At 41.4% G+C, this 144,179-nt stretch overlaps 2 protein-coding genes across 3 annotated transcripts in view; both read right to left on the bottom strand.

Moving 5' to 3' along the window:
• The window catches only part of LOC115673782 (beta-glucosidase 12-like), a 7,488-nt gene extending 4,223 nt beyond the window's left edge, over window positions 1-3,265 (bottom strand). Inside the window, exons 1-6 of one of the 2 annotated variants that reach the window (XM_030596030.2) lie at window positions 3,062-3,265; window positions 2,864-2,933; window positions 705-763; window positions 472-547; window positions 188-265; window positions 10-97 (exon numbers count right to left, since the gene is read on the bottom strand). In XM_030596030.2, the coding sequence (XP_030451890.1) occupies window positions 10-97; window positions 188-265; window positions 472-547; window positions 705-763; window positions 2,864-2,933; window positions 3,062-3,226 (536 nt within the window). In that variant the 5' untranslated portion in view covers window positions 3,227-3,265. The remainder of the gene's footprint in view (window positions 1-9; window positions 98-187; window positions 266-471; window positions 548-704; window positions 764-2,863; window positions 2,934-3,061) is intronic. The other variant, XM_056313466.1, reaches the window with a different exon arrangement.
• A 65,681-nt stretch (window positions 3,266-68,946) lies between these two features.
• LOC115677898 (callose synthase 3-like) lies at window positions 68,947-130,145 on the bottom strand. Its single transcript, XM_056313350.1, has 45 exons — window positions 129,950-130,145; window positions 121,220-121,320; window positions 116,471-116,595; window positions 116,308-116,401; window positions 115,977-116,087; window positions 115,768-115,884; window positions 115,552-115,644; window positions 114,355-114,446; window positions 112,132-112,258; window positions 105,030-105,167; window positions 104,856-104,932; window positions 104,717-104,786; window positions 103,940-103,950; window positions 98,992-99,004; window positions 90,808-90,930; window positions 90,603-90,720; window positions 89,521-89,804; window positions 86,253-86,309; window positions 86,054-86,106; window positions 85,878-85,938; window positions 84,924-85,008; window positions 84,789-84,838; window positions 84,608-84,694; window positions 79,239-79,373; window positions 79,041-79,123; window positions 78,801-78,888; window positions 78,571-78,731; window positions 78,338-78,461; window positions 78,144-78,241; window positions 77,927-78,059; window positions 77,685-77,836; window positions 75,807-75,916; window positions 75,615-75,722; window positions 74,966-75,034; window positions 73,963-74,143; window positions 73,732-73,876; window positions 72,725-72,844; window positions 72,516-72,634; window positions 72,339-72,422; window positions 71,679-71,791; window positions 71,363-71,592; window positions 70,489-71,280; window positions 70,257-70,304; window positions 69,516-69,701; window positions 68,947-69,201 (listed from the first exon to the last, which is right to left on the bottom strand). The coding sequence occupies exons 1-45, from the start codon at window positions 130,143-130,145 to the stop codon at window positions 68,947-68,949; spliced, it is 5,817 nt and encodes a 1,938-aa protein (XP_056169325.1).
• Window positions 130,146-144,179: the final 14,034 nt, after the last annotated feature.

The following is a 144,179-nucleotide window of genomic DNA, read 5'->3' as shown; positions in this document are numbered from 1 at the left end:
GCAACTCACACGATGCCAGGACTCAAGAAACCACCGTACTCGTCTTCCAAGGTTTGAGGAAGGTCCCAATGGAATAAGGTCACAAAGGGTTGAATACCTACATGAATATATCAGAAGTTAATCATCATAAGATCAAATGGGTGTGTGAAATTAACTGGAGAAATAATCTAGGAGATCAAGCAAATACCTTGCGCTAGTAGCTCATTAATAAGGTTGTTGTAGTAGTTGATACCTTCCATGTTCACACCCCGACTCAGCTTTCCTTCTGAAAGTTGCCCCAATGGCATTTTAGTGAATATACCATTTATATGGTCTTATTAACTTGGGAAACAAATGATAATGTAATCATGACATTTTAAAATAATTTTCGAAATGTCATTTATGGATCCATCGTTTTACACCATCAATTAAGAGGGCAAATTAGGAAGAAAGCAAAATTGAAGGGAACATTTAAATTTTAATCCAGCTTACTTGGTAAAACTCTAGACCACGAGATGGAGAATCTATAAGCATCTAAGCCCATTTCCTTCATGATTCCAACGTCTTCCTGCACCCCATCAATTTTTAAAATTACCAAAATATAATAAATTTCTCTTACTAACCCGTTTTTGCTCTTAAAATTCCATCTGATGTGACAAGAAAAAAGGCATTTTTTTACAAGTAACATTTATTTAAATAGAAATTGAGTGCAAAAAAATAGTGACCTTGTATCGGTGGTACGAGTCAACCGCAACATCTCCATTGCTTCCATCAGCTATTTTGCCTGCCATTTTTGACCAAACATTATAGATCTGACAAAAAGAGAGAATGCGATGTAAAAGATTAAAACACAATCTTTCTTGTTTTTGTCGTGGTCAATGCTCCATCCTTGTTTACTCAGCGGAAGTCTAATGTGTAGATAAGGCAATGAAAGCACGACATCTGTTATTCCCCACAAAATTATCTACTTTTTATATTTGACACCCAAAAATCAATCAGTCTTTGTGTTGAATGAATTCTCCCTTTTCTGTTGCATTTGGTGTTAAATTTATAAGCCTACACTAGAATTGTATATGTAAATATATAAAAAACTACATTTCTTACAATTGAAAATATTTATAATCTCTTACAGACTAGAATTAAATGCATATCAAGAAAACACGGCAGGACGGAATGAAAATTATTTACCGCTAGTAATGTTCCAATTGATGCCACTTGCCTCATGCTACTGATTTTTGAAAATTATAATGAGAAGTTGCATAATATGGAAATCTTATACACATGATACAGATTATGACAAAATCAGAAAGCAGAGATTTTGCAACACCATTTCTATTTTATAGTCCATAACATTTACCTCATATATAAGATTGCAGGCTCGAGCTCGTCCTATTTATTAACTTATCTGCACTAGCATTCATATATGCATGTGTGTCTATATATATATATATATATATATATATATATATATATATATATATTACTTAAGTCAATGTCATGGTCCATACTATTTTTGTCAACAAGCAAGCTAGGGAAGACACTGACGTACGTACAGCGATGGACTCGAATGTTTCACCATTTTTCAACACCTTATTCTAACGGTTTACAATTCATCATATATATGGAATGCGTTTGTTTCATGAAAAATTAATTATTCGAAAAATACTTTCCTAAAAAAGATCGTCTATATCGCTCACAAAAATGAATGAACGAAAAATAAACATAAATTGTTGTCGATAATTAAAATATTTTTCATTAACTAGTAATTTCAAAAGATACAAGCGATTATTATTAGAAATATATTTTTTAAATTATTCATTTTTTGCGAAATAAACGGAGCCTTAGAGAAGACCTTAATCGTCCTTCTGTAAATTGCAAGTCTTCACACGGTTTTGATGTTGCAATGTGTCCTTGTATATTTCATTTAATCCATCATTAAACAAGACATATGGAGACAAACCCAACCACAATTGTATGGAATTTAAATTCGGACACAACACAAGATTTTCTAATAACAATTGCCTTGTCGTAAAACTCAATGTCTACAAAATTTTAACCCTTGTTAGTTGGACAATTGTATTACACACTTATATATGAAGAAATATATCCAGAGAAGTGATAATCATATCCAATGATCACAAAACGCGTCACATGCACGGAGAGGAGATATTAATGTGAGCCAGTTCACGAGATAATAAATTAAAACAAAAATACAAATATAAATACATAAACACACTATCATTTTTATTTCTTTATTTTGAAGTAGTAATTTGCACCATTTTCAAATTTTTTTCTAGGGGAGAAAAATTACTCTTTTGTCTCAAGTAATTTATGTATGCTGCTTATTAAAACACCCCAACTTTTCCCCAGGAAAAATAAAAGTAGAGAAAAGTGGTCCTTTCTATGGTCATTGAAAAAAGATATCATTATGCACAAAATAGATATCAAGTTGCAAAATCGTCCAAAAAGATCATTATAAAGAAATAAATATTGTCTCATTTATCATCTCTCTCTCTCTCTCCCCACATTGACAATTAATTCATCTCGAATGGATGGTTCACCTACTTTAGACTGCTTTCTGCCTAGAAACTGAAGAGCGCACATCCTCCACCTCTCAACTTCCATTTTCAAAATCAGCAGACAATTTCCAGACCGAAAGAAATGCTTCCACCAACTCATTTCACTTTCTCCTCCTCCTCTTAGAACGAGAGAGAGGGCAATAAAAAAAATTATGGACAATCTGTTCGACGATATCAACGTCTAAACTCGTTTATGATACCAACAATTTCCATAATATGTATGATTAGTTCCGTTCACCATGTCATTCGTATATAAAAAACCCGACTAGACGAGGGTATCGAATGTTGAAGAGAGGAAGAGAGACCTGGGTATTTGTGAGTGTAAGTGTCCCATATACTTGGCCCTCTGCCCCCTTCATTTGCTGCACCTTCATACTGAACAAGAACCAAAGGCCAAGCAAGGGCCTCAAAAAAACACAGCCAAAACCGGAATTTTCACCTCTCCCTTGTGAAGAGAGAAGAAATTCGGGATGTATGTTTGAATCGGATGTAAATGAGCTGACCTGATAAGAGGCTGAGGCAGTGCCAAAGAGGAATCCAGCTGGGAAGCTGCTTCTGTTGAGCGAAGCAGTGCCATAATTGGGTGGTGTCGTAGCTCCACTCTCGCTCACTGAGCCCAACACAACCGCCATGAAGCTTGTTAGGAGCACATAGCCCTGAAGACCCATTATGAGGTTTTTCGAAGGGTTTTTTCTTAAAAGGTTGCTTTGAGTCCGTCTATATATATATATAAGAGAGAGAGAGCTGGGGCCAAAGAGGACACGCCAGCCCCTTTCACGCGTCCTCATTGTTGACCCAGTCCATTGCCAACTGTTTCGGTTCACACCAGAATGAAGTTATCTTCAGCTCGCACCAAAATTAGAGTACAATCAGAATAACTGCATGATAAGCAATCAAGAGCTGAGAATATACTGGATCGACACTCACATAGATATAGGACTATCGATATTCTCAAAATTGAGTCTAAAGATTCAAGGTCCTCAATCAATATCATGTGAGAGGAATTCGTGTATTTAAAAAAAAAATCATCATTTATTATCGTCAAAATTATGTTTAATTTCATGAAACTTGAATGTTTTTCTTATGGGGAAAATTTGCAGCCTGCAACCAGCTTAAGCCATGATTAAACATTTTTGGTAATGTTTCGGGAATTAAACGGACAAAATCGGAAATATTGAGGATCCAATCAAACAAACATAAAAACGCTTAAAATTTGTACCACATCTATCCAAAACTAGTTATGTCACATCAACCAAATCATACATGAACGGTCATTCCCCGTCATATACGTTCATCTACAATTGGTTCAACCCTTTGACCTGGTTTTCACTTAATGAATTACATTAACCATCCTTTGGCTGCTTTGGTAGCCCCTTTTCAATTCCTTCTTATGATGTACCCAAGTCATAGTTTTCATATATTTTGGCAAATATTCATTTTCAAACCAGAAATCATCGACCTAATTCTGACAATGCTACACTTGGAAGCACAATATTCGCCGGAAGCAAAGATTCCCAAAGGTCACCATACAGACTTTCTCGGTTGTCTTATATGAAGTCGGCAGTGGATTAATTCGGATGGAAAAGAGCCAAAAATATAGAGATATTATCATATATGTGAGGACCAGAACGAGTCACGAACGGCGAAGTTTACTTATATTCATGGCATATGCCTTCGTCCTTACAACTTGTCGTCCTCCTCTAGACGGCTATGAAGTCCAATAAATCAAACTCAGCCAAGAAACACGCATGCGTTTACGGGCAACAAGATTAGGGAAAACAAAGGGAGGGTGATGGGTCCAGTAGGGCTGGGTTTCCTCGAAACTTGAATATGGCAAGCAGTTCGGGCCGTACGTTATCCCCAACTTGAGGGCGCCGACCCATTAAAAATATGAAAAGGAACGCAATGTGTTTGGTATCTTATGAAACAAAAATAGTGATGTCGTTGCTGTTTTTTTTTTACTGCAGTTGAATGAGATTGGCGGTTTAGCATAGGAAAGGAAACAACTCTACCTCGGCTAGTACGGCATCGGTGGCTACCTCAAAAACATTTGTGTGCTTAGAGTTTGTTTCGATGTAATCCATGTTGAAAGATGATGTTCAATTTGACTATTAGAAAATTCAATCTGAAGATTGGACTTTCTTTTTTCTTTTTTACTTTTTAATATCGTGCTAGGTGATATTTCTTGTGTCGGCTCAGATATCCAATGAGTCAACATTTATAACCTTGTTAAACCAGCCATATAATCCATATGGAAAGTTACAAGAGGGTTTTTTTTTTTTTGGTTGGATGTTACAAGAGGGTTTTTGTTTTTTTTTTTGTTGGATGTTACAAGAGGGTTTCTCACTGGAAGTATGGAAGGATCGTCCATCGAATGGGTTACATCACCTACTCTTCAGACAAAAAGTAGCAATTATGCAATTGATTGAAACCTATCCCTCAAACCAATACGAAAACTATCCAGTAAAAAGATATCGCATACTGTAATAATTTACTTGAAGAAGTACAAAATAGATGCATTTTCTAGGATTAATTGCGTGCAAGACACCTCAGATGGCTGGACGGGATTTCGAATTCGCTGATGGTGCACACTTGCAAGCAATAAAATCAAGTGTTCCCTTTGGTTTGCCACATTATCCTTCTGTATGTCCAAGGAACCAGAATTAGTATGAATACAACTGCTTATCTGCTACAAACTATAATGAGAAATCAAAGCAAACTAATAGAAGAGTAAATGGATGAAGTTCCTTAAGTCCACATACCTGAAATCCAAACATTGCCTGAAGCCAATCAAGAATGTCTGCATACTTCTTCTTTCGGTGGTCCTCTGGCCATGGAAGGCCCTTTGTGGCTGCGTTTGGGAACGCTTCGGGGGAAAGTCTTTGGGGAAATGTAAACGACTTTAGGTTGAAGGGGTTTTTCAAAATGCAAATTGTGTTTGGTAAATTGTAACTTAAAAGTCCTTTGCAAAGTAATTTTGGGTAAAATAACGTTTGGAAAAATTATACTTGCAAAGCTCTTTTTTTTATTTTTTATTAAAAATGTTGAAACTCTTGGCTGGCTCCGTCGAAGGGCAGCCGGCCGCCTGCGACCCAGATCCGGCGCCGGCGGCCGTCGTCTGAGGCGAAAGGACCTCCGGCAGCCCTCGGCGACCACCGACGAGGGCCGCCTGGGGTCGAGCGACCCCCGACGAGGGTCGCCAAAACCAGGCGAGGGCCGCCGGCGACCTAGATCTGACGCCTCGCGGCCCTCGCCCGAGGCCGACCGACCTCAGCTCATCGGTACCGACGAAAGGACCGCGACCCACATCGCAACTGAGGCGAGATCCGGCGCCGGCGCCTCGCAGATCTCACCTCAGACGCAGATCTCGATCGACCTCAGCTCGTTGGTGGTCGCCGAGGGCTACCAGAGGTCCTTTCGCCTCAAATGACAGCCGCCGGCGCCGGATCTGGGTCGCCGGCGGGCCTTGAGGGTCGTCAAGGTCGCGCGACCTCAGGTGGCCCTTGCCTGGGTCGCGTGACCCCTCGCGGCGGTCGTGCGAGCCCAGGCGACGGTCGGTGGGTTGCGCGACCATACTGGCCCCCCTCCGACTGATCGCCTTCGCCTCACAATCACGCTGTCGAGGTCTCAGCAAAGAAGATGATGAATAGTACAGACGAGGCCAAAACTAGAAAATCAAAAAAAAGATGAGGGTAGTTTCGGAAGAAATTTTTTTCACTTACTCTAGGGAGTTGTATGCCGAGAAAGCTGAAAGCCCAAGGCAGCCTAGGACCTGCCTTGGGCTTTCAGCCTTCCGAAGGCTTTCTTTTCCTCAAGGTGAGTTGCAAAAAATTTACCAAACGCCCAATATTTGGCTGAAGGAGCTTTGGACCCCTAAAGGCCCTTGGGAAAGCTATTCCCAAACGCAGCCTATATTCCGAAGCGCCAGAACAGCAGCTTGGATCTACAGAGCAAGAATATTACATGTAGCAAGATTTTCATGTGTTGCTAAAAATAAAGGCCATAGCATGACATTCAATGTTTGGGTGGGGATGCAACCTCAGGATACTTTATAATCGGCGGATTTTCACTATCAGGATTCAGAGGGAGAATGTTGTAAGGAACGTAAATTTGCGCTTTTTCTAGTACTTCATCCCGAGCCTCCAAAATCTGCACAAACATAAATGCGAAGAGATATTACTCGCAGACGTGTTCTATGAAAAAGAAAGCAGAATCCTTTCACTAGGTCAAATTGGCTATACAGTACATTGCACCTGCTGTTAGCCAAGAGAAAATTTTGATAATATGACAAACATCTCATTCCAATCAGCATACCCTCCCTTCAGACAAGATATACATCATGTAATAAATTCAAGAAATGTGGAAAGCTGTACCTCCGAATCAATAGATTGCTCCTTTTGAACAGCTTTCAACACCTCAAAAAGTACATTAGCAGTTTGCTAAGCCTTGGTAAGCGGAGCACTACATTTGAGACCGTGTTAACTGCTGAAAAGTAGGAAGGCAATAGCAAAATTGTCCAACACATTATGTAAAGTAACACTATGGACATACCGATCAGCTTTATCAGCATCACTTCTTTTGACCCTTGCCATTAAGGTTGGTTCATTTTCCTGGAAATCGATAGAAACATTACATAATTTCATTAGAAAAGAAGGTATCTTTGTTGACACCTAAATTTTGATTAGTTATTAAGGGATTTATTGCATAAAAAATTAGGAACCGATCCTAGCCCCTAGCAAAAATGTTAGTTAATTTTCATGAAAAAACTGCATATAGTTTAGGTAAATTCATTGCATTTTAATCAGACCGGCGACAAGTGGTTATGACTTTAATTGAATGGACTAGGCCTACGAGGAAGGGAGAAATTCGGCAAAGGCATGGAAGAGGCTTTGAATTTAATTAGAATAGGCTCTAAAGGGACCAAGACTGTCATTAATTGAGCTCACAAAAGAGCCTCTTACTGTTGCTCGTTGGCCCAACCACAATCTGCTGCTTCGCTGAGTCCCACTAGCCACTGCGACAACCTTTCTTGTCGATGCCTCTAACCAGAGCCACTCCCTGCATCGTTGGCGACTTGAGTCACCTGTTGCTGTCCCTACTGTCTTGCGAACCCAATTGAGAGCTGACGACGACCTTGCTTCTGTCTTGATATGCATCGAGACCCACCTCTGTTCCTAACTGATGATGATCAAGGTTGCTAGGGGTGAGCATGGTCCAGGTTGGACTGATCCAGCACCTAACCCAAAGACCAACCCACACAGTATTGGTCCCCAATTTTTTGGACCGAGAACTGACCCTGTTGAGTCTGGACCGAGGACCAGTTTGACCTTTTGGGTCCGGTCCGGTTCCAGGGTCAACCCGGGACTAACAGATTGTTGAGCAAAATCCCTAATTAGTTTTGACGAATGACAAAATAATCTTTTACTAATCAGAATTACACTTAAGTTATTTGATGCAGATAAATGCTGAGTCATCAGACTTAGTCGATGAAAGGACTTTGTCATCAAACTCAAATTATTTGTCAGATTCAATAAGTGTTATTTTTGGTAAGTTTATGCAGGATAATCAAACTAATATCTCAAGATATACTAATTGGCAATCACAAGATCGTTCCTTAAATACGAAGAACTACACTTATAGAAACCTTGATTTGATTGTATGGGCGATCAAATCACCCGGAGATAATGGTTTTTCTTCTAACGGATATGCATTTTCTTTTGGGAAGTTTTCTCCAACGGTTTGATTTGGAGATCAATCCTCTGAAGATTATCCAACGGATAGATTAGAAATGGAGGAGTATAAAAGGAGTGCAAACGTCATACAAGAAGAATAACCAGAATCAAGAATTTCAAAGTTTGAATAGAGCTTTGATCTTACACACTTGTGATTACTGTATTCCACGTTATGATTTTAGAAAGAAAATTACTTGAGTGAAGAGTGTACGTGATAGTGCAGTCTATCATCTGAGAAGCACTGCTCTTGTAATCTTCTGGTGATTCAATAGTGAAAAACAGCCAACAGGCTACCAGCGTGGAGAGTGGACGTAGGCTTGATAAAGCCGAACCACTATAAAGATCTGTATGCAGTATTCTCTATCCCTAAACTTTCTTTTATTATTGCTAACATTATACTGCATACACATCTGTCAAACAAGTTCGTCAGAACATCATCTTAGTCATCAGACGCAATCATTTGACGACAACTTACATGCAAATTTGTAATTCGCATCCTTATGATATTGTACATACGAGTTGTTGACCTCGACTATATTCATTTCGCACGTTTAATTCATACAATTTTATAAAATCACCTATTCACCCCCCTCTAGGTGATAACACTAGCCGTAACAATTGGTATCATAGCCTAGTGCTCATTTTTCCTTGAAGTGTTATTTTACTTCTGAGCTAACGATTCTTGATGGCTAGCAATGCTGAGTCAGGTCACAACAATAGACCGCCTTACTTCAATGGAACTGAATACAGTGTATGGGAAAATAAGATGAAGACATTCATCTTGGGAATAGATCAAGATATATGGGATATTGTTGAACATGAAATCATTCCACACGTTTCAACTAAAACAAAATCTCTAGAAACTTCAAAAGGGCAAAATGAGACACCTTCTATCGAAGGAATTAGAGAGCAAATCAGACCTCAAGTTCTACCACTCTCGGCCAAAGAAATTTTCAAAAGAATCCATCTGGATGCAAAGATCAGAACGGCCATATACAATGGTCTTACAAGTGTTGAATACAAACGAATTGCAAATCTCAAAACTGCAAAAGAAATTTGGGATCGTCTAAAGCTTGTTCATGAAGGAATAGAGAGAGTCAAGGAGACAAATCTCAACATTCTTCTTGGGCAGTACGAGTCCTTCACTCAGAAACCAAATGAATCAATTTCTGAGATGCAGAGCAGATTCATTGAGATCGTCAATGGACTTGAATTCCAAAACAATCCCATCTCAGAACCTATGAAGGTGAACAAGTTGCTGAGCTCTTTCAAAAGAATGGAACAACATCAAAGTTTCTATTCGAGAAACTCAGGGGATCAGACCACTCACAGTGGACGAACTCATCGGAACTCTTCAATCCTATGAAACTGAAAAGTTCTTAGAAGTTGAAGAACCAAAAGATAAAAAATCCATTGCTTTAAAAACTAATATTGATTCTGATGACACAGATACAGATTCAGATAAAGATGAAGAATTGGCTCTAATGGTCAAGAAACTGAGAAAGATGGCAAAGAAGGTGAAGATGAATAAGTCAAAGAAGCAATTCAAGAATTCTGAGTCATCAAAGGCCAAGAAGTTAAATTTTCAGAAGAAATCAAGTACCGAAGATGAAGAAAACAAAGACGTAATATGTTTCCACTACAAAAAGAACGAACACATAAAGCCAAAATGTCCTCTTCTAAAAAAGAACAAAGGGAAGTATGAACAATATAAGAAGGCTTTCAAAGCTGAAACATGGAGTGATTCAGAGGATGATGAAAGTGAACAAGAATTTGCCAATATTTGTTTGATGGCAAAATCAGACTCAGAATCAAGTTCTGATGAAGAAGATGAGGTAAGTAATTCAAATATTCCTGAAGCAGTTGCAAATTATATTGATGAGTTAATCTCTGTTAATAAAACTGCCTTCAAAAAGATTTCTGTATTGAAGAAGGAGATTGTGTCCCTAAGAAGTACGACTCAAAACAAAGAAATTGATGAGTCAATTGAATGTTTAAAAAAGGAAAACAATCTTTTAAAACAGCAAGATATTTCGCAAAAAGGATAAGATTGATTTCTTGCAAAAAGAGTTTAATCTTATCAAGAAGAATAAAGATTTTCTTGAAAAGGAAAATGATTCATTGAAAAAGGAAATTTCTGATCTAAAAAATATTTCTAAGGAAAGTATTGATCGAATCTCTAATGAAAAAAAACTTTTGAAAAATGATATTTCTAATATAACCAAGAAATTCTCAATGGGTTCCAAAAATCTTCAACATATTTTATCAATTCAAGTTCCTTATTATAATAAATCAGGTCTGGGTTTTGAGAAAAATACTAAATTGAAAAATACTTTTCCCAATGTCAAAGAAAGATTAAAGAAAAGACCCCCCAAATTTGTGTATCAAAATCACTTTCAAAAACAGTTTGTGAAATTCAATGGTCAAACTTCCTCTAAGTGCTCAAATTGCAGTGATACAAATCACCTTAAGAATGATTGTCCTAAGATTTGGAGACATGTTCAGAGAGACATTTTGAGAATGATTGATCCTAATCAAAATGGACCCAAGAAAATATGGGTACCAAAGAAAAAGTGAGTTACTTATCTTTTGCAGGTACCAAAGAAAAGAAAGAACAAGTGGTACCTTAATAGTGGTTGCTCGAGACACATGACCGGAGATCCTTTGAAACTCATCAATTTAAAAAGAATTAAATGAGGAAGTGTATCCTTTGGAGGCAACAACAAAGGAAAGATAGTTGGCAAGGGAACTGTCAGAATCGAAAATCTCATCATCAATGAAGTCTCACTAGTTGAAGGTTTGAACTTCAATTTAATTAGCATTAGTCAATTATGTGATATTGGTTACAGAATCACTTTCCAATAAGACAAATGCTCTGGGATAAGTAAAGACAACAAGCAATCATTCATAGGTCGAAGACATAGAAACATCTATCTACTAGACACGAAGTCTAACAACTTGCAATGTCTCGTTTCCATAAAAGAAGAATCTGATCAGTGGCACAGAAAGCTCGGACACATTAGTGTCAAGTTAATATCCAAAATAGCTTCAAAGAAACTTGTCAAAGGATTGCCAGAACAAAGATTCAAGAGCACAGAGTTATGTTTAGCTTGTTCTAAAGGTAAACAGATAAGAAGTTCATTTAAATCAATAAATTATGTCACCACTGATCGAGCTTTGCAATTGCTTCATATGGACATTTTCGATCCTACTCAAACTCTAAGTCTTGGAGGTAAGAAATACTGCTTAGTTATTGTAGATGATTACTTAAGATTTACTTGGGTATTCTTTTTGGCTCATAAAAGTGAAACATTTGAATATTTCTCAAAATTTGCCAAAAAGGTACAAAATGAAAAGGGCTATACTATTTCGAGCATTAAATCTGATCACGGAAGAGAATTTGAAATTCAAAAATTTTCTTATTTCTGTGATGAAAATGGTATTTAACATACTTTTTCCTCACCCTATACTCTTGAACAAAATGGAGTATTTGAAAGAAAGAATAGAACTTTGCAAGAAATGGCTAGAACTCTTCTATTTGAAAACAAAACTCCAGCACATTTTTGGGCTGAAGCTGTATCAATAGCTTATTATATTTCAACAACTGTGTTGCGTTAGGTACGAGGTTTTTGTGTACGGCTTTTCTGCTGTATCTTGTGAATTGAAAAGTATATAATCCTCTTACCTTACAAAAAAAAAAACAGCTTGTTATATTTTGTTGACACCTATTTTTAATTTGCCCAAAATTAATTGCACAAAATTTAGGAGTTAATTTTCTTTAATTCCTAAAACAAAAATATTTCAATTTAAATGCATTGCATATAGAAATTAGGCACATTTTGCATTAGTAGGGTCTATTAGAGAAGATTAATTAAAAAAGATCAAAAAAAAAAATCGAGTCGGGCCGGGTCGGGGCCGGGCCGACCCGGCCCTTTTCTTTTTCTTTTTTCTTTCCCCCCGCACGGGCCCCGGCCCTTTTCCTTTTCGTATTTTCCCCCACGCGGGCCCGGCCCGCCTTCTTCTCCTTTTCTCCTTCTCCCCACGCCGGCTGGGCCTGGCCCGGCCCGGCCCTCCTCCTTCCTTCTTCCCCCCGTCGCTCTCGCCGCCCTTGTTCGCCTCTGTGCTCGACGGCAGCGTGACGCACGGCGGCGCTGCTCCTCGGCGTCGCTATCCGGCCAGAGCAGGGCCGGGTGAGCACGCCGACGGGACTGGCATTAATTGCCAGTCCCGTCCTCCCCGTTGTCCCGGCCTTCCTTATCCCCTCCGCCCTCTCTTCCCCCTGTTCCTCTCTGCGCCTCACAGAGCTGCTCCCCCCTGCTCTGCACCGGCCTAGATGGCCGCGAAAGTCACGGGCCAGACTAGGCCGGTGCAGACCGTCGTCATTGCAGACGTAACGGAGCAGGGGGGCACCGTCGTCGCCGGTTATAAATAGTCAGAGAGAGAGAGAGGGCCGGTCGGCCATTTTTCAGAAAAAACAGAGACAGAGAGAGAAGAGAAAGAACAGAGAGAGAATCAGAAAGAAAAGAGAGAGAAAGAAGAGAGATTCGAGTTTCTGCAGGTTCATACAGCCGCGCCGTCGACCGCAAACCAGCCGGAAAACATCTAGTCGCGTCGCCGAACGGTGAGCCTCCCCCGGTGCTCTGTTTTACCCTGTTTTTGTGCTCGGTTTGGCCGGGACCTGCGCCGGCCGTTTCACGCGAGTCCCGGCCCATACCGTTGTCCCCCGCCGTCCGTGTGTCCTCACCGAAGGTAGGTTGGGTCGCCTGAATCCTCCGGTTCGCCGGAACAGGTCAGGATTTGCTGTTTTTGGTTGCGCACACCATCTGCTCGACAAAAGTCCTCAATGAAACCAGTTTTCGTTTTGGTCGCCGGCCAACGAATGGCGGTCGGACGGTGACCCCGGTGGGTGGAGAGGCTTGGTTTTACTCCCAGGAGGCCAATTTGGGGGCGGCGCCGGTTTGGGTCGGCCGGCGAGAGGCCGTTTTTGGTTTCGCCGGCGGCTGCTCCCACGGGTTCGACCTGACCCGGTTCAGCCGAACCGACCCGGTCAACGACCTGGGCGGATCCGTTGACCCGGGTCGGTCCGACCGACCCGGTTCAGCTGATCCGACCCGAGTCAACGCACCGGGTTGGATCCGTTGACCCGGGTCGGTTCCGACCCGGTCCGGATCCGCTTTTTTTTTTTTTTTTTTTTTTTTCTAAATTTTTAAAAAATTAAAATTTTTTTCTTTTTTCTTTTTTCCCTCCTTTTAAAAAAAAAGGTTTCGTATTTTATTTTATTTTATTATTTTTTTTAAAATTTTTTTTGTGATATATTATTGTTGTTTTAGTTTAATGTGATATTATTTTGTAAGTTTTTGTCTTTTTAAATTAGACAAGCCTGAGGTTGCGCGGTAGTATTTTGCATGTTAGTTTTTATTACCGTCATATTGTTATGCATGTTTTTAATACAATTGCATGAGCTGTTGTGTTTTTGAATGTCATCTGACTTAGTTAAGGTTAGAACCTTAGGCTGCATGAATTGTTGTGTTCCTGACTGCTAATCGTTCCTGATTATGCACTCGCCTAATCACCTCACATGTTAGGAGAAAGGTCCTAAAATCAATCCAAATTGCTTGACAAATGTTTTCATGAAATGAACAGGATAAAAAGGTACCGAAAGGGCATTAGTTATCTAACTAGTGTAGCCAAGTCCCCAAATTCAGTGAATTTCTGGTTCGCAGGAATAGGGTAATTCTCCCATCACCCTATTTGGGTTTATAATCGGCCCACCCCAAATCGATTAGTGGCGACTCCTTGATATAAATCACCTGCATGTTAAGAAACTTAAACCTTAAGTCGCGATATGGTATGGGCTTGGGAGAGCCCGAGTTAAGTCTCAAACCTAGACTTAGTGAGTACCAGGCGAGCCCTCCTTTTTTGCATGTTCGATAAAAAAAAAGGGCTCGAGAGGTCGTCGCGACAGACTGGCGACTCCGCTGGGGATTTGCATTTTTTTAAAAAGTGGACTTAGGCCAAAAAAATTTTATCCTGTTCAAAATGATTTTTGTTTGGCAGCAAGGACTCCAGGTATGATCCTGATATCAAGGTGTTATCTGTGTTTGCAGGTTCAAATTGATTGTTTATAAATTGTTGTGCATGCTTTAATGATTTAGCACTACACTGTTGCACACACAACCACGCTGCCGGACCTGGGCCGCGATAGGGCATTTTAGGATGGTGTTAAGAAAGATACGACCTCGAACGCGAGCCCGCGATGTAGAGGTTGCCTTTCTTTTCCCCGAAATTTATTTCTAAAAAATCGTAAAGAAATATCTTTAGCCGCTATTCGCGTGACTATAAGATATTCCTTTCGATTTGGCCGAGATTAAAAGGACTTGACACCAACGCGAGGCTGCGACGGTCAGGCACCCTTTTAATTTCATTTTGCTGAGCCAGTCTAGATAGAAATCGAACCTCACTCCTCATGTGTATATCGTTGTGATTGCCATGGTTCAAGGAAAGGTATATATTCTGTCCCTTTTCATTTTATTATCCAACGTACTTATTCATTTGATTTGTTTTTTTTAGGCCACCTGTTGATTGCATTTTATACACGATGGGAAGAGCTGATGTCCAATTTGTCCCCACTCCTAAAAAGAGCTTCGGCATGGTGGGACCGACTCGATCAAAATGGCCAACAGTATGTTAAAGCAAGAATTGGTCGCCTACTCCCCTTGCTCAAAATCAACATCCATTCTGGCATGATGCAAGCATTAGCACATTTCTGGTGCCCACAAACATCCACTTTCATATTCGGTAAGTTCGAGATGACCCTGACCCTGGAGGAGTATAGTGTTGTCATTGGAAAGCCTTTGGGGTCTGAACTCCTCAAACCACTTTTGGGTGTGTCCCCTCTACCCGAATTATCCCAGTTTTTGGGAACCGATAGCAATACAGTGAAAAGAGTCGTTAAAGCTCATTGCAATGCCTGCCCCTGATTTTTCTTAAATGAGCGTTTTGAAAGTCAGCCCATGAGCCAAAAAGCTAAAATTTTTATCCTTGCTTTTGTTGGGTGTGTCATTTTCCCCCATCGCAGAAATTCAATAAACCCTTCGATTACGTATGTGGCCAAACAAATTTGCACCGGCTTGGATTATGTTAATTCGGTTCTAGCATAAACATTTTTGTCTCTAAACCGTTTAAAACAAAATGATGATAAAATCATGCGGGCCGCCCCAGAGATTTTGCAAATCTGGTTTTTATCTCATTTTGAGAGGTTTTGGGCATCTCATGCAGCTTTTTGAAGTCGATGACTTCATGCACCCGATTCAAAGGTTCAAGGTTTTAAAAAATAATTCCCCTCATAAGGATTACTCTACCTGGGTAGATTTTTTGAAAGATCCCGATCCCGAGGCTTTCTTATGGCATGCTAAATGGTTCTATGAGGGTCAGGTTCGGTATGCTCACCAGTTTCACAACCCTGTCCCTTTGCTCGGTTTATCTGGCATCACTTCATACTACCCCTACCGAGTAGCTCGCCAGTACAGGGCTTTCCAGGAGATCCCGCCACCTCTCACGACAGATTTGCTTCGAACTCGATTCACTCGCTCAAATTACAATTACGCTGACGAAATTGGTGTCATCCAGAGAAGATGGACTGAATGTCAACCTGAGAACATTCTTGTGCCTAAACTATTGAAAGGGCAAGAAAAAGTCCACCATGCCTCTTTATTCTACATCTTACATCACAAAATCCCGGCAGAGCTACAGCCAAAAGTCCCAGATGTACCCAACAAGCCCAGTAGCCAAACATAGATCGACCAGCTCGAAAGGACCGTGGGGACGAAGGATACGCTTATTACGGAACTTGTCCGTGAAAATAAACGGCTCCGAGAGACTGTAGCTTCCCCATCATTTATAGAATGAGCATCCGGGAAAGGGCATCTTTTTGTTAAAAGCCCTGTCTTTTATATTTCCCTGTATTTATGTTTAGGGGTTTTGGTTATCTCCTGTAAAAATGTTTATGGGTTGTATAAATGTTAATATAACTCGGGCCCCTTTTTATACTTTAAATAAATTTTTTTGCCCCTTACTGACACCACCGCGGCCTTCGGCCGAGTGGTATCCGGGGATGTAGCCTCAGGGTCCGAGGCGACCGGGGTTCGAATCCCGGGGATGCCACCTGTAATGGATATATAAATAAAAACCTTTTTTCTCTCTTTTTTCTTTGCAAATAAGTAAATTATGCAATAATAATATGACTAAGTCATAGAATGATTCTTTATTGGGCATTATACTCATTCATATACGCGTTTTCACAGGTAGTTACAAAAAATGGTCGAAGAAAATGTCCGCCTCAATAACATGGAAGATGAGATGAAAATGGTCCTCAATGCGATCCAAAATCTCACAAAGCAGGTGGAATCTATTCATGGCAAGCTCACACCTACGCCTGCAGCAGTTGAGGTGGTGTTATCACCACCGTCTACTGGAAAAGACAAAGCCTCCGCCAGTGACAGTAAAATGCCCCTGCTGGAGGACGATCCGCTTCCCCTTGCTGTCAGGAAGCCTGAACTCGAAGCTGTACCAATGACGGAACAGGACAAACGCCTTGCAAAGGTCGAGGAGATGCTAAAACAGTTACAAGGCCCGCAACATGCTGTTCCGCTTGACCTGTCTATATACAAACGGGTCAAAGTACCAGAAAAATTCAAGATGCCGGAATTCGAGAAGTATGATAGTACCTCATGCCCCAGACATCATTTGCACATGTATCATGTGCGGATGACCCAGTACGTTGATAATGAACCCCTCATGATTCAGACCTTTCAAGCGAGTTTGACGGGGCCAGCCTTGACGTGGTATATGTCGAAAGATGTGGATGCTTTTAAGTCTTGGGATGATGCCGCTGATGCATTCCTCAAGCAATATCAATTCAACCTCGACGTCACCTTTACTCGTGACGATCTGGAACGTACTGAAAAGAAGAAGAGCGAGTCTTTTAAGGAGTATGCCACCAGATGGAGGAACTTGGCCGCTCAGGTTACCCCACAACTCATTGATCATGAACAAGTGAAGTTGTTCATAAAGTCGCTTCCGTACGAATACAGACACCGCCTGGTTGGCGCGACTGCTGAATCCCTTAATCGTCTCGTTCCTGTGGGTGAACGAATTGAAATGGGACTGCATGACGGATGGTTTACAGACCCCGCTTCTACAAGTAAGAGACTCCACAACCGAAAAGAGAAGGAGCCCCTGACGGATGGAAACATTGCATATACCCAGACTGTTCATCCTCCTCGGACAGTCCAGGTGAACAGTGAGCAGCAGCCTACCTCAAGTCGCCAGCCTCAGAGGCGATATAAGAAAAGACAATTCACTCCACTGCCTGGATCCCCTTCTCAAGTCCTGGCCATACTCCGGAAGAAAAACCTGCTTTCTACCGAACCAAAACGACCCAACTCAGAAAGCTTTTCGAAATATGATCCGTCAAAAAAATGTGACTATCACATGGGCGAGGTAGGGCATTCGACTGATGACTGCTATACCCTCAAACACCGAATCCAAAACTTGCTCGACACCAAAGCCTTTTCATTTCAGACATCCAAGCCAAACATACAAAACAACCCGCTACCCGAACATGAAAACAGAATCAATGCCATATCCACTTTCAACGCCAGTCGAATCAAGAGTGAGAGGGTACGCACTGTCGATGTTTATAATGCTCTAGTGAGAGCAGGGTATTATCCTACTGGTGAAGTACTGCCCATGTCCCTAATGAAAGAAAGGGTTGCCAGCGTGGCGAAAGCATGTTTGATTGTGTACGCCGACTATACCAATTTAGTGGCTACCATCTCTGAGGTTATCATCGACTGGGACAAAAAACTTTCAACATTGAATGCCGAAACAAGTGAATCCATCCCCACGCTTGTGAACGAACCTTTGTTTGACAGCCCAGACGAGGAGGAGGAGCTGACGATTGAGGTACCCTTACCCGCAGAGCATATAATGATCGAAATACTTCAGCCCTACCGGTACAAGAATGACAAAGCGGTCCCATAGTCCTACGAATTGGATGTGGACCTAATCACCAGGTCAGGACGAACGTATGCCCAAGCTGACGCTCAGCCTCCGAAGCCTGTTACCGACGAAGAAGCCAAAGAATTCCTGGCCATCGTCAAAGCCAGTGAATATAATGTGGTGGATCAGCTACGTAAGTTGCCTGCTCAGATTTCTTTATTAGAACTCCTCCAAACGTCCGTAAAGCATCAGAAAGCTCTGATGAAGGTACTCGGCGAAGTAAACGTACCAGAGACAATCGAGTATGACAAGCTAGAAGCATTTGTGGGGTCTATCCTTTTGAAGGATCAGATAACATTCTCGGAAGATGAATTTCCCGCTGAAGGAAGGGGACATACCAAAGGCCTCTACATTTTCGTCAAATGTAGAAACTTCCATGTAGCTCGAGTTCTGATAGACAATGGGTCTGCACTAAATATCTGCCCGCTGGCAACCTTGCGCCGTCTTAATGTGGACACATCTAAGCTCCGTGCCTCCAAAACATCCGTCCGAGCTTTCGACGGAATGAAGAAAGACACTGTGGGTGAGATCGACCTCGATGTCCAGATTGGCCCAACAGTATTCAGCATCCTGTTTCAAGTGATGGACATCCCCACTGCCTTTAGCTTTCTGTTGGGCCGTCCCTGGATTCACTCTGCCGGAGCTATACCTTCAAGCCTTCACCAAAGCGTAAAGTTTGTGGCCCAAGGGAAGCTGATCACGGTCCTTGGAGAGGAAGACCATCGGATCTACCAAGAAACCGCCATCCCGTATGTCGAACCAAGCAGCAAAGTCGAATCTAGCTATCAGTCCATCGAGCTCGTTTCGATTGTGCATAGATATCGAGGAACTGCTCCTCTTGTCCCCGATATGTCAAAAGCCTCGGTTATGGTAGGGAAAGTTATGATTGGGAATGGCTTCACCCAGGTCAAGGACTCGGCAGAGGAGGCCGGGGCATTCGAGAGCCTATTCAGGCTGCCAAGAATCACCGTACTGCTGGTCTAGGGTATCGCGGAGGAAAGCCATCAGCCAACAAGGGGCATATAGCGGGTCAAGTCGGTTTGCCACTTCCCCATATCCGGGAAACTTTCCCGCCACCTGCTAAATTACTGCAGGATGAAAAAATTTATCTTAACCTCTCAGAACAATCAGGAAAGGGGTTCAAGCATCCTGCCGAATCTTCAAGTCAGCCGAGCTCCTTGATGCTTCCCGTAAATGTTGCTGTTGACCGACATCGGAACCCAGACAAGCTACCGATTGAGGAAGATTGTGGACGAGAAGAAACGCTGGATAATGTGGTCACCCTATTTGACGACATCTTTATAGGAGCCATACAAGAAGACTCGGCCTCTCAGACAAGTACGAACCCGCCTGATTTGCTTGCACGATTGCAGTGTCAGTTAGGCGAGCTACGAGAATTGCTTGCATCGTTAATGGATACTATCGGCCAATTCTCGGGTGTGTTACTGCCGTTCCCCGATCAGGAGCAGGTGACCCAAGTAAATCGTCCCGAAGAAAATCCGCCATCGGGAGCCCTTCCCGACATGACTTGGCGAGATATCCAACTCCTACAGTGGCAGGGCAATGTACGACGATACTCGCCGGTTCCCAAATCCATGGATGTGATATTCTCTATCCTTTTGCAAAAGGGGCTGATCACAAGGAAGCCAAAACACCCTACTCCTGAATACTTCATTAACTATGATCCCTCCAGATCTTGTGACTTTCACTCAGGAGAGGTCGGACACTCGTTGGATGATTGTGACGCTCTGAAGAATAGAATTCAAGACCTACTGGATGCTAGGGCATTCACTTTTCGTGCCCCATGGTTATGTCATGGTGAAGATGACCTCTTGGTGGTACCTAGCCTTCGTGACGCTGCCCCTGAGCTTTCTGATAAGGCATGCAAGGAAAAGAAAATTATGGATACCCTGGGCCAGCCCAGTGGTAAGTTCGATTATTACGTTGACTACCAGATGCCATCAAGTTTTTATGAAGACCAGCAGAACAGCATTCCTAGCGGATGGGACGACATGGAAAAGTTGACACCAGTGAAGAGAAGAGCCGATGAGCTAGATTCCTGGAACGATGATTTCGAAGACTTCTTCGTCGGCGCAATAGACGAAGGACCGGTGGAGGGGATGGGCGCAAGCCCGCTTGAGTAGAATTCCTCTTCTCCTTTCTGCATAAATCCCTGGAAAAGGGGCTATCCTTGTGTTTTGTTTTTTTTGTAGTCATTTCTGCTGGAAGGAATGTCTTTTTGAACTCTCCCTCTTTTGAGGTTGTAAATCCGTGTATTGTAAATAAATAATGTTTTGAGGGTATGAGGTAGTATACCAAACCGGCCCGTTGATGATATCCAGCCACGAAAAGGAAAGTATTCTGAGGCCCGGGCTATCTCATGCTTCCTCGTTTTTTAAAAAAACTTTTTTTGAAAATCAAAGACGTTCCACAATTTCTTCAAAAAATGTCTTAAGTGGAAGAGGACAATGAAAAAATCCATATCCCCATTTGTTTTTATGATCAATTTACCCTATGTTTCAGGCATAATCTTGCGACTTGCGAGGGAGTTAGTACGGTCCAGCCTGATGATGTAGATATTGACAGTAGCGATTATGACGATTCAAGCGATGACCCCGCTGAAATCCAAAGAAATTGGGAGCAATATGAACAAATCAAGCCCCTTACAACCGAAGATACTATTACCATCAATTTGGGTGGTACTCAGGAGCCAAAAAAAGTGAAGATTGGGGCCAACCTTCCCAAAGAGAAAGCCACACGTTTGATCGCTCTCCTCAAAGAGTATCAAGACGTCTTTGCATGGTCTTATTCAGATATGCCAGGACTAGACCCTCGGATTGTTGAGCACAGTTTACCTACCAATCTCGACATGCCTCCCAAAAAGCAAAGGTTACGAAGGACCAAACCCGAACTGTCGAAACAGATCGAAGAAGAAGTGATGAAGCTGTTGAAAGTAGGGTTCATCGAGGTTTCGCAATACCCTGATTGGGTAGCGAACATCGTACCAGTGAAGAAGAAAGACGGTCGAATTCGAGTTTGTGTGGATTACCGCGACTTGAACACGGCCAGTCCAAAGGACGACTTCCCGCTCCCCCACATAGATGTCCTTGTGGATAGCACTGCTGATTTTGAATTATTTTCTTTCATGGATGGATTCTCTGGATACAACCAGATAAGGATGAACGATGAAGACAAGGAGAAGACGGCGTTCATCACTCTATGGGGGACTTTTCACTACAGGGTTATGCCTTTTGGTTTGAAAAATGCCGGGGCAATATACCAACGTGCTATGGTTACTCTCTTTCATGACCTGATGCACAAGGAAATTGAAGTCTATGTCGACGACATGATCGCCAAAATCAGGTGCGGAGAGGACCACATTGAAGCTTTGAAGAAGCTATTCAGCCGGTTGCGTGAATTCAAATTACGCCTGAACCCTGCAAAGTGCATATTCGGGGCGACCTCTGGTAAGTTACTCGGATTCATCGTGAGTAGCAAGGGGATTGAGGTCGACCCCTCGAAAGTCAAAGCAATATGTGAGTTGCAACCCCCGTCCACAGTTAAGAAAGTCAGAAGCCTTTTGGGAAGGTTGAACTACATTGCTCGGTTCATCTCCCAACTATCTGAGACTGCGCGGCCTTTCTTCAAACTCCTCAGGAAAGGCGCTCAAATCAACTGGGATGAAGATTGTCGGGAAGCATTTGAAAAGCTGAAGCAGTATTTGATGAGTCCCCCAGTACTAATCCCACCAGTTCCAGGGCATCCTCTAACTCTCTATTTAACGATTCACAGTGAATCATTAGGAGCTCTATTGGCCCAGAGCCACCCCGACGATGGAAAAGAACGAGCCATCTATTATCTGAGTAAGAAGTTCACCGTTTCGGAACAGAATTATTCCGAATCAGAAAAAACACGCGTCGCATTGGTGTGGATGTTGCATAGACTCCGACAATATACTTTGCACCACCAGACGTTCCTTGTAACTGAAAACGACCCTATACGGTATTTGCTTAACCGACCAGCATTAGTGGGAAAATTAGCTAAATGGCAGATTCTAATTTCAGAATTTGACATCCAAACGTCATCGCAGAGGTCAGTGAAAGGCCGGGTGATCGCTGATATGCTGGCTGAATGCCCTGGGGAAACGCATGAGGATGGTCTTCCAGATGATCGCATTTTATCAACAGAGGAACACACATGGACCATGTTTTTCGATGGAGCAGTAAACCTATCTGGCTCTGGCACTGGGGCAGTCTTGATATCCCCATATGGGCAGCATTATCCTGTGGCCGCGAAATTGGTGTTTCCTTGCACCAACAATATAGCCGAGTATGAAGCATGTATTCTCGGTTTACAAGCAGCAATTGATATAAAAATATCTAAACTAAAAGTGTTCGGCGATTCTGCCTTAATTATACTCCAGACTATGGGTGAATGGAAGACCAGGGATACTAAACTAGTACCCTATCGTGACTATCTGGAGGAATTGGTTTCAGAATTCAACGAGATCTCGTTTGACTACCTATCTAGATCTCATAACCAATTCGCCGATGCACTGGCTACACTATCATCCATGTTGCAGGTTACCAATGGTTTGGAAATAGAACCTCTGAAGATTGAAGTCCTAACCAGACCAGTCCATTGCATGACCTTGACTGAAGAACCCGATGGTAAACCATGGTACTACGATATCATGAACTACATCAAGGAGCAGCAGTTCCCTGAAGGGATTAGCTCTACAGACAGAAGGTACATAATGAAAATGGCGACGAAGTTCTTCGTCAGTCGTGAAAGCTTGTACAAGAGGTCCTATGATTCTATTTTGCTAAGATGCGTCGATGCAACCGAAGCAACACGAATTATGCAGGAATTGCATGAAGGAGTATGTGGTCCACACATGAATGGACACATGTTGGCTAGGAAAATAACAAGACTAGGTTATTACTGGCTTTCCTTAGAAAGCGATTGCATCCGACACGTTCGAAATTGTTACCGTTGTCAGATCCATGGAAACAAGATAAATGCCCCACCAACTGAATTACATCAGTTATCTGAGCCATGGCCATTTTCAATGTGGGGCATCGATGTGATCGGCCCAATTAATCCGAAAGCATCAAATGGACATCGCTTTATCTTGGTCGCAATTGATTATTTTTCCAAGTGGATCGAGGCTACGTCATATGCCAATGTCGCTGCTCGGAATGTGATGAAATTCATCAGGCGAGATATAATCGCTCGTTATGGTGTCCCTGGAGCCATAGTTACAGATAATGGGACGAATCTGAACAACAAGATTGTTGATGATTTACTCAGTGAATTCAAAATTCGCCATCTGAATTCGTCTCCTTATCCTCCCCAAATGAACGAAGCTGTTGAGGCTGCCAACAAAAACATCAAAAAGATCTTAGCCAAAACTACTGAGAACTACCGAAATTGGCATGAAAGATTGCCTTTCGCATTAATGGCTTACCGAACATCAATTCGGACATCTACCCGGGCAACCCCTTTTTCCTTGGTGTATGGCATGGAAGCAGTCTTGCCTGTTGAGGTAGAAATCCCCTCACTGCGGGTATTGTCCCAAGTGAAACTGTCTGATGCAGAATGGAAGCAGCAAAGATTGGAGCAACTGAATATGATTGATGAAAAGCGATTGAAGGCTCTTTGTCATGGTCAATGCTATCAACAGAGGGTAGCCAGATCGTTCAACCGGAAGGTACGCCCCAGACACTTTGAAGCAGGCGATCTTGTCCTAAGAAAGGTGCTACCACTACCCCCTAAGCTTGGAGGTAAGTTCGCTCCTAACGATAAGGGTCCCTATGTCGTGAAAAAGACACTCCCGGGAGGAGTTTTGATTCTGACTGAAATGGATGGACGTCAATTCTCCAACCCGGTCAACTCGGATGCTGTGAAGAAGTACTACCCTTGAAATAACTTCTATGTCCCAACTTATAGCAAGGGAATTGGCAGAAAAGTTATTGACAAGGACATTCTTGATGGCAAATCTAACCGGAAAGGATTTCGCACATGACAAAGTGACTTCAAGGCCGATCCTGACAATCATGGAAGTCTCAATGGTAGTCACGCCCATATCCGTGAAAGACCTTTAAAGCAGAAATTAGCTTTGCTGCGAAGTTCCCCATGCAAGCGATTGCACATGCTTGTGCAATCAGGAATCGGAGCATCCATGAGAAACTTCTCAACATGCCGGAACCGCATGGACACAGCATGCGTTGACAATAGAACCCTCTATTTGGAAGCACCTCTAACTATAGAGGATTTCATTCGAGTTTCGAGACCAAGAGTATGGAGGAGTAGACTGAAACAGAGAAGGCTGAACAAAGTAAAGAGGAGAAAAGACTTTGCTAGCTTTGAAGGCAAAATGGAAGAAGTGTAATTTGTATCGTTCTCAATTTACCCTCAATCATCTCATTTCTAACATAAGCTCATGTTTTTGTCAGAAGGGAATTATCGACATCCAAGGAAACTCAAGGAGTTGTCAATTTAATTTCAAATGAAGGGAATCACGAAGGGTAATGTTGTATTGTTCCCAATTCCTATTTCCTCAAAGAGCCGTTCATTAACACGGTCTTTCTTATTGCCTTGCAGGTTTGCCTTGTCGCTGCTGCAGCATAGATAAGTATCTCTTTCTTTAAAAAAAATTTCTCTCATAAGAGTACCAAGAAACATAGAAAGAGGAAGTATGCTAAAGCAAATAAATGCTTAACCCTCCCCCAAGTGCATTGCATGTCTTTTGGAAAGAATTTCGCATGGTAATTTTACCTGTTTAATTCACCAATTCCCTGTGAAAATTTTGACAATTCGACGAATGGTATCGAACTGCTCCGATGTATTGAACGAGGTGTGTCAGGATGATGAGAGGCAATCCTTAGTCTATACACATTCTCACGTACCAAATCTATGTAAGATGAGCGAAAAGGTCCCACTTCTACAAGGTAAAGGAGTTTCTCGTATAAGGTACGGTAGCCAAAATGACGAGAGGCAGTTCATTTCTCTGCCCCATACACTACCATTAATCTTTTGCTTGACCATTTGAGCCCATACACTTGGAGATTCTATTTAAATCACCCCTGTCAAGAACCACCCCACATTGGGGCAGTTTGAGGTAAATCAGCATCACAGGGAGAATTCAAATTCAGAAGGAGCAAGAAGAGCATCCCTCCCTTTCGATCACCGCTCCCGTGGCTTCGGCCTCGTTGTCTCCACGGGTCCGGCGGTCCTCGATAGAGTCTTCCAAGACAAGCACACCATCGACGGCCGGACAGTCGAGGCTAAGAGGGCTTTGTCAAGAGAGAAGCAGCAAACTAAAGCTTGTCCAAAATGCCAACATCTTATTGATAACAGTGATGAGCAAGACAAGAAGGATGAGGAGTTTGTAATATCTAAAATTTTCCATGATCATCAGCTGCAGCAGCTCGCACAAAGTGAAAAGATGAATAGAAATTTTCTTGCTCTCATTTGCATTAATCTTTGAGTGTTTTTATTGCAGATGAACTCTCACAATAATTTAAGTGCCCTAGGATGACGAAGAGCGGTTCTTCTTCTATCCCATACACTCATATCCCTTGCTAGCCCAATTGAGCCGGCGATTTCATTTCGTACCAACCCAGTTGGTGATCATCCCCTACACCAGGGCAAGGCAAAAGTCACTACAGCTTGAGCATCAGGGTCCAAAGTACCGAATCAAGATGAAGACTCCAAGAGCCTAATAACATTGTCTGCTCAAACTTGTTTAGGCTAGTCCTGACAACACCAAAAGATCAGTAAAAAAAATGCTGAAAACTTGGGGCATGAAAAAGCAGTGTGCCTGGTAAAAGCAAGGCCAATGCCCATGAATAAAAAAACAAAGAAAAAGAAAAAAGGAGAAGAAGAAAAACGATGAAAAAGACGACCCCAAAGGGTTAAACTTGAGTTCTTCTTCGATACAAATTCCTACTTTAGGAACTCTGTCTTGACAAAGATCTGTCACATGATAGATGAAGACAAACCTATTCTTGAGAAAGCAATTGGAACAGAGATAGAATGGTATCCAGGAAAATGCTTGACGCAGAAGCTCCTCAAGAAAAAGTTGTCAAAGAAGCTAAAACACGGGATTACCCGGGTAGTTTTCCAAAAGAATCCTGACAGTGAAGAAGAAGAATGGTGACGATGCCAAGATGATCACCAATTCTCACCCTTACACACATTTTTTAGCCTAACGATCCTTTCGTTTCTCAACCTGTGAACCGAGCCCACGTTACATCCCTCATGAAGTCTCTTCTGACTAGGGTACTTGATTTAACGTGAAATTTCAAATGTTTATAAACAACGCTCGAGGAAGTGCGAGCAAGACTATTTCTATCTCGTTTTGCAGGGTTCTTGACTTGTAAACCCGGAGATGATTGCAGAATATTTTCTTTCATGGCCTTGACTCGGACAGTCTCCTTCGTTAAGCCATTGACCAAACCTGCATTACGACCCTGAAGAAGACCTCTCAGATTGGCAGCGTCGTACTGCTTACGAGAAAACTCAGACCCTTGTTGATGTGATAGTGGTCAGACTGAGTGCTTTCGATGTTCCCGCATTAATGGACTGGACAAACAACCCTTTTCAATGAGAGTGAGTGGAAAGTCCTTTCTGACTGAACATTCCTCGTTCAGCATCTCAAGAAGTCCACCTTGCGAGCAAATATTGTCTTGATTGATAATTACCCTCGGTGGACGTTTGGTGATGTAAACATGGCAAAATCATCATGCATGAACTTTTAAATGCGCATTCTGAGATAGCCTAGCTTGTCTATCCTTGATGAATGCATGCATGTTTGCGCTAACCCTCTTTGACAGGTGAAATATCCTCAAAGACTCAAAGAACATATGACCTTTGGAGCGTCTCTAAAGATGTCACAGAAAATTTCTTCCGCTCCCCAAGTGGAATTGACACAGCATGCTTTTGCAGCTCAGAGTTCTAATCCCCAGTGATAGAACACGAAAATTCGGGCGCTAGAGAAGCCCTCATTATCATCACAAAAGAGATGCCCCGAAAAAGGTCGGGTATTCAGCAGATGATGCATCAAACCTCCGGGTAAGAAATCCTAGGTATTTCATCAGAATTCTTTTCAAACTACCTAGAAGGTAAATTGGGTGTTCCTTTGAAAAAGAAAAGCATCTTGGCTTGCTGGCCAAGATATTTCATATGATATTCTAGAATAGCCTTAATTGTCTATTTCTTCGATGAATACATATGTGTTTGTACAAAGAAAAACTTGTCTGACAGGAGACACGCCCTTAAGAGGCAGGAACGTGCCCAGGTAAGTACATTCTACCCGTGCTTGATTCCAAAAATCCATGTACCTACGATTGTTATGGTACCCTCTGAACATCGGATTGACCCCGTTGTTCACCCTATGAACATCGGAGTGATCCCGTTGTTCACCAACTGAATATTGGATTGACCCCTTTGTTCACCAACTGAATATTGGATTGACCCTTTTGTTCACCCTCTGAACATCGGATTGACCCCGTTGTTCACCCTCTGAACATCGGATTGACCCCGTCGTTCACCCTCTGAACATTAGATTGACCCCTTTGTTCACCTTCTGAACATCGGATTGACCCCGTTGTTCACCCTCTGAACATCGGATTGACCCCGTTGTTCACTCTCCTGAGCATGGGACTGACCCCCATGTTCCCATCAAATCCTCGGGCGAGGATCCCCAGGTGCTCATCGTTTGAGCTTTTTCAAGACCTGCTGGCGAGGACCTACCAGGCAAACCAACAAATCCTCGGGCGAGGACCCTCAGGTGCTCATCGTTTGAGCCTTTTCGAGACCTGCTGGCGAGGACCCACCAGGCAAACCATCAAATCCTCGGGCGAGAACCCCCAGGTACTTTGACAAACAAAATCCAGTCAGTCAAGGCGACCGAAGAAAGGTTCGGGTCCTAGACAGACAAAATCCAGTCAGCCAAGGCGACCGAAGAAAGGTTCGGGTCCTAGACAGACAAAATCCAGTCAGTCAAGGCGACCGAAGAAATGTTCGGATCCTAGACAGACGAAATCCAGTCAGTCAAGGCGACCGAAGATAGGTTCGGGTCCTAGGCAAACGATTTCCCCAGTCAAGGCGACCGAAGAAAGGTTCGGGTCCTAGACAAAAGCAATCCCCTGTCAGGCGACCGAAGAAAGGTTCGGGTCCTAGACAAAAGCAATCCCCTGTCAGGCGACCGAAGAAAGGTTCGGGTCCTAGACAAAAACAATCCCTGTCAAGGCGACCGAAGAAAGGTTCGAGTCCTAGACAAACCATTTTTCCCGTCAAGGCGACCGAAGACAGGTTCGGGTCCTCGACACACAATATCAACCATCTGGAATTACTCTACCCTTCGGCAAGGTAAGTAGCCCCAGGTATGTTTTTATTTGCTTTAGCATGCATCATCTTATATCGCATCATAAAAATGGGACTCCGGTCTCGTCAAAAATAACATTCATTGAGTATGTATGGGCTAAATTGAGGTGTCATTTTATCTTTGAATGTAACCTCTGCGAGCTCAATCTCTGCGAGCTCACCTTTAAAGAGGGGCAGCTGTTGACACCTATTTTTAATTTGCCCAAAATTAATTGCACAAAATTTAGGAGTTAATTTTCATTAATTCCTACAACAAAAATATTTCAATTTAAATGCATTGCATATAGAAATTAGGCACATTTTGCATTAGTAGGGTCTATTAGAGAAGATTAATTAAAAAAGATCAAAAAAGAAAAAAAAATCGAGTCGGGCCGGGTCGGGGCCGGGCCGACCCGGCCCTTTTCTTTTTCTTTTTTCTTTCCCCCCGCACGGGCCCCGACCCTTTTCCGTTTCGTTTTTTCCCCCACGCGGGCCCGGCCCGCCTTCTTCTCCTTTTCTCCTTCTCCCCACGCCGGCTGGGCCTGGCCCGGCCCGGCCCGGCCCTCCTCCTTCCTTCTTCCCCCCCGTCGCTCTCGCCGCCCCTGTTCGCCACTGTCTCGACGGCAGCGTGACGTACGGCGGCGCTGCTCCTCGGCGTCGCTATCCGGCCAGAGTAAGGCCGGGTGAGCACGCCGACGGGACTGGCATTAATTGCCAGTCCCGTCCTCCCCGTTGTCCCGGCCTTCCTTATCCCCTCCGCCCTCTCTTCCCCCCTGTTCCTCTCTGCGCCTCACAAAGCTGCTCCCCCCTGCTCTGCACCGGCCTAGATGGCCGCGAAAGTCACGGGCCAGACTAGGCCGGTGCAGACCGTCGTCATTGCAGACGTAACGGAGCAGGGGGGCACCGTCGTCGCCGGCTATAAATAGCCAGAGAGAGAGAGAGAGGGCCGGTCGGCCATTTTTCAGAAAAAACAGAGACAGAGAGAGAAGAGAAAGAACAGAGAGAGAATCAGAAAGAAAAGAGAGAGAAAGAAGAGAGATTCGAGTTTCTGTAGGTTCTCACAGCCGCGCCGTCGACCGCAAACCAGCCGGAAAACATCTAGTCGCGTCGCCGAACGGTGAGCCTCCCCCGGTGCTCTGTTTTGCCCTGTTTTTGTGCTCGGTTTGGCCGGGACCTGCGCCGGCCGTTTCACGCGAGTCCCGGCCCATACCGTTGTCCCCCGCCGTCCGTGTGTCCTCACCGAAGGTAGGTTGGGTCACCTGAATCCTCCGATTCGCCGGAACAGGTCAAGATTTGCTGTTTTTGGTCGCGCACACCATCTGCTCGACAAAAGTCCTCAATGAAACCAGTTTTCGTTTTGGTCGCCGGCCGGCGAACGACGGTCGGACGGTGACCCCGGTGGGTGGAGAGGCTTGGTTTTACTCCCAGGAGGCCGATTTGGGGGCGGCGCCGGTCTGGGTCGGCCGGCGAGAGGCCGTTTTTGGCTTCGCCGGCAGCTGCTCCCACGGGTTCGACCTGACCCGGTTCAGCCGACCCGACCCGGTCGGATCCGTTGACCCTAGTCGGTCCGACCGACCCGGTTCAACAGATCCGACCCGGGTCAACGACCGGGTCGGATCCGTTGACCCGGGTCGGTTCCGACCCAGTCCAGATCCGTTTTTTTTATTTTTTTAAAAAAAAAATTTAAAAAAAAATTAAAAAAAATTAAATTTTTTTTTCTTTTTTCTTTTTTCCCTCCTTTTTAAAAAAAAAAAGGTTTCGTATTTTATTTTATTTTATTTTATTTTATTTTTTTTATGTGATATATTATTGTTGTTTTAGTTTAATGTGATATTATTTTGTAAGTTTTTGTCTTTTTAAATTAGACAAGCCTGAGGTTGCGCGGTAGTATTTTGCATGTTAGTTTTTATTACTGTTGTATTGTTATGCATGTTTTTAATACAATTGCATGAGCTGTTGTGTTTTTGAATGTCATCTGACTTAGTTAAGGTTTGAACCTTAGGCTGCATGAATTGTTGTGTTCCTGACTACTAATCGTTCCTGATTATGCACTCGCCTGATCACCTCACATGTTAGGAGAAAGGTCCTAAAATCAATCCAAATTGCCTGACAAATGTTTTCATGAAATGAACAGGATAAAAAGGTACCGAAAAGGCATTAGTTATCTAACTAGTGTAACCAAGTCCCCGAATTCAGTGAATTTCTGGTTCGCAGGAATAGGGTGATTCTCCCATCACCCTATTTGGGTTTCTAATCGGCCGACCCCAAATCGATTAGTGGCGACTCCTTGATATAAATCACCTACATGTTAAGAAACTTAAACCCTAAGTCGCGATATGGTATGGGCTTGGGAGAGCTCGAGTTAAGTCCCAAACCTAGACTTAGCAAGTACCAGGCGAGCCCCCCTTTTTTGCATGTTCGATAAAAAAAAGGGCTCGGGAGGTCGGTCGCGACATATTTCAAATAAAATTTTGCCAAGACAAATTCTTGAAAAGACCCCTTATGAACTTTCAAAGCTAAAATTCCCAATGTCTCGTATTTTCGAATATTTGGATGTAAATGTTTTATTCTCAAAAATCCTAATGATCGTGTTAGTAAGTTTGATGAAAAGTCAGATGAATGAATCTTTCTTGGATACTCAACAACAAGCAAAGTTTACAGAGTATACAATAAAAATACTCAAACCGTGGAAGAATCATTAAATGTTAAGTTTGAAAACTCAATTCAGACTCAACAAGATGATTATGATACTGAAAATCTAGCATATGAAGAATCTGACATAGTATCTGATGAAATGACGATAAGTGAAAATGATCAGAATCAAAGATCTGATGAAGCTCAGGAATCATCAAACCAACAAGATAATAAAGAATCATCAAATCTCAATGATGAAAACGATGAAAGATTTAACAAAAACTGGAAGCAAAAATCCAATCATCCCAAAGAACTCATCATTGGAAATTTAGATGAAGGGATCAAAACCAGAGCAAAGGCAAAGGAAATTATAAATACGCTGGCTTTCATTTCTGAAGTTGAACCAAAGAATGTCGAAGATGCCTTGAAAGATGAAAGCTGGATTGAAGCCATGCAAGAGGAACTTTTACAATTCCAGATCAATTAAGTATGGGAGCTTGTTCCTAGACCAAAAAATCATTCAGTTATTGAAACAAAATGGGTATTTCGAGATAAACTGGATGATCAAGGAAAAGTCGTCAGAAACCAAGCAAGACTTATGGCCAGAGGATATTCATAAGAGGAAGGAATAGATTACGATGAAACGTATGCTCCGGTGGCAAGGTTAGAAGTAATAAGAATTTTACTGGCTTATGCTTGTTTTTGTGATTTTAAACTGTTTCAAATGGACGTCAAAAACGCATTCTTGAATGGCTACATCAAAGAGGAAGTATATGTAGAACAACCTCCAGGTTTTGAAGATCCTCAAAAACCTAATCAGATTTCAATCAGAACCAAAAGAATCTCATCTTACAGCAATCAAAAGGATTATCAAATATATTGGCACCAATCCTACACTTGGATTGTGGTATCCTAAGGGATCAAATTTTACTCTTATTGGATATTCTGATGCTGATTATGCTGGTTGCAAAATAGACAGGAAGAGCACTTCTGGAACGTGTCAATTGTTAGGACACATGCTTGTTTCATGATATTCAAAGAAGCAACAAACTGTAGCTCTTTCAACAGCAGAAGTAGAATATATCTCACTTGGTAGTTGTTGTACTCAAATCCTTTGGATGAAACAACAATTGAGAGATTTCAACGTCAAAGACTCAACTGCGGAGATCAAATGTGATAATATCAGTGCCATCAATCTGACCAAAAATCATATTCTGCATTCAAGAGCTAAGCATATTGACATTAAACATCATTTTATCCGAGATCACGTTTTAAAAGGAGATATTAATATTCAATTTATAGACACAAAATAGCAATTAGCTAATATTTTTACAAAACCTCTAGAAAAGAAAAGTTTTGAGCTTATTATAGACAAACTAAACATTATTAACCCATTTTATTGAGCTGTGCAATATGTACTCACATTGCATATGATGACTTATTTGATCAAGCACATATTTGAAGTGTCTGGTTTTGGCGCGCAACTCATCTTATAAAAGGTATGTATATCTCATATATTTTGTATGATATGATTGTCTTGATTGATACCGTTTGGGAATTAAAATCCCAAATTTTTTAGAATATAATTTCCGAAATTTTCCTTAACTGTCAATTGACAGTTTTCAAAAAGAGTTTTGTAAAAATCGATATATTGCAATTCTCGGTTCAAACTCTTTTTATTCTCTCTCGCTATCACTCTCTCTCCGAACACACATTCTACTCTCTGAAACCGTAAAGATCTCCGAACACACGATTTACCCTAAAAGATCTCATCTTTCTCTTCCGAAACCCAAAAATTTCTTTAGTGGCACCTAAATCGACCACTGAATCAAAGAAAGGAACCAAGGGCTCCATAAGATCGAACCGTATCGTGGGAATGTTTACCAGGGCAGAAAAAGATGGAGAACCAGAGAAAATCGATATCTCTGACACGGGCTCTGACAGGGAGTCATCTGAAGGTAATAAATCTCCAAGAATCCCTGTTCATAAACGTGATCGTTTCCTTATGCCAAGACGACTGATAAAAACCATTAAAGTACTTCAAGATAATTGGAGTGACCAGAGTTCTGTGAATGCCGTGTGTAAATCATTAGGTTTTTTGTCTGAACGTGAAGTTGTGGAGGGATGTGAAAAGGGTATGAGGACTAGTAGAACACCTGCTGCTGAAAAAGGGGATTGTTCTTAAAGAGACCTCTAATGTTCAGGAAACCCCTGTGACTATGAAGAAAAGACTTTCTCGAAAAGGAAAAAAGAAAGTAGGAGAACAATCGAATGTTGGAGGAGATGAATTTGTTGGTGAAGAGGAACCTCAGATTGTAGAGAAAAGCAGGACCATTGACTTTAGGAAAGAGGATAATGATGAGAAACTTTACACTGAGTTTGTGCCCATCTCTGGAATTCCACCTAATGACAAGAAAAACGACAGTATGTTTAGAAACAAAACTCATAAGGTTGCTTACAATTCGCTCCTAGCCAGAGGAATTATGAATAATAGAGTTGTAGATTTCAATTTCTTTGAAAATTTCAATATTAAGATTCAGAGTCTGATTGAAAATCTTGATTTTCAGAGAATGTGCTCTCTCTCACAAAGTTTATCCTGAACTCACGGCTTACTTTTATTTCAATCTGTCTTTCAATTCTGCTGTTGAGATGAAATTCTCTGTTTTTCAACAAGATTATAAATTATCAGCATTTGATCTCTCTGCCATTCTAGGAGTGAAACATACTGAATTTTCATTTATTCCTACCACTTCTGATTTGGCATATCGATATCTATCTGGTAACTCTTCTTTCATCAGAGGTTCCACATCTCATGTATCTCATTCTCTTTTTCCTCTCAATTCCATTGTCCTGCACAAAATCATTATCAATTGTTTCAAACCCAAAAAATCTTCCAAAATTGATGTCTCTCGATATGAGGCAAAACTGATTTGGGCAATTCAAAACACATTTCCCATTTCTTTGTCCCATTTGATAATTCTTCAAATGTACAGAATTGTCAAGAAGAGTAAAGGTCAACTCCCTTATGGAGCTCTGATCACTACTATCTTTGATGTTGACACCTATTTTTAATTTGCCCAAAATTAATTGTACAAAATTTAGGAGATAATTTTCTTTAATTCCTAAAATAAAAAAATATTTCTATTTAAATGCATTGCATATAGAAATTAGGCACATTTATATTAATAGGGTCTATTTAGATTTTTTTAAAAAATATTCAAAAAAAAAATTTCGAGTTGGGCCGGGTCGGGGCTCGGCCGACCCGGCCCTTTTCTTTTTTCTTCTTTTTCCCCCCGCATGGGCCCCGGCCCTTTTTCTTTTTTTCTTCTTCTCTTCCCCCGCGCGGGCCCAGCCCGCTTTTCTTTTTTTCCTTCTTCTCCCCCTCGCGCGGCTGGGCCTGACTCGGCCCAGCCCCTTTCCTTCCTTCTTCCCCCTCGTCGCTCGTCGTTTTCCCTTCCCCTATTCGCCCATGTTCTGGCCGCAGGTTTGCGAACGGCAGCGCAGCAGCCTCGCCGTCGCTATCTGGCCAGAGCAGGGGCCGGAGAGGCACGCCGATGGGACTGGCATTAATTGCCAGTCCCGTCCTCCCTGATTTCCCGGCCTCCCTTATCCCCTCCTTCCTCTCATCTCCCTGTTGCTCTGTCCATCTCAGAACCAGCCCCCCTGCTCTTCACCGGCCTAAGTGGCCACGAAAGTCACGGGCCAGCGTAGGCCGGTGCAGGCCGTCGTCATGTCGACGCGACGAAGCAGAGAGACGCCTCGTCGCCGGCTATAAAAGCCAGAGAGAAAGAGAGAGAATGGGTCGGCCATTTGAGAGAGAAACAGAGAGAGAGAGAGAGAAAACAGAGCACCGAGAGAAACAGAGAGAGAAAAGAGAGAAAAAGAGCATACTGAGGATCTACAGGTCGTGAGAAGAAGGCTAGCAGCCTCCTCGTCGCCCGCAGATCAGCCGGAGACCCTCCAGAATCGCCGCCAATCGGTGAGTCTCTCGGGTCCCCTATTCGCCCCTGTTTCTGCTTTCGGTGAGGTCGGGACTCGTGCCGGCCGTGTCGCGCGATTCCCGGCCCATATCGTCTTTAGTCCCGGTCCCTACTCTCTGTCGAAGGTGAGCCACAGCCCCCGGAGCCGACCGATTCGTCGGAGGAGGTCGAAACACCGCAGTTTTTGTTGCGCGCACCAACCGTTCGACGAAACGCCTCAATGAAGCCAGTTTTGATTCGGTCGCCGGCCGGCGTGCGAGTGGTCAGACGGCGACCTAGGTGGGCGGAGAGGTTTGGTGGCAACCCCCAAGGGCCGGATTTTGATCGGCGCCGTTCTGGGTCGGCCGGCGAAAGGCCAATTTTGGCTCCGCCGGCGTCCCCGCGTGTTTGTGCACGCGGGGTTGACCCGAGCCGGGTCAACGCCCTGGGTCGGATCTGTTGACCTGGGTCGGTTCCGACCCAGATCAACTGACTCGACCCGGGTCAATGCCCTGGGTCGGATCCGTGGACCCGTGTAACGACCCGGTCCGACGAGGGCGGGGAGTGGTCGCCGGGGTCCGAGGACCTGGACAAGGAGCGGCTTCCGGCAGGCTTCTAGTATGGAAAGGGATTGCATTGCTCTTGTCCCACATTGCTTAGGGAGTGAGATCTTGGTGAGTTTATAAGGCTTGGCCCCTAATCCTTGTGTAACGCGTTTTAAAATCGTGAGGACTTAGTGTCCAAAGCGGACAATATTACACAAGGAGTGGCGCAGCGGAAGAGTGGTGGGGCCGAGGTCCTTACAACCCGGGTCGGTTCTGACTGATCCAGATCAACTGATCTGACCCGGGTCAACGCCCTGGGTCGGATTCGTTGACCCGGGTCGGTTCTGACCGACCCGGATCAACTGATCCGACCCGGGTCAACGCCTTGGGTCGGATCCGTTGACCCGGGTCGGATCCGACCGACCCGGATCCACCGACCCGGTTATTATATTATTATATTTTTATTTTTATTTTTAAAAAAAATTTAAATTTTTTTTTTCTTTATCTTCTTCCGTATTTCCTTTTTTAAAATTATAAATTTAAAAAAATAAATTTCTAAATTTTTTTTCTTTTTTTAATTATGTGATATACCTAAGTTTTTTAATTTATTGCTGTATTATTAGGCATGTTATTATCTTGTTTAAATTAGACAAGCCTGAGGTTGCACGGTAGTATTTTGCATGTTTTTTTTATTATTACCGTTGTATTATTATGCATGTTTTTTAATACAATTGCATGAACTGTTGTGTTTTGAATGTCATCTGACTTAGTTAGGATTAGAACCTAAGGCTGCATGTCTATCTTGACTGCTGATCGTTTATGATTATGCACTCGTTTGATTACCTCACATGTTAGGAGAAAGGTCCTAAAATCAATTCAAATTGCCTGACAAATGTTTTCAGAAATGAACTGGGTAAAATGATACCGAAAGGGCATTAGTTATCCAACTAGTGTAACCAAGTCCCCGAACTCAGTTAATCTCTGGTTCGCAGGAATAGGGTGATTCTCCCATCACCTTATTTGGATTTCTAATCGACTCACCCAAAATCGATTAGTGGCGACTTCTTGATATAAACCACTTGCATGTTAAATACTTAAACCCTAAGTCGCGATATGGTATGGGCTTGGGAGAGCCCGAGTTAAGTCCCGAACCTAGACTTAGCACGTACCAGGCGAGACTCCCTTTTTTGTTGCCGATAAAAAAAAAGGCGGGAGGTCGGTCGCGACATTTGAGTACTTAAAAATCTCCATTTCTACAAAACTCAAAGGTAAACCTCTTCAAACAATGACTGTTGAAGAACTCACGATGACTAAGATGGGATACATATTTGATGGAGAAAATTGGAAAGATAAGAAGGGTAAGATTATTTCAATAAGTGAACAGAACAAGGGTTTTGTTAATATCCCTCATGAATCTGATGAGGAGGAATCAATCGAACCTTTAGTGAGAAAGAGGAAAGTGCAGTTGACCGCCTCCAGAACAGATAGACCAACCAAAAGAAAATTAGCTGTAGCCAGTGATTCTGATGAGATGGAGATATCCACTAAACAATCTGCTGAACAATCACACGCTGATAGCAGAAGCCTTGAAGAAACAAGGTTTGTGCAATGGCTACTTCATCAAGAAGCCAAGCATAAAGCTCATGCAGACAGGCATGCTGCCACTCAGCTCGAAATTCAAAGACTAAACGATGAGGATGAAAGTTTGTTGCAATCCCTTAGTGACCTCATCAACCAAATAGTGATGGAGAATCAGCAAGAAAACATGGCTACTGCAGAAAAAGAACCTAAGGAATGACCTTCTAGGAGACAGGGGGAGCCTGAGAATGAACATGTCATAGAAGATGATATGCAGGAGGAATTTGAGCAAGATAATGCTCAAGATGTTGAGAACAATAGCTTTGATCTGGCTGACATACAGGAGGAACACAATCAGAATGCACAAAAAGCAGCTCCTTCAGCAGCAACATCTGCAGATTTCCCTCTTGAAGGAGATGATCGTGAAAATGTTCCATCTGAAGCTGAACAGAGTGGTAAATGGAAAGAAGCAACATCTGTTGATATTCAAACCACACACACTTCTTCTGGATACAATATCTCCTCATCTATGTCAGATCACGCAGCTATCACCGATCTAAGGTGGAGACAAGCTGCAATTCAGAATAAAGTCAAGGAACTCCGCAATGAACTTAAAGAAGGAATCCAGGAGATTAAGGACTTGATGGAAGCAAGGATCAACAATCTGAAGATTCAAGTTAGAACCGATGTACAAATTGCAGCAATTAACACTGCAGGCGAGCTTCATCAGCTCTCATCATATATTGAGCAACGATTGAACCAACTTTCTAGCTTCAGTCTTGTCTAAGTGCCTTTCCTATCTGCACCTTTTGGAACCTCTTCATCTGAACCCTCAGGACCCTTAGCCCCTCCAACAAATCAGCCAAACTGATCACTTATCTTCTTACCTTTTCATTCATAAGCTATTTTTTTTAACATTCAATATTGATTTCAGTTATGTGTTTGAACTTTGGATTTTCACTTATGATTCGACATTGGTTGTTCGATGCTGAACTCTTATTATTATTATTACTTATGCTTCGACACTTAGTGTGAACTTTATTGCTATTTATCCTTTCTGCTGATGTCAAAAAGGGGGAGAAGGTTTGTACAAATTATGAATGCAAATGTTGATGTAAACGGGCAGAATGAGAATTGACATACTTAAAAATATTATGCTGATTTCAGAACTTAACAATATTTTATGCCTTAAATGTTATATCCTCTGAATATTTTTCTAACGTTTATGGATAGTTTTGTCATCATCAAAAAGGGGGAGAATGTTGAGCAAAATCCCTAATTAGTTTTGACGAATGACAAAACAATCTTTTACTAATCAGAATTATACTTAAGTTATTTGATGCAGGTAAATGCTGAGTTATCAGACTTAGTCGATGAAAGGACTTTGTCATCAGACTCAAAATTACTCGTCAGATTCAATAAGTGTTATTTTTGGTAAGTTTATACAGGATAATCAAACCGATATCTCAAGATATCCTAATTGGCAATCACAAGATCGTTCCTTAAACACGAAGAACTACATTTATAGAAACCTTGATTTGATTGTATGGGCGATCAAATCACTTGGAGATAATGGTTTTTCTTCTAACGGCTATGCATTTTCTTTTGGGAAGTTTTCTCCAACGGTTTGATTTGGAGATCAATCCTCTGAAGATTATCCAACGGATAGATTGGAAATGGAGGAGTATAAAAGGAGTGCAAACGTCGTACAAGAAGAATAGCCAGAATCAAGAATTCCAAAGTTTGAATAGAGTTTCGATCTTACGCACTTGTGATTACTGTATTTCACGTTGTGATTTTAGAAAGAAAATTACTTGAGTGAAGAGTGTACGTGATAGTGCAGTCTATCATCTGAGAAGCACTGCTCTTGTAATCTTCTAGTGATTCAATAGTGAAAAATAGTCAACAGGCTACCAGCGTGGAGAGTGGACGTAGGCTTGATAAAGCCGAACCACTATAAAGATCTGTGTGCAGTATTCTCTATCCCTAAACTTTCTTTTATTATTGCTAACATTATACTACATACACATCTATCAAACAAGTTCGTCAGAACATCATCTTAGTCATCAGACGCAATCATCTGACGACAACTTACATACAAATTTGTAATTCGCATCCATCTGATATTGTACATATGAGTTGTTGACCTCGACTATATTCATTTCGCACGTTTAAATCAAACAATTTTATAAAATCACCTATTCGCCCCCCTTTAGGTGATAACACTAGCCGTAACACAGATTATTTTCTTGTTTCATTTTTTGTATTTCTTAAAAGGACAAACAAACTATTTCAAATTATACATCTTTCAACAATGCGACATTGAGCAACTAAACTATAAACACAAACATAAAGATAAGATAAGGTAACAACAGAAATTTTTTTTTGGTAAGTTAAGTATTGTATAAACTTTTCAAAGTCATGCTTACAGAGATGGTAGCCGAACACAAAAACCCCGCACATATAGCGACACCTTTATGTGTCCCAACAGGTGCAAAGGTGTTACTGCTAGACAAGGTATGAAAGCAGTACAAGAAGGCTTAAACATCAGCCAACTAACTATAGAAGTTACAAACAAGGACGCAAAAGCAAGTTACGCGAATATGGACGATGAAATGCCCCAATTAGTTTGGATCTTCCTGTTGTGGCGAGTGTCTTGAACAGGTTGCATGGATAACCCTCTGTCCCGAACAACCTTTACAAGGTGATTGCGCATGGCTGGTAAGAACAGGGGTTGGTTCCTAAAAAGGATATGATTCCGTTCGGACCAAATAATATGACATAAGGCGCCAAAGGAGAACCGAGCAATCTGATGATGGAAGTTGTCACCACAAATGTACTTGCTTGCCCATCGTAAATTATCTATCCATGGTTTATTTCGCCAGGAGAGATTGCAAGTGTTTGCCCAAAACAATGCAAGGGAACCCGTGCATTGGCACCCAAAAAACAAATGATCTATAGAATCCGGTCTACATTTACAAAATGCACAAAGTCCTTCCGGGATTCTGTTGTAGCTGAGTAAGACAACCTGAGTCGGGAGTCTATTTTTCGAGATGAGCCATAGTAAAAGGTAACAACAGAAATTTCACACTTGCTAAAAGCAACAAACCATGAAACAAACACGTGAAATACAATTAAACCATAAGAAGTTCAAAATACGTAATATAAATCATGAATTATACAATTTCAAATCTTATTCATTCTTAAATGATCGTTTTAACTTCCGAACACCTGAAAACAAAAGAAAACAACACACATAATTAATACTTAACAAAGTATGTTTGTCCAGCTGAATTGTGCTCGTGACGGAGTGAGGAGAGGCCAGAGGCGAGCAAAGAGGCTAGTGAACAGTGGCAATGCGAGCAAGGCAAGCAAAGAGAGGCGGGCGGCGGCGAGTGAGGCGAGGGACCGAGGCGGGCAAGTGAGGCCAAGGCAAGAGCAGAAGGTTTCTATTTTTTCTTTTTGTCAAATTAGGGCTTGGTTTCTTTCTACCTTCTAATTTACACGGCAAATTGAACTGCATAAAAAAGAAGAGAACAGAAAAGGAGGCACTAGGGTTTATTGTAGACAAAAGCATATAATATATATTATATAATATATACAGAGTTAATCCGGGTTGAACCAACCCTAAACTCTTAGGACCAAGAACCAACCCGCACAGTGCAGGGTCCAGGATTTCAGGACCAAGAACCGACCCAATCCCCCCTAGGAATCGGACCAAGACCGGCTGGGTTGGGCCGGTCCAAGGTCGATCCAGGGTCAACTCTGGGCCGATGCTCATCCCTAGAGGTTGCTAGTTTCCTTGCCATGAGCCGATCACCCGCCGTGAGCCGCTCGTTCACAAACCACTTCAGCGAAGCATCACGGCGAGTCCCTTGGCCACGTCACCGAACTAGTCAGCAGATTGCCACGAGCACTACTTCACCGACGAGCATACTCCCAGCCACCAGAGCACCACCGGCGGGCATATTGCAAGCGGAACCCTTCGTAATCCATCCACCAGTTCGAATTTGGAAACAATATCTGCGAATAGGTAAAAAAATTTATCCTGAATCAATTTGAATATTTCAGTACCTATTTCGAATGATTGATATCTAATTCAAATATTTGAGTGATAGGTACAATCTCGATTAAAATAACTTTCTTAACCCGCTACCGCGCGTGGTTTTTAATTCAAATCTATAAGCCTTTAAATAGAATTATTGATGTGGGTTTAGAATAATTCAGCGTAATCAAAGTCCACAAATCCATTTAATTTTCGGTTCGTAGAAGTAAAGTAAGTCCGCCAATACTTACTTGGATATCTAATCGGCCCACCAAAAATATATTAGTGGCATCTGCGAGTTGAAAATGATTTGCATGTTAATAACTTGAACCGTAAGTTAAACTGCATATCATGTAACCAGAACCATGAACATCGGTTGTGGAGTGGTTACCCTCGGTTACCCATAGCTCAAGGTACTATTACTGAGAAATTTATGATGAACTCAGACATGCGGGACCGGTTGTGGAGTGGTATGACCTAATTTGGACCAGCGGTATTAGCAAACACAATTTTATTGGCTGGTTCGTTTGCAGAAACAGATTACCGACGGCAAAAATCGTCATCCAATGGAGGACTTCAATTGATATCCAATGTAACTCCTATAGGGCCGGTATAGAAGACAGAACACATTTATTCTTCCAGTATGAGTGGACAGGTAGCTTATGGCGCAATATCCTTGCACAACAAGGGATTAGGCATCCTTTGGGAGGATGGAATAAGGAACTTCAATGGATAATTAGGGCAACAAAGGGCAAATATTTGGCAACTAGACTCCTTAAGGTATCCTTTCTAGCAACCATTTATGGCATATAGATAGAGCGCAACCGAAGACGGTTTCAAAACAAGTCAACTGATATCCATATTATTTTGGCCAACCTGTGTAAAAATGTAAGAGGTAGAGCTTCACTCTACTAAAACATTAGACCTTCTCAGATAAATGTTGTATTTGCTACTATGTGGAGACTTCCTACCTCCATCTTCTTGAACTATTAGCACCATTTTTAGTACTGGGGGATACCCCTAAATTGCTGTACTTCATTCGCTCTATAATACTACTGGCATTTTACACCAAAAAAAAACACAAAAGAACCATGAACATCTTTGACCTCCACTAACTAACATATTAGTTAAGCAGGCTAAACTGCCACTAGCCAAGTTTAAGTTCCCTTTATAACGAAACTTTTAATTCTCTGTAACAAAGAACAACAGATACGAATCATCTAGTGTTTGATTGACAACAACATATCTTCAGGCTGTATCCTGAAAAGTCAGAGTAGCAGCAAAAAGACCACGATTTCACCAAACACACCATGTGATCAGAAAAATCATGAACATCTTTGACCAATACTAGCTTAGCATCTTACATCAGTTAGTCTATCTACATTATTGACACCTAAATTTTTCATTGCAGATGTATCGTCCACATTCGTGAATTGGGGATTGTATGCGCCAATAAAGTCGGAACTCAACCCTATCAAAAAAATATATTGCATGTTTCCACTTTAGAATGTTCCCTAGCATTTTCTCACCTTTAGTAATTAGAGACGTAGTAGATTATGATCATTGACCCTACGTGTAGAGCAATTGTCGTCGAAGTGGTCAGTCGGAGCTCCTAAAATCCTTCAATTCATGTCGAAATTTGATCTTTCTCACGTTGATCATATTTCAGGCTCTGATTAAGCTTAATAACCAAGGCCTAGCTAACACCCATTTTGGGACCTAAAAGGCACGGCCACGGGCTTTCCATGTGCGAGGATTGGCCCATGGCCGAACAAGACTTTGTATTAATTTTGCCGATACGGCTGGGGTGTTTTTGCATTTGCTTATATTATATGTTTATTAGTATGGACTGATTTTTATTGTTTCCACATTCATGCATGACCACATAGATCTACATGTTTAGATAGAAAAATCGAAGAAGATTGTACGAAATAATGTTTTACGAAAAGAGAAAAGGTACCGATAACAGGGTTTAGATAAAACTAGTGTATCAAGTCCCCGAACCCGAAATCTCTTGTTTCTGAGCCTTACTCAGCTCCTAACCAAAGGTTAGTGGCGACTCTAGCCAAATTCGATTAATAATATATGAGAAATCACGTTGTGGTTCGGAAGAGGCTATGTCAAATGTAAAGCGCCACCTTGCAAAGGGTTACACACGCCCGCCTAACAATCCATTAAACTCCTCGAGATTTGTCTTGGGAGGGCCGCGACGGCACATATAGCTATGCATACTCGAAACGGGATTGCAGCTGTGGGATCATCTGCTCTAAAATAAATTAAAACATGTACCTTCAGGAGTTTCCTCAAGAGACATTTACGAGAAGTAGCTGCTGCAAACATCAATCATTATTTCTCCACTCATATTTCGGACAGGTGACCATAACGACAAAATGTAGCTGCGAATCCATGCGTAAATGATTAAAGTAGGGATGTTTAGGGGGCGTTTGGCAACTTGCCAAATAGTGATAATTTCTGTTCTTTTGTTCCCAGAATTAGTTTGGAAACAAAAATCCGTTTGTTAAAATTTTTGTGCCCGGGCACAAATTTGCCAAAAATTGTTTTCAAAATCAGTTTTGGAACAGAATCAAGAAGAAAAAAAATTAGCTTCTTGATTCTGGAACAATTTTGCCATTTCTGATTCTTCTTAGTTTTTTTCTTCCTTTTTTATTTGTTCTTCATCTTCTTCCCGGTCTGCCACCGACCCGTCGCTGGCGACGACCACCGGCGACCGGCTAGGGCCGGTGAGGTTGGCCTCGCCAGATCTGGGTGAGGTCAAGCCTCGCCCGGCCATGGCAAGGTCGACCCCCGGCGACGGTGAGGTCGGCCTCGCCAGATTTGGGCGAGGTCGAGCCTCGCCCAGCCAAGGCAAAGCCGACCTCGCCATCGCGACCGGCGAGGCCGGCGGCAAGAGCCGCAACGCCCTCGCCGGCCATGGCCAAGTAAAAAAAAAAAAGAAAAAAAAGAAAGAAATATTAAAAAATTCAAAATATTATTAAAATATTATTAATAAAAAGAAATTTTGTGTAGTTACCAAACACATTTTTGTTCTTTTTCTATTCTAAAAATAGAAATTTTGGACAGTTACCAAACGCCTTTAAATGCTTAGAAATTATTCTCGGGCACAGAAAAAAAAATCATTTCTGAGCAGAATCAATTTCCGAGCATAGAATCGTTGCCATGCGCACCCTTAGTTCTGCAGTAGAGGAACTACCTCTAGATCAGATATAACAGAAATTACAACCACACTCGAGTCATTCAAATGTTCTTAGTATGTCCCAAGCCCCAATGACACCAAATAACTCACACAGTATTTAGCCATATAATTCCTCATAAAATAATCTCTCAATTTTACAAAGGAATTAACAAATTTTGCTACAAGATTATTTGGCTTGAATACCAATTCTTTTTGGATGCAATTCACGAGTGAAAGTTTTTCACCGAACATGAATTCCTGAAGGCCCACTTTGCCGCTTTTCACCAACAAAGGCGCCCCTTGAAGACTCCATAATGTGAATATATATAGGGTCGCGCTTTTTCCACTCCTCCTTTAGCTTAAACACTTCTTTTATTTTGTGTTTTGACCATACCATCCCTTGTGGGACCCACCACTTCTAGTCCAACTCTAGAATAGTGATTTTTTAAAATTATTCGGTTCTTCTTCTTTTTCCTTGCGGGTCCCACTTTCCTTTTTCTTTCTTTCCATGTCTCGGACGACTCAGTTCTTCACTTTTGCAAATTATCTGTCACGCCCCGTACCCCACGAAGCGTGAGCATCCCACCTTCGGTCGATAAATTGCGACGTCCCAGGAAGCGTCGCCGACCCATGCCCATACAGAGATCAAGCACAAGCGGAAGTATAAAATAAACAAACCCAGACAATTACAATATGAGCCAAGGATAGCCGTCCAATAAACAAGATTCAACGCAAAAAATATGTACATACTTATATTACTATTTTAAAACTCTTTTTACAGTGTTCACGACAACCAAAAAGGAAACACCAACAGCTGGAAATAACCCAAACAGTCACTTCTCCGTTCTGCTCCATTCCCACCGAGGTGCATGCTCGACGACTGCTGGATAAAATGCGATATTCCCAAAAAGAGGTGGTGACCTCTGCATCCTACTGCTGGGGGTCTGAAAATGTTTCGGTTTACACAACCGTGAGACGAATCTCAGTGAGTTCAACCCCTAAACCTAGGCTAGGCTAGCATGCAATCTCCTGATCGGAAACAAACATTTAAAATCATAACACAACCATAATCATACAATTCTCTGACCCTGCAGGTTAGACAGATCAATATATAATAATCATGGCACATACGTGGCACACACAGTCACACGTACGCCAAATACATGCTCATGCATCGAGTCTCACACACTCGCATGCTATTCAATGCATGTTTATGCATGCAAATGTCATTGACATGTCATGCACATTCTTTGGCCCACTGGCCCACACTGGCACACTTGCCCAATTAATTATTATTACGACTCGAGTCATCAATTTTTCACGGCCCGGTGCGTCTAGCCTCGCTTCAAAGTGCATGAGGCGCAACATCCGATCTGGCCCGGTGTCTACTAGCCTCGCTTCAAAGTGCATGAGGCGCAACACTGTTCTCCTTGCGAACCGAGCCGCTTCAAAGTGCATGAGGATGGTCGCCTTCCGGACGTACCGGGCATCGTCCCCGCTTCAAAGTGCATGAGGATGGTATCGACCCGAAGGTCCTTAGGTGATCACACAGCTCATTATTATCTGAACCAAGCGTATAACGCTTCAGGGTATTTTAGGTGATCACATGCTCATGGCAGACACGCATTCTCGCACAATTTTCATCACATGCCTCACTCTTGGCATACGCAATGCGTGTCCATGTTATGCAATGCAATGAACCACGAGCACCAATATAATTCAGACAACCCGGGCATACCCGGCAATTTCACCGATGAACTCCTAAATTGGTCATTAAACCCTATTATCCTCCCCAACGATTCTCATTAATCCACTAAATTTTTCCGATAATAATTTCTACCAATCAATTCTCAACCCAGTCTCAATTACACACTGCTATTATCTAAGCCAGTCCAAAATACCCCGATAACACCTAAACCAGTCCAGAAAAACGCAACATCAGTCCTAATCCGGGTTTAGGAATTTTACTCACCAAAACAAGGGTCACGACGACGGGGAATGGCGGCCGATCACTGATGAACAGTGAAACCGGCGGCGGAATTCCCAACGGACGGCGGCGCGGTGTACGGACGGGGGGTGAACAGTGATCCCCGTACGGACGCATGAACAGTACCCACCGTACGGACACACTGTGCGGACGCTGGGAACGGTGGCCGGCGAGGCGCCGGTCACGGCGGCGACGGCCGTACGGGTGCGGATGAACAAAGTGACCGTACGGACGTGAACAAGTACCGTACGGGTCCCCGTACGGGACGGCGGCTAAACGGCGACGTATGGACGTGCTGAGCGGCCAGGTGTCGACGGAACGGCGATCGGAGCTCCAGCGAAGCTCCGGCGATACTGTTCACAGAATGGAAAATGAGAAAAAGAGAGAAAAAGAGAGAGAAAAAGGAGAGAGAAATGGACGGAACCGAGGCTGAGCTGAAGTGGGGGACCAAGGGGGTCGACGGCGAGGCACGGCGGTCGGCGGCGTGCTCCGGCGAAGCTCCGGCGAGAGAGAAAATGAGAGAGAAAATTTGAGAGAAAATGAGAGAAAGTGAGGGGAAAATGGAGAGAAAATTTTTCTGAAGGCTGGTCTGGTCGTGGGAGTGAGAGAGGAGAGAGAAAAAATGCTTATCTTAGTCAAAAACTAGGGCCTAGGGTGCCATGTGTCAAAAATCAAGCCAATGGACAATTTTGCCCTTGATCCAAAGGCTAGGATTTGCTCTAATCCAATAATTTAGGGGTGAAATGGTCTTTTGCCCCTAACCATGGTTGACCAGACCTGGTTTAACCTTAACTCACCTTGGTTAATCCCAAAATTAAATCCAATTTTCGGAATTAATCAAAAATGGCCTAGGGGCATTTTCGTAATTTTCCAATCCCGAACCGAAATTCCAATTTTCGCACATACGCGTTCCATATATGCGTGGCCAACATAATATGGCGTCGGAATCGCGAAATTCATCGCGCAAGCCCTCGAAAATCCACGTCAAAGTTTCGGGAATAAAATAATATTATTTTTCCAATTTTTGTCGAAATTCCAGTTTTTGTCCAAAATGACTCCTGGTAAGCGTGGCCATCCAAAAATGGCATCGGCCACGAAAAATAACCTCATTTGGCCTCGAAAAGCGACGCTGGCATCCCGGGGGCAAAATCGTAATTTTTTCACCCCCGGACCGAAATTCTAATTTTTACTCGTACTAACTCCACATGTGAGTGGCCAGCGTAATATGACGTCAGATTCCCAAAAATAGTCTCTTAAGCCTTTGAAAATCGATACCGAAATCCGGGCCCAATTCCGTGAACAAAACCCGCTAAACTTTCAATTTCAGGGTCTCTCACTAACGGGCGGCAGTTTAGAGATTACGCGTATCGACCTAGGGCTACCCGTATCGTAATGGTCTCGATCATTGAGAGAATGAGAAATTATCATTAGCCCCAGAGGCTACGATCGTTCGGTTTAGGTTCAGGACTGATTGGCCACGTGTACTTTTCGGTCATGCAGATTCACCTGCGATCCGAGTGTACAACATTGGCCCTGGCCAAACCAAATCCGTTACCTTTCCTAAGATCGGCCCACATCGGTTCAAAATATTCCCTCAGCATCTCTCGCGATTGGTATCCGTCTCACGATAGGGTCCCCGGTCCACGTACCATCTTCTAGTTAGCCATACCCTATTGGTTAGTATCCCGAGAGTGATCAGCTCTGGGTGAGACTTACTAAAATGAAATGCGAAATAATATCAGTTTCATTGATCCCGGAAATTACATCGAAATTCGGGCTGTTACAATCTTCTCCCCTTACAAAATTTCGTCCTCGAAATTTGCAATCTATCCTTATCTACTCAAACAACTGGGGGTGTTGACGTCTCATCGCTTCTTTGCTTTCCCACGTGGCACCTTCTGTTCCGTGGTGCTCCCAGACAACTTTGACCATCCGGATCGTTTTGTTCCTCAGCAACCGTTCCTTTCTATCCTCGATCCTGACTGGTCTTTCCACGTACGACACTTTATCGTCCACTTCTATCTCCTCGTACCGCAAGACATGAGTCGGGTCTGGTTCATACTTTCTTAACATCGACACGTGGAAAACATTGTGTACTTGGGACAAATTGGGCGGCAAGGCAAGTCGATAGGCCATCTCCCCAATCTTTTCCAAAATCTCAAATGGCCCGACATACCTAGGACTCAGTTTTCCCTTCTTGCCGAATCTAGATAGTCCCTTCATAGGCGACACCTTAAGGAACACGTGATCTCCAACTTGAAACTCCAAGGGTCGTCGTCTTCTGTCGGCATAACTTTTCTGACGACTCTGCGCTGTCCTGAGTCTGTCTCGAATAACCTCAATTGCCTCAACAGTTTGTTGGATCAATTCTGGACCCGTGATACTCCGTTCACCCACTTCATCCCAACATACTGGTGTCCTGCACGCCCTACCATATAAGGCTTCAAACGGTGCCATCTGAATGCTCTGCTGATAGTTATTGTTATAGGCAAACTCCACCAAGTGTAACTGTTCTTCCCATTTGCCTTGGAAATCTATCACACAAGCTCTCAGCATGTCCTCTAGGGTTTGAATGGTCCTTTCAGACTGGCCATCGGTCTGTGGATGGTAGGCCGTACTGAACTGTAACTTCGTTCCTAAGGCCGTTTGCAAACTTTTCCAAAAGTTAGCCGTAAATCTCGGATCACGATCCGAAGTGATCGTTACTGGTATTCCATGCAGCCTCACGATCTGCCTCACATACAAGTCTGCATATCTTTCCAACTCAAAGTCCTTTCGCACAGCCAGAAAGTGCGCTGATTTAGTCAGTCTATCCACTATCACCCAAATTGAATCATGTCCTCTCTGGCTTCTCGGCAGTCCCGACACGAAATCCATTGTAATATGTTCCCATTTCCACTCTGGGATTTCTAACGGTCTCAATAATCCTCCAGGCTTACAATGTTGTGCCTTCACTTGTTGGCACGTCAAACACTTAGCTACGTGCCTGGCCACATCCACCTTCATTCCATTCCACCAGTAGTGTTGTCTTAAATTCTGATACATCTTCGTACTTCCCGGGTGGATACTGTAATTGCTCCTATGAGCTTCCGACAAGATTTCTTCCTTTAGCTTTACATCATCTGGTACACAGAGTCGCCCTTTAAACTTCAGAACTCCACCCTCGGACACTTGAAAGTCCGGTTTCCTCTTAGCTGCATCCATCTCCATAATCTTTTGGATTTCTAGGTCCGTAGTCTGTAGTTCCTTAATCTTGATCTGAATCTCTGGCTCAATCCTTAAGGCGGCTAGTAATTTCGATACGTGACTCATCTCCAGCTTAAACTCTGAATCCCTGAGTCTTTCCAATAAGGTCCATTCCTTGACCATTAGATGCGCCAAACTAGACTTTCGACTCAGAGCATCTGCCACTCGATTGGCTTTTCCAGGATGATACAGGATGTCGCAATCATAATCCTTTAGAAGCTCCATCCATCGGCGCTGCCTCATGTTCAACTCTTTCTGCGAAAAGAGGTACTTGAGGCTTTGATGATCCGTATAAATCTGGAACTTCTCCCCACATAAGTAGTGCCTCCAAATCTTAAGTGCAAACACTATAGCAGCTAATTCCAAGTCATGCGTCGGGTAATTCATCTCGTGTGGTCTCAACTGACGCGAAGCATATGCTACCACTTTTCCATGCTGCATCAGCACACAGCCCAATCCTCTTAGCGAAGCATCGCTATAAATCTCAAATCCTCCTGGGCCCGACGGAATGGTCAATACAGGAGCAGTTGTCAACCGGTGTTTCAGTTCCTGAAAGCTCCTTTCACACTTGTCATCCCACTCAAATCTCACCTCCTTCTTAAGCAGCCTTGTCATTGGCATGGCTATTGATGAAAATCCTTCTACGAATCGTCTGTAATAGCCCGCCAATCCGAGAAAACTTCGAATCTCCGTTACTGACGTCGGTCTAGGCCACTTGGTAACTGCTTCAATCTTAGCTGGATCCACAGAAATCCCATCCCCAGAAACGATATATCCAAGGAATCCTACTCTGTTGAGCCAAAACTCACACTTGCTGAACTTAGCATATAATGCGTGCTTTCTCAAAGTCCGTAGCACTTCAGTCAAGTGTATCTCATGTTCCTCAAGGCTCTTGGAGTACACTAGTATATCGTCAATAAAAACTATCACAAACTGATCCAGGAATTCCTTGAACACACGATTCATCAAATCCATGAAAGCGGCTGGGGCATTCGTTAATCCAAAGGGCATAACCGTAAATTCATAATGCCCATACCGAGTCCTGAAAGCAGTCTTGGGAATGTCCTCATTTCTGATCCTTAGCTGATGGTACCCGGTCCTCAAATCTATCTTGGAAAACACTGAGGCTCCTTGCAGCTGATCAAACAGGTCATCAATTCTCGGCAGTGGGTACTTATTCTTCACTGTCACTTGATTCAACTGCCGATAATCTATACACAATCTCAGAGTTCCATCTTTCTTTTTGACAAACAGGACTGGCGCTCCCCATGGGGACGCACTAGGGCGAATAAAACCTTTATCCAGTAATTCCTATATCTGGACCTTTAATTCTTTCAATTCTGATAAGGACATCCTATATGGCGCTTTCGAAATCGGCTCTGTTCCTGGCGCCAATTCAATCACAAACTCCACCTCTCGCTCAGACGGTAAACCCGGCAATTCCTCAGGAAACACATCAGGAAAATTGCTTACTACGGGTATATCTTCCAACTTAGGTTCAACAACTGTTGGATCCACAACATTCACCAAATATCCTTCACACCCTTCGTCCAACAGCTTACTTACCTCGAGCGAGGAAATCCAAGGGATCGAGGTTCCTCCTCGGTTTCCCTGAAATACAAAACTAGGGCGTCCATCCGGATTAAATTGGATCGTCCTATCGCTGGAATCCACTACAGCTTTCTGTCGGACTAACCAGTCCATTCCAATAATCACATCAAAATCGAACATGGCTATTACTGCCAAGTCGATGCTCTCTTCTTTACATCCAATAATTATCTTACAGTTAGGACATCCAAAAGAAACTAGCAACCTATCATTCATAGGTGTCGACACGCAAAGCACATGCTCAAGCAGCACTGGTTTCATACCAACCAACTCAATAAATTGCTCTGAAACGAACGAATGGGTTGCCCCCGGATCAAACAATGCATACGCGGCATGATCACACAAAGAAATCGTACCTGTGACCACGCCCGGCGCATTCTCAGCTTCCTTGCGCGCCATTGCATAAATCCTTCCTTGAGCTGGCGGTCGTCCCTGATTAGCCGGTGGGGAGGGTCCGGCTTGATTTCCAGCTCGTGGTGGCGGCACTCTGGACGGTCCTGATGGTTGCATCTGTGGGCAATCGCGGATCCGATGTCCCATACTCCCGCACTTAAAACACGCCCCATATCTACCCAACTGGGGATTCGGTTTTCCGATATTCCGTCTGGGCTGGTGGAACAAATCGCCTATTTCCAGTCATAGGCCTCTTTCCCAAACGGTGATTATCTCGATTTTGAGCAAACCGCGATCCTGAAGCGGCTGCCCTTTCCTGCTGATCTCGTTCCATGATCTGAGCCCGTCTATGCATCTCCCCGTAATCTTTGATGTCATGGGACAAAATCAGGCTCCGAAGATCCGGCTTCAGTCCATCCCGGAATCTTCGCGCCCTATCCCTCGGATTCTCCACCATAGTCGGTGCAAACTTAGCCAATCTTGCGAACTCGGCCTCATACTGATCAACGGTCATTTGTCCCTGACGCAAGCGCATAAATTCCATCAACTTCTTCTCTTGCGCATTTTCCGAGAAATACTTTTCATAAAAGTTTTCCACAAACACAGCCCAAATCGGGGCCGTTCCTACTGGAAACACTCTATTCTCCACGGCATTCCACCAGTCATTGGCACCGTCCTGTAACTGATAAGCTGCTAGCGTCACTTTCTCTTCATCGGTGCACCCCAGAACTTTAAAAGTTTTCTCCAGTTCCTCAATCCATCTTGGCGCAGCCTCAGGGTCACCACGACCATGAAATTTGGGCGGCTTCAATTTCATAAACTGTTCTACTAACTGGGGCATCTGCCTAACCCCGGCTGGCTGAGCCTGTCCAGCGTTAGCTTGATTCTCATCTACCGCAGCAGCAGCTACATTATCTCGCCCTTGAGTCTGCCTATCCAGCACGTTCCCAATCCTTTCTAATACTCGCAGAACCCCTTCCATACGTGGATCTTCCACCGGTCTAACATCAACTCGGGGGTCTACTGCAGCTCCCATATTAATTCCCAGATTGTCTACTGCTCCTACTCGAGCACGACCTCTACCTCGGATTCCTCTTCCTGCACCCCTTTTGGGAATTCTTCCTATACCTCTCCCCTCGCTACTCATCTTGGCTACTCGATTCTACGACTACCTGCTATAATTCCACGAAGGAATTAAAGACTTAAACCAATCTATCCCAGTCTAAGTCCTAGGCAGGTATTAAACAACAATCAAGCAATCAGCACGCGGTCTAACAATTATCCAACACATCACCCAAGGGATTCGCGTACTCACCTCGAATCCTGCCGCACCTGCACTTACGGGTCACACAATCACAATTCAAAAACAATCACAAGCTGTCAGGAGATGCAAGTAGCACACGAGGTCACCCTACTGGCTACCCAGGGTCTCATCGCTCCTTATCACTCCAAACCTCGACCAAAGGAATTGAGCTGACCTTGCTCTGATACCAATTCAAACGGGGATGTCACGCCCCGTACCCCACGAAGCGTGAGCATCCCACCTTCGGTCGATAAATTGCGACGTCCCAGGAAGCGTCGCCGACCCATGCCCATACAGAGATCAAGCACAAGCGGAAGTATAAAATAAACAAACCCAGACAATTACAATATGAGCCAAGGATAGCCGTCCAATAAACAAGATTCAACGCAGAAAATATGTACATACTTATATTACTATTTTAAAACTCTTTTTACAGTGTTCACGACAACCAAAAAGGAAACACCAACAGCTGGAAATAACCCAAACAGTCACTTCTCCGTTCTGCTCCATTCCCACCGAGGTGCATGCTCGACGACTGCTGGATAAAATGCGATATTCCCAAAAAGAGGTGGTGACCTCTGCATCCTACTGCTGGGGGGTCTGAAAATGTTTCGGTTTACACAACCGTGAGACGAATCTCAGTGAGTTCAACCCCTAAACCTAGGCTAGGCTAGCATGCAATCTCCTGACCGGAAACAAACATTTAAAATCATAACACAACCATAATCATACAATTCTCTGACCCTGCAGGTTAGACAGATCAATATATAATAATCATGGCACATACGTGGCACACACAGTCACACGTACGCCAAACACATGCTCATGCATCGAGTCTCACACACTCGCATGCTATTCAATGCATGTTTATGCATGCAAATGTCATTGACATGTCATGCACATTCTTTGGCCCACTGGCCCACACTGGCACACTTGCCCAATTAATTATTATTACGACTCGAGTCATCAATTTTTCACGGCCCGGTGCGTCTAGCCCGCTTCAAAGTGCATGAGGCGCAAGATCCGATCTCGGCCCGGTGTCTCTAGCCTCGCTTCAAAGTGCATGAGGCGCAACACTGTTCTCCTTGCGAACCAGAGCCTGCTTCAAAGTGCATGAGGATGGTCGCCTTCCGGACGTACCGGGCATCGTCCTGCTTCAAAGTGCATGAGGACGGTATCGACCCGAAGGTCCTTAGGTGATCACACAGCTCATTATTATCTGAACCCAGCGTATAACGCTTCAGGGTATTTTAGGTGATCACATGCTCATGGTAGACACGCATTCTCGCACAATTTTCATCACATGCCTCACTCTTGGCATACGCAATGCGTGTCCATGTTATGCAATGCAATGAACCACGAGCACCAATATAATTCAGACAACCCGGGCATACCCGGCAATTTCACCGATGAACTCCTAAATTGGTCATTAAACCCTATTATCCTCCCCAACGATTCTCATTAATCCACTAAATTTTTCCGATAATAATTTCTACCAATCAATTCTCAACCCATCCTCAATTACACACTGCTATTATCTAAGCCACCCAAAAATACCCCGATAACACCTAAACCACCCGTAAAAACGCAACATCGCCCCTAATCCGGGTTTAGGAATTTTACTCACCAAAACAAGGGTCACGACGACGGGGAATGGCGGCCGATCACTGATGAACAGTGAAACCGGCGGCGGAATTCCCAACGGACGGCGGCGCGGTGTACGGACGGGGGGTGAACAGCGATCCCCGTACGGACGCATGAACAGTACCCACCGTACGGACACACTGTGCGGACGGCTGGGAACGGTGGCCGGCGAGGCGCCGGTCACGGCGGCGACGGCCGTACGGGTCTGGATGAACAGTGACCGTACGGACGTGAACAGTACGTACGGTCCCTGTACGGACGGGGCTGAACGGAGACGTATGGACGTGCTGCGGCCGGTGTCGACGGACAGCGACGGGAGCTCCAAGAAGCTCCGCGCATCTGTTCACGAGAATGGAAAATGAGAAAAAGAGAGAGAAAAAGGAGAGAGAAATGGACGGAACCGAGGCCGAGCTGAGCGGGGACCAAGGGGGTCGACGGCGAGGCACGGCGGTCGGCGGCGTGCTCCGGCGAAGCTCCGGCGAGAGAGAAAATGAGAGAGAAAATTTGAGAGAAAATGAGAGAAAGTGAGGGGAAAATGGAGAGAAAATTTTTCTGAAGGCTGGTCTGGTCGTGGGAGTGAGAGAGGAGAGAGAAAAAATGCTTATCTTAGTCAAAAACTAGGGCCTAAGGTGCCATGTGTCAAAAATCAAGCCAATGGACAATTTTGCCCTTGATCCAAAGGCTAGGATTTGCCCTAATCCAATAATTTAGGGGTGAAATGGTCTTTTGCCCCTAACCATGGTTGACCAGACCTGGTTTAACCTTAACTCACCTTGGTTAATCCCAAAATTAAATCCAATTTTCGGAATTAATCAAAAATGGCCTAGGGGCATTTTCGTAATTTTCCAATCCCGAACCGAAATTCCAATTTTCGCACATACGCGTTCCATATATGCGTGGCCAACATAATATGGCGTCGGAATCGCGAAATTCATCGCGCAAGCCCTCGAAAATCCACGTCAAAGTTTCGGGAATAAAATAATATTATTTTTCCAATTTTTGTCGAAATTCCAGTTTTTGTCCAAAATGACTCCTGGTAAGCGTGGCCACCCAAAAATGGCATCGGCCACGAAAAATAACCTCATTTGGCCTCGAAAAGCGACGCTGGCATCCCGGGGGCAAAATCGTAATTTTTTCACCCCCGGACCGAAATTCCAATTTTTACTCGTACTAACTCCACATGTGAGTGGCCAGCGTAATATGACGTCAGATTCCCAAAAATAGTCTCTTAAGCCTTTGAAAATCGATACCGAAATCCGGGCCCAATTCCGTGAACAAAACCCGCTAAACTTTCAATTTCAGGGTCTCTCACTAACGGGCGGCAGTTTAGAGATTACGCGTATCGACCTAGGGCTACCCGTATCGTAATGGTCTCGATCATTGAGAGAATGAGAAATTATCATTAGCCCCAGAGGCTACGATCGTTCGGTTTAGGTTCAGGACTGATTGGCCACGTGTACTTTTCGGTCATGCAGATTCACCTGCGATCCGAGTGTACAACGTTGGCCCTGGCCAAACCAAATCCGTTACCTTTCCTAAGATCGGCCCACATCGGTTCAAAATATTCCTCAAAGATCTCTCGCGATTGGTATCCGTCTCACGATAGGGTCCCCTGGTCCACGTACCATCTTCTAGTTAGCCATACCCTATTGGTTAGTATCCCGAGAGTGATCGCTCCGGGTGAGACTTACTAAAATGAAATGCGAAATAATATCAGTTTCATTGATCCCGGAAATTACATCGAAATTCAGGCTGTTACATTATCTTTATATTTGCTCTCTGACAGGCCATTCTCTTAGGCCTCCCACTCCTCCTCCTTCTTCATTAGATCTATCGGAGGTACGGTTCTGGTGAAAGCTTATTTTTTTTTTGTGCTTTTTAGTTTTCTTGTTCTCGAATCATGATCATCCCAATCTCTATTGAGTATTTCTTTATATCTTTTCTAAAAAGTGAATTTGAGTTTTGAATCGTGGAAATGCTTGATTTTGTGATTCAATTCTATGTTTAGAGCATAGCATCAAAACAGTGTTTGTGAATTAATTGCGCAGTTGCTTCGTAGTCTGTAGCATACTTGCGTCTTATAGACTTTTGCTTCCTCTAGGTTCAGTTTCTTACTATCGTCTCCATAAGTTCTATGTCATCAGTTTTGTGATGTTGTTGCTTCTCATTAATTGACTTGTTGGAGTTTAATCTGGTTGTTTGATCTCAAGAGAATTTGGGGTAATCTATTTTCTTTGACGACAATGGAGGCAAGGCAATTTGCAAGAGCGAAGAACTAAAACGTCAAAGGTGTGAAAGAAAGAAGAAGAAGGAAAGTGAGACCCGTAAGGAAAAAAAAAAGAAACGAAATCCAAATAATAATAAAAAAATCACTTTTATAGAGGTGTACTAGAAATGGTAAGCCCCACATAGGATGGTATGGTCAAACACAAAAAATTAGAAGTATCTAAGCTAAAAAATGAGTAGAAAAAGCGCGGCCCTATATATAATATATATAAATAGCCATAAAAGTAAAAAAAAAAAAAATTCAGAGGCCGAAGTCAACGTGGAATAGGAAATCCATGTTCAGAACCCAAATTCGGTCAGTCCAAGTCCCAGTTGGACTTTCCTTTATTTCATTTATTTCTTGACTGGTTTGCTTCCCTTTTATATCTGCAAGTCTGACATCTTTTTCATATCAGTTTGATACCAAGATCAAGACAAATCATGAAATCCTTCCCCACATGGAATATTTAGACATCCACAAATAAGAATTTTATCTTAGGCCGGGTTTCATTCTTGGACTTAGATTCAAGACATATTTTGATAAAACAAATTAAAAATTTAGGGATCACATTATATGTTGGGCCGAACCTCATGAACCATTTGTGTCATTTTCCCCACAAACAAACATCCACAGATATAAAAATAAAATTACATTCCTAAGAAATCCCAGCTATCTAGAACCAAAAAAACAGAAAACATGGAAATGATATTCGTTTCTTTCAATTTTTCATGCAAAAGTGTAATGATATTTTACTTTATGTATTCACCAATTGCAAATTAACAAGAGTACTCTGTAGTGAAAACTAAGACCAGAACCAGACATATTACCTTCAAACTAAATTCAAGAATTATATTAAGAACTTGGTAATCAACTGTCCCAAGCATGCGATGCGACGAAATTTATTTCACTCCCTGGTTTCATATCCTTCAAAAAATACCTCCTTTTCTCGGGGATTATCTTAAATGGCATTTAGCAAGTTAGTGTTCCCACAGGACAGCCAAACATATGACAGAAATCTTATATCTCCCGATACAGTTGAAGACTCAATTTCATTGTAGACTAAAGGATGACAAGATTAAAAATTAGACTCCGTTCGTTTTGCAAAAAATGTGACATTTTTGGAAAATATTTTCCATGAATCCACTTTCCAGGAAAATGACAACATCTTCCGGTATTCGGCTGAAACTTGAAAGTGAAGTGAAAAATATTTTCTGCCGTTTGGTACAGAAAATCTGATTTGATTTTCCTCCTTACACTCCTTTTGATCTTTTTTTTTATTTTTTCTATTATTTATTTTCTTCTTAAAAAAATTCGAATTTTTAAATTTTCTTTTCTTTCTTTCTTTTTCTTTCTTTTATTTCTTTTTCTTGTCCTCAGTTGGTTGTTGGCCAAGGCGACGGTGCGATCGGCCGCAGGCGAGGCATGAGCTCACTGGCCTCTGGCAACGGTCGAGCATCGTCGATTTGCGAGGCTCAAGCCTCGTCGTCCTCTTGCGACGCTTTAGCATCGCCGATCTGGTGAGCTCGAGCCTTGCCAACCTGTGGCGAGGCTCGAGCTCATTTGTGGTAGTCAATGGCCTTTGCCGTTGTGACATCCTAAAATTCGACCATTTTCATGATATATGAAATGATTATTTTATCGATGCACTGTTAGTTAAATCTCGCTCTGAATTGATCACTCATAAGAGAACTAACCAATAGGGAAAGGCTATTGAGGAATTAAGTACGCACGACCTGAGAACTCGATCATGGATTGACAATTCAACCATAAGGATTGACGAGAAATAATTTTGAGCCATTATAGATCAATTAAGGAATGGTTATAGAGTGATTCACCAATAATATACTATCGGATCACGGGTGACTCCGTGTGACCGATGTATGGAGTGCGAACGACCCTAAACCAATTCCTAATGATCGTGTACTTCGGAACTAGCAATTGGCCCTCACAATTACATGACAACTGAAGTCACCCATGACTTGAGAAAGCTTAAACGTGGATTGATATTGAATCAACCATGGGTCGAATACGCATAACTCCTAAAAATCGCCCGTTAGTTTTTTTTTTTTTTGGTAAGGGCCGCCCGTTAGTTTGAGATATACTAAAATTGCAATTGATCAATTTTGACCATGAATTAGAATCCAAATTTGGGGTGTCGAACTTTCAAGGATTTTAAGACTAAACTATTGGACGTCGCCTCATTAAACTGTGACATCCTGAAAATTGTCCATTTGGGATTTGTGAAATATTTGGTTTTATAAATGTACTCGTAGTTAGTTCTTGCCCAGAATTGATCATTCCTGGGACACTAACCTTTGGGGAAAGGCTAATCAGGGATTTAAATTTGTGCGACTAGGAGAAAATTCGATCGTGAATTGATTTTCGACCATAAAATCGCCGAGGTGATATTTTGACCCACTGTTGGCCAATCCAAGGATAGTTAGGGGTCAGTTCGCCACTATCATAGTAGTGGATCGCGGGTGATTCTGCCGGACCACGAAATGAATTGACAAATGATCCTGAACCTATACCGAACGATCGTACCCCTCGGATCTAGTGATTGATCCTCGCGATTTAAATGATAACCGAAATCGTCACGAACCGAACGAACTTGCACGTGACTCGATTTATTATCAGGCACGGGTCGAATATGCGAATTTCCCCAACGAGCCGCCCGTTAGTTTGAGAAACGCTCGAGTTGCGTTTAATAAAATTTAAATTATTTGTTTGAGCCCAAATCGGACACCGAAAAATTAGGAAGTCACAACGGGGCGTTAGGACGACGTTGCAGTTGGAACGTGTAATTTTGGATTATCCCGAATCCTTCAGCAAAATTCGATTTCGATGAGAAATGAAGGAAGTGACCATTTTGCCCCTAAGACTTTCTAAAGGGTTAGTTTTATGAGGCAAGGGCGTTTTGGTCATTTTGCCCTAAAATTTGGAAAAGACACTTTTGCCCTTGGACTTTTTGAGAAATTCCGAGATTGCCGTTAGATATTTTTGGCAAGATTCGATCTGGGCCGTCGGTTTCAAAATTAGATCGAATCTGGACCGTTGGATCAAATTTGTGAGAGAGGGGTATTTTGGTCATTTTCTAATTTGGGTAAAAAATCACTATTTAGGTCAAGAAGGCCCATTTCTCTCTCTCTCATTTCTCTCCCCCTTTTGCCGTGAAGCCCCCCCCCACCGTGAGCAGCTCCCTTCCGATCTCTCTCTCTTTCCCTCACCGCCGATCGCCCCTTGGCCGTACGCCGGCGCCACCGCTCACCGCCCGCCGGCCGCCGTACCACCGCCGCCACCCCAAGCCGTCCTTCTCTCGATTTTCTCTCTCTCCTCCTCTTGGCCGTGAGCTGGTCGGCCGTCCGCCGTGCCAAGCCGCACCGTTCGCCGCTGTCCCTGTCAATCACCGCAGCTTGTCACTCTAGCCGAGGTAGTCTAGTGCTCGGTAAGTCGCGCCCTAAACCCTATTTAGGATATCGGGTATTAACGGACTAGTTTAGACGCGGTTTAGTCGGTTTTAGGGGTTGATTGAGGTGATTATAGGTAGATTAAAGGAGAGCTCGATCTTTCATTGTGTTCTTGGATATCCTTGTGGCTGTTGGATGGTAGTTTGAGCATTGTGGAGTGAGTTTTGTGGGTTGAAATTGGGTGGATATCAACTAAGGCTCGGATCATTGAAATTTGAGGTGAATTTCTGATTCGAGATTACCGTACCCGTCTGGTTTGCTATTTTCTTGGAGAATTGTGTGGGCCGAATTTGAGGAAGTTGTCTTCATGAAAGTTGCTTCCAACATCTTGAAGTATGACATAATTTAATTTGAGAATTTTTGGAAATCATCGGAGGCCATTCGGAAGTCCATCTTTGGACCGAAATTCGTGTGCTGGAAATACTGTTCCTCCGACCTTCGGGTCTGCTCGAATTTTTATAAATTTTTCAGACCCATTTTCAAAATACTTCCTTCACAAAACTTGTTGGGGACATTTGTTACTATGACATATGAAAATTTCAAGGTTTTCTAAAGTGATTTGGGTACTGGATGAGATGCATTTTTATGGTCAGGTGGCCTGACCGGACGGATTGATTTTCATCTGACTTCAAGTGACCAAAAGAGGTGTTTACAGTTGGAACTTGGTTTCGAGTTCTTCATGGAAAACGTTTATCAAGATGTTTTACACAACATATCCAAATTTCAGAATTTTTGGAATTCGTTTACTATTTATTTTGGTGGGATTTCGGTCACTATATAAACTGCTCAAAATTACCCCGATTCTTTGGATATTCATTTTTATGAGCGGAATGGTGGGGATGACAAGGTTGAATAGTTGCTGCCAAGAGGACTGGAATTTATGCTTGAATGTGTGTTGTATGAATTAATTTGAGGGTGAAATGAGGATGTTTCGGGGCTGGAGTGAGACTGATTAGAGTGCCGGATATTGTGGATTGAAATGACGGACATATAGTCCGATTTGGAGACGAATTGTGTCGGTTTGAATGGGCTGTGATGTGGCTGTGTTGTGGTGCCCGTTATAACTTGAATTATGCGTGGAAATGTTGAATTTGTGCCTTTGAACGTGGCTGTGTTTGTGGGCCCGTGAGTGGCCTTGTGTGTTTATTGTACCGAGATTTGATGGATTGAAATATGCTTGATTGTGTGCACGCTTGGGCCGGACTGAATGAATTGTCAAATAGGCCATATCGAATGCTTGGTGAGCATGAAAAGTGTATGTGAACTATTGCGTGCACGGGCCGCGTGTGATTGGCCAACTGAGTGGCCGCGTGGCGTGATTGTGTGATGGTAATGTGTGTTGGCGTAAGGCATGTGTGTCGTGGGATTGTGTGGCCGTGTGTGATGTGTGACCGTGTGGCACGTGTGGTACGATGGTATGAGATGATTGGAATGGTCGGAAAAGTGGTACCCTGAGGCGTGTTCGTTTACGCGGGGTAGGATCCGTCCTGAGGCGTGTACGTTTACGCGGGATGATGCCGTCCCTGACGAGGTGATGATGCCCGGCCCGACGGGGTGACGATGCCTGACGAGGTCAGAAGACCGTTGGCCTGATGCGTTTTACGCGGGCGCGGTAGAAAAGGTACAGGAATGTAGGATTCCGTCCTGAGGCGTGTTCGTTTACGTGGGACGATGCTGTCCCTGACGAGGTGACGATGCCCGGCCCGACGGGGTGACAATGCCTGACGAGGTCAGAAGACCGTTGGCCTGATGCGTTTTACGCGGGCACGGTAGTGGTGGAAAAGTTGAGAGTGAGCTGGATTTGGTTTGACGCGTGAAGATTGTGAAAGTTGATGCATGGTGTGAGTTAGTGTGTGAGTGTGGTTTGCCTCATGTGATATGGTGCTGGATGAGTATGGATATAAACGAATTGGCTGTATTATTGTTTGACATGCAGGGATGTGCATGATAGATCTCAGGTAGGATCGCATGTGATTGTTAGTACGATTGTGTGGACGTTGTTGGTGTGTTACTTGATTCGGTGTCTGGACTTGTCTGGAATACGTGGTAGCCTAGATAAGGTTTAGGTTGTGACTTATTGAGAAGTGTCTCATGGTTGTTTCAACCAAACCATTTCAGAGCACCCGCCCGAGCCTTGAATCTTCCGCCGCTACCGTTGCAGCGTTTTGGGATCCCGATGCACACTGAGCATTCAGGAGTAGAATACACCGTGGCTGCTAATCCCTTGTGAGGTCGAGGACGCGATCCGTAGAAGCCAATTGGTGTGCGTGTATTATAAGTCTGATATTAAAGTAGTGAGTGCCTGATGTAAATAGTTGGTGGTGTAATCAGGAAAGCCGTTCGGGTGTGTACTATCAGTTGATGTGAATCTGATGGATGCAGTAAGTGTTTGGTTGTAAAGAATTGGATGTTGTATATTTATATATCGAGGTATAGTTCTATGTTTGGTGGTTTGGCGATTTATTTCTTCCTAGTGTTCTCCAATTTTATTGTCCAGGTTTATTTCATTGGTTTCCGCCGTGATCGAACTCTGATGGAATCGTGAGATCGGCGACGTTTCCTGGGACGTCGCACTAATTCGACCGAAGAGGGATGTCGTGTGCTCGATGGGGTTCGGGGCGTGACATCCCCGTTTGTTAAACCCACCTATTTGCCGGTTAGCTCGTAATTCTTGGAAAAAGTGAAATTCGGACCGGAATTGGAAAAGACCTTTTTACAGCCAAGTATTTTTGGATCCTTTTGGTTTGTTGAAAGGAAAAATGGTCTACCCCCCTTTGTTGACCAGCCACTTGAGGAAGGAAAATGACCAAATTGCCCCTCTTATCTTTTCTTATTTACAATTTTGCCCTTAGATATTTTTGAACCTTACTTTGGAAGATTTAATCCTAAACCCTTGGATCTTGACTTGTTGAGTAAGGTGAGATCTTGGCCCTCCATGCTTGGATGTGCTTGTTAGACCATTTTCTCTCTCTTGATCACTCTCTCTCACTTGGTTATACACTCTCACTTGCACTCTCTCCCCCTCTCCTCTTCGTTCCGGCCGACCACCACCATCATACCACTACCACCACCAACCGTCGTTTGCCACCGTCACCACCACCAGCCACCGTCACCGTCACTGTCGTCACCAATCACCACCCGCCATCATTACCGACCACTTTTTTCCTTTCCCTCCTTCACTCTCCTTGATTCGGTCACCACTAGCCACCGCCACCCTCACGCCACCATCACCGTGGCCGTCCACCATTGTGAGCCATCCATGCCGTCCTCGTTGCCGCCGTTGAGCGCCGTGGCCGCCGTTGCACGCGTGGCACCGCCGCTTGCTGCCGCCGTCTGCCACTTGCTGTTTGCCGCCCCCTTAGTGCTTAGCTTGCTTTGGTTTAAGAGTAAACTACTCTCTAAACCTTGATTAGGGTGATAAGTTGTTAATGGACTTGATTAGGGGCTGATTAGAGGCTGGTTATGGTGATTATAAGTGGATTAGTTTATAGGTTATCTTGTGTGGTTTGATAGCTTTTCATGTGCTAAATAGATAGCTTATCATAGTTTGGTGATAGCTTATCATGTGTTGTGTGATAGCTTATCATGTTTAGGGTGATTGCTTATCATAGTTTGGCGATAGCTTATCATGTGTTTTAGTAATAACTTATCAAGTTCTCATTAATAGCTTATCTTGAATTGGTGGATAACTTATAATGTTGGGTGATCACTTATCAAGTTAAAGGATGACTTATGTTGTATCATGTTTTGATTAAATGATGACATTGAACTTGCTGGGATTAGTAAGTGAATGGACAAAGTGATTAGTGTCATTTGTGAGCACATTTTCATGGTAGCCTTTGCATCGGGAATTTCACGTCTTCGCTAAATTTCTAAAGATAAGAATTGAGACTTGAGTGAATGTTGTGTGTGCATGATTGCCTAAAGTTCCATTTGTGCCCGGTTTTATCGGGAGACCGCCAACCCTAGGGGTTGTGCCATGGCCGTGAAGGTCATGCCCAATCTTGGTGATTGGATGCCGTTGCGGGGGCAGGGTGAGACGAAGTCATTCGCGAATGGAATTTGGGACGAACCCATTTATGGGATTCTGTCATTGAGGTTGGTGAGACGATGCAGTCGCCGATGGAGTGGGACCATGCTTGGCAATGCCGGAAGACCGCCATCCGTGGGATGTGCCGTGACCCAAAGGGTTGTTATTAATCTGGAATATCACAAGTGCGAATTGCATCGATGAGTACGATGTGCCTGAGATGGATGATTGAGCATGTCTTGATTATTAAGTTGTTGATATGTATGTTTATGCCATGGTATAAATATTGTATGTGATTCTTGAACACATGCGTTATTGTGATCTTGTTATGTGCTCGTTGGAGCGATTGCATGTTTAGGGTGTTCTAGTGGCAACGTATTCTCCTAAGCAAGGTTTAGGGAGTTTACTTGCTGAGTTTATATCATTGTTGTTGTTTAACTGTTTTCAGACCTCCGACTATGAACCGACCTCCCACTCGTTTTGGAGTGCCCATGGACATGGGCACAGTTATATTTGAGTATCCAATTGGACCGGATAGGATGTACCAGAAGCATGCAACCACCGTATGGGTGGATGAGGGTTTGGCAATGTTGAAGCCTCATGAGTTTATAGCTTGGTTCCTTAGGGATGGTGATGGGCTGTTCGGGCCTATTACAGGTTTTGATGGACCACCTAATGGTGGAGTCGAGGAAAAGGTGTGGGATCCCATGGACATCGACTCGCCGGCTAGGGAAGTTACAGATCCGGAGTCCGATATGGATGAAGAGGAATCTGACTCAGAGCCTCCTCCTCCCGGTTATGGCCAGATGTGGTGATGGGTGTAAGGACCGGGGATCTACACTGTGTAATATTGTCCGCTTTGGGCCCACTGACTCTCACGGCTTTAAAACGCGTTACACAGAATAGAGAACCCAAGCCTTATAAACTAGCCCAGGACTCCCCTAAGCGATGTGGGACAAGAGACATGCCCCCATTGCCATCCTAGAAGCCGCCAGAGCCGCTCCTTGTCCAGGCCCTCCGCCCCGGCGACCACTCCCTGCCCTCGTCGGACCGGGTCGTTACATTCTCCCCTCCTTCGAGCACAGCGTCCTCGCTGTGGCCCCACACGCGGTCGGGAGTCGGCTCTGATACCATTTGTAAGGACCCGGGATCTACACTGTGTAATATTGTCCGCTTTGGGCCCATTGACCCTCACGGCTTTAAAACGCGTTACACAGAATAGAGAACTCAAGCCTTATAAACTAGCCCAGGACTCCCCCCCTAAGCGATGTGGGACAAGAGACATGCCCCCCATTGCCATCCTAGAAGCCTGCCAGGAGCCGCTCCTTGTCCAGGCCCTCTGGCCCCGGCGACCACTCCCCGCCCTCGTCGGACCGGGTCGTTACAATGGGTTTTGGAATACCCCACATTTTTTACTACCTTTTGGATAGAAAAGCTAGATTAACCGACTACCCAAATCCCTTTTTGTATGTGCGTGGTTTGTTAGGAAGTGGTCCTGTAATAGGCTTGTATTTATGTATCTTCCTAAGGTTAACATTATGTTTACAATATGGCTTCGTTTGATTTGTATCTCAAAGTGTTTTCCTTGCTATCCTATTTTGTTGTTTGTTGTTGGGGTTTTAAGTACGCTTCCGCATGCGTTTATTTGATCGATGTTATTCATTTGGGTCGGCTACGCATCCTGGGACATTACCATTACACGACCATTGGTGGGATGTTAGCGCGCTCGAGGGTCGAGGCGTGACAGCCGTGGCCAGTTACCGGCCGAAGAAGAAGAAAAAAGAAAAAAGAAAAAAAGAAAAGAAAAAGAAAATTAATTAAAAATTATGTTGACACCTAAATTTTGACTACTCATTTAGTAATAATTGCATAGAAAAATTAGAAGCTAAGCTTTAGCCCCTAACAAAAATAATATAATTAAATTGCATATAATATAATTTTAAGAGCATTAATTAAATAGTTGCCTTTGCATCAGACCAATGGTGGATGGAATTAAAATGAATGGTTCTGAGTTTAATTGGTTGGACCGAGCCCATAAAAAACATTAATCTTTGGTCCATTTTATACTTGAGATGTTCACTTGAGATGTTCTATATTGGAAAAAATTGATGAAACTTGGAGAGTAATATTATGCAGATATTGATAAAACTTGACGGCCGTACCAAAGGGCTGCACCTTGACTGTGAACCACCCGTCATTGAGAACCCACCGAGAGCCTACGCTGTTGTCGGAGCACCACCACCATCGACCGCCGGTCCCATCCGCGGTCTGCTATCGAGTCCTTCCAATTTTGGAAACAAGTATTTGAATAAGGTAATAATCTTATCTTAATCAATAGTCATATATTTTATTGCCTTGTTTGAATTATTTTGATGTTGATTGAGTTCCCAAACATATTATCCTGTCCGAAATCTCAAGTAGCGTTTAAATTAGGGATTTTTCCCGAATTTCACAACGTGCCATAATCGTCAATCCGATCTCTCGCCCGAGATCATATCCTCATGCCAATTTGCGATTGCGCCGAAAATTGGCCAATGTAATCCTCATGTCCATGATACGATCCGTCAATCTATTATTTTTAAATTTAAACGGATATAAATAATATTTCTTGTGTGATTTGGTGTCGTGTTGATATGATTGCTATTTCTTTCCATCTTTGTTTGAGTTTAATTGATTGTGTTTTCATAAAAAAAAATACAAAAAATTAGATACAATTTGAGTATATTTTACCAAGATAATATATTGCATGTTTATGATAAATCTTAATTATTTTCCTATAATAGATTACGATATTTTAGAATAGGGTAGGAGATCTTGAAGACAAGAATAATTTCCCAATTTAAATTAGAATTTGACTTGGTTTATTTCCTAGTTTAGATTAGGCAATATCCTAGTATAGATAGTTTAATTTCACTATTTCTTAATTACGAATATAATAAAAATGTCAACAAATGTCAATTTAGAATAGATTAGATTTTTTTCTTAGATATAATCACGTGCTTAAATTAAGTTAGTTATTTATTCCAAAATTTAATAAAAAAACCAAAAATAAACATCATGTCATTTAGTGATTATGTGTTAGGTTTATAAAATGCATGTCATATTAGAATAGTTCTGTAATGACTTTTGCTCGTCATTAAAATTAGGTCATGTAGTTAAATTTTTGCCTGTCATATTAGAATAGTCCATGTAATCGTCATTAGAAAATAACACTTAGGTAAATTAAATGTTGCATGTCATGTTAGGCTAGAGCATGCATTGCATATAGTTTAGTTTTAACTAAATAAGAAAAAGCTAAAAAAAATATTTAAGTGAAATTGCGTGTTAATTAGAAATCATATTTAGGGTGATAATGTGATTTTCTAGCAGATGTTTTCGTTGCTTCAAGAGAAGTGTATCCTCCCTATCTTGCAATTTATGTATTGCTTTGATTATTGAGTGTTACATCAATGGTTGCGTACTAGCATTATCACTCATATGTTAGGGGAAGTTAAAATCAATCAAAGTTACCTGACAAATATTTTTTTGAAAATACAAGAGAAAATGTGCCAAAAGGGCATGAAAGTGATTCAGCGTAATCAAATCCCAGAATCCATAATATATGGTTCATAGAAGTAAAGTAAATATCCCGATACTTTACTTGGGTTTCTAATTGACCCATCAAAAATAAATTTGCGGTGACTCCAAAATGAAAATGATTTGCATGCTAGGAACTTGAATCATAAGTCGCAAATTGGTACGGACTTGGGAGAACTCGAGTTAAGTCTAAGCTTAATAATCCATTAGCCCACCTATAGGTGGTGGTGAACCGTTTGGAAAGGTCGTTACAAATTAAAATTTTTAAAAAATAAAACAATAAAAAAGAAATAGAAAAAATGAAAATGAAAAAGAAAAAGAAAATAATTAAAATGAATGGTAAAAGAAAGAGGAGGGAAAATGTTTTCCGTCAATGGAAAATATTTTCCTTCACTTGTTTATTTTCTGTAAACCGAATGCCGGAAAATCCAAAAAACATTTTCCTGGAAATTATTTTTAGTGAAACAAATGGAGTCTATCAGAAAATGTCATTGCAAGATGGAGCAAGGCAACAGCCATTGCCAAATAATTTCGTAGAAAGAACCCACATCTTCGATCACAACCTGATCATCACCACAAATGTCGATGCTTTGGCAATGTAAATTGGCTGTTTACATAAATACCTCCCACCAAGATCCTAAAAAGTAATCCTCACACGACTCCGAACTTAATACAGATCTGAGATACAGATCAAATTGAATGCTCACATAAAAGTTCTTGAGCAAACATATAAAAATGCTTCTCTTTCATCATTCATTCTTGTTAGGGGACTGATCCTTATCTTTCCTTTGTCCACCGAGAATCCGTGAAATCTGCAAGCCTCTGTTAAATGCTTGCTTGAAGAGAATACGGGTCTGGAATTCTGAGACAAAAGGAAAGCAAGCCAAGAATGCAACTGGAGTGAACAGAAATAAACCCATAATGATCTCGTAACCACGGGCAAGAGTCCGAACTAATCCCCAAATTCCAGCCTTTTCGACGAGAGGTTTGCAAGCTTGTGCAATCTGGAACCAGATAAGCACATATAGTCATTAATCACTATAGTCCATTAAGTCGTTTGGTGGAAGGAAACAAGGGGATAAAAACGATAATTACAAATAATAAAAGACGCTTATCCATGTAACGAAATGCAAATGCAATACCCACAAGCGGTTTCAAGATTAAAAAGTGAGACCAACCAGCATAATCACCATATCCATGTAATAGTGACAAGTATTCACGCTTTTACCTCAATAATAACCAAATTAAAAGAAGAAAAAAAATTGTCAGGTGTATATATAGTCCAGAAGAATAAGGGCAAGAGAGTAGCGTCACCAACCAAAAGCATTCCCCAACCCGTCGGCATGAAAGCAAGAATGCAAACCATTATGTCTTGCATTGTCATGTGCCAGAGTGCAATCAACGTAACCAAAATGGCGACAAAAGCCAAGAATATTAATCCATTGATTAGCCGGAAGACAAGCACGAACTTTGCACTGAATTTTCGTCGACCAACAGAAACAGTCTGCAAAGTACAAATAAGAACTTTATCAAGCTGCCCTTTGTTCACTCAGCATCTAGTGTCCTAAAAGGAAAAAAATATTTCTTCAAACAATCCATAAGACTGGCATCTTTAATGGTTCTAGAATATAACGGAATCAGTAGAATCGTGTAAGAAATGAACAACATCTGGGAGGACAATTGAATTTGGTCAACCAACAAAAATTAGATGCTGAGTTCAGAAAAGAAGCATGAAATTGTCCTCGATGGCGTTTATGTTAGTTGATAGACAAGATATGGAGCTGGCCAATAGATTTTGACACTTCCGGTCACTAACTGAAACAAGATAAGTATGGCCCATGATGATAATTATAATCATATTTAAAAATATAAATCAGATATGGTGGACTTCAGGATAGAAGGAAGGTATTTGATGGTCTCTTTGATGATCACAAACAGCTCAAAGCTTTTGAATTCACTACAGCAAGCTCATAAAAGTAAAAATACAGAATCGTATATAACTAGTTCTACTAACGCATTGATAATAAATTTTGGAACGGGATAGAACATGTATCTTCACCTTCATAAAAAATATAAGGAAGATGACTAGCCATGATATGCCGTAGACCTGCAATTATGCCAAAGAGAAAGATGATGCCGCCACTATATTATGGATCTTTCTTATTCTTATTTATTTCCTTTTTTTATAGAGGAATAAATAGGAACATAGGAATTATATTGTGATATACGAAGAAATAGTAAGCCAAAAAAAATTAGAAACAGGAGGAAATAGGAAAATTGGAATTATATACCAGGACACTTTTGATATGCTTCGTGATGCTTAAGTGATACACAATCCCATACTGATATATGAAAAATCGAAGTGCCAACACAATCTCAGCTATGATACCACTCATTCCAGAATGACGCAGATGCTCCTGTTCCTCTTCCCACCATGATTCCCAACTTTTTTCTGGACGTACACCACCCTGGTTGTTTATCCATTTATTCCAATCTGTCCAGTCATCATCAATCTTCTGCCACTCGAAACCAGAAGGATTAAACAGGAAAGGGGCAAAAAGCCAAGTCCCAACCATGAACCACATGGATATTGTGATCATGATATTAGCAATAGCACCCCTATTAGATTGACCAAAGATTTGGTACACGAGCAGCAAAATCATTATTTCAAATCCTTTAATGAAGTGACTGCGGGAGTACATTCTATAATTGTCTGCAAACTTGGCATGGTGCACAACAAAACCGCGACCAGTAGCCCTGTATTTTGCACCTCCGTGAAGCAAAGTTCTTCCATAATAGTGTGTCTTTGTTCCAAGAGAGAATGTGAAAAAAACGGGTGCAAATTGCAATTGCATCAGCAGAAAATCACTAACTGCAGTTCCAAATCCCCTTTCCAAGCCTATTTCTATCAACATAGGCAGTGCCATCAAAAATCCAATTTGTACAAATGATTGAGAGGTAAGAGCCACCTGGAGAGGCTTATTGTCCTTAATTCCTGGTTGAGTACTCAATTCCTTTTCAAGCCCGCTAAGAACTAAATAAAGACGGCCATAAAGGAAGACATATACAGTAAGCACAGTAATCTGCCACAAAAATAATAAGACAAAGTTCAGAATTGGAGCATAAGAATAAAAATACAATAATAGGAAGAAAACACTGACTTACCAGAGTACTAATGTAAAAGCCGACGGTGGTGAAATAACATGACAGCATTCTGAAGAAATCAAAATGATGTCCAAGTCGGTATATATCTCTACTCAAAGTTTGCTCCCCATTTCCACTGGCTATTTTAGCCTCGAACATGGATATCTGGTTTAGACCCACATCCCTCCCTTTTCCAACTTGTATATACTCATGATGAGTTACATTGCCCTCACGAAGTGTAGAGTTGAAGCCTGCAAGAGCAAAAATTCAAATAGAATAAAATACATGTAAAGGTTAGCCAATTAGTTATAGTACGCAAATCCGAAAACCCACATACCAGCAAATATGTCTTCACTCAAATTGATAACTTTTGAAGCCTTACTGACACCACCTCTAGTAAGGTGAAACAGCCGATCGAAGACATCAGGATGACCATAGTGGAAACGGACCCTTCATGAAAAGCAACAAACGAAGCATACAAGATTCACCAGTTATTCATGATTGTACCATCAGATACATAGAGCAATCATCAGGTTACTAAAATTGATGCACTTACAAAGTCATGTGACAAAGTCTAGATGGGTTATTAATCAAGCGAGATATATTCAGGCGCCATTTGAGCTTTTCATGGGGCAAAACATCCAACAAGAGATTGCTAACATCATTTTACAAATTAATCTTCATTCCTCAGCATCCTTATTCAGATACTTATAAAATAAATCCGTATGGTATTAATGCACTGCAGTTCTCATCTTTGCCATCCGCCATGAACATCCCTAACAGAACTAAGAACCGGCAATAAAGCGTAGAAATCCCCAACCTTCCAACCCCCCTGGCGACTTCTTTTTTTGGCCTTGGCCTTGGCCTTTAACACTCTATAGGAATCATCACATATAAGGGTTCATCTCTTCTACTACAAAAGTAAGGACAGACTCCAAATTCATCAGGCACACTGTACATTTAAATCTTCGAAAAGTTACAGAAAGAAATAACTTACTTCAAGGGGTTGGCCAACAGTCTCTGGCTTATAGTCACAAAACTAGTCTCCTGATTTGACATGAACCAAGCAAGAGATGAAACACTGCAGCCACATGTAAACAACATTCAGCTTTGCATGATAGTATATATTTTAAACAACAGCCAAATAAGACATTGCAATTTCATCAAAGCTCACCTTCCAGTGAAAATGTGCTCCCGAAGTCCAAGAATTGTTGGATACCTCACACCATCATGCTTTTTGAGAAATTCTTGCAGCAAATTCCTCATTTTCAGTGCTTCTTCCATGTAGTTATCCTAAGAAAAAAGGAGGATATGAAGTGAACACAAGGAATGGGGAATAGCTTTCTTAGTTTTTTTTTTTTTGATAAATAAAATGCATGATACCTGGTTCATATCGATTGTTTGCAAGCCTTCTCCACGAGTAAATATAATGGCATGATTCTGATTTTCAGGTTTTCCTTCCCCCAAAATAGCAGGTCCTGGAAGCTTTATCCTATATATAACCTGCCCCACACGCTAGTGTCAAGTATTTTTTATTTTTTAGCCAACAATTGAAGCAGCATAAAAATCTAGTGCAGCACGAAATGGCAACTTATGGTCAGTCATCCAGAAGCAACACCAAACTATTGCTATTTCTAGAAGCAAGCGTAGGACATCTACAATAGGAAGAATCTAACTACACTAAAGCACTATCCCTATAGCAGGCTTGCAATCCTTTTAATGTAGCCCAGCTCAAAATTACCAGAGGAGTCCAACCCACAGACATGGGTATTAATCCCCGGGTTAGAATCCTCCTCCTTACCATTTTATCGCTAGCCGACTACATTTCATTTTCTTTTCATTTTTTTGCCGTCTCTATTTCATTTTCTTTCCTTTGTTCATTTTAGAAACGTTCAGATGCAAGAATTATACTTCTTTTTTGGTCGAATGCAAGAATTATACTTTATTTGTATAGTATATGTACTTTTTATTTGTTTCCGTCATTTATTAAATTCGAATTTTTTTTTCATTGTCCTCCCGGTTTGTCCATAAGGCTCTCTGCTTGGATACAACAAGCACTTTCATCTCTCTATTAGGACAAAATAGAAGATCAATTCAAGTTGCGACACTATCGATATGAAAATCATCTCTCAAAACTTTACTTAGTGAGTCTAATATATCAATAGCTTAGTTTACCTTGGTCCTTTTTATTGCATTAAATGTGAAGTGTCAGCTATTTGAACTTCTGTGAGACACTAATCAATCTCTAACAGGCGTAGGAAATGCTACTTGGAAAGCATTACAGATTATAAGTATCTAAAAATAGCATGGAACAAAATTGAAGGAAGAGTAATCTCAAGATTGTGTCTGCATTTTGTGTTATTCTCGCTCGAGTCAAGAGCAAGCTTCACCTGATCCAAGTTCTGAACTGGCTCTGAAGAGTCAATTGCAGCCTTCACTAGAGTTGAATAGTAAGCCTTCTGGTTGATCTTTTCAGGCCTGTCCTTGCTAGGTTCTTCGACCTCATCAATATAGGCCACACGGACTGATGGATACCTGCAAAATGAGCACAAATCGGAATTGTTAAAGTACAGCAACCAATAGGTCAAATCTGAAAGATTTAAGCGAGAATGCACACATACGCGGTCATAAGTCTTAAAATATCCTTTGCACGTTGATGCCCACATCGTTTGTCAATACCATATTGCTGAACCGAGACCACGTACGTGAACTTCATGTCGGCTACTGCTTGACATTGGGCCCACCTTGACGGATCACCACTTGAGAGCTCCTTTGCGTCTAGCTCTACAGCGTTATAACCAACTCACTTTCTTATGTTAAAATAAATTTGCAAACATACAGAATAAGTGTTAAAATATGTCTCGAGCTTTGAATCCGTAAATGAAACCTGATCCGTGATGTATTGTTATTTGTGATCGTCTTAATGCGTGTCATAAAAATCCGGATTTCCTTTTCCGGTATTAGAGTCCAAGTTGGAGAAGGATCTCATTTTTTTTTTTGTTCTGATCAATTTGGCCAAGCAAAACAGATAAGGAAATACACCGAAATCATTTTTCCTACTGTGCGTCGGAGACGTTTGGTTGAAATTGGAAAGTCCAATTGGACCATGATTCGGTCAACCTGGGTTTCTTATATATTGTCCACGGAAGTTGGATTTTTCAGTGAAGCGCTGCTTTCAGTGAGTGCCGTGGGTGGGCAATACTTATGAGCGAGATCCAATTGGTGCTGGGTGCTGGGTGCTTGGCAGTGTGTTCACCAAGAATTCATATGTTGAAGTCAATTAAATCGTGTAATAAGATTTGTGAATTCTTCTCTGAGATCGAGAGATGATTTCACGAGAATTTGTGAGTGTTAAACACCGGGTGTAATTGGAGACTGCAAAATTCTTAGAATGTTTGAGTGACTCAAATATGATTTTAATCTTTATTTTATCGCTTCATATATAGTGAAATGTTGTGCTACTCCTCCTATAATACTGGTATACAATATTGTTTTCGTAACAATAAACATTAGCTAGATGAAAACAGACACTGACTCACAGAGATGATTGAAAAGCCAGCAAATTACCGCATACGTCTCAAGCAACTGAAAAACTTCCACATAGCTGATGAAAAGAGCACGCACCTTTATCTGTGGCCATATCAAGAAAAGCCTGAAGCTCCAAAGCTTTCCGGTAATACATCATGCCTCTTACTGTCATCAGTAGCATTTCTTAATCATTTGAATGACAAGAAATACATGCGAAGAGGATATGACAAATGCACAGGTAAATCTTTCCTCTTCTTTTTTCTTTTCTTGTTTTGGTTTGGTCGCCGGGTGGTGAAGTCTCCATTTATAACCGAATCGTTATGGCCTTGTGTTCACAGAATTGTCTTAAACCAAGATGTCCAGAACGACCCTTTTTATAATCATAGAACTATTCCAACAAATTAAGCTCATAAACTTATAGTCAATTGGTCACCAGTTGGAGATTCATCTTTCAGCTGGGTTCAATAGAAGGAAATAAGAGAAGAAAAGAGATACTTATAGACGTCATTCAAGTTGATTGGTAGAAAATACATTAATCAGGTCATGCGACCTTTAAATTTTTAATAGAGGATGCAAAGTATAAATGCTCTGATACCACAAGATGCATACCCGCAAGTTTCTTTATTTTTATCATTTCTTTCCAGTGATGATTAGGTGAGTTTCCAATTTTTTCATTATGTTTATTTATCGTTCTGTGTTTGTGAGAGAGAGAGAGAGAGAGAGAGAGAGAGAGAGAGAGAGAGACCAGTTCTAGTTAAGGTCTGGCCTCTATATGATGCCCAAAGACAAAGTTCTTCTTCCATTTCCTCTTCACTTTTACATTTCACCCGCTCAAGAAAATTGGTCCATTCATCTGTAAAAATTGGTAACGGATCTCAGAAAAGGAAGAAAACACGCCAAAAGAAATATATGTTAATAGCATGAGAACAGAATAAACCTGGAAAGATTTTCTTCAAGTAAGAGAGGATTGAAACACCATCTTCGTTTGGCGTCTCCAAGTCACGCACCGAGAAGAGAACCTCCTCCGTGTAGTAAGGAGTCAAAACGCTGACATTGATCATTACATCAGAAACGATAAGAAAGGAGATTCGATTGATAACACATAAAAGACATGCACTTTAAGGGCTACATGACAGATGACTTTAAAATTCAAGCATACTCGTGTCTGATTGGTATTTGATCTTTGTATGAGTCTTGCATTAATGAATAGCTTGTTGTCTCCTATTAATATGACAAAATCCATAATATTACAACGGCATAAAGTTCCCATATCGCCAATATTAACAACTAAGAACGTATTCAATTCATAAAAGAGGAAAAGGGTTAAGTCTCCATTTTATCTACATTTACATGGCAAAATAAACTTACATGGCAACACATTCAATTTCCTGGATTGCATGAAGCCTTTTTGATTGCAGAAAAGAGTTAAAAAGATAGCATCACATACAATTGATAACTTGTAATGCACCTGCTATCTACTTCTGTCAGCAGACTTAAACTAGTTATATACAAATGTTTAATCCCAAATTCAATCTGCAGTAAAGACCCAACTGATGTTCGACAATTGAAAAGAAAACTACTTGAGATGCCAACTACAGCCCCATTTGGTCCAGCATGACCACAAAAAGGAAATGTAGTCGTTTTCATCATTCACTAAGCTAAAATCAGTTAAGGAACCGTAGGCTCCAAGAGATGGTTTTTGTTGTAAAATTGGTGATCCATTCTTAAAGAAGTCTCTAGTCCGAATTAGAGAAGCCTGGAACTACGTGGAAAGCAAGCAGCAAGATGAAGAGAGGCTCCAGATTTCTCCTCTTTACACAAGCAACAAAAACCTTGGACAGAGTCAAAGAACCTATGGATAACTTGTAGCACGTAGGCTTGTGTCTTTGACCACATTTACCAGCTAAGTCTAGAACCGGATGAGTTGGCAAAATTCCAGCCAGTAGCCTTGTAGGAGAGTCGGTTGTAATTGTCTATAAAAAGGCTTGTGATCATTCTTGAGAAGTGTGGGGAGTTAGAGAATAAACTCGATATCCTTCTACTCCTTCACCCACGCCAACATCTCCTCCTAGAACTATGAAACATCACATTTCTATCAGCTAAATAAACTATATCCTTGTCCCATAAACCTTGCCTATATTCCTCAAAGTATCCTACTCTTGTCCATTCCTCTACATCAACTAGACCATACACACATACACTTGCACAAATCAAAATACAAACTATTATCGATATCAAAACCATGCTTCCGTACATTCTAAATTTTCAACATGGTATCAAAGCTTCAAATTCTACAGTTTTCAACATTATAAATGGAAGAAGAATCTGGAAATTGTGGCTCAAGCTTAGATTGGGGCATTTGGCATTGGAATGGAGAAATAGGTTCAACAGGCTTTAATTGGTGTTCGAAAATAGGGATGGCAAATGGAGAGAGAGGCGGAGAAGGGGTTGCATCTTCCATCCTCGGCCCACAACTACTGGAGGTGCCTCATCCCCGCTTCATGCCCCTCGCGGGGCAAGTTTATGTACCCCATCCCCAACTTCGCCGGTGCGTGGATTTCTCCATATAACTCATGGGTTTTAAACCTGTTTATCCAATAAAAATTTCTGACAAAATAAAAGCAAATAATAAAGATCAAACAAAAGAGGTTATTATTGGAAGCCTTCACTCAAACAATTCATCTAACGAAACTAGGACAAGGAATATGTAAAATGAAAAATTGCGGAGTGGGCCGGGATCGTGGGGTGGGGTAGAACCACTTCAAATCCAAAGTTTTTTTTTTTACTGGAAACTCAAAAAAAAATTGTAACTTACGAGAAGGAAAGCATATTGCGAACTTTAGGGGCGGCTGGCATTTCCATAAACAATGAATTGGAGAAGAAGGAAATGCGCCTTCTGGCCTCCAAGTTGGAAGGTACATCCATGGCGGATTCCTTTGTGGTAAGCAATAAATGAAACCGCTTAATCTGCAAGTTGAACAAGTAATAAGACAGGTTATAGCAAGCTAGAAAATCCACAAATACACACTATTTCGTGAAGAAACAAAAAAAAGGCACCTTCTCCTTCCAAGCATCTGTTGCTGGTTCAATAGGAAACTTAATAGCCCCAGCAGATGCAAACAGTTGGTATTGCTGCTCAAGTGGAGTAATTCTCTCATGCCCAGATCCATCAAGGAATGAGTCAACTAGACTGCATAAAAGATTAAACATATGAGCCACCATGGATTAAGTCACCGGGATGAAACACATTCAAGATTGCACCAAGATGCCAGACCTGGATATACGATTTTCCATCATGTCTCGTGTGACAACTTCTAATATATCTTGGAATAGAATCACAACTTTATCCCTATCCTCTGGTTTATTGGCTAACTGCAAATACATAAAATTTGAAAAAGAATTATTATTAAATTGTCGACCCAAACTAACCAAAAATTTTGACAAATACAAACAGAATATAATCATTACCAGAAATTTGATGAGCTGAACAAAGAGATCATGCAGGGTTGGAAGAGCACTCATCTTGAAGTCACTTATCAGACTGCCATTGGCTACGTGTATGTCAACTACAGAGAGGATCCATTCAATAACCCTGGGACCCGAGATTGGAGACCAAACGAGCACATTAGAACCAGTAGGATTTGGTTGTCTAACTGAGATTTATGGAACAGGTGACAACAAACGGTGCAAAGCAGACTTACCCTTTCTCACGCTCTCCTTGAACCAAACAATTAATGATGTTTTTAAATTGAGCATAGCATTCGTGAATAGCACAAGACATATAGTTGTCAGTCTCAATTCTTTTTCTGAGCTCCTGGTCCTCACCATTGCTGTCTTTAGCCATGTCTAGTGCTATAAGTATCTGTATAATATGTGAAGCAGATGTTAGGCAAGGGAAATCGAATGCATTATAAGATATCAGTGAATCAACCTTGCCGGCTAGTAAAAATGGAGGCCACTGGGTAATGCCTTCTAGTTCACGATCAGCACAATATGGAACAAGCAGAAGGTTCATCTCCCTGGATAAGCAACACAGAAGCAATTAAATTTCAGTTCCTACTAAAGTAAAAGAGCAGCAAATAACCTGTTACTAGAAGAGATTGCAATGGAGTCCAGCGAAAAACTCATTGAAGATTTTAATAATATGAAAGATATTCTAAGCACCAAAGACCTTTCGCTAATAAGATCTTCTTCTCTGAAGCTGCTAATTATTGTATTCCATAATTGAGCAAATCTTGCTTCGTCTGATGGGATCTGTCAGCAAAGCCAGATAAATAGCATGAATACTGCTGCTGAAGTGTCTCAGCAACTAAAATGAGGTCAATCATTTTGAACGGAAAAAAACCATGCTGAATTGCGGAAACCTCACCCTAGCATAACTTTGTGATAAGGTCGCCTTTGATCCATCTTTCTCCGGCTCAACCTGCTCTTGTGTGATTAAACGGGCATTGAAAGCATCCCGCAAAGATTGGAAACGAGGTCTGAGTATTCCCAATGTCTGTATCTGGGGATTTCAAGAAACAAGGAAGTGAAAGACAGAAGAAAATTATTAAAAGCCAAACTAAGAATTTTCCGCAATGTTACCAACTGCAACTTAAGAAGGAAAAAAATGATAATGCTGATGGAGAGAACTTCTGTTTAAGTCTTAGTCAATTCTATTTGCATGTATGTGTAAAGGGAAACTGGACATATGCACATAAAGGGTCATCAGTTAATCCAGAAACATGAAGATCCAGAAATGTCAAGCGAAGACAAAAAATGAATTGCAGAAGGACAAAACCTACATCAATCCATCGTTTGGGTATATTATCAGAAAGATAACTGTACAATATACAGATTAAGCAGCATATTACCAGATGAAGAAGATATCTCTTAATATACTTTGTAAAAATCGAAAGTGAATTTGCACCAGCTAACAAGCCTGTTGCGAAGCTAGCAAAACGATCTCTACATGCTAGCTTGCCATATAATTTACCAAAATTTAATAAACATAGTAGTTTATAAAAGGGCAAAAGCCACCAAAAACCTCAAACTATGTTCATTGTGACACATTTATCCTAAACTTTTTTCTGTGACACCAAAAATCTCAAACTTGTACGTGTGTGACATATTTACCCTCCGTTAAAGTTTCCTCAATGAGGACTGTTAAAAATTTACCTATAGTGACGCCAGAAAGCAAACATTGCTGACATGGCGCTCACGTGGCATAGGTGAATAAAAAATGATATTATTTTGACTGAAAAATCATCTGATGGAACCTTGATGGAGAGTAAATGTAACAGCCCGAATTTCGATGTAATTCCGGGATCAATAAAACTGATATTAATTCGCATTTCATTTCAGTAAGTCTCGGCTAGAGCTGATCACTCTCGGAATACTAACCAATAGGGTATGGCTAATTAAGAAGCAGTACGTGGACCGGGGACCCTATCGTGAAACGGACACCGATCACGAGAGACGCTGAGGGAATATTTTGGGCCAACGTGGGCCGATCGTAGGAAAGGGTAATGGATTGGGTTTGGCCAAGGCCTACGATGTACAATAGGGACGCAGGTGATACTGCAAGACCGAAAGTACATGTGGCCAACCAGTCCTGAACTTGAACCGAACGATCGTGACCTCTGGAACTAGTGATAATTTCTCATTCTCTCAATGATCGAGACCATTACGATACGGATAACCCTAGGTCGATACGCGTAATCTCTAAACAGCCGCCGTTAGTGAGAGACCCTGAAATTGAAAGTTTAGCGAGTTTTGTTCACGGAATTGGGGCCGGATTTCGATGTCGATTTTCGAAGGCTTAAGAGACTATTTTTGGGAATCTGACGTCATATCACGCTGGCCACACACGTTTGGAGTTAGTACGAGTAAAAATTGGAATTTCAGTCCGGGAATGAAAAATTACGATTTTGCCCATCGGGACGCCAGCGTTGCTTTTCAAGGCCAAATGAGGTTATTTTTCGAGGCCGACACCATTTTTGGGTGGCCACGCATACCAGGAGTCGTTATGGCCAAAAATTGGAATTTCGACAAAAATTGGAAAAATAATATTATTTTATTCTCAAAACTTTGGCTTGGATTTTCGAGGGCTTGCGCGATGAATTTCGCGATTCCGACACCGTATTATGTTGGCCACGCACATGGAGGGTTGGTACGGACGAAAAATGGAACTTCGCCCCGGGACTGGAAAAATGACGGTTTTGCCCCTGGGCTATTTTTGGTTCCGAATTTTGGGAGATACTTAAGGAAATTAATTAAAATTGGACTTATCTTAATTATTGCAGCAAAAGAACAAAATGCCCTTGAATTATTGGATAAGATTCAATATTAGCCCTTGGATGAGGGGTAAAATGGTCATTTTTGCTAGATATTGACACTTGGCACCCCTAGCCCCTAGTATTTGACCAAGATAAGACTCTCTCTCTCCTCTCACCCTCATCTGGCCAGAACAGCTCTCTCTCTCACGTTGATCACTCCCTCTTACATTTTTCTCTCATTTTCTCTCTTGGTTTGGCCTTGCCGGAGCAAGCCGCCGGTCACCGGAGCACCGCCGCCGGCCGCCGCGCCCCGTCGTCGACCACCACAGCCCCCAGCCTTAGCCTTGCCTCTGTCCGACCCCTTTCTCTCTCCTTTTCTCTCTCTTTCTCTCCCTTTTTCTCTCTCGGGTTAGCACCGCCGCCGCGCCGAAGCCTCACCGCCGCCGCGCCGGAGCCCGATCGGCTGAGCTGCTGCCACTGTGACGTTGCCGACGTCCCCGTATGTCACACGTTCATCTCCGTCCGTACAGTGTCCGTACGGCGTCCATACGGGGGGGGGGGTACTGTTCACCGCCGTCCGTACAGTCACTGTTCACGCCGTCCGTACGCCTTCGTCGGGAATTCCGCCGCCGGTTTCACTGTTCACCAGTGATCGGCTGCCGTTCCCCGTCGTCGTTACCTTGGATTAAGTGAGTAAAATTCCTAAACCCGGATTAGGACTGATAGTGCATTTTTCTGGACTAGATTAGGAATGCTGGTACTGGCAGAGAAAAATTAGTGTACCGATTGATAGAAATTATTATCGGGAAAAATGTAGTGGACCAATGAGAATTTAATTGGGGAGATTAATAGGGTGGAATGGTCAATTTAGGAACTGGTCGGTGAAATTGCCGAGTATGTCCGGGTTGACTGGTTGTACGTAATTTGTGCTTAATTGTGATTGACTTCGTACTACCATGTCGCATGTCGTGTGGCTGAATTATGTGGAGTGCGATTGGCCAATGATTGGTTTGAAATTAATTGTTGATTTGTGATTCGCACGTTAGGCCACACGGTATTAATTGGGCCAATTGAGCACATGTTGTGATATTGAGTGATTGAATTTCATTGATGCTCATGGTGCATTGCATCGCATAACATGGACACGCATTATATATGCCTAGAGTGAGGCATGTGGTGGAGTTGTGCGAGAATGCGTGCCTGTCATGAGTGTGTGATCACCTAAAATACCCCGAAGCGTCATACGCTGGGTTCAGATAATAATGAGTTGTGTGATCACCTAAGGACCTTCGGGTCGTGACCTTCCGGTCGATACCGTCCGCATGCACTTTGAAGCAGGACGATGCCCGGTACGTCCGGAAGACGACCATCCTCATGCACTTTGAAGCAGGCTCTGGTTCGTAAGGAGATCAGTGTTGCGCCTCATGCACTTTGAAGCAGGCTAGAGACACTGGACCAGATCGGTTGCTACGCCTCATGCACTTTGAAGCAAGCTAGATGCACCGGGTCGTGAATATTGTTGACTCGAGTCGTAATAAATAATAAATTGGGCGATTGCCAGTGTGTCAGTGTGGGCCAGTAGGCCGGGAAATGCATATGAAATGTCAACGACATTTGCATGCAGGAACATGCATGGACTGGCATGCGAGTGTGTGAGACTCGGTGCATGAGCATGTGATTGGCGTACGTGTGACAATGTGTGCCACGTATGTGCCGTGATGATTATATATTGAATTGTCTAACCTGCAGGATCAGAGAATCATTGATTGTTGTTGTGTTTATGGTTTTTAAATATTTGTTTCCGGTCAGGAGATTGAATGCTAGCCTAGCCTAGGTTTAGGGGTTGAACTCACTGAGATTCGTCTCACAGTTGTGTAAACCGAAACTTTTCAGACTTTCAGCCGTAAGGATGGAGAGACCACCGCCTCTTTTTGGGATTCCTGTACAGATTCGGCAGTATACTAGTACCTACCCCTCAGGAAATGGGGAGGTTTTCGTGAGGTATCGATCAGAACTAATTGTGAATATAGGCGAGTATTTTTACCAGAAGCAGGAGTACGTGACGTGGTGCCACCGGAATGCCAATGGAAATGAGGGAGAGCCCCTCAGGACCTTTGATATCCCGGTCGATAGTGTTGGGTTATTGCACCCAATTATAGCTGATGGTGAGGTGATAAACCCTGAGGTCACGCCCGAGTGGATGAGGCAGGAGGAAGAGATGGATGAGGAGCCCGATGTACTAGTGGAGGACCCCGAGCCTATGGATGAGGAGGAGGATGACGAACCCGAGGCCATGGAGCAGGACGTAGAGGAGGACGGAGAGGTTGCAGAGCTGAGATCAGATGAGGAGGGGTTCGAGATTTACCTGGACCCGGAATTGGAGCTGGACTCCGAGGACGAGCGAGCTCAGGCCATGGATTCGGAGGAATCGGAGGCTAGCGAGGATGCCTCCGAGGAGCTGTCAGATGATTCTACTGAGTTGTCTGATCCTGGCTTGGAGCCATAGAGTCGTCCCGTGTCCTTAGCTAGTAGTGAGGGCCGCCACTTTTTGGACTGTAGCTCTCTTCCCAAGTTTTAACCTACCTCCCTAGCCGCTTACCACTTTTTGACCAAGTGGCTACTGATCGTGTGTACCTTTTTGTTTGTACTTGCAAATATTGTACAAATGGTTTTTTTTATAGCAATATAAATGTGTAATTATTTTTCTACGATGGTGTTTGATGTGTGGCTGTCCTTGGCTCATATTGTAGTTGTCTGGGTTTATTTATTTAATACTTCCGCGTGTGCTTGATCTCTGTTTTGGGCGTGGGTCGGCGACGCTTCCTGGGACGTCGCAGTCAAATGACCGAAGGTGGGATGCTCGCGCTTCGTGGGGTACGGGGCGTGACAGTAAATGTATCACATAGGTACAAGTTTAGTGTTTTTATGTCACAAGAAAAAGTTTAGGATAAATGTGTCATATTGAGCATAGTTTGGGGTTTTTTATGTAAAAAAAAACGTTAAGGATAAATGTGTCACAGTAGGCATAATTTAGAGTTTTTTGTGGCTTTTTCCCTTTATAAAATAGTGGTTCACAAAACAAACCTAGATTAATGTCTAACTTCTAGCTACAAGCTACAAAGTCTGCCAACAAATATTGTAGTAATTATTTTTAACAAAGCAACGGAATTCAAGAAAACTTTGCACTGATTCCTGCTGGTAACATCTAAATTGTTGCGGTTACAATAGATAAAATTGTTCTTTCTGTTGTCCTCAGTCATACTAGGGATGGTGCATTGTCATCGAAAATGCACGTATCCAGCCATTGAAAAGTAGAGGTCACTGTTAGCGGTTCTTGTGAAAACAGTAATTAAAAGGTTAAAAAACCATGTTTAAACTTCTCATAATGGCTTTAGCGCAATTCCACAAAAAAGAAAAGAAAATAAGATAATACAAGCACGAGCAAACCCATAAGAACCACTATATGACAATTTCCACTTACCTCTCCGAGCCGACTACATGCACCACATATTCCTCCAACAACAGAGGAGAATATGGCATACCATATTTGAGTGTCCATAAAGTAGACCTAAAGAGAAAAGAACTGTATCAAAAAGCGGTAGACACATAAGCTGAACCAGAGTTACGACAGTATACCCAAAGGAAAGCAGTATAGTCTGTACCAGGATAACAGGAGCCCAGATAGCAATCACGACACCAATATTATTTTTTGCTGCAAAGTTAAAAAGTAAATGTATATACAAATTCTCGAGAGTTGATAAGAAGGATTTACACAACATGATGATATTCAGCTTCATTACCTCGTGGAAAGAATTCGTGCCACTGGAGATTAGTTACCTGAACACTCATTATAGCTTTTGTAGGACCCACCAAAGGCTTTATCTACAACTCATTTAAAAAGGGGAAAACGTGCTTATCAGGAATCCAAACAAATGGCAGCCAATAAAATTAATCGTGAATATCTTCTTCAGTACTCAGGCACCAAGACTGTCAGGAGTTTGCATTACAGCATCTGCAAGCTCCATATAACACTGTTGGAAATTGGTGATCCATTTTTTAAAAAGCCTCTAGTCCAACCTAGAAAAGCCTAGAATTACATGGATAGCAAGTCCAATTCAAAGTTGAAGACTCTCGTGAAGACTGGGCAAAGGAAAAGTGTGGAGTTCACTAGAGCACGTGTAAAAAAATCTTGTATAATAGTTAAAGTGTACATGGGTTAAAAGAAGACACGTAGGACATGTCTTTACCGCTTGTACAGGGAAATGTCGGTCGAGTGACTCTATAAATAGAGCTTCTACTCATTCTTGTGCGGGTGTGGGGGAGTAGATTAAGATAGTTTCTATATCATGAAATTATTCTCCATCACCAACACTTCTTGTACTATCCATTTCCATCAACTAGATAAACCATATCTCATGGCTGTACCCTTGAACTATCTTATCTTGTTCCATTGTCCATCCTCTACCAAATATATCCTATGCACATACACTTGGACACATTCAAACCACAAACTATCATCGATACCGAAGTCATGCTTCAACGCAATCTCTAAAAATCAACATGGTATCAGAGCTCCAAATTATCCAATTGATATCAGAGCTCCAAATTCTACAAATGCCATCAACTAGCTTCCAAGAATTTATCACAGGGTTTCAATTGCAGGACAACATTTCTGATTACTTTTTTGCCCTAGATATTGCTTGCTAAGTACCACAGAAAGAAATTAAAGACGGACAAAATATTTAACATACCTCTACGTTATAACTGAATGCCAACTTCGCAATTAGTAGAAGGACCCAAAACAATGTGTACCTGACACAAAGGTGCTATACATTAAAAGTCAGACAGTGGGCAAAAAAAAGTAGGTGTCAAGTGCACGTCTTTTAAGAAAGAAGTCTTACGTTCACTTTTAAGAAAGAAGTCTTACTTGAAGAGAGTGAACGTGCTTTCATGCATTCCCCTCCCTACATAGAGCTGAGGCTGCATTTCATGACTTAACCATTAGAGCCAGACATTCAAAAAATAATAAATAGGACTATACTCAATCCGTCATGTGCACAAGCAACTAAATTCTTGTTTCAGCATTTACTCGCTAAATGAAACAAGAAGGATGATCTTATGCATACCTGTGACCACCACATCATTTGCTTCACAATCTTATAGTGCGACTGCCCCAGGAATTGGTGGATTGAAGGTGTCACGCCCCGCACCCTACGAGCGCGCGATCATCCCGCGATGGTCGATCATTGAACGCGACGTTCCAGGACGCGTCGCCGACCCAACCCAAACATCAGAGATTAGGCACGCGCGGAAGCAAATAGAAACAACCCGGACAATTAATAATGACAAGGGGGTAATAATAGCACAAAACAATAACTGTAATTCCTACACTTGGCAAATACATACAATGCTCATCAAAAGGGACAATGGTTCGCGAACTTAACTCCTCTACAAAAGGGGAGACTCAAAATACGGGACACTCGACCCGTCCTTGATCTCCGAGACACCCTTGCAGCGTCTCCCATCACTTACGGTCGCGGATCTGAAATGGTTATATAATAACCGTGAGAACGAGTCTCAATAAGCAGCCCCCTATACCCCACGTAGGCCAATGCGTACCCAGACAAGTCTAACATACGATCACCAGACAACATAATCAATTTCATACAACCAGCTTACCTCGTCTCGAATCACGAGCCAACCCCTGCATATCAGTCCAAACAAGATAATGCAAGAATAGTTCATCATCATATCACGGTCACTCGGCACACGCAATTTCACTCGCATTCAACCAGCCCAGCCAAGCAACCACACGTTCAACTGGTCAATTAAATCACACGCTCAACCAGCCAAATCAGTCACACGCTCAACCAGCCAATTCAGTCACACGCTCAACCAGCCAAATCAGTCACACGCTCAACCAGCCAATTCAGTCACACGCTCAACCAGCCAATTCAATCACACTCAAATCACATGCGTGTCCGAACATCTTTCTCACTACCCGCGCCACTGCGCCTCAAATTCATTCTCACAGGCACACGAGCCTCACAATTCGATCAATTCCAATGGCCGCCGTCAACACGTCCCAAGCCATATCATTCAATCAATTCCAGTGGCCGCCGTCAACACGTCCCAAGCCACACTATTCAATCAATTCCCATGACCGACGTAAACACGTCCCGGTCTAATCACACCTTTAACGGGCCACCGTCAACACGTCTCAAGCCCGCATCCATTTGGCACATCGACCATTCATGCCTTCACACGGACCGCCGTCAACACGTCCCAAGTCCGTCTTTCCATTTGGCACACCGGCCAGTCAAGCCTTCACACGGACCGCCGTCAACACGTCCCAAGTCCGTAGCCCTCCGATCGATCCGGGCTTAAAATCGACAGGCAAGCACCCGCCAATCAATTAAATCAATTTCACGCCAATTGCATCAACAGCCCATAATCACAACTCAGTCCAATTCACAATTCGCCACCTCAATCCACAAACCCGACGTTCAAGTCGGCCACACGCAATTATCCAATCGAGCATATTATTTAATCAAATTCAAGTAGCAAAATTATAAAATAATATAATTAGATGAAACACGCCCTAGCCGTTCTAAACCCGAGACAAGTCGATGAAATACCCACGTACAAATCAGACTCACATCACGATCCATCACACTTGCCCACAAATCCATCATTTATGCCTACCACATACGAACATCAAGTCCACCCATGAATGCCACTACAATATTATCAATTAGCCCACCATAATTAGTCATTAATTAAGCCCCACACTTCTCACAATTTAAACTATCAATTAAGCACGTACAAAAATTGCCCACAATCCACGTTAAGCCCCTAAACCGGTACTAATTACCTCATGGACAAGTCTAATAATACCCAAAGTACTAGGTAGGGTTTAGGAAGTCACTTACCTAAGTTTGGCTCTGTAAAAGTCGGCTCGGGCCTAAAATGGCCCGAGTGAACAGTGTCTCACTCGGCGCGGGCAAGGGCGCGACGGGCGCGGGGCTCGGCCACGGTGCTCGGCCACGGGCACAGCCCTCGGCCACGGGCACAAGGCCCGGCCACGGGCTCGGCCACGGGCACACGCATGGGCACGAGCGCGGGCACGGGCGCGGGAACGGGCACGGGCGCAGGCAACGGGCACAGGCACGGGCACGGCGACGGGCGCGCGGCTTGGTCGCGTGGGCGACGAGCCGGCTACGGCTGGGCTGGCTGGCCGGGAGTGGCTGGCTGGCCGGCGGGGGCGGCGGCGGCAGCGACGGCGGCGGCCGCGACCGGCGACGAGCTGGACAGCAAGAAGGGAGGAGGGGAAGAAGGCGGCTGAGGTGGGGAGGGGCGAAGGTGAGAGAGACAGAGAGAGAGAGAGAAAGAAGCTGGGGTGGCGGGGCTCGGCCGGGGCGGGCGGCTGCACGCGTCGCTGGGCAAGGGCGGGCGGCGAGCTCTTGGCGGCCCGGCGAGCCGAGCTCGCGGCGGTGGGACGAACGGCAAGCTCGGGCTGCGAGTTGGGGCGGAGGACGAGAGAAAGAAAGAGAGCAGATCGGTTGGGGCGGTGGCCGGCGGACGGTGAGCGGCGGGACGGACGGCGAGCTCGGTCGGCGATCGCGCGGCGTCCGGCGGGCTCGAGCGAGAAACGAACCAGAACCGGACGCCCGAAGAAGAAGAAGAAGAAGAAGAAGAGAGAAAAGGAGAAGAGAGGAGAGAGGGGTGTCAGGGGAGTTTGTCAGCATGCAGGGGGAGAAGGGACGTGTATGGGGAACGTGCACGGCAGAGGGGGGGAAAAGAGAGAGAGAGAGAGAGAGAGAGAGAGAGAGAGAGAGAAACGTGCGCGGGGAGGGGACGGGCGGCGCGGCAGAGGAGAGAGGAGAGAGAAAGAGAGAGAAAAAGTTAATATTTATCCTCGAGCGCGAATCAATGGACACGGTTCAAACTAAATATCGATTTAACGGTCATAATTCAAATATTAAATGCGATCCGAGGACCCAAATTCAAAACCGAAAGCGATTTACCGGTCCAAAATAAGCCTCGCATATAAAAAGGGACAAAGGCCGAATTAATTAAATCAAACTATAGCGAGGGGGTCTACTAGTCCAAATTCGCACCCGGTCAAAAACTCCCATTTTTCCATTATTCCTGACAATCTCAACGCTGGCTACGATAATATTGACACGGTCCAATTTATTTCGTCCTGAAACTCCCGAAAATCAACTGCCAAGTTCGAGGTCTAAATAACGGCCAAATTCGATCGAATGCGATTCTAGCGAAATCTCAAGATTTAAAAATAATAACCGGGAGTGATCAGTTCCCGGGCGAGATTTTTACTATAAGCGCACTGACGAAATACCCGTTTTATAAATCCCAAAAATGGGTCAAAATTCGGAATGTCACAAAAGGGAAGAGAAACAACAATGCAGCAAGCATATTTGGAAAGAGGTATATCGCAACGGCTAAGATAAACAAGGAAGGTGACCTTGAACCATTGCCAAACCAGTTTTTGATGGTTAGAGTGGATCCAGGAGGATTCTTCCAAGGATGAGCATATGTTAATGTGAGAATAATAACCCAAGCAGCAGCTGCAACGACCTTCAGTTTATATCTTAGCTTTAGATCATCAGACATGCTCCGTCGTGCTTTCCAGGTGAGAATTACATCAAGAACAGCTGCACCAAAAAAGCAAAAAGGTTATTCTTCCATGTTAATATCCTGTAAGAGTTTTGAGTATAACTAAACTCCATCCTATAAGCACTTAGTTACAGTTATAGCAGACTTAGGCTAGGGGAGCCTGCCTTAACCAAAAAGATTAAAAAAAAAAAAGCAGCAGTTGTCTACTTTAGCAGATGGACTTGTTAAAGACTCTAAGAAAGAGAAAAAAGATACAAGCTACACCTAAATCCAGTAATGTCTCAATAAGAAAATTGAAAGTGGCACAGCAGAAGCAAACTCTTCCCTCTTCATTGCCAGTTCACATTTATTTTCCTCAATTGCACAGGATATTTCTGTACGTTAATTGGACTTATGTAGGCTACAATTTATTGCAACTTGTCTTAATTCTCTAAAAAGCAGGTGTACTTTATAAATAAGCAGACATTTGATGTTCACATGAGCAGCAAAGCATTGGTTCCCAAAACACTGGTAATTGCTTCAATATTCGGTATCAATTTGAGTGTATATGCACTCTAGGTCATGAAATGATCTAAACTCAATTATTTGAAATCATAAAAGAGATTACATGCACTTAATACACTGAACAAAGTCCTCCTAAGCACATGGTTTCATATGTTTTTCTATTTGGTAATGCTCGTCAAATGCAAAACATTGACTAAAGACCATCGCTAGTCTTGCTATAGAATAGCAGGCACGGTGAATAAGATACAGACGATTATGCCCAAAGAAAGTTCGAGGAACCTAGGAAAGGAAAAGACAAAGGAATTGACACCAACAAAGTTAATCTCTAATACCTTGTACTAGCTTCAATATCGCAGCAGTTATAAAGATAGACGACACTTTCTTAAAAACATCAGGAGTAAAGGGAGCAGTTAGATCCCCGGAGCAATTTTGAGCAACAATTATCATTGCCTAAGAAAAGGTCAGAGTCAAAGTCAGTTAAATTTTGTATAGACAAAATCTGAGTGTACCAAGCACCAAGAAAGCGTAAGCATGAACCTGTAAGCATAGAATAAAGAAGCTCCACATCTGATCATAGCTTCTGAAAATGTGCCAGAAAGACCGTATCTCAACAAAATTCACTTTCCCAACCCATCGAACTCGATAAGCCAGTTTTGAATCCTACACGTACGGACACAAGAAAATCAAGATTAGTGCATGTACGCCCACCTGATTTTTTTTTTTTTTTTTTTATGACCCAAGGAACCCCCGCACGGCCGACAGCCGGGAGGTAAACTCTGGGGGCGACACGTGCTAGCCACCACACACGTGCACCGGTTAAGTCACCCTGCGGCACCCGGGATTCGAACACTCAACCTTTTGCGAAAGGAAGAGTGCGCGCTCCAGCAGCGCCACCCAGGCTAGTGGTTTTTCTTTTATCATACAATTCAAACCTGATTTTCATAGCTTCATCAAACAAAAAAAAACTAGCAATCCTCACTCCCTCCTGAATCAAGCGAGTTTTCACCAATACAGAGAGAGAGAGAGAGAGAGAGAGAGAGAGAGAGAGAGAGAGAGGGAGCAAGGGGAAAAGATTAAGCATGCAATTCGGCTAGTGCAGAAAAGAGGGAAAGCGGCAGGCTTCTCCAAGGATGGATCACTCTGTTAAATGGGGGACTGCAGGGGGTGGGTATATAAAAGTGCAGAACGGAGGGATGGGATAACTTCAAAAGAAAACTTCCCATTAGTGTGGACAACGACTGCAAACCTTGCCGTAGACTGATAGATGTTGTGGAGATACTGCCTTAAAAGTAAGGTTTGTTCAATTGTTCATCGTAGAAACTTCAAGCAAGCTAAGTGCTGATAGCAGAAAGGCCAGCAATGGAAAAATGGTTCAACAGATTGGCTTTATACCTCAGGCTCAAGACAGGGAGGTAGAAGCTTTTTATGTAATTTCTTTGAATTGTACACGATGACGCTGGGCATGGGATAGAATGACCACCATTAACATATTGTTCTAGCTCCTGCTTGGCTCTCACCTCAGCAGAAGTTATGCAACAGAACATGCTTTTCCCGTGGAAGTCGATTTGGAAACCAGTGGTCATTCGAAGGCTTTATTTTTCTCCTAGGACACTGCCTGGGGAGTGGGGACGTAATCTAATGTTCAATAACCTTCAAATGATAGGAAAACTTTTGGCTAATCAGATGCTTTCTCACGTAAGAACAATGGAGTGAGTGTGAACCACCAATTGTTGCATCATAGTTGGACCGAACAGATTGAACTATAGATTTTGCGACTTTAGGATAAAGTGGGGTACTTCAAAATCAGTTCAAAATGAACTTTGGGCTCGGGAGGCTTTGAATTCATGCATAAGAAAGATGGTTGTCCAGCCACAAACGCTCTTTGAGAAACTTTTGTTAAAATTTGTCGAGATGATTTCTCTCCTTGTCTCTCAATTCATTTGGAAAGAAAGAAAGAAACAAGAGGGCACCTCGATGAGATTAATCCTTACGGGATTCTTTTAGAGATTAGCTTTACTTTTTCGCTGTCGCGACCTAAAATTTCTCTCAGGCTAATGGATTGTTAGGACTAACCCTAACTCGGGCCCTCCCAAGCCCTACCAATTCGCAACTTAGGATTTAAGTTTTTAACATGCGAAAGTTTTCATGCTTGGAGTCGCCACTAATCTATTTGTGGTAGGTCGATTAGAAACCTAAATAAAACATAGGGAGATATGTTTTATTCCTACGAACCAGAGATTCTAAGCTCGGGGACTTGATTACGCTAGATCTAGTCTAACGCCCTTTCGGTACCTTTTCTTTTCAAAAACATTTGTGCAGGCAGTCTGGATCCATTTTAACTTAGTCACTAGCATGTGAGGTGATCATGCGGGTGCGCAAACCACCAAAGTAACACCCAATAATCAAAATATTAAATAAATTGCAAGATTGGGAGAATTACTTATCTCGAAGCAACGTAATCATCTGCATTGTTAGCTAGAAAATCACATCAACAATTCTAATATGATTTCTAATTAACAAGCAGTTCACTCAATATTTTTTAGGATTTTCACTTATTTAAATGAAAACTAACCTATATGTAATGACGTGCAAAAATTAACATGCGATTAATGCAGCCTAACATGCAAACTATATGTCATGCGACGACGTGACCTAATTCTAATGACGGACAAATGATTTATTTTTGGTATTTTCAAATGAAATTCGGAATTAAAAATTATTCAAATTAACATGCAATCTATCCTAGAGAAAATGATTTGATCTATCCTAAAGTGATTCTTTTTTTTTTTTTTGGGGATTTTTATTAAAATTCGAAATTATTAAATATCCTAAATAATCCACTAAGATTAAAATAATTTCTAATTTAAACTAGGAAATATGCCACCCTAAATCCCAATTTAAATCAAATAATTATCTTATTCTTTTGGATATATTTAAGATTCCCTAAGCATGCAAAATTTCTAATTTAAATCTAACTAACAAATTTTTTGGTTTTCTTTATTTAAAAGAAAAACAATCAAACAAAGATACCAATCACATTCAAACAATCCACGCAATCCGCAAGATTCTTCAAATTCAGATAAGGCAAAGAAATCAAACTAACGGTCATATCTATAGGGTTATAGATATCGACGAAAGTTGATTGTTTAAATTTGGAAAGCAAATTAAATATATTATCGTATCCAAGTGATTATGGACAAGATAACGATTTTCCGTATCGCCGCGTATCGTACCTTAGGGATAAGGTCGGATAGTCGTCCAGATACGTTGCCAAATTAGGAATGATTCCTAATTTTTAGGTGTTTTCGAATATTGCGGATATCGCAAATATTATCCTAAGATATATAGCTATCCATCAAAATATTCACGAAATATTCGAATACCCGAAAACTAGGAAATTAAATAAATATTCGGATAATCTTACCTAATTGGCGGATAATTCCAAATTTGAACTCGTGGCGGATCGGGATCGCGGCGAGTGGACCGGCAACGGATAACCGATGACGGGCGACGAGCGATCGACGGCGGATGCGGCGACAATGGACTGGCTCGCGACCACGGAGTCGGCCGCGAGAGTGACGCAACAGCAGGGGCGTGACTCGACAGTGGGCTCTCGGTCAACTCGGGAGCAGCAAATGCATCGTCGTCCTTCAGCTTTTGACCGAATCTGGCTGGTCTTGTAATGGTCTTCTTCTGATTATCAAACTTTGACTATTTAAGCCCACACAATTAAGCTTTCCACTTGACTGTCTTCAATGCTTCGGTGTGTATCAAACAAAAGCCGATCTAGTCATGCGGGGACGTCGGACCAATTGCTTGGATGTTGTGGTCTCGCATTGGCAAGAGAAGGAGAACGGTGGCGTCGTGAGCGTTGAACTTGGAGCGTGGCGGCGCTCGATGGCTTCGTCGTCGGAGGGCTGGTTCAGCGTCGTTGTGTAAGGACTTCTCACTGGTGCAGGCTTGAACGGGGCACGAGCAGCAGAGGTGCGGATTCGGTAGAGATCGGAGCGAGGAGGGTCACGACTCACGGCCACGGTCGGCCGTGAGAGAAGCAAAGGCGAGGCGGCGGCTCGGCAATCGGCGGTGGGACAGCAACGTCACGGAACAGCAGCGGCAGGAGTCCGCGCGTGTCAGGGAGAAGCGGCAACCAGCCCGGCGTTGGAATGGGCGACACGGGCACGACAGTGTCGACTTCGGGGCAGCAGTGACTCACGGCCACAGGTCTGGCCGTGAGCGTGCGCGACGTTGATGGAGGCCCGGCAGTGAGGCCACACGGATGCGGCGGTAGGACAAGTCCACCCGTGATCCTCTCTCTCCCCCCGTTCCTCTCTCTCGCTCTCGTGTTTTCTCTCTGTGTTTCTTGTGTCTGATCCGATCCAAAAGAAAAGCCCCCCCTTCACGCATTGCACTATCATCTTATTTATATGCCAAGAAATGGAGCCCACCAAGGAAAGAAAATATACAATATTTTCTCTTTTCAACCACATATTGCACAATCTAGCTTTGCAATTTCTTTCCTCCTCTCCCCTCTCGCACACATCTTCTTTTATATTTGTTTTGTCTTCTTCACTCCCCAAATCAGAATATTGTCCGTATTTCAGCCAATATTCCACGCCTAAACCGACAAGATTACGCCCTTCAAGACTCGGAAAAGAATCTCTCTCTTTTTTATCGATTCTTGATCAAGAATTATGCACCAAATATATGGCAAACATATAATATACACACAATCAAGAATATAACCTTTTGCACGATTTATATGTTGCTCTTGATCGCATGTCCCTAGATCGTGAACTTACGAAAATTCTTTCTAAGTGTAGGACCCCTCGCGCAAAAATAAATGGGCTAGGCCAAAATCTTTAATCCACGCGAGTTTAGTCCAATTTCCATTGAGTTCACAACCTCTGCACTTGAGTCCATCCGCCGCCAGTCCAATGCAAATGCAACTATGTGAGCCTAAATACAAATTCAAATGCTTCTAATCTATATGCTAATTTTTTGTCTAGGGACTGGGATCGATCCCTAATTTTTATGCAACGAACGACTGACTGGATTGTCAAAATTTAGGTGTCAACAGCTGCCCCTCTTTGAAGGGGAGCTCGAAGAGGTTTCATTCAAAGATAAAATGATACCTGAAATTTGACTATGCAAATGCAATGAGAAAAATTAATTTTTTTGTCGAGTAAATGGGATCTCAATGAGCCCACACCCATTTTCTAATATGATATGAAAATGCAAATGCAAAAATAGAAAACATACCTGCATTTACTTACCTGAAGATTTGGAAAAGCAAAATTGGGGTATGGATCAGCTTTCAAAACCCGCCAAGTATCTGGAATTCCCAATAGTATTTGAAAGCTCGAAAATCCCCTTCGGATTTTCAGAGAAGAGCTTGAGATGAGATGGGCTCGAAAATTCCCTTCGGATTTTCAATGAAATGTATCGAATAATTCCCTTCGGACTTTCAAGAAAAATTCCTGAAACTTCAATCAGATACTTGAATGCGCTCGATGATTCCCTTCGGATCTTCGAGAAGATATCTGAAACTGCAATCAGATATGATTAATAGGATCGAAAACTCCCTTCGGATTTTTGGAAATGATATCTGAAACTTCAATCAGATACTTGAAAGGGCTCGATGATTCCCTTCGGATCTTCGAGAAGATATCTGAAACTGCAATCAGATATGATTAATAGGATCGAAAACTCCCTTTGGATTTTCGGAAATAATACCTGAAACTTCAATCAGGTATTTGAATGGGTTCGATGATTCCCTTCGGATCTTCGAAAAGATATCTGAAACTGCAATCAGATATGATTAATAGAATCGAAAATTCCCTTCGGATTTTCGAAAATGATACCTGAAACTTCAATCAGATATTTGAATGTTGAAAAATATTTAAACAAATTCGAAGCTTCAGATAGCAACTCAAGCGTCAGGAACTCTTCAGTCTTCGAGGAAACATTACCTGTCGGACATTACTAGAGCAAAAACACATATGCATTCATAAAAGAGATTAGCAATCACGGCTACTCTAGAACACACATTTCAAAATTCATTAATTCAATTGAGGTTTATGCATGATGGTTTTACCATATTTGCATAACCAAATTTCCACTATGGAGAATTATCATTAAGACAATTTTCACTTATAACGTGGATTTCTTAAGAATGCTAAATGAGAGACTTTCAGTTAAAAAGGGCTTTCATTCACTCTCATTCAGAAGGGCTATTTTATGAGAATCACTCCGTCTCACCATCATCATGTCGACAAGGATCCGAGTATTCTCGCAAGCGGTACGACCTTACCAATCTAAGAGGTCTTTATCAGGACCGTAGTGTCGGTTTGGTCAATGGCTTAACAAAGGGGACTCTTCGAGTCGAGGGTATTGAAAGAAAATACTCCACAATCATCTCCGGGTTTACAAGTCAAGAACCCTGCAAAATGAGATAGAAATAGACTTGCTCGCACTTCTTCGGGCTAAGCTTATAAACATCTGAAATTCTACTTAATTCAAGTGCCCTAATCAGAAGAGACTTTGCAAGGGACGTAACGTAGGCTAGGTTCACGGGTTGAGAAACGAAAGGATATATCAGGCTCGAAAATGTGTATAAGGGTGAGAGTTGGTGATCATCTAGGCATAATCACCGATCTTCTTCATTGCCAGGGATTGTCTTCTTGGTAGATGCTCTATTGGCCGCAAGAGTTCGTCACTTGATTCCTTAAGACTGTGGATATCTTTGTGACTTTGACACATCATATTTCGACATTTTCTACTCCAAAGTTCTCTCTTTTTTCTTCATTTTTTTTTTCTTTCTCTTCTTCTTCTTTTTTCTTTTCATGGGCATTGGCCTTGCTTTTACCAGGAACACTGCTTTTTCATGCCCCTAGTTTTTTTCACTTTTGACTTTTGACACACACCGTCTACAATGCATACATTGGCCAACCATACTTTGGCTTATTTTGACCGAATGACTAACATTTGGACTCTCGGGGTCTTCGTCTTCTATTGGCACTCCGGATATGCTGCATGGACAGTGATGACTTTTACCTTGCTCCAGTGTGGGGGATGATCACCAACTGGGTTTTTATGAAATGAAATTGCAGGCTCAAGTGGGCTAAGCAATGGATAAAGTGTGTAGGATAGAGAAAGAACTGCTCTTCATCATTCTAAGGCACTTGAATTAATGTTTGAGTTCATTTGCAATAGCAACACTTGAAGATTGATGCAAGTGTGAGTAAGAAAATTTCTATCTATTTTTCTCACCTTACGATGTCGACTTACCTCCAGTTTACCCCGATGTGGGGTGGTTCTTGACAGGGGTAATTTGAAAAAACTTCTCCAAGTGTTTGGGCTCAAAGTGGCGAAACAATGGATAACCTGTATTATTTAGGATAGAGAAGTGAACTGCCCCTCGTCATTTTGATAGCCGTACCTTTCGCGAGATAACCCTTTACCTTGTAGATATGGAATTTTTCCACTCATCTCACAAGTGTATGAATAGGGGATGGTGTATAGGATATGGCTTGCCTTTCATCATCCCAACATATCTCATTTAGCATACTCAAGTAGTTCCACATCATTCATTGAATTGTCCATCTTGACAAATTTCAACATGAAATTGATGGGTCAAATAGGTAAACTTACCAAGCAAAATTTCTTTTCCTTGAAAGATGTGATCATTTCACAAGCTTATCAACTTCAAGCACAAAAAAGTTTGCAACTTCTGAACATATTTATCATACTCAAAAATTTCATCATAAGCATGAAAAATATGGCATTGAGCATTCAAAATAAATGGTCCCTGCAAAAGGTGTGAGAACATCAACACAGAGAGACATTTTTTGGAATGGGAGTCCTTTGATTGCCCCTATTTAGAAGGAATGGACACATGAATGCTCCATCGTTGCTTTTGCCCCTGCACAAGAGAACGTGCATGAATAGGATTCTATGTAACGCAAAATGAGACTTAGTAAATTTCGATTATCCAAGGAATTATCTCAATGGCCGCTACAGGAGTCTGTCATGCCCCCGATTTGTCATCTCCTTTTCTGGCTTTCCAGATATAGCACCACACCAAATCAAGTTATGATTCATTGCCCCCAGATAAGTCTTTGCAAGCTCACTTTCCTTCGAAGGCTTTGTTAGCTCTCAATTGAACCAATGGGTTCATCACCGTTGAACTGGATGTGTCATTTTCTCATCATAACAAGCTAGAGTATTATGCTCTGAGACATGAAGTAAATGAGTCAGACGAACAAACAGGGTTTATTTGATGCATGATTTGGAAAAAGGTTTTTTCTTTTTATTAAAAAAAGCAATGAAATGCTTTTTATTTTCGGAAAGTTTTTTTTTTGGAGGGAGCATGAGAAAGCCCAGCCCTCAGAATTTCTCCTTGGATGATATTTTCTTTTCATGGTTGGATATCATCACCGAGCTAGTTTGGTATACTTCAACATACCCTCAAAATGCAAATAAACTTGTAATTTCATTGAATAGAGTCGAATGAATTACATTATTGGAAGGGAAATGCAAATAATCAAAGCCCTACGAATAAAAACATAAACATGAATTGAAATCCTAGAAAGCAGGAAATCCTAGAAACACTTGAAATCCTAGAAAGCATGAAAGACTCCTTCGCAGAGGAGTACAGAAATTTCTCTACTCAATAACAGCATCCGTGCTTCCGACATGGTTAGGTAGAGGGTTCCGCTCGACATTTGGTTGATCACTGCGGAAAGAGAATGCCTTTGTGTCCAAGAGGTCTTGAATTCTATGTTTCGTACATAACAATCATCGATAGAATGACCGACTTCCCCATATGATACTCACATTTCTTAGAGGAGTCATAACCAGAGAACCGCTCGGGGTTCGGGCGTTTCGGCTCACTTGAAAGCAAATTTTTCTTTTGGAGGACAGGCAAAACTTTGGATAACGGACCAGGCAGAGGCGTGAAGTTCCTTTTAGTACCTTGTTGTCGACTAGTGAATTGGCGTCCACCTTGTTGTTTGCCAGCAGACTGCATTGTCGGAGCAGTGTCACGGCTTTGTTGAGAGTAAGCTACATTCACTTCAGGTGTCGGTTCCTTATCCTTCTTGAGGGTGAACTTCTTAGCAGAGGTAGCCTGCTCAGTGGCCCAACCATCGCGCAGAGCGATCTCAATGCGTTCTCCCACAGGTATCAACTCAGCTAAAGAATTGAAATTAGAACCCAACATTCGATTACGAAACTCGAACGGTAAAGTCTTCATGAACGTATCAAGCATCTCCTTCTCAGTCAACTCGGGGGTAATTTGCACAGCTAGAGCTCTCCACCTAGTAGCATAGGCCTTGAAGGTCTCAGTCTTTTTCTTCTCAGTGCGAATCAAATCCTCACGTGACGGGGCCACGTCAATATTGAATTTGTATTGACGAATGAAAGCATCAGACAAATCCTCCCATGTCTTGAGCGAATGAATCTTTTTCAAAACGAACCATTGTAAGGGGGGTCCGGTTAAGCTATCTTGGAAAGTGTGGATCATGAGTGGCACATTATCAGCATACAGCGCCATCCTCGTTGTGTAGTATTGTAAATGGACCTTAGGACAGGAAAGGCCATCGAACTTATTAAACTCAGGCGCCTTGAACTTCTTAGGGACTTGAACCTTGACAATGTGAGCAAGACCTCGTGAGAATTGATCATCAAAGCCTTGCATTTGACGGAATTTTTCTTCAAGCTTATCAATACGCTCAGCCTCATCACTCTTTGGTGGCTTAGAAGATGCATCGCCCCCATCTATAATGATCGGACGAGCTTTGTCAGTTAAAGTTGCACCATTCTCGGTCGAGGAAGTGCCAATGGCAACAGTTTTTCCCTTGTCTTTTGACTCAACAGGAGGAGAGTCATCGGGCAGTACAATCTCTACACTCGGTTGAGCGGGTGCAGACAGTGTGGAAATGCTTGTCTGTAGAGAAGCAACTTGTTTGGTGATATTCTCGAGCACATTCAGGACTTGGTTCATTTCGGTTTCAAGGACAGCAACACGAGCCTGCTCATTTTGGTCAGTCATTCTTGCTCTTGAGCGAGTACGGATTGGGGAACGTTGACGGTCCGTAATAACCTAATTAAAAATAGAGCATGGTAAGTATACGTCCTCAAAACGATCAGTCCATGACTCAATCTAATTGTCCCTTTTTATTCCCATTTTTCATGACATTTTTCATTACTCCATGTACTTGTGAAAATGATGGCAAATTTCTCAGGAAATAATGACCTATGACACATCCAAGAAAATAAAGACATAGATTGAAAATAATTCTCCAAAAGAGCTTTCTTTTTTCTTCTTTTTTTTTTGTTTAAAAAAAAAGGACTCAATGATTATTACTTTCAAATTAAAAACCGACCTATACCTATCATGGACCGACCCGAAAGATGCAATAACTAAATAAATTGCAAAAAGGAGAGTTCAGAAGACTTACTTTACCCGGTAGGACCATGGCAATCACATAGACACGCGCATGAAATGTGAGGTTCGATTTCTATCTAGACTCTGGCTTACAAAATGGAGACGCGAGGATTACCGGGCTAAACCAGTCATGGTTGTGGTTAGGCCGAGGTTCCCCTGACTCCGGCTTAGTCAAGGAGCCGACCCGGGTTGCAAAGGGTGCAACCGTGGTGGTAACTCAATGACACCGTGAAAAAACTTTCGGGACCAAGGAGGGCGACCCATACCACGCGGGTGTGGTCGGGGTGTCCGCTGTCTCGGTACCATCCTAAACCTGTGCTGCCTAGGTCCGGCAGCGGGTAGTGTGTGCGGTGTAGTGAAATGCAAGGCATGCACAACAGGTTATATCATACAGCGCTTCGTACATAAAATAAACCATACATCCAAACACCTCCCTGCAAAACAAGGGTTAACAATCACGCCTCCCCTTATACCTCCCAGTCTGCAAAAACATTTAACACCTAAAATGTTAGGGACGTACCTGGGATCCTCGCTGCCAAACAAAAATATTTTTTGAAAGGAAAAACTGGCCTAAGTCCACTAAGAGTTTTAACTCAAATCCCCAGCGGTGTCGCCAAGCTGTCGCGACCTAAAATTTCTCTCAGGCTAATGGATTGTTAGGACTAACCCTAACTCGGGCCCTCCCAAGCCCTACCAATTCGCAACTTAGGATTTAAGTTTTTAACATGCGAAAGTTTTCATGCTTGGAGTCGCCACTAATCTATTTGTGGTAGGTCGATTAGAAACCTAAATAAAACATAGGGAGATATGTTTTATTCCTACGAACCAGAGATTCTAAGCTCGGGGACTTGATTACGCTAGATCTAGTCTAACGCCCTTTCGGTACCTTTTCTTTTCAAAAACATTTGTGCAGGCAGTCTGGATCCATTTTAACTTAGTCACTAGCATGTGAGGTGATCATGCGGGTGCGCAAACCACCAAAGTAACACCCAATAATCAAAATATTAAATAAATTGCAAGATTGGGAGAATTACTTATCTCGAAGCAACGTAATCATCTGCATTGTTAGCTAGAAAATCACATCAACAATTCTAATATGATTTCTAATTAACAAGCAGTTCACTCAATATTTTTTAGGATTTTCACTTATTTAAATGAAAACTAACCTATATGTAATGACGTGCAAAAATTAACATGCGATTAATGCAGCCTAACATGCAAACTATATGTCATGCGACGACGTGACCTAATTCTAATGACGGACAAATGATTTATTTTTGGTATTTTCAAATGAAATTCGGAATTAAAAATTATTCAAATTAACATGCAATCTATCCTAGAGAAAATGATTTGATCTATCCTAAAGTGATTCTTTTTTTTTTTTTTGGGGATTTTTATTAAAATTCGAAATTATTAAATATCCTAAATAATCCACTAAGATTAAAATAATTTCTAATTTAAACTAGGAAATATGCCACCCTAAATCCCAATTTAAATCAAATAATTATCTTATTCTTTTGGATATATTTAAGATTCCCTAAGCATGCAAAATTTCTAATTTAAATCTAACTAACAAATTTTTTGGTTTTCTTTATTTAAAAGAAAAACAATCAAACAAAGATACCAATCACATTCAAACAATCCACGCAATCCGCAAGATTCTTCAAATTCAGATAAGGCAAAGAAATCAAACTAACGGTCATATCTATAGGGTTATAGATATCGACAGAAAGTTGATTGTTTAAATTTGGAAAGCAAATTAAATATATTATCGTATCCAAGTGATTATGGACAAGATAACGATTTTCCGTATCGCCGCGTATCGTACCTTAGGGATAAGGTCGGATAGTCGTCCAGATACGTTGCCAAATTAGGAATGATTCCTAATTTTTAGGTGTTTTCGAATATTGCGGATATCGCAAATATTATCCTAAGATATATAGCTATCCATCAAAATATTCACGAAATATTCGAATACCCGAAAACTAGGAAATTAAATAAATATTCGGATAATCTTACCTAATTGGCGGATAATTCCAAATTTGAACTCGTGGCGGATCGGGATCGCGGCGAGTGGACCGGCAACGGATAACCGATGACGGGCGACGAGCGATCGACGGCGGATGCGGCGACAATGGACTGGCTCGCGACCACGGAGTCGGCCGCGAGAGTGACGCAACAGCAGGGGCGTGACTCGACAGTGGGCTCTCGGTCAACTCGGGAGCAGCAAATGCATCGTCGTCCTTCAGCTTTTGACCGAATCTGGCTGGTCTTGTAATGGTCTTCTTCTGATTATCAAACTTTGACTATTTAAGCCCACACAATTAAGCTTTCCACTTGACTGTCTTCAATGCTTCAGTGTGTATCAAACAAAAGCCGATCTAGTCATGCAGGGACGTCAGACCAATTGCTGGATGTTGTGGTCTCGCATTGGCAAGAGAAGGAGAACGGTGACGTCGTGAGCGTTGAACTTGGAGCAGTAAGCGGCGCTCGATGGCTTCGTCGTCAGAGGGCTGGTTCAGCGTCGTTGTGTAAGGACTTCTCACTGGTGCAGGCTTGAACGGGGCACGAGCAGCAGAGGTGCGGATTCAGTAGAGATCGGAGCGAGGAGGGTCACGACTCACGGCCACAGGTCTGGCCGTGAGAGAAGCAGCGACAGGCGGCGGCTCAGCAATCAGCAGTGGGACAGCAACGTCACGGAACAGCAGCGGCAGGAGTCCGCGCGTGTCAGGGAGAAGCGGCAACCAGCCCGGCGTTGGAATGGGCGACACGGGCACGACAGTGTCGACTTCGGGGCAGCAGTGACTCACGGCCACAGGTCTGGCCGTGAGCGTGCGCGACGTTGATGGAGGCCCGGCAGTGAGGCCACACGGATGCGGCGGCAGGACAAGTCCACCCGTGATCCTCTCTCTCCCCCCGTTCCTCTCTCTCGCTCTCGTGTTTTCTCTCTGTGTTTCTTGTGTCTGATCCGATCCAAAAGAAAAGCCCCCCCTTCACGCATTGCACTATCATCTTATTTATATGCCAAGAAATGGAGCCCACCAAGGAAAGAAAATATACAATATTTTCTCTTTTCAACCACATATTGCACAATCTAGCTTTGCAATTTCTTTCCTCCTCTCCCCTCTCGCACACATCTTCTTTTATATTTGTTTTGTCTTCTTCACTCCCCAAATCAGAATATTGTCCGTATTTCAGCCAATATTCCACGCCTAAACCGACAAGATTACGCCCTTCAAGACTCGGAAAAGAATCTCTCTCTTTTTTATCGATTCTTGATCAAGAATTATGCACCAAATATATGGCAAACATATAATATACACACAATCAAGAATATAACCTTTTGCACGATTTATATGTTGCTCTTGATCGCATGTCCCTAGATCGTGAACTTACGAAAATTCTTTCTAAGTGTAGGACCCCTCGCGCAAAAATAAATGGGCTAGGCCAAAATCTTTAATCCACGCGAGTTTAGTCCAATTTCCATTGAGTTCACAACCTCTGCACTTGAGTCCATCCGCCGCCAGTCCAATGCAAATGCAACTATGTGAGCCTAAATACAAATTCAAATGCTTCTAATCTATATGCTAATTTTTTGTCTAGGGACTGGGATCGATCCCTAATTTTTATGCAACGAACGACTGACTGGATTGTCAAAATTTAGGTGTCAACATTCGCCTTAGGTATGGTGGGAAAATTCAATTTCAGACTTATAGCTTGTTGGAGATGATTGAAACAGTCTCTTCATAATTTTTGTAAATGGGTGGCTCCCCTTAGGAAGTTGTTTTGTACACAAGTGGAAACCCTTGGTAGTTTCTTTGATAAAGTTCTGGTCATCCTTCATAACAAGAGCGCTTAATTTTCCTCGTTAGTGTGTACGTTGGAATATACGAATATACATGTGGCAAGTAACGAAACAAGCATGAGATTCTCTCATGAACAAATTTTGATTTTAAGCAACCAACAAAAGAACTGCAAGGAAAGAAGAAACATATGTACCTCAGAAGGAAGGTGAAAAAAATCAGCATCTTCACGCATTGGCCAGCCCAACTGGAAACAGTCAATGGACCTGCCAATGGATAGGAAGTCAATATCGCCCTAAGGTGAAAGGAAAAGCTAGTGAAAAAAGGTGAATTACCAAAAGTATTCATTTAAATCATCATAGTTCCTCCATTGAGAATGCTTTAATTTTCCACGCTTACTCCTTTCCGCTTCCTGGTTAGGAATTAATGTAGCATAGAAAACCCAAAGCACGAAGAGATAAGAAAAAATGTAAATTGCCCACATAATAAATATACATAATGCGAAGTACCTTTGCAATTACTTCATAAATAGGAGTAACCACTTTTCTCAAGAAGGCCTCTTCTCCAACTCCATAAGCGGGCTTCACAATTTCTCCAGTCACGGAACTGACTTGACCAGCTAGCATAGCATCCAGTTCCAAGGCCATCTACAAGAAGCACAAGCAAATATTAAAAAAACCTTCTTAACCAGGAAAGAAGTGCAATTAACAGAATGCAGATGTTCCAATATTCGTACAGTATCGGCTTCTGACAAAATTATCTCACTTGAAAGGAAAGCTCTTTCTTAGAATGACCAAGTACTAACACAATTCAGTATTAACGTGTCAACACTTGAGCATAAATTAACTGGGATTAACTGGGTCATCCCTATATCAAGACAAGTTCGTATTCAGAAGATTGTTTCCAGGATGTCCGCTGAAACACTCGAGGTTTACAGAAGAACGATAAGAAAATTTGCCGAAACTTAAGGAATGCCAATTTCAGGTCAGCCACGGCCCACGACACAACACAGTTCTGTGCTTCCTTCAATGTAGGACAATATTCTGACCAAAAAAAAAATGTAGGACAATATCCTCCACATCTGCTTTGCCGAGGAACTAAATAGTTAAGTGTTGAATATTTCAATAGTTTTGAAAATTTGAAAGCCATTATTTTGTGACGGTTTGACGGCCATCAATTTGATGAATATCAATTGTTTTGTAATGGTTTTGACAGCCATCAATTTGATGAAAAACGCTTTGAAGTTTAAACTTGGTGAGTAACGGATGATGCAAGAATTGATGAATGACAAACGGCTTGTTTTTTTAAATATCACAGGCGACTGAATTAATTTGCATTGAGAAACCTCTGAAGATTTTAATACCGACAAAACTATCTCTTGGAGTTTATGGTTTGATAGATGCGAGTGTTGTTTCTATTTAGGTGACTATTGATGACTCAACACTATTGAAGCTATTCTAAGTGCAAAGTGAAAGAACTTGAAAGACCGGAAGGACCACAAGGGCGAACAAGTCAAAGAGAATGGGAGGTTCGTGAAGACTTGGATAAACCAATAAGTAAATAGGTTTGTGGAAGTCTAATTCACACACGTGATCAGGAAAAATCGATGGAGTTTGATAAACACAATAATTGTCAATTGGACCAGTGGGCAGAACCAAGGAAAGTTAATAGAAGCTATGGCTTATATCAAACTGAGAAGATCACTTCTGGACAAGTGACATAATGAAGACCCAGACTTTCTTTGACCGTTATTACACATTCAAAGGAATCTGATAGCCAATCACAAGCCTGAAATTACGGATTATTTTCTGAAGAAAATCCAATCTATTATTCAACATACCATTGGACAAGGATTATTTCCTAACTCGGAGACTCTATTCTTGGAAGCGGCAAGATTGCTGGAATATCTTATTGTATGGGAAATCAAATCTCCGGTGTCTACAATGGCTACATTGATCATTTAACGGTCAACTTGAAGATCAATGACTATAAAAGGGACTAGTGCAAGCCATGTGGATAGCGACAAGCTACGAGAATTACAAGAACACCTCACACACTTTATGATCAATTGATATGCTTGTTGAAAGTTATACGCTGATTGTTAATCTTTTGATAAGTGAACAAGTGTTGTAGTAATGCGTGTATTTTTTGGTAGTGTGATCTACTAGCTTTGAGTAGAAGCAACGCAAGCTATATCAGTAACATCTCAACAACTACCGGTCAATTCCGGCCTTGTTGGTAGCTGTTAGTTTGGAAGAGTGAAATTAGACTTATTCCAAGCCGAACTACTATAAATCTACGTGCATCTATCTCTATCGCATTTACTTGTTATTTCATTTATTTGATAGAAGCATCACACACGTAGTTTTTGCATATATCAAATCTATTCCTGCACATATAAACTTGATTCTACTCAATTCCGCCAAAAGTTGTCAAGTTTTGTTAAATAACCTATTCACCCTTCTAGGTTATATCTTTAGTCACATCAATTTGTTTCTCACCAACCCTATCTTTCATTTGCCAATAAATAGAACCTATAAACTACAATCCAAAAATACACCTTCACAGGAAAATTCTCTCTTCTCCTTCCATTTATTTCATTTCTTTGCTAGGTTGTACAGATAATTTTGTTGTTCTTGTTCCCTCTATTATTCTATACAGAGTAAGAGGAAGGTCTTTTGCATCCTAGGAGGATAATTGCTAGAGCCTATTGCACCGAGTTTCATACTTCAAGAAGCGAAATTATCCTTAAGGACAGTGCTTGCATGCCTTAAATAGTTGATCTCGTTATAAAAACCTCCTATGATATCTCAAAATTGATTTGTCTATATTAATATTTGATAAATGCAATTGTTGTCTTATCTCAGGATGAACTAATACAATGAGGACTCTATTACCATTGATAGAACCTAAAGTATAATGTGAAAGATTGATGATTGCTCGATGAACCCTAATAGAGGTGAAAAAGTTAGTGAACAGGAAGTTCATGGGGGACTTAAAGGCACCATGACAAGGTGAACACTTCAGATAGTCTTGATTATACTTAAGAAAATGAAGTGGAAAGTAGTACATTAGTCAACTACTTGCAGAAAGTCTTGATAGACTCACGCATTATTGATAGAATTAGCTCATTATATAACCTAAGAAGAATGTGTATGTCATATGATTACACCTTATGATTTGAAGACCCAGATAATCGGTTGACTATCAATCTAAGTCCCAAGGATTTTTTACAGCAGGCTTGGAACTCCAAAAAACATATACGAAGTAAATATAATCAACCGTGAATCAAATTTCTAGAAAAGATTATTTCCTTATATAGGCAGATCTATTTGTGAAAACCATATTAGCTAGGAAGATTTGATTTTATAGGGGCCCAGATCTCTCGGTGATTGTGTTGTTCATCTGCTGAAGATTATCCAATGACTAACTTGGATACTGAAAACTATATAAGAACATCAACGCATACCGAAGAACACACAAATTGTGCGAATGACTTAAAACTAAGAAAGCTTGATTCTTTGATGCACTTATACTCTTGTTATTGAGCGAGAAGTTCATTTATAGAGAGTGCTTCATTGATTGTAATTTCTTTTTGAGAAGTGTACGCGCTTTGGATTGATAGTGTGATCTACCAATTTTGGGTAGAAGCAACACGTGCTAAATCGTAACATCTCAAAGAATTACTTGTGGATTCCAGCCTATTGGTGTCTATTAGTTTGGGAGAATGAACATAGGCTTGACTCAAACTGAGCCACTACAAGATCCACGTGCAACATTTTCTATCTCTCTCTACTTATTTCCATATTTATTTTATGGAAACATACTATACTTAATATCATCAGCTTACTCTTGCATATTAAATAGTTTCTGCATATATCAAACTTGATTTTAATAATGCTACGATAGATCCCCCCCCCCCCCCCCCTCCCGGTCTAAATTGCATAGCTTTATGGATTCCCAAACTGAAACTGCCACCACTATTACCATTGCTGTCGCCACCACTGTCACCACAGCTACCATTGATGCATCTGCCGCCGCGCTCCAATCGCACTACCACTACTCACATACTTCCTATGCATAAATATTTCTTGAAATATTAAAAATTGAAGTTTTTAATGGCAATAACTTCAAAAGGCGGCAAGAAAGAGTTTTCTTTATCCTAGATGTACATGGAGTTGCTTTCGCACTTATGGAGGCCAAGCCAACTAATAATAAGTTGCTAGAACAATGGAACATACTAATAAGATATGTAGGCACACAATTATTAGTACACTTTCCAATGAATTTTTTATGTCTACTGTCTATACAAAGAAGCAAGACAAATATGGGACTCCGCGATTGCAAACACTGCCGAAAATGCTAACGGAAGTTTGTGATTGGAAATTATTGTCGGTGGGAAATGTTCGATGATAAGGAGATCAAGACACAAATCAATGAATATCACAAGCTGGTGGAGGAATTGAAGGCAGAAAACATCAATTTACAAGAAGAATTTATTGCGATGTTGCTGATTGAAAAGCTGCCATAATCTTGGAAAAACTACAAGCAACAACTAAAGTATACAGACAAGCAACTGTCACTGGCCAATCTGATCGTGCATATCATCATTAAGGACACAACTTGCAAGGAGATCAAGGCTACCAAAGCTAAGAGATTGCTACCACGGCAAATTTGGTGCAAGGCAGATATCTCAGTATCACCAAAACAGGTATAATAACAAAAAACCTGATAACACAAAGTTGCTCACCCCACCTTCAAAAAGAAAGGCTCTTGCTTTTGTTTGTGGTAAACTAGATCATCATGCATTACAGTATAGAATATGAATAATGTGAAATGACAATCCTACTAAACTAAAAATCAACTTGGTTGAAGCAAATGACTCTGATGACATAATTGTCGTGGTCATTTCCAAAGTCAATATTGCTGCCAATGTGAAAGAATGAACGGTGGACTCAAGTGCTACCAGGACTATATGTGCAAACAAAAATGCATTTTCCTCCTATAATACAGTAGGGAAAAGGGAAGAGATTATTTTTCTTAGTGATTCGAGAATTGCTTAAGTTCTTGGAAAGGAAAAGTTCTTCTCAAACTTACATCTGGCAATACTTTGGCTCTGAATGATGTAGTGCATGTCTCTAATATGGGGTGAACTTGGTTTCTGTAGCTTTGTTGGGAAAGGTTGGGATGAATGTGTCATTTGAATCTGACAAGATTGTAATGGCAAAAAAATTATGTCTTTGTGGTAACGGGTTATTGTACTTAGGACTTTAACATTTGCAATGTTATCAATGAAAATCTACTTCTTCAGCTTACTTGGTTGAATCTATTGGTTTATGGCATGGTAGATTAGGATGTGCTAGTAATTCCCATATTAAAAAATGAAAAAATAAGGTTTAATTTCTGGGATTAAAAACCTATGTTTAATAAATTTATAATATGTGCTGAAACCAAATTGACGAAAAAGCCTTGTATTTCTGTAAAAAGAGAATATGAATTGTTGAGTTTAATTCATCTTGATTTAGGTAATTTAAAACAAACTATGACTGGATGAGGTAAACAATATTATGTGACTTATATAGATGATTATTTTAGATTTACTAAAATTTATTTGCTTAGGCATAAAGATGAAGCTTTTGATATGTTTCTTTGTATATAGCTGAGGTAGAAAATCAATTAATGAAAAATAGAGGAGATGGTGTGGCTCAGTCTGAGTATGCTCAGATTATTAAGAGTCTAATGCATTTAATGAACTACACTCGATCTAATATAGCTTATTTGTGTGTAGACTGAGCAGATATACACAAAATCTCAGTCATGATCATTGAACTGCCTTGAGTAAGGTAACAAAATATCTGACAGGAACTATAAACTATGTCATTTTATATTGTGGATTTCTCACTTTATTTGAAGGATGTAGTGATGCTAACTGATCTTACATTTAGATAAAACAAAATCCACTATTAAATACGTGTTTACCCTTGGTGGAGGTCCTGTAACTTGGCAATCAACCAAATAAATAATAATTGCTAAATTTACCACTGAGTCAGAGTTTGTAGCTCCAGAATTGGCTAGCAATCAAGTTGAGTGGTTAAGAAACTTCTTAGGAGACATTCCTCTAGAAATGAAACCGGCACCTTCTATGTCTATGTATTGTGATTGCCAAGCGGTAATAGCCATTGCAAAGAATATAACTTTCAATGATAAAAATAAACACATCGGGTTGAAACATTATGTGGTAAAATAGCTCCTTAAAGATGGAATTATGTCTATAGATTATGTGAAATCAGAATTGAATTTAGCCGATCCTTTGACTAGATTTTTGGGAAGAAAATTAATTACCGATACATAGAAAGGAATGTGACTTAAGCCAGTTGAGAAAAATCAATAATGATGGCTACCCAACCTATGTGATTGGTTTTTCCAACAAAAGAAAAACCTATGCAATTGGCGTTCATATAAGCAATAACCAATCACTTGTTGATCGAGTGATGCACTATTAAAAATTATTGTCCCTCCTGAGGTGAGAGTAATGTAAAATTACTATAAAAAAAGAGAGTTTGAGTTAAGCTTATAATGAATTCCAAATCCATTAATGGTGGTGTATCAAAGTGCAATATACATTAGATGGAATCACCTATATAAGTGTGGAAAAGGGTCGCTCCTATGAGAATTTTGGTAAAATCTTTAGAGCACTTATTAATAAACCAAGCACATGCGTTAAACAACAATAATTGTGGGCGTGTAATGTAATTGACGAAAATTATAATTCACAAAAAAAAAATTCTTGATTTATAGAAGTTTTAGAGTTCCTCAATAATTCTAAGAATTATATTTCATGCTTTCTAGTTTGGGTCATAGCCTAAAAGGAACTAGTTGTGATGCTTTGCATTCAATTGAGTGAAACCCAGCATAATTCATTCCTTTCTTTTCAAAACCTTATGAAATATGTGGGGGATGGTTGAATATTTCAATAGTTTTGAAAATTTTGAAAGCCATTGTTTTATAACGGTTTTGACAACCATCAATTTGATGACTATCAATTGTTTTGTAAAGGTTTTGACAGACATCAATTTGATGAAAAATGGCTTGATTTTTAAAGTTGGTGAATTGCAGCTATAAATAGATGAAAAATGACAGACAATCCTTTCTTTCTTTTGCCTATAAATAGAACCTCCAAACCACGATCCAAAATTACACCTAAACAAGAAAATTCTCTCTTCTCCTTCCATTTCTTTCATTTATTTGCTGAGTTTTACATATAATTTTGTTGTTCATATCCCTCTATTATTTTGTGCATAGTAAAGAAGAAGGTCAGTTGTATCCTAAGAAAATAGCCGCTTGGGCTTGTTGCACCGAGTTTCACACTCCAAGGGGTAGATTTATCCTTGACCACAGTGCTTACACACCTTTGATCTTATTTTTATCTTCTCCAAATTTTTCCAACAGTAAGTACCCCCTCCTTAATTAATGATTTAAGCTTTTATGAAATCTCGACCATTAGACGTCAACAAAATTGAGGAGGGAAAGAGAAAGCAGGAACAGATAAATCAACAGTAACCTTCCAAAGCATGAGCAAAATGTTAACAGCATAAACCGTAAGAAACATACTCGATGGAAAATATAGCAAAGGCATTCTGGCATGAATCTCAGATTCGCTGCTTCGCCCCAAATAAGAAGATATAGGCTCATGCACAGAAGTCCACGCTGCTGCACCATCTGGCCGGTCATCAGTAACCTGCATATTTGGAACCAAGGTTGCAGATGAAGAAAGGAACTCTTAATCAGGAATTGAGATTAGATGCATATACAATTGGTGCAAATCAAGAATAGAAAAAGATCATTTGATCAATAAAATTCATGACTATGGGAGACGGATAAAATTGTGACAAAGATGATGTTAAAATTAGCACGTCTTCAGGTATAAAAAAAATTATGATAGGGGCTGGTTTCCGCACAATCCATGGAGTCAAAGCAAGTGTAAGGATGCAATAAGATTTTTCTTGTCTGGTCCTGTAACTCGTACTCTTATGTTTTGGTTCTGTCAACTTTACTAAAGCCAATTAATTATGAACCAACTATGATATATTAATTATTTCATACCGTATCAATTCTCTTTTATGTGACTTTTTGGTTTTAGACAACCCACACACTCATCTCAATAAATTACCCCAATCACCTCAACAAAATTGGATCTAAGCCACGAATTTTAATCTCCATGGCCATCAACCAAATTGCAAAGGAGGGGCTTGGACCTTTGCCATTGGTAAAGGTCCAGCGGGGCATCTTTGGTAATCGTCCCGTTTTTTTATTTTTCTGTTCTTTTATTCCTCGGAACAAAAACAAAAACAAAAAATCCATTTGGTAACATCAGTTAATTTTTTTATTCCCCAGAATAGAAAAGTGGTCAGGCAATAGATTTAGAACAGAAACAAGAAGTAAACAAATCTACTTGTTTGTTCCCGGGAACAATTTCTAAAACAAGATCAATTTCTTTTTTTTCTTTTCTTTTTTTTTCCTTCCTTCTTCTTCCTCCTCTATCTGGTCACCAGGCCTCGGTGATGGCCGGTGACCGGCCAAAGAGGAGAGCTGGTGAAGCCAACCTTACCGACCTTGGGCGAGCCTTCCCGTGGTTGGGCGAGGCTCGACCTCCCCCACCCATCGCAATGGCGAGGCCAACCTCGCGGTGGCTGGGTGAGGTCAAGCCTCACTAGGGGCCGGTGAGGCTCGCCCTAGGCCCGACTACTAGCTAGAGAAGGAAGAAGAAGGGAGGAAAAAAAAGAAATGAAAAAAATAAAAAAAAATTCAAAAATTAGAAAAATCACAGAAAATTATTTTAAAAAAATTCCAGGTCAGAAAAATAATTTTAGGGTTGTATCAAATGTTTGTTTGTTTTTTTTCTATTACAAGAATAGAAATTTTATGCAATTACCAAATGCGTTCTTCTTCTCGGAAACTCATCCAGGGAATAGAAATAGAAAAAACTATTTCTGAAAATAAATTGTTTCCTAACCAAAGAATGGAAAAGATTCTTCAAGAGTCTCGGGGCCCAGAAGTGCATGATAAATACCGCCAAAGCCTAATACTGCAGACGAAATTAAGTGAAGTACTCTATATACAAAATAGGCTACTCCTGCTAATAGTTTAGCACATTCTTTGTTGTTACTATGGGGTCCTAAAGCACAAGGAGATTTTACTCGTTGGTGTCAATTAGGCGGTCTGTGGACTTTTGTGGCGAGACAGAAATATTGCCAAACACACCCTAAACGCGTCCAACTTTTATTTCTGTTTTTTGTTTTTCTTAACCAAACAACTTTTAATAATAATTGAAACTATGCTTGAAGACAACTGAAAATAAGATTTCTTTGCCCCTTTTAATATATTTTCTATCGTATTAATTGTGCGCATTTCATCCGCATTTGTTTTCCAACTCTTTCATTCTGTTCTTGTGATAAGTTTCCCCATTAGTGACAGACATTGATTCAAAGCAAAGTTCTTTTCTGATTTTCTTCTTCTGTCCAGATAAGCACCCCAAGAATCCAAAATTGCCACATCAGCAGCACCATGTCCGCATACCCATGCATCAATTTATTGTTAAAATTAGAGTTATCCTTTATTTAAAAGCAAAGAAGTTGGCGGATGAAATCTAAGAAAAAGCGCAACAGGACCAAAGTTGGACTTGTCACCCTTTATTATTGTCTCCCACAAGATAAGTCATAATCTCATCTTTTCCTAGAAGAGAACACCTAACAAGAACAGTCTTCTTTTAAAGGGACGTTGATAGTTCTGAATAACCACCATACTTGCCAGTTAAAGTAGCAGGAGAAGCATTACCGAAGGTGGCTCTTCCTTTTCAAGAAGTCGCACCATTTTTCATAGTTCTTGAAAAGTTTCTCCATCACTTCTGTTAATGCTTGATTGTCCAACTAGCAAGAAGACAAACAAGCATGTCAGCACAGTAAAATTCCCGAAGGCCATAATCAAGATCATGTACATAAATACTATTAGCCAAAACAAAGAGATTAAATGAGTACTTTGTCTAAGAAGGGACAACAAATAAATGTCATTACAATCCATGATTAACGCAGCTTATGCTCAAAGTTACCTATAATAATGGCGAATACTCTGTCTACAAAGGGACAACAGCAGCTCATGCTCAGAGTTAGATATCGACAGGATATAGATTGAAAAAAGTATGTAGAACCAGAGAAAAATAGAAAACTGTATAATCAACAGCCTCATCTAGCTTTACTTGTCATATTAGACTAGATCCTTCATTTCATTACAGCCAATCGTATGCAGCTTATGCTCGAAATCACATATTGATAGGATTGATGCTAAAAAAATGCGGAACAGAATAAGAAAGAAAACATCATCAGCCTCAGCTGGCAGTACTTGTCATATTTGACTGAATCATCAATGAGGTAGAATCGAAAGCATTGCAATTGTTTGTAGAAATAATTACGTTGCCTTCAATATAGCAAGGAAGGAAGAGAAAATGGTAGTCCCAAGGCCAAGCCATGGAAAAAGGAACACCGGATATCTCTCAATGCCAAAGACAGTAGAGATGTCTAAATGGTGCTTGCACTGCTTTCTACTCGACAAGAAGGATTCATCAACCCAGAATCAGACAAAACTTAATCAGATTAATGGGTTTGCTATAGTTCAAAGGTTACCGACATAAGAGAGGCTTGCTCGTTGTTGAAAAATAAATAATTAGAATCAAACGTAACTAGTGACAGTGAAGGCCACAAGAGCTGACTGGGTGGGGTCTCCATTGTGACAGTAGTAAAAAATGGTCTATGAAGTGTAGGTCCTCAAACCAAGCCTACTCAACAAGAGGGTTTCTCACTGAAGGATGGGCAGTTAAATCACTTACTCCTCCAGACGACAAAATAGCAAATACGCATATGATTGAAACCCTCCCAAACCAAAAACAATCCAGCAGAAAGACAGTCGCATACTGTAGTAATTAACTTGCAGAAAGTACAACATAGATGCATCTTCTAGGATGAAAAGTGTGCAAGACACCTCGGATGGCTGGTTGGGTTCTGGAAATAGCCGTATGTGCACATTTGCAAGCAATAAAATCAAGTGTTCCCTTTGGTTTGCCACATTATCCATCTGTAAAGAGACAGTCCAATGAACCAGAATTCGACTGAATAGTTATATGAGCTACAAAATACAACGAGAAATGAAAGAAAACTGATAGCAGAATAAATGGAGGAAGTTGCTCAGTCCACATACCTGAAATCCAAACATTGCCTGAAGCCAATCAAGAATATCTTCATCGTTCTTCTTTTTATGGTCATTTGGCCATGGAAGGTCCCTGGTGTCACGAAGCGCCACCACAGCAGCTTGGATCTACAAAGCAAGAATATTACATCCAGCAATATTATCATGTACTAATAGTAAGGCCATAGCACAACATTTCAATGTATGGAAGGGGATGCAACCTCAGGATATTTCATAATCGCCTGATTTGCTCTATCAGGATCCAGAGGGAGGATGTTGTAAGGAACATAAAAATGCGTTTTTTCTGCTACTTTATCCTGAGCCTCCAAAATCTGTACACACAAAAATGTGAACAGATATTACTCGCAGACATGTTCTATAAAAAATATTAGTCTTTTTAGCAAGTGGAATCGGCTATAGAGCTCATTGCACATGCTGTCAGCAAAGAGAAAATTTAGATAATATGATAAACATCTCATTCCAATCAGCAAACTCTCCCATCAGGCAAGATATCCATCATGTAATAAGTTAAAGAAATGTGCAAAGCTTTACCTCCCGATCATCTTCAATGGATTCCATCATATTGACAGCATTTAACACCTCAGAAAGTACACTAGCAGTTTGGTAAGCCTTGGTAAGCTGCGCACTGCATTTGGGACCATGTTAACTGCTGAAAACTAGAAACACATTATGTAAAGTAACTCTATGAACATACCGATCAGCTTTATCAGCAGCATTTTGCAAAGGTTGAATGTACTCTTTATAATAATGCTCATAAAAACTCTGTATTTCATGCCCATCACTTTTTTCAACCCTTCCCCTTAACGTTGGCTCATTTTCCTGAATATGGATAGAAACATTTCAGAATCTCTTGAGAATAGAAGGTACCCTCAAAAAGACCGATCATCCAATGAAAAAAGAGAAAAGATCAAAAAGAAGTTTAACTCTTAAAACTTAGATACATATATTGTATGATTGACCGGTACATGGAAAAAGTCCTCACTTGTAAGTATCAATATGTATAACACAGTAGACATAAAATGCTAATTAACGGTTATCGTAGAAACAAGCAATCAAACAATAAAATAAACAAAACAAGAAAATAAATCGGACACCGAATTTAAATTGTTTAGACGGTGTGACCTACGTGCATGGGAAGAGCAGCAAATAATTCTACTACAGATCAAACGATACAACAGAGATTACAAGCACTATCGAGTCACTCAAACACTTTCAGTTCTCAAGAATCCCAACTCTAATTACACTCAATTACTCACATATTGTTTAGCCTTCACAATTCCTTATGAAATAATTTATTAATCTCATAAAAGAAGTACACAATCTTACCACAAGATTTATTGACTTCAACACTCTTAGATATAATTCGTGAGCACGGAGAGAGCAGCAAGGAATTTTATTATAGATCAAGCAATACAACAGAAATTACAAGCACCATCGGGTCACTTAAACACTCTCAATTCTCAATGTTTCCCAACTCCAATTACACTCAATAACTCGCACAATGTTTAGCCTTCACAATTCCTAATGAAATATTCTATTAATTTTATAAAAGAATTACACAATCTTACCACAAGATTTATTGGCTTCAACACTCTCGCATGTAATTCGTGAGCGCAAGCTCCTTTTAGGTACTCTTCACAATGAAGACATTCTCATATATGAGCTAGAGTTAGATCCAAAATAGGAAATCTCTTTTTAGGAGTCCTACTTCAATTGGGAAACCATTCAAACTTGGAAACCTCTTCAAATTAGGAATGGATTAAAAAAGTTTCCTTTTCGGGCTCAAACTCAAGACATATTTACAACAATATTCACCCTGACTAGACGTTTGAGCCACTCGCTTTGTTGGAATTTAAACTTTGCTCCTATTCTCCCATAGCCCCTGATGGCTCAATTGCCATAGACATTTTTGAAGTCCACGTCACACTTGAACTTCATTATCGTGAACCTTATTAGAACACCAACTTCACATGCACCTTTAACTGCTCTACATGGATTTTTCGACATAACCTTGTCAACCACAGATAAAGCAAAACCATCACTGCATCCATATCTGTCAGGAGATAGAACACACACTTTGTCAAACTTAGCAGCTACAAAAAAAACGTTGCTCCTATATGATCCACCTTGCTACAAACACCATCGGTATCGATTACTCCGTTAGTACGCACTACCTTGGGAGTTTATGGTTGTAACTCCACCTTAGGTTGAATACACTCCGGATCCATATGAACACTTTCACAATCACTCCTACCTAGAAATACTAGAGACTCCTCGTATATAACTTCTTTACTAATAGCAAGTGACAGTCTTGCTCACCTTCTGCATAGCCTAGAAATATGCACTTTCTTACCCTCCCATTGAGCTTACCATCACTTACTCGAACATAATACGAAGAACCAAATATTCTAATAATAGAATGATCAGCAACATACCTTACCACTCCTTAGGAATCCGACGTCCAGTTGCAGTTGATAAGGATCTATTCACTAGGTAGCTCACCATAGTAAGCACATATGCTAAGAATCTCATAGCCATGGTAGTACTAGAAAGCATTTTATAGGCCGATTCTAGTAATGTTCTACTCATCAACTTTACAACCTGTTGTGGTTCACTGGCTCTAGTATGGTGCTTCATTATGCCTTTCTTCATGCAAAACTCCATCCTACAATCAATCCGCGCATGCTAATTGTCTTACTAGTCTCTTTTTCGATCAAAACTCTCAACTATCCGATTTGATAATAATATCAAATTTATTCCTCAACACAAACACTCCGGTCTTCCTTGAATAGTTGTCCACAATTATTAGCATAAATCTAGCACTTTTCCTCAAAGAAAATCATGATACCCTGCGAACATCCAAGTGAATTAACTCTATAATTTCCATGATTTCTCTGACAATCGTATTGAACTGCACTTTCCGTCATTTTCCTAAGTCACAATAACTGGATATATTCAGTTCCTTGAACACATAACCACACAAAAGATGCCTTTCACTTAAAACTTTCAGACTTTTCTTGCAAATATGCCCCTAACACATATGCCATAAGATATACCAACACCCAGCTAAATCTAAAATACTTAAAGAAAATAATTTCTTCTTCAGTTGTGGAACATGCCTCACTCTAATCAATGTCCTCACAAATATCATTAGCATTCTAATTTTGACATCGGCAACACCTACATCACACTCACCGTTGTTCTCCAATTGCACCTTACCACTATCAATGTATTAATAAGTAGTAAATCAGTTCATGTTTGGTGTAGCGTGAAACGAACAACCAAAATCCATAATTCATCTGTCAAATAGCAAATCCTTAGTGACACACAAGACACAATCAGCACTATTAGAATTACTATAAGCTATTGCAGCAATATCACCATTAGACTCGACTTTAATTCCCTTATCCTTCTTATTCTTCAGCTTAAGGCAATCCCTTTGAAGATGCCTCATTTTGCCACAACTCCAAAAAACGGGAGAAGAATACTAGAAGTGTCAAAAGTTGTGTACGGCACTCACTTTAGTGCCAAAAGTTTGTTTCGGATCACTTAAGTGCCACTTTAAAAAAAAAATAATAATCACTTAAGTGCCAAATCCAATCTGGATTGCTTAAAATTTGACGTGGCAATATTTTATTAATTTCTTGGTCCTACGTGGCTCTCCAGTGCGCCCAGTCAGCATATAACTCATAAACAACATCGTCTACAAGTTGTAAATAGTGATCCTTTGAGTGCCAAATTTTATTTAAAGTGATCACTTCAGTGCTAGTTGTTAAAAAACGATCACTTCAATGCCAGTTGAATTGTGCGACGTCATTTTGGATGTCCACGAGGACTGAATTTTTTAAAAAAATATGTCAAGTCATATTTAAAAATTTAATTATAAATGCCACGTAATCAATTTGGCCAAAATTGGCACTTAAGTGATCGTATTTTCTCCGATTTGGCACTTAAGTGATCATTTTTTTCTCCGATTTGGCACCTAAGTTATCCAAAAAAAAATTTGCACTAAAGTGAGCGCCGTACACAACTTTCGGCATTTCTAGTATGCTTCCCCCTCCAAAAAACTACACCACCAATTCTAAACTGACTACGTGTGTTTAGATTTATACTATTTCTACTAACACATATACTAGTTCTTCATCTTCCTTCACCTACTAAAGTGTAGACACAAGTTCACTAGATTCTCTCCTACAAATATTCTTGCTCAAAATTAAATTGCAAACCCCATCAGACGTCAAGCTTGTTGACCTAGAGGAGTTACTAACAGTAGTAATGGCAAGACTTTAATTATCATACGATAAGGGTAATAGGATCAAAGATTTGTACCGCATCATCAAAGTTAATCTAAACTGAATACAAATTGCCTAACGACCACACTGAATTATTCATATGATCAGCAGCTGACACCCATATGTTCATCTTTAAGTTAAATAGACATTGCATCAAATATACATTGTTAATCGTAGAGAGCTTCTCGTTCATGTCCAACAAGGCCTTAATCAAACATGCAGTTTCTACTCTTTCACGATGTTGAATGCGACATTACGAGCCAACGGCAGTCGAATAACGCCTAACACCTATCTATCCAGCAATTCTCAATCAACTTGCATCACCGACTCTGGGTTCTTCCCAGACAAGGTAAGTTCAAATTTCTCTCTTAGAGATAATCCTCAATCTGCATTTTTCAAAAACTAAAAGCCTTCCCATCAAATTTGTCGATTTTCACTTTTCTTTATTCTGTTGCTATCGATTCGCTTCAACTTAGCCAAGACTGGCTTTGACACCAATTATTGCAAAAACAAGAAATGAAATAATAAAATAGATAGAACACGAAAATAAATCAAACACCAGATTTACGTGATTCGATCGATGTGACCTACATTCACAAAGAGAGCAAGAAAAAATTGCACTATAAATTAAACGGTACACCAAAGATTACAACCGCACTCGAATCACTCAAACATTCTTAATGTTTCCCAACCCCAAATTTCAATCACTTTAATCAGTGTTTTGCCCTTAGAATTCCTCAATATATAATTTCTCTCAATCTTATAAAAGAATTACACAAGCTTACTACAAGATTTTTTTGCTTCAACACTTTTGGATGTAATTCATGAGCTTAAGCTCCTCTGAGATACTCTACACAACGAAGACAATAGAGTTGAATCCAAAATAGGAAATCTCTTTTAGAAATCCTACTCCAACTGGGAAACCACTCAAACTTGGAAACCTCTTCGTATCAGGAAATCTACTTGGATTAAGAAAGTTTTCTTTTTGACTTCAAACTTAAGACATATTTTCAACAAAAGTAATAGAAAGAATCAAATAAGTTCAAGAAATTGTATTCATACTGACAACAATGAGCACGTGTTGTGCCAAAGAGAACAGCGCTTACACAGGGAAAAAAGAGTAATTGCTGCTTTGTAGAAATAATGCTTACCCTTTCAAGACGCTTAAGGAGAGCAGTCGTAAATTGGCATGCACCACGTCCACCAGAAGTGTGCTCCAACCTATGAGCCTTGTCAAAAGCACAAAATCGACCTGTATCATAATAGCCTGCAAAGGTTAGATAAGTGAAGTAATATGATGCATAAAAAAATAGAAGTAATTACCAAATTGAATAATTTATGTAATATTTGACTAGGTCAAAAAGGGACAGTGCCCGAAAAAAAAATAAGGTTGACTGGTCAAAGAAAGAGAAAAAGTAACACTCAGCTCAAGTATAAGGGATCGAGTGCCCATGCAGAAAATGGAAAGGAGAAAAGATAAAAAGAAGAAAGAAGAAGAAAGGGAAAGGAAAAAAAGGAAGGGGCACACGCCATGGAAACCTTGCCAAGTCAAATTTACTTTAATTCGCAATACCCGGTAAGAGTTTAAGCCATTTATTCTTCTAATCGAAGTATTTTTCGAAATTAGAACATAAATTGAAAATTATGTAATTGGAATTGTGAGGTCCGATTCAAGAGTTATTAAGCTGAGAAATTATGGGAAATTGATAGTTTTAGGGTGTTATGGAGCTGTAGAATTTTGTTGAACTTGATTCTAGCTTACAGCTTGCCCGAAAGAATTTTCAAAGTTATGTGCGCGTGATGAACAGTACTCGACTAGCAGCTTTCGGACAGAATTTCATCAGTTCCCAACTAGATTACCAAGTTATGGTTCATCTAGTACTTCGAAAGGACTTTCTTTTGACAATAAGCACGCTCGAATTGGAGTTCAGTAGAGAGAGATATGGCGCAGTAAATTTTGTCGCTGGAGTGGCCGTTTGTTGTGCAAGTGGTCATTCTTCGCATTAGTTGTTTTTTCGCCCTAGTGAGCCGTTGTAGAGGTCTTTTGTCGATCCGTTTGATTCTGAAATAGCATAGTTTAGTCGAGTCGTTAGTTAAAGAAGTGTTTTACTTGGTTTTGACGTCGATCATCGTCTAATTGATAGGATTACGAGATCGTCGGCCTGTATAGTAACGTTGTTAGGTTTTGGGCATTCCCAAGTGAGTGGTGTTATCTCTTCTTCGACTTTGTAAACTCATATTTCAAAAACGATATAGATTTAATACAATATGAGTTATGATAAAAATCTGGATCGAGTATTTACTACCTTTTAGTATTTGTGAATGGGTTGAGAATGGTTTTAGGAAATGTATTGTGAAAAGATATATATGTATTCTTTAGGGAACTGGTTTATGAAATGAGTTCTGAAATGATTTTAGAAATGTTTTACAAAAGTGTTTCTGGCGGATAAGCTATGTTGCGAAAGGTAATTTGTTCGATTTATGATATGTATTTTGGATTATGAGATTAATTATGGATTGGATTTCTAGTATTAAAGGATAATGGTTTGATGCTCAATATGATTGTAAACCTGGTTAGGGATTTCTAGGTATGCATACCGATTTCAGGATATCCTTTCGGGCTGATCCACTTGCTGATAATAGGTGGAGATCTTGCCAAGCGAGAAGGCGTTATGTCATGACTATAGTTGGATATTAAGTAATAGATCGGTCAATGAAACAGACCATTGACGTGTGTTTTAATAGAGATTGATCAATAGACTTGACTTGACAATTGAATTGTCATAGTGGATTAAATGAGTGTTTCTTATTTGTACAAATCTTTGTTGAATTGAAACAACTCATATTTGATTTTATATGTATATTATCTTGGAATTGAAGTATGAGTTTTTGGTATTGCCTTGTATACATGCATAGTAGTTGCTCAATATGCTTACTTGAGATGTTTTACTCAATGACCTATCGTTACTCATATCATTCGTCTTAAATATTTTTCAGGCTCCTCGATTAGCGACAAGTAGGGCAAGAGCACTATCAATGGGGGACTCTTTTTTTTTTTTTGGTGCAAAGGTAGGGAACTTTTGGTAGTAGGATTTTCAAGTATTTGCTTAGCTAGTTGTATTGTTTCTGAGTTGATACTTGTTGAGTTAGCTAAGTTCCAAGTTGTTTAAATCTTTTTTTATGGATGATAGAAATTCTCATATTGTAACCAACCTATTGGTTTATCTTATATATATTTTTTGATAATAGGTTGTTAGTTTCTATTTGAGACTGCATCATTCGAATGGAAGGATGGTCGTGTCATCCCCCATTTTTATTGGTTTCGGTGTGTGACAATTTAAACTAATTAAAATTTATCATACTCTACTTTGAGTTGAATATCTTACGTGGATAATCCACGTGTAACTTTTTTTTGTCCATTGTTCAAACTTACCATATTCTAAGCGAAATCAGCAAATTTTATTAACTTGAATTAATAGAAGGACGACATCGGACATTTTCATATAATCCAAAGATAATTTGAACATGTACTAAATGTTTAGGGACCACGTTGAACAAATTAAAAGTTCAAAGATGACATTATACATTGAGAGACCACGTTACACAAATTAAAAATTGAGGGATGATATTGCACATTGGGCCAAAGTTTAAGAACCCTTTATGTTATTTTCTATATAAAAAAAAATATTTGCACCGCATGTAGAATGACTGTTATCGAAGAGGTCGGAGCTCCTAAACTCTTCAACTCTTATCAAAATTTTGTCTGGGGCCGTAATTAAACTAAGGCCTAACTAAGGCCCATTTTGGGGCCTAAAAGGCATGGCTATGGGCCTTCCATGTGCAAGGCTTGGCCCTCATTCTCGTGCTTGGTCGTGCATGACAGGGGGCATGTCATTCTCAACATCATCCCTCTGCCACTCTTATTCCCAGTCACCTTGATATTTCCCTCATTTAGCGTGGCATGAACCTAGTCATTCTTACAACCAAGTATTATATGTGGAAATAGAAAGAAGTTATTGCTGGACATAAAAAGAAGTGGTTACTGGATATGAAAAGAAGTAATTGTTGATATAAAGAGAAGTGATGGTTGATCATGAAAGTGATGATGGTTGATCATGAAAGGTGGTGATGGTGAGAATAAGGAACATATTCCCTAGAAATTTGTTAATTGGTTGTTTGTAAATAGCACCAAACCATACATTGTTCATCATAATTGTTCAAAATAACAACTTCTTCTTAACTCTCTCTTCTTCTCTTTCCACACACAAGTTTGACAACACATTCAATATGAAATTTCAATAGAAAAAATGAGAAATTGTTGAACTCATTTTTTTGTGAATTTGGTGTATATCCTGGAGGTATATTTATTTTAAATTCGGCAGTAACAGTAGTAGGGAAAAGTAATACCGTAAGGACATTTATCGTCATCACACATCGAAGCATTAAAGAACTATAAACTACTGCTCTATCTTTATCAGGAATCAAATTTCCCCAGCAATCTTTAAATTGTAAAGGATTGCATGGAACTTAAGATTAGGAAACTAATCAAAGGAATGTGAACGTCGGAGATGGCTGAATTTTGGCAAAGGAGATTCAGTGCATGAGTTTTGGTGAGCAGATTTGAGGAAACAAATGCAGGCGTAGACAAAAAAGAAAGAGATTTGTTGGGGGCGTCATTAGCAGGCTAGCCGAGAAAGAAAAGAGGAGAATGAAAAAAAAAAAAAGGAAAAAAATAGAGGTGGAGTTTGGCGTCGAATAGAGGATGGAAAAGAGATGGAGACTAGGGGTGAGCATATAGAACCGCTCAAATCAGGAAGCACCCGAACCAGATCGGTTCTTGGCAGTTCCTGAGGACGCCGATCCGATTCTCGGTTCCATGAAATTAGAATCAGTGATTTTTAGTTAGGTTCCGGTTCCAAGATGGGAACCGGACCACCCGAACCGGATCAATTTATTTATTTATTATTTCTTAAAGAATACTAACAGCACTAGCACTAAACCCTAATTGCCTCTCAGCTATCATGCCTCTTTTTCTCTCGTCTCGCCTCTCATGCCTCGCTCTTTCCCTCTCTTGCCTAAGTTGTCATCAACCTCCTCCATGGCAGCCACCAATCGTGGACGGTTTTCTTGCTCTGTTCACTTCACTTCCTGCTACACTCTTCCTGAGCTGAACTTGCTTCTCTCTCTCTCTCTCTCTCTCTCTCTCTCTCTCTCTCTCTCTCTCTCTCTCTCTCTCTCTCTCTCTCTCTCTCTCTCTCTCTCTCTCTCTCTCTCATGCGCAATGATGTACCTATCGAGCCAGATCAAGGTGTCCTTGTTGCTGATCAAGCAACTGCAGCTGCTCCGATGTCGGCTCACGAGCCCCGCCCAATGCTTCATCACGACCAAGGGGCACCGCCCCACCATCATGCACAAGGGCAGCCTCGACATTTTCCACGATCCCTAGTTCAACAAGGTAATCTCCGATTGAGTTCATTCGACCTCGACGCTAGAGAGCTTGGGTCAAGATGATTGCGGCAAAATAGTTGTTGGTAGAGAATGTGGATTATGTAGAGCTTGGAATCGTTGGAATGTAGTATTGGTGGCGTCTCAATGTTCTGTGTGTTTGTTTCGCCAACGCCGAAGTTGTTTCGACTGTACTTGTTCATGAAGGAATGTTCAGCCAATGATTTCAATCTTGCCCTTTCTCATGGCCCTTTTTCCTTCCTTCGGTTGGTTTTAGTATCATGTTAGGTTTTCTAGTTAGTTTGGATCTTGTTTAACAACGTTTGAAGAACAAGAACTATTGTGAATCCATCGGTTTCATTAGACCACCAGGGATCCAGTCCAGTCTGATCCAGGACCAAGTAGTCCGATTCCCGATTTCAAAAACTAGGAACTGGTCCTTCTGATTAAATTCCCAATTCCTCGGTGGGACCGGATCGGGAATCGATTATCCCTAATGAAGATAGGCATCAGAGACCTAGGGGTCCACCTTTTCGATGTTTGGTCAGAACAGGGAAGTTCCATGCCAGTTTCACGAGAACGGCGAGTACGTGCTCAACTATAATCAAAACGAGTTGAAATTTTGATGAGCCCTTTAAGACACCTAGTTCTTCAACCCCACCAAAGGGGCCAAATATCTGATATTCCAAAGTTCACCTTTCGTGACCGGTTCATGACTGATTTGGTTGTTATATGTCAAAAAAGTCCTAAACATTTTTTGTGCCAATTAAGTCCTAAACATTTTGTCTTTATGTCAATTCAGTTCTTCCGGCTAATTTTGATCGGATTTTGATAACGTGGACGCCGTGCGGCCTACGTGGCATGGCCAGCGCTAACGTGGAGAATTTTTAATGATGTTTTAATATTTGTTTGAATTTTTCTTTTTTTTTCCTCCCTTCCCTCCTTCCTCTAGCCAGTTGCCGGTCCGGCAACCGACCTTTAGTGAGACACGCCGACCACGGGCAAGGCTAGCCCTCGCCAGCGACAGCGAAGGCGAGCCTTGCCTAGCCGCTGGCGAGGTCTGGCCTCGCCCATGGCCGGCGTAGCTTGCCAAAGGCCAACAACCGGTTGGAGGAAGGAGGGAGGGGAGGAAAAAAAAAAAAAAAGAAAAAGAAAAGAAATAAAGAAATAAAAATTCAAAAAAAATATTAAAATATTATTAGAAGTTGTCTACGTCAATACCAGTGACCGGCCAGCTGGTGTCCATATCAGCAAAATCCGGCCAAAATTGGCCGGAAGGACTAAATTAGCATAAAGATAAAAGGTTTAGGACTCAATTAGCACTAATGCAAAATGTTTAGGACTTTTCTGACACTTTTTCCGTTGTTATTCAATCATGTAATTTCTTGTTCTACCTCTCTTATCTTTCGTGTTGTTCGTGTGAATCTACTAATGATCTCTTGTTGTTCTGTCGGAAATCATAGTCTGTTAGCATTATGAAAATCTTTGAAAGCGTAGAGTGATTTGCCGCGGGTTATGAAAGGCAAAGATCGCATAAATGTCGGTTTCCTCTGTCATTGTTTCCCCACGTGGAATTTAGATGATTCTGATATCTCGTTACATTGTTTTTATGTTTCCATTATTTAGATTCAACATTTTCATATTTAAACCATGTCATTTGGTACAAATAAATAAATTTGTTTAGGAGTTTCCTGCATTTAGTTATCATTTTTACTAGTTTTGTCATATAGCATTTAAATTTCATCTTGCATTGTAAGCTTATGTGAATTTCGTTTCTGATTTTGCATCATTAGACTTAAGCTGTCTGTCTTTATACATTTCTAACAGGGTATTGTCCTAGGTGTTACAACAAGAATTTATATTAACTTTCCGGATACTCTTCGGATTGTATTAACATTTGCTTTAATTATATGACTATGGAGAGATTTTTATTGTTTGCGTACTGACCATATAGATTTCCATGTCGAGAAATAAAAATCGAAAAAGATTAATGAATTTAAAACTAGAGGCTCGTAGTAGTAATGCACCCTCCCGCCTTACTCGACTCCTAACCGGCCTAGAATACATTAGCAAAGACTCTAGTGTCATTCGATTAATAATAAATGAGAAACTAAGTTAAGAGGGTTTGGCATAACCCACGCAAAACATAAGCGCCACCTAGATTGTATACACCCGCCTAGCAATCCATTAAACCTTTGAGGTACGTCTCAGAGGGCCACAACACACGTATGTCTAAGCATACTCATCTGCTGTGAAATAAAGAAAACGGATGTTTAGTTCCGCAATAGAGGAACAACCTGGGATCGTATATAGTTACAGAGTTTAGCCCAATAGCTAACAAAGGGGGAGAAAATAGTGCATAGGCCGCACGACAGCGCCCCCGCCACACCCGCCCCCTCCCCCCCCACCACCCCCCGCGCCGCGGCCCTCCATGTCATCATGGCGCCTGCATTCAATGAATGACGCGTGGCGTCACGTGTCATCCGGGTCCAACTTTCTCTCTCCATCGAAGACATATTCATCCTCTCTCTCGTTCTTTATTTCTTTATTTCTAGCCGGTCTATCATCTTCTTCTTATTTCACTCCCTCTCTCTCCTCCGAAGAACGACGAAGACACTCCCTCTCTCTCTTTCTCCAGGACGTCACCACCGCTTCCGGCTCTGCCTCCCCCAAGAGCCCCGCTGGTCGCAGCTGCTGGGTCCCAAGCTCATATCTACCTCTCCGAAGCGAAGGCGTGGAGGGATCTGAGCACCTGTTGGTCGTGGAGGCGAGCGACTTGTGGAGGGCGTCGAGGTTGAGGAGATGGTTGTGGTGGTGGGCTTAATCGCGGGTCTGAATGATAAGGGAAGCATGAGCGGGGTTTGGACGTATGACGTAGAGAAGAACGCGCGCTTGGGCGTGTGATTGCTTTTGTTGGGTCTCTTCAGAGTGGGAAGATGGTGATGACGACTCCGATGGCGAAGCCATTTGCTCTGCAGTGAAGCTCACTGGCTCAGACTGATGAGAGAAAGCGAGGGGGGGGATGGGGGGGCCGGCGGGGAAATGAAGCTGAAGAAGAAGATGATGAACGGAGAAAATATTGGGTACTTCTTATGATTCACCGTGGAAAAATCCCAGTTCTGAAGTCGCGACACGTGTCCAAGGGGACCATCATGTCAGGCTCCACTCGTCGTCCACCTGCCACAAAAAACTCTCTCTCTTCTACAATGCTCTCTCTCCTCTCTCTCCTCTCTTCGCTCTCTTCATTGTGGTTTCTTCTCGGCTATGGCCGTTAGCTCAAGTTCGAGCTCCGCGTCCATGGCCACTGCAAGTTTGGAAATCAAGTATCCGTGGCCACGAGACTCTTGGTCTAACTGCCATAGCTGCAAGCTCGAAGCTCCATCTACATGACTTTTGTGAGCTTGAGCTTGAGCATCCATTGCCACGAGTCGTCGCAGCTCGGGCCGCCATGGCCGCCAGCTTAACATATGGCAGCCATGGTCGAACGGCTGTGCTCGAGCTCGCGCTCTAGGCTTGAACCCGAGCTCTGCAGCTATGGCGACGGCGAGACTCCGGATTGAGTATCCTTGGCCATAAGTCTTTAGATCTAGCGACTATCGACGGGATTCAAAACTAGAGCGACCATGGCCAGCCATGGCCGCGAGCTTGAAGCTCGAACATGCTCACAACCGCGAGCTCAAGCTATATGGCAATGGAGGCCGAGATGTTGGGCTCAAGCTCAAGCTCCATGGCCATGGTGGCGGCAAAAAAGAGAGAAGAAAAGTAAGCACAGAAGAGAAAGGCGAGGAGAAAAAGCATAAGAGAAAGAAATTTTTCTGGCAGGTAGGCCCGTGAGGACACGTGGCGCACAAAGAATGAACTTGTTTTTTGCTGACCTGAAATAACTGGGGTTACCCAAGATTTTCTCGACGAGGCAGGTGTCTTCAGGAGAGAGAAAGTGGTACCCAACTACATGTGGTGCCACGTGTCGTCTGTTGAATGGACCGGTCCCATGGTAAGTGGAGGGACGGCCACGCAATATTTTCTTACAAATGTGATGGCGGAAACTTCATATGCTTGCGGGAACCAATCCAAAAGGGATACTTCCATGGGTTCATGCTTAAAGTGCAACTCAAATTCGCTACAAGTAGAGGTACTAGATATATTAAGATAGCATGTCCTCACGAAATCAGCAGCCTCACGCAAATCAGCCGAAAGAACCAAACACTTGCACAATGACTCGGACGGAAAGCCACAGGAGCTCACATTAATAGTATGTAACAAAACAAGCACAAAATCGGAGACAAAGGAAAACCCCACATGTAAAAATCCAGGAATTATGGGAGCCATTCACCTAGTAGAAAGTATGTCAAACTAAAAATGCCAATACGCTGAAGAAGGAGCGAACGGTACAAAAGTTTAAGAGATATTAAAGTTCAAAGGTAGTATCCACTCACAAAGATAAGCCACTCTAGGGTGGTTGCTCTCGAATTCATTAGCCACACGCAAAATCGGCGCGATCTCCGCCTCCAGCGAAGACGGCACAGCCTCACTGTTGAAGATGGACTCTCCGAGGTTACCAGGTGTCTGAGGCTGCATGTTTTGTCGTTGCGGCAGTAGCAACTGGTCGACCCCTCCTCGCAAGGTCGACATTTTTCTTCTCGGAACCTGAAAATTACCTCTTTTCCAGGAAAATATTCAAGCATAGCCAGGCCAGCCCTAAGGTCTCACGTTTCAGTTTAGTAAACGAAATTTATCAAGGAAACAGAACATATACTCAAGGCCAAGAAAGTAAAGAGGCGAATTATCAACCGCAGAAAGATAATTAGCAGAGAGCAAGCGAGCGAGCCAGTACCAGCTAAGAGGAGAGAACTGGCGATTCCGAAGCTGAACCCCTAATCATGTGAGACGAAGCTAGACACTGAGAGAGAGAGAGAGAGAGAGAGAGAGAGAGATAATGCTTTGAGCTACTCAGAAGAGAAGAAAGTAAGGGTGCGTGCGTGCAAGAAAGTGGCAGAGAGATGGTGTGCGGTGAAAGTGACTCCGCTCAGAGAGTAACGAGATTAAACAAAGACGCTAATAAGACGCCAGGCCTTTCTTTACCGTAATTTTAGCCTGTAGCTCCACCAATTTACCGGGCATGCCACTGAGTAGTGAGCACCGCCATTCTCTTCTTCACCGCAGTTTTCCTTGTTCGACATACTCGCGACTCACGTTAACGGTGGTCCAACCTATTTTACTCGGACGCTTTTTCGTGACATGTGGTATGTGAATAAAATGGTATGTCTCGACAAAATTTGGATTCCCTCTCTGTTGAGTCTTTTCCTTTTTCTGTTTTTTTTTATTTTCAACTTGTTTTTTCCTCCTTGAACAGGGTGCTCATGACGCGACAACCTTAAAAGAATATTAATAATTATGGTTAATATCACGAAAAATCCCGAACTGATATATCTGTAACAAATTTATCCAGAATAATTTTTTTTAATCACAAAAAATGTCAAACTATTACACATGTGACAAATTTATCTCAAACTAATTTATTAACCACTAAAACTCCAAACTCGTACATTTATGACAAATTTACCCTCTATCAAATTGAATTAATACCACAAAAAATCATAAATTGATAAACCTGTGAATAATTGAGGGGTAAAACCCTAAACTGATACCCCGCCAACTGCCATGTGTCTCCAGCTTAGCAATTTGACAGTAAAATTTAATGAAAACTAACGGATGGAAAATTTGTCACATGTGTATCAGTTTGGGGTTTTTGATGATTAAAAAATTAGTTTGGAGTAAATTTGTTACAAGTGTATCAGTTTGAGGTTTTTTATGGTATTAATCCTAATTATTAAGATTAGGGAACAATATTATTTAAAAAAAAAGGACTACGAATTATCACATGGCACGGCACGCAGTACTTTCACTCATTCTTCTACTATAATTTTATTATTGACCAATCTCATGGCAACCATTCCACGAGAGAGAGAGAGATGTAGAGAAGCAAGCGAGGAAAATGGGTGCAAGGAAACAGTTTGAAAATAGTGTCACTGAAAAAAAAAAGACTTCGAATTATCACATTGAGATTGAAAAAAAAATAGCGAGGGTCAGTTCATTATAAAAAAAAATAAGAATTGGATGCTGCTGAAATTTTTTTCTAATGAAGTTATTTTATAGAGAAAAGTATCCAATTTCCCGATTCGATTCGAGTGTGGGTTCAAAAACATTCGACTTATATTTATCATGACCTTCTCGAGATGAACCTTGTGATAAGTTTGATGGATTGCTAGGCAAGCATGTGTATTCCTCTATGCGACATGGCGCATACGTTTTGCACAGACTCTCCCAAGCTATACTGATCGCGTCTTGATTTCTCGTTTATCATTAATTAAATGAGACTAGAGCTGCCACTAATCTATTCTAAGCCATTGGGAGCTGAGTAAGGTGCAAGAAGTTGCCCTTTTTCATTCATGTATATTTTTCATCGGTAATTCGTTCAAAACTTGACCTGATTTTCACTTAATCAAACACATAACTATTCTTCGCCTGCTCGTGTTACCTCCCTTTTCAGTTCTTGCGTATGCTGTGCACAATTTATAGATTTTATTTATTTTGAAATTCTTCCCCCAAACGTAGATTAGTAACCTTAATTCTCACAAAGCTACCACACGGAATCAGAATATTCGCCTGAAGAAAAGATTCCCAAGGATAAGATGAGACTTTCTCGGTGTCTTGTACGAAGTCGGCAATTAATTAATTTGGATCACGATGAGCCAAAACTACGCGACAATGGTGACCAGATCGAGACCCAGAACAAGACCGGTCCAAATTTACTTACATTTATGTCATATTCGTTGGTCCTTATAACTTTGTCCTGCTCTATAGGCCTATGAAGTCCAATTCATAGACTTTCGCAAAAAAATCTCATGTGTTTTCGGGCAGAAGAGTTGGGAAAGAGAAAGCGATGTTGATGGGTTCGATCGAGCCGCGTTTCCTCGAAACCCTGAAGACACGAGGGACGAATTAGAGATTAGGCCAACGGTCGTTAAGTCTTTTCTTTCTGATTTTTTTTATTTACGACTTGTTGTTTTCCTTCTTCTTTAATAGGGCGGTGATCGCGACACGAATATAGAGAAAATTATTTATCAAGGCTATGGAACAATATTAGTTAAAAAAGACTAGGCTAGTAATGTATTAATAAACATATGCACGGCAAATAGTACTTTGACTCAATACTTCTTTTATAATTAGAATAAGTGCATTGAATGTCCTTAAATTTATTATAAAAGTGCAATTAAGACTTAAAACTTATAAAAAGTGCAATCAAATCTCAAAACTTGCCAAATTTATGTAATTAAAGCCTTCCGTTAACTCCGTTCAATTCGACTAACTAAAAAAATGTTAAAGTAGCTCTTTTTTATTATTTTCACTCTTCTACATAGCTTTTTTAAAATTTTCTCTCTCTTACCTGGCATTGGCCTTACTAAAACATGAAATATAAGACTAAAATGACATCGTTTTGACCTACGTCCTATTTTTTTAATTAAAATATTAATTAAGATAGATTAAAAATAAAAGATAATTAAAAACATAAAACAATAAAAAGAAGAAAAAAAAGAGCAAAGTCAGCAGGCCCTCACCGTCGCTGCCCCCCCATCATCGCTAGAAAAGGCCAACGGGGGCTCGACGAGGTCTGGCGAGGGTCGCCAGTATGACATCCGGAATTTTCTACATTTGATAATAATATTTTGGACAATTTTCCAAGGCTATAGTTGCCCGGAATGCGTTGCTTTGAGATTAAATGGATAGGTGTTGATATGTACGTTGATGCTGTTGAGTGACGGTAATTGATTTATCGCCATAGTAGTTGTAGAAAAGGGCCGATATACTCCGAATTTCATATTTGATGATATTCAAGTTTTAAACTAACTTAATTGAGATTTTCCTAGTCACCGATATTGTTCACTAATAATTTCAGTAGGTTCAAAATATTTTTCGGATTTATCAATACTTTAAACGGATACTCATTTCCTTATTTAGGTTCTGATTTACTAGATATTTTGGTTACGTAACAAAATATCTACTTTGGAAACTCTATAATTGAGTCATTGGTTATTTTCTATTTTGCGCAAGCCTTTCTTCATTTTTCCATCAATTATTTTAAGCCACATGTCTTTAACTTGAGACTTTAAGCTTAGCTTAGTAATGATATCATGCATTACATTATGTATTACTACCTTAGCTCATTAATGCCTTGGTGACTCGTTCATTTACTTGGTCAAGAAGCTCTCTCTCAAAATATCTCTCATTTAGTTACTCATATTGGGCCACTTGTAGCTTTTGGGTTGGAACACTAAGTCTTGGTCTTCTAAGTTCATTCCCCTTGGCCGCATCAATTGAAGAAACCATATGATTTTGCCACTTGTGACTTTCTAACTTGAATACATCTCCTGCACCATCCACCTATCACTTTTTTACCCCGAATCATCGTTTCTTTTAACTCGGTTTACTTACTCTTATCTCCTTAGCCCATATATAGAACTTCGTATGTCTTCAAGTTTCCAAAAAAATTTCCAACTTGTTTTGCTAAGAAATAAAATCACCGTCACTTTCCTCTCTTAATATCACTTTCCAATCTTTTGAGTAAAAGCAAAGATCCAACTCTTATTTTGTTAAGCTTTGATATTCCATTTTCAATAATTTATACGGTGAATTACTGAAATTTCCACTACTTTCTACAAACGGGTTTTGTCATTTTAAAGACAAGAATTGTTAATTTTATGTTTATTTTGTTTAAAGGTGACTAAAGTTTTGAGTTATCAAGTCTTTTTCAAGGCAAGTGAAAACTATAGGCGCTAAGTTGGGTTGATCTATTTAATGCTCTTGACTTGGTTGGATGATGTTTATTAAATTAGCTTGAATTTGACGTTAAGTGTGAGTAAGTATCAATAGTGGTGTGTTGAGAAATTGTGATGATTTGACTTGTTTGGATGAGTTCTTTCATGTCTAAAACGTGTTAGGATGCCTTGGAGTTGAGATACCTCATGTGTTAGGATGCCCCGAGAGTATTCGGGAGGAGAAGTAAATAATATAATATATGTATATGTGCATATGTAAATATATATAAGCACACATGTCTATTTATGGACTAATTGGTAATAAGCGTATTTCATAATATGATATGCCATGCACTTGCATTCGAGTGAGTTAATCCAAGGATGCCAACGCAGGACCCGCTCTAGTAGGTGCGTGGTTTGGGGACGAACCAAGCGGAAGCTGGTGGCTTGTAACGACCTGGTGCGATGAGGGCAAGGTGAGATATCCTAAATTCCCATTACCCCTAATGAACATAGTTAAGCACTGATTGATATGAAATTGAAGTGATTTGTGCTATTAAAGTTACGAATTGTTATGGTCACTAAAGTTTTGTGATTTTAGAGAAATTGAGAAATTTATTTTCATATGTTATTTAAATATGTAACATTAATGAGATGATGTTGTGGAACTTGACGCCTAGTTCTCACCATGATCAAAAATTTAGGGTCACATTTAACGCACTAATTCTTATAATTCTCGAAAATTATAGGGTAAACTCCATGAAATTGAACTTGTCTATACTTCTTCAATATAGCAAGATATATATGTGTAAATGAGAGACTGTCATTTTCCTTTCTCTCTCTCTATGGCCGGCCACCACCATCACCACCCCTCACTATCATTTCCCTACTTTTCTTCCATTTTTACCCCTCATGCATGCATGAAAAGTGTCACTTGGCATGAGACAAGTGTCATGAGACTAAGGACACTTGTCAAAGTGCATGCAAGGTGATCGAAAACCAATTTGAGAAGCAAAACTCTCATTTTCTCTCCCTCTCTCCCTCACTCTCGGCCGAACACACTCACTCTCTCTCCCTCAAGTTTTCTTTCCATTTTTCTTTCAAGCTCAAGCAAAATTGAAGCTTCTTGCTTCATTTTCAAGCCAAGGCAAGTGAAATCTCTAAAAGCTACTCTATGTGATCTTCTCATAGCCCGGTTTAGAGATGGTTTTAGGCTTGTGACTTGTGTAGTTTTCGGTTTGAACTTGTGATTTGACGAAGCGTGGCCCATGCATGTGTAGTTTTCGGCTTGAACTTGTGATAGCATGCTGGAATTTTTTGTTCTAGCCAAATGGTTGCTGGAAATTGTGGTTTTGAGTAAGAACACATGCTGGAATTTTCAGTTCTAGTCAAATGATTGCTGAAATCGTGGTTTTTAGCAAGAAAACACGCTGGAATTTTCGGTTCTGGTCGAATGCTTGTTGGAATTGCGGTTTTTAGTAAGAAAGCATGCTGGAATTTTCGGTTCTATGCTGTATCTAGTGGTTAGTGAGTTAATATTGATTGAAACATGTGCAATGAAGTGTATGCTTGCTTGAAACTTGGTTTAGACGTAAATGGCATGCCGGAAATGACTGTAAAGTGGTGAAAATATCGAAATAGCTTGCGATAATTTCTGTTGTGTATGGAAATCGTGTAATGGCATGTCGAGATGCTATGTAACATGTTGGAAAAGTAATTGTGGTTTTTAGCAAGAAAACACGCTGGAATTTTCGGTTCTGGTCGAATGCTTGTTGGAATTGCGGTTTTTAGTAAGAAAGCATGCTGGAATTTTCGGTTCTATGCTGTATCTAGTGGTTAGTGAGTTAATATTGATTGAAACATGTGCAATGAAGTGTATGCTTGCTTGAAACTTGGTTTAGACGTAAATGGCATGCCGGAAATGACTGTAAAGTGGTGGAAATATCAAAATAGCTTGCGGTAATTTATGTCATGTATGGAAATCATATCATGGCATGTCGAGACGCTATGTAATATGTTGGAAAAGGTCGTGATTGATTAAATACATGTTAGAAGTGATTGTAGCCCACTGAAATGTTGAGATTTTGATGTCATATGGCATATTGCATAAGAACATGCCTACAAGTGTGTGAAATTAAGTGATGTGAAAAGATGTCCACCAGTCAATGGATTGATGATGCCCCAGGTGTTTGGGATGCCCCTGCTCTATGGTCACAAGATGCCCTGGTCAAAGAACCGAGATGCCTCAGAAGTTGAGATGCCCAAGTGAGTAAATCTTGAAAGTCTGGTTAGCGAACCGGAAGTGACTCGTGCGGGTATGCCTCAGAAGTTGAGATGCCCAAGTGAGTAAATCTTGAAAGTCTGGTTAGCGGACCGGAAGTGACTCGTGCGGGTTGGGCAGGGAACTGGTAGATACCGCAATGTCGGGGGTGGAAAAGATTGAGAATAACTAATGAAACAAGGCTTATAAGTTTGCGTGAGAATGATGTGATTGCATGGCATACCTTGTTTGCACGTTACATTTATATTTTTTAAATGCTTGACTCATATATGTGATAATTTTTACTTGTGTGTCAGGTACATAAATGTGATTGCGTTGTTAGAACCGTTATTAGAAGTTGCTTGTCTTAAATGTATCTTTTTATTAAAAAGTGAGTGGACCGTGTAGTATAGATTTTAGATGTTTCTCTTGCTGGGCATATGCTCATTCCACTATTTTTCAGACACTTAGCTTGGATGTTCCCCCACGTACACAATATGGAGCGCCTATTAGCTTCGAGGGCTCCTTAGAGAACGTGATTTTTCAGGGATCCACCTTGGTTTTTACGTGTTATGCGGCGACGATATGGGTTGACATAGGGCGTACGGAGTGGATACCATACCATTTTGTAGCATGGTACCTGAACAGGATTGGCCAGTTACCCGGGCCTCTTCATTTCATGGACGATGGTGGCAATACTAGCAGTGATGATAGCGATCCGGAGGAGTATAGCGACCTGGGGGAGTATAGTGATCCGGAGGAGTAGATGGCATGGCCGTGTTGATGCATATATATGTATATAGCGTCTATATGTAATTAGACACGCTTTTGGTTATGGTACGCCGGCACGTAGAAAGGTTAGGCAACTTTTTTGGCCCCCCTCCCAGGCTTAAGTGGTGTGGCCTCATGATGTACGTAATGTAGTCTTTTGGCGTGCATAATGTTGGCTTACAAGGTGTACGTATGTGTAAGTAACTCATATATATGGTTATCAAAGAGGATGGTCCGTTTATGGTATGGAGTTCGCGTATTCGCCTTTGATATATATTGGTTTTTCTCGCGACCTAACCTCGGGGTGCACCACCTAAGGTTTGGCTAATGGAATACTAAGTTTAAACTTAGCTCAGTCTCTCCCAAGCCCATACCAATTTGCAACTTAAGGTTCGAGTTTTTAACATGCAAGATCATTTCAATTAAGAATCGTCACTAATCTATTTTTGGTGGGACGATTAGAAACGCAAGTAAGGTTTCGGGAGTTCTATTTTACTTCTACGAACCAGAAATTATGGATTCGAGAATTTGGTTACGCTAGATTAACCTAATGCCCTTTCGGTACCTTTTCTCTTTTATCTTTCAAAAATATTTTAACAGGTGATCATGCGGATTGCTCAATCAATGAAATTAACACTCAAATAACAAAGCAAGAAAATTGCAAGAAAGTAAAGAAATCGGTCATACCAAAACAATCAAATATTTTTGGGGTTTTCTTTTATCTTGAAATGAAGTCTAATCAACATGACATGTGATTTCCTAACATGCAAACTATATGACATGCATACGATATTTTTGGTATTTTTATTAAAATTCGGAATTTATAAATACCCTAATTGAACTATCTAAAAAAAATAGTTATCTAATCTAATTTAGGGATTAATTCGAACTAATCCTATCCCGTCTTAGAAAACTATTTTTAAACATGCAAGCATTATCTAAAATCCCATCACATCCAAAACCTATTCTAATCTATTCTAGAATTTGCCCTAATACTATAAGCAATGTTATCTAACAATCTTATTAAGCCTAGCAAGGAATCTTTTTGTATTTTTTAAAACAAGTAAGTTATCCGAACTAAAGATAAAGATTACCTAATCCACACGTGTCATCCACGAAGATTAAAGATTACGATAATCTAAAAAATAACCCATCGTCTCACGGGTTAAATTAGAGATTATTGCAATCTTTAGACACAATAATTAGATTGGCTTCTCTTTGGGCGACAAATTGCAGGCTACCTTGGCGCAATCGTCCCTGGCAAGAACATATCCTCTCTGGGCTATGAAAGTTTGCGGAGGATCTTCGTTTGCCCACCGCATTTCTAGATTTTCCTTTGGTGCTCTATGTCACATTATTTGGACCGAAAGGAACAACGCTATCTTCAGAAACAAAAGCGTTTTCATCCCTGGTATGCGTAAGCATCTCTTCAAAGTCGTGAAGGACAAAGCTATTTCCATGGGGACAGTTGAGGATACTTATAGGAACCGCATTGTCCAGAGAAAGTGGGACCTTCCTCCTTCTATCTTTGATTAATGACGATTTTGGCTGATCTGGTGCCTTTTGGAGCAGATTCCGGAGTTGTGGGCTTCACCTCCATGGTTCGGTTTGGCCCGGCTTATTGTGGTGGTTTTGGTTTCCCGGCGCCTTTTGTGCTGCTTGGGTAGTGCTGCTCCCGGCTGTTCCGGGGCCCTCTTCAGCAGATTGCCGGAGTTTTTGGCGTCGCCCATCCCATCTGCGGCTGGATTGGTTTGGGCTTAGGTTGTACTTGGTGATTTGGAAAGTTATACATATTCTTACCTTACCAAAAAAAAAATAATTATCCAATATTAAGTTAAAATAATTAAAAAAAATGATCCGATATCTTTACGGATCAAATTAGTAATTGAATCAACTCATATCGATGACACCCTAATTGGATAATGCCTAGTATCTCAATCAAATCAATTAGATAACAAAATCTATCTGAATTAAGCAATTAAATAATTTATGTCAAATCGGATAAGATCTTTACCTAATTTGGACGTGCGTAATCTTATCGAAATCGTATCGGATCAGGGCTTGTGGACGAGGCTCGGAGGATGACTAGCGGTGTACGGTGCTCGTCGGTGCTCGACTATGGGGCTATACTCACGGTGTGGTGTGCTCGATCGAGGATCACAAGTAGCTCGTCGGCGTCACGGCTAAGGATGCTCTCGGTGGATGACTTACGGCCGACGGGGAGTGCTCGATGACGAGCTCGCGGTGTTGGCTACTCGGTCTCAGCCAAGGATCACGGTAGTGTCTCGGAATTTGGTTCGCTGACTTTACTGGTCAACAAAGTAAGGAGGTGGTGGAACGTGGATAACCTGCAAAAAAAAATAATCTTCTTTTTATGGCTCTTTTATTCCCCTCCCTCTCTTCGTATCTTGCATGGACTAATTGCTGGACTGCACGCCAAAGGAACTTCAAGGCCGCCAAATCTCGCTTAGGAACGATCTCTAATGTAGCCGCGTATTGAATTCTGTGGCCTCGTGGCTTGACGGTGAAGCTCAGCAGATCGGTTCAGGGGGTGTTGGCATCGGGGAACAGATCTGCAGCGTGTCAAGGCTGGAACGAGAAGCAGCCGCGACTGTCGAGGGATCCTCGGCTCGGACGGAAGCGGTAATTCATCGCGGTAATTCATCACGGTACGGGGCAGCTGTGGACGTCGAGGGACAGCAGCAGCAATGATCGTCGAGGGACAGCAGCAGCGGTGATCGTTGCAGTGGTGGCTCGCTGGATTGGCGACGATGAGGAGCGAGTGCGGTGACGGCAGACACGATGGCAGCGGGCACGGCAATTTTGTCTCACGGCCACAGGTCTTGCCGTGAGCGTGGCACAGCGACGGCGGGCGCTGAAGGCACGGTGGGGCAGTAGCCGTGGCCGGGGAAGGCACGACCAGGAGGGCGACCGCCGGTCTCTCCCTCTCACACTCTCCCACTTGTGCTTTCGCTCACGTTGTGTTCTCTCTTGCTCTCAAGAATCGCCTTCAATGCTCGTGTGTCGAAGGAGAGCCCCGTCCTCCATTTATAAAGATGGTTGCTCCTTATGGATGAGAACTTTTATCAGATAATGACAATCTTTTCTGTTCAAATTTTAACCCATCTCACGATCCGATATGAAGCTCATAAGATGGCTTCAATGCAGATATTTCTTATCTCTAAAAGCCTTCATCCTTTAAATTCTCCTCCTTCTACTTGATTTCGAAATTACCCAATCCCAATCTATCTTTTTTTATAGAATCGAATTGATAACTACGGACAATCAAATAACCACCGGAGATCAAACTTTATCTGCAAGGAGTTGAGTGTAGAATTTAAATTCGCCACAGTCGACCACATCTTTTCAATTACACGGACGACTGTACGTGATAACACCGCGCTCAAGCCATATGATTCACACATAATTGCAAATATGAATTATGCTAATGATATTTTTATTTAGGGGTCGGACCAACCCCTAATTTTCTTGTGAAATAAAGATTTAAATATGATAGCTAAAATTTAGGTGTCAACAGTTTTGTACCTTGTAATAACTTCCGCATGCGCTAATTAAGATTGTAAAGAATATCAAAGAAGCATGATTTCGCGACCCGCCAAATTTTCTTTGGAGAGGGAAAATGGCGTAGCCTGGTACGCGCTAAGTCTAGGTCTATGACTTAACTCGGGCTCTCCCAAGCCCATATCATATCGCGACTTGTGATTTAGATTTTTAACCTGCAAATGATTTTTATCAAGGAGTTGCCACTAATCAATTGGGGTGGGGTCGATTAGAAACCCAAATAAGGTGACAGGAGCATCACCCTACTTCTACGAACCAAAGATTAAATGAGTTTGGAGACTTTGTTACACTAGTTGAGTGACTAGTGCCCTTTCGATATCGTTTATCCTGTTCATTTTGGATTGATTTTAGAACCTATCTCCTAACATGTGATGTGATCAAACAAGTGCACAATCATTGAAGATTACCGGTCAAACTAGATATGTAGCCTACGGTTCTAACCCTAACTAAGGCGACAACATTCAGCACATGACAATTTAAGCAATTATATACTAATTATAAATAACATGCATAATGATAATACAACCGTAGTAAAAATAACACACCAAATTCTACCGTATAGCTCTATAAGCTTCTTCGTTTTAGACATGATTATTAATCAAATAATTCACATAATTTAAAAATATTCAAAAATACTAATTTCTAAACTATTTCCTAGTTAATTAATTTTAATTTTTTTAAAGAAATAATAATAATAATAACAATAATAATAATAATAATAATAATAATAATAATAATAATAATAATAATAATAATAATAATTACGATTTAAAAAAATATTTTTAAATTAAAAATAATAATATATTAATATAATATTCAACCAGGTCGGGTCGGGTCGGAGGATCCGGGTTGGGTCAAATCCAACCCAAGTCAATGAATCCGACCCAAAGTCATTGACCCAGGTCGGATCTTTGGATCCGAATCGAGTGGAGGTTAACACTGATCGTTGACTCGGATCTTGAGCCGGATTAGGCCCGGTCCAATGGAAAATGCCGAAATAGGACTGGTTCGGCTGACCTGCCAGCCGATTCTGGCCAAATCCCAAGCCTTTAGGTTCGGGAGGCCATCGACCGGGTAGAAATCCAACGATTTGCCGGTTATTTCACCCGGCCTTTGGCCTCTATTTCCTCAGCACCTCAAGCTGATAAGATTAAGGGGGGCAGAACGTCGGGGGCTGATCGGAATGGTCGCCGGCCAAGTTTCGATTGGAGTTTGTTGAGCCCAAACGGCGGTCGGAGCTTGACCGGATGACGTAGGTCATATTTTGACCTCATCCAGCCTCCAATGGCCATCACAAAGCCAATCAAGGGGGTAGAGACTCGCCAGTCAACACGTATATTGCCGACCGAGTACCTAAGCAAAACAACTTCAATGGAACATTTCGTTGAACACATGGAGTGCATAACTAAAACAGGGGAATTTTGACCTATTCCGAGGCTCCGGCGTCCTCCGGTGACCTATACTTACCTTCGACGATGACATATAGACTATGGGGAGTAACAGTCTGGGCCAGGATTTGCGCGAAACAGTCAGCGCGAGTCCCGGCCAAACTGCGCACAAAAACAAGGAAAACAGGGTAGTAAAGGGACCGAGAAGACTCACCGGCCGAGGCTGCTTCTGGGTGGTCGCCAATCATCCTACTGGCAACGTCGAGGTTTGCTGCTTCCCTATACGACCTGCAAACACTCCAAACTTCCTCTTTTACTCTCTGTTTCTCTCAAATTCTCTCTAAATCTCTCTTTCTCTCTTTGCTTTGTTTTTTGGTTGGGGGTTCTCTCTCTTCTTTGCCAGCTTATATAGCGGCCACTGGTCACTGCTTCTGCCCCGAAATTCGTCCATTTAAGGCTATGCACTGACCTACTCTGCTCCACGACTTTGGTGGCCATATCGCGCGGTGGAGTGGATTATCCACACTTCGCAAGCCGCGATCAGCTGCAAGGGGGAAGGAGGAGGAGAGAGGGGTGTGGCCGGGTCGAGGAAGGGGGAAGAGAGGGAGCGGGCTGGGCCGGGCCCAACTCACGCGGAAGAAAAAGAAGAAAAGGGAGCGGGCTGAGCTCGCGGGGGGGAAAAGGGAGAGGGCCGTGTTGACCCGGCCCAATCCGATTTTTTTTAATTAATTTTAAAAAAAATATTTTCTAATAGACCCTATTAATACAAATGTGGCTAATGTCTATATGCAATGCAATTAAATAAGAATATTTTTTGTTTTAGGAATTAAAAAATTAATTCCTAAATTAATTTTGTGTAATTGAATTGGGCAATTAAAAATAGGTGTCAACACATGAGTTACGAGGTGGCATGCCTGGGGCGTCATACTAGTAGTGGTCGCCGGAGTCAGAGAGCTCAAACAAGGAGTGGCTCCTGTAAGCTTCTACGCTAGTGAAGGGGGCACGAATAAACCAGATTGCACACCGAATAGGGGGAAAGCGTATTTGGTATGCCTCGGGAGTGTTTGAGATGCCTTGTAAGTTGAGATTTATCATGGCCAATGACAAGTATGAACTGATTTGTGTATATTGGTGAGCTTCATAACCAGAATGAAGTCACACGCATGTTGGTAAGCTTCATGACAAGTATGAACTCATATATATTGTTGAGCTTCGTGACCAGTAGAGAATAGATATTTCATGTGTGTAGTGATGAGCCACTACGTGATATATGTGCATCACTAAATAATATGACATCTTGTGTTTGAAGGAATAATAATATATAATGTTGTTAATGGCTTTAAGCTGCATGTCATGATAAGAGTGAGTGGTGCATTTATTTATGCAATTGCCTCTTATAGTAATTTGTATGGCCTTGAACTCACGTCATTTGTTGGTACTGAGTTGAGTGGTAAGCTGATTTCCTACCTTAGAATTAGATATTTCATTTACTGGGTTTCAGCTCACCCTTATTTTTCAGTTTGTAGGATGGTCCCCCTGGATATGACGATGGAGGGGATGAGATGATGCATGAGGCCATCAACCCTTGAGTTGGATGGTGGCTCGCTTTTCGTTTAATATGGGAGTAGTGGTGCTAGTAGACCCGACCTTCTTCTCAAGACTCTTGTAATTGTGTTTTGTCATAACATTGTATCAAAATGGTAACTAGTGGTGCCTTGACGAGGGCCGGTGGGGCGACAACAGCGACGGCGAGGGCCTGCCGCCCTTGCCCTTTTTTTCTTTTTATATAAATATTTTTATTTTTAATCCAATATAATTAATATTTTATTTAATAAAATTAGGATTTAGT

The sequence above is a fragment of the Syzygium oleosum genome, unplaced genomic scaffold (genome assembly GCF_021117445.2).
Source record: "Syzygium oleosum isolate NSW1041296 unplaced genomic scaffold, Sole_v2.1 Sole_v2.07, whole genome shotgun sequence".
Taxonomy (NCBI): Eukaryota; Viridiplantae; Streptophyta; class Magnoliopsida; order Myrtales; family Myrtaceae; genus Syzygium; species Syzygium oleosum.
Note: the sequence above shows the minus strand (reverse complement) of the source record. Positions and strands in the feature narration are given on the sequence as shown.

Excerpts from the sequence above, each read along its gene's own strand:
- LOC115677898 (XM_056313350.1), bottom strand. The coding sequence starts at position 130,145 with ATGTCGACCTTGCGAGGAGGGGTCGACCAGTTGCTACTGCCGCAACGA. Across the intron at positions 115,885-115,976 it reads CGATTATGAAATATCCTGAG|ATCCAAGCTGCTGTGGTGGC; the intron begins GTTGCATCCCCT and ends CTTGCTTTGTAG. Across the intron at positions 78,242-78,337 it reads TTCAGCTCATCAAATTTCTG|TTAGCCAATAAACCAGAGGA; the intron begins GTAATGATTATA and ends ATGTATTTGCAG.